Source organism: Sorex araneus, chromosome 3 (assembly GCF_027595985.1).
Source record: "Sorex araneus isolate mSorAra2 chromosome 3, mSorAra2.pri, whole genome shotgun sequence".
Taxonomy (NCBI): Eukaryota; Metazoa; Chordata; class Mammalia; order Eulipotyphla; family Soricidae; genus Sorex; species Sorex araneus.
In genome coordinates this window covers 197,416,507-197,559,518 of record NC_073304.1, presented here as the reverse complement: position 1 = coordinate 197,559,518, position 143,012 = coordinate 197,416,507, and the positions used below count along the sequence as shown (strand labels likewise).

At 46.7% G+C, this 143,012-nt stretch overlaps 4 protein-coding genes and 1 non-coding gene across 10 annotated transcripts in view; 2 read left to right on the top strand and 3 right to left on the bottom strand.

Annotated features, from left to right (window-relative positions):
- RNF135 (ring finger protein 135) overlaps positions 1 to 14,790 on the bottom strand; it is a 16,534-nt gene extending 1,744 nt beyond the window's left edge. The window contains exons 1-4 of the mRNA XM_055132481.1: positions 14,447 to 14,790; positions 9,453 to 9,596; positions 7,219 to 7,339; positions 1,263 to 1,352 (exon numbers count right to left, since the gene is read on the bottom strand). Coding sequence (XP_054988456.1) covers positions 1,263 to 1,352; positions 7,219 to 7,339; positions 9,453 to 9,596; positions 14,447 to 14,758 — 667 coding nt within the window. The 5' untranslated portion in view covers positions 14,759 to 14,790. The remainder of the gene's footprint in view (positions 1 to 1,262; positions 1,353 to 7,218; positions 7,340 to 9,452; positions 9,597 to 14,446) is intronic.
- Positions 14,791 to 23,197: 8,407 nt separating this feature from the next.
- ADAP2 (ArfGAP with dual PH domains 2) lies at positions 23,198 to 58,044 on the bottom strand. 2 transcript variants are annotated; one of them, XM_012932751.2, is made up of 11 exons: positions 57,837 to 58,044; positions 57,105 to 57,235; positions 55,404 to 55,495; positions 51,807 to 51,886; positions 50,778 to 50,890; positions 38,941 to 39,087; positions 32,468 to 32,551; positions 28,859 to 28,921; positions 27,181 to 27,258; positions 26,327 to 26,555; positions 23,198 to 25,280 (listed from the first exon to the last, which is right to left on the bottom strand). In XM_012932751.2, the coding sequence occupies exons 1-11, from the start codon at positions 57,928 to 57,930 to the stop codon at positions 25,246 to 25,248; spliced, it is 1,146 nt and encodes a 381-aa protein (XP_012788205.2). In that variant the 5' UTR covers positions 57,931 to 58,044; the 3' UTR covers positions 23,198 to 25,245. The 2 variants fall into 2 exon arrangements, with proteins under 2 accessions (XP_012788205.2, XP_054989291.1); XM_055133316.1 differs by having other exon boundaries at positions 23,198 to 25,277.
- Positions 58,045 to 73,966: 15,922 nt separating this feature from the next.
- On the top strand, positions 73,967 to 80,760 carry TEFM (transcription elongation factor, mitochondrial). 5 transcript variants are annotated; one of them, XM_055131742.1, is made up of 4 exons: positions 73,967 to 74,048; positions 74,885 to 75,315; positions 77,869 to 78,018; positions 79,710 to 80,760. In XM_055131742.1, the coding sequence occupies exons 1-4, from the start codon at positions 74,018 to 74,020 to the stop codon at positions 80,145 to 80,147; spliced, it is 1,050 nt and encodes a 349-aa protein (XP_054987717.1). In that variant the 5' UTR covers positions 73,967 to 74,017; the 3' UTR covers positions 80,148 to 80,760. The 5 variants fall into 5 exon arrangements, with proteins under 5 accessions (XP_054987717.1, XP_054987714.1, XP_054987713.1 ...); XM_055131739.1 differs by having other exon boundaries at positions 73,983 to 74,048; positions 74,855 to 75,315; XM_055131738.1 differs by having other exon boundaries at positions 73,983 to 74,069; positions 74,855 to 75,315.
- On the top strand, positions 76,645 to 76,776 carry LOC129404013 (small nucleolar RNA SNORA9). Its single transcript, XR_008629624.1, has one exon. It is a non-coding gene; the product is annotated as a small nucleolar RNA SNORA9 (small nucleolar RNA).
- A 3,193-nt stretch (positions 80,761 to 83,953) lies between the features above and the next one.
- ATAD5 (ATPase family AAA domain containing 5) lies at positions 83,954 to 142,588 on the bottom strand. Its single transcript, XM_055131788.1, has 23 exons — positions 142,322 to 142,588; positions 135,498 to 137,365; positions 132,813 to 132,909; positions 125,118 to 125,282; positions 124,098 to 124,221; positions 121,880 to 121,961; positions 115,040 to 115,224; positions 111,464 to 111,621; positions 109,998 to 110,157; positions 108,857 to 109,183; positions 107,275 to 107,371; positions 103,830 to 103,909; positions 103,412 to 103,548; positions 103,166 to 103,316; positions 99,189 to 99,353; positions 98,461 to 98,594; positions 97,566 to 97,659; positions 93,164 to 93,228; positions 91,466 to 91,646; positions 88,799 to 88,977; positions 86,505 to 87,361; positions 85,708 to 85,866; positions 83,954 to 85,612 (listed from the first exon to the last, which is right to left on the bottom strand). Exons 1-23 carry the CDS (start codon positions 142,373 to 142,375, stop codon positions 85,534 to 85,536), a joined length of 5,598 nt encoding a protein of 1,865 aa, XP_054987763.1. The 5' UTR covers positions 142,376 to 142,588; the 3' UTR covers positions 83,954 to 85,533.
- Positions 142,589 to 143,012: the final 424 nt, after the last annotated feature.

Genomic DNA, 143,012 nt, shown 5'->3' with positions numbered 1-143,012 from the left:
TGCTTGCCTTGCATGTGACTGACACAGGTTTTCATCCCCAGCATCTTATATGATCTCTGAGCCCACCAGGAGTGATTCCTGAGTGCACACTCACCCCTTAGTACTGCTGAGTGTGACTCAAAAAAATAAAAGAAAAAAAATCAATTGCTCTTCCCAAGATTCTTAGTTTTTTTCTTTTTTCTGTGATGAGGGCTGGAGCAATAGCACAGCGGTAGGGCATCTGCCTTTCACGCAGCCGACCCGTGTTCGATTCCTCTGCCCCTCTCGGAGAGTCCAGCAAGCTACCATGAGTATTGAGCCCACACGGCAGAGCCTGGCAAGCTACCCATGGTGTATTGGATATGCCAAAAACAGTAACTAATAAGTCTCACAATGAGAGACAGTACTGGTGCCCGCTCGAACAAATCGATGAGCAATTGGATGACAGTGATAGTGATTCTGTGATGAAACCTGCTGTCTTCTACTAATACAATAGTATTGTGATTGATGACCAGTTTATTTAGATCTTTTGAGTTAAACACAAACTTCTGATTTATCTTTCTACTGTTTCCTATGAGGTGGGTCAATAATTGCTAACACTCATAGAACATTTACTACTCTAGACACACAGGTACCCATTTATGCATCGAACTCTGGGGACAATTCCATGAGAGAGGGAAATACTACTTTTACCTTGAGCTTTTAGAGTAGGACACAGAACCTGTGAAAGGGTGTGTGATTCCTGCAAGACTGAAGAACTAGTAAGCAAAGGAACTAGGAGGCAAACCAAAGCAGCTGATTCGAGGTGCAAAGACCCCTGCCCTCAAGAATGAGTCCAAACAGGGGCAGTGACAGAAGGTACCTCCCCAGGACGAGGAGTGGCACTTGGCTGTTAGCCTGGCTCCACCATGGATGCCTGAGCTCTGAGTCCTTATGGATTTGACTTAGATTGGAGCATGGGCGTCTCCAATATCCTTTGTCTTTTGTTTGTTTTTTTGGGGGGACACACCCAGTGGCTTATTCCCTCAGAAGCCAGGCACTCCAGTGGGGGTGGATCCTGGTAGAGGTCAGGGGGCCTTCTGGGGAGACTGGGATCAAATCCAGGTCAGCTGTATGCAAGGCAAGCCAAGCCCCCTACATGCTGTATAATGGCTCGGACTCCCCCTTTGTAAGCAGATCTGCAAGTAAGGAGCTGGGGAGAGGGAGTTGGGGTTGTGAGCAGCAGAGATGGGCAAGTTCTTGCAGCCCCTCTCTGCAGCCGGCTAGTCACACTCTTCACTTACATTGAGCAAAGCGGGAGGCCCTCTTGGGAGCAGAGTTCTTCGGGTCAGGAAGTGGACATGAAGAGGAAGATGGTGTTGCTGGGAGTTCTCCTGAGAAATAAACAGAATTGAGAGGAGGAGAAAGTTTAGGAAAAAAATTTTTTAAAAAGGAATTGGGGGTCAGAGTACAGGAAATATGCGGGGGCTTCCTTGCACACAGTTGACATGGGTGTGACCCCAGCCACTCCCCCTTTAATCCCCCAAGTTCCCCAGGAGTGATCCATGAGCACGGAGCCCTGAGCACTGTGAGGTAAGGCAAGAAACAAACAAACAAAACAAAACATGACTTGAGTGACACCCCCTGGTGATACTGTGAAATTCATCTTAACTGTTGAAACCTAATTTCATCCCAATTTACTACAGTTGAGTCCTTAAAGTTTGGCCCTGGGTAGCAGCCAAACACGTAAAAGAAGTTCCAGAGCCTGAACTCTTCCCCCATTTGTTTTTGCTTTTTTTCTTGTTTTCTTCTGGGGGGGCTGGTCACACCCAGCCAAGCTCAGGGCTTACTCTGTCTCTGTGCTCAGGAATCACTCCTGGCGGGGTTCACGACTCAACATGGGCTGCCTGGGCTCAACACTGGGTCAGCCACAAGCTAGGCACGCACCTTACTGCCATACTGTCACTCCAACCCTCTTCCCCATTTTGCATCTTTTTTTTCCCTTTTTGGGTCACACCCAGCGATGCACCGGGGTTACTCCTGGCTCTGCACTCAGGAATTACTCCTGCGGTGCTCAGGGCACCATATGGGATGATGGGAATGGAACCTGGGTTGGCCATGTGCAAGGCAAACGCCCAACCTGCTGTGCTATTGCTCCAGACGCCACCCCCCCAATTATCATCTTAAAGTGATAAACCACATAAATTAATCTTAAGAGTTGACTGAGAAACATGAAACACCATCTGGGCAGGACACTCCAGTCCCAAGAAATAAGAGTTCAAGAAACCACATGTGAGGGGCCGGAGCGATAGCACAGCGGGTAGGGCGTTTGCCTTGCACGCGGCCGACCCGGGTTCGATCCCCGGCATCCCATATGGTCCCCCAAGCACCGCCAGGAGTAATTCCTGAGTGCAAAGCCAGGAGTAACCCCTGAGCATCGCTGGGTGTGACCCAAAAAGAAAAAAAAAAAAAAAAAAAGAAACCACATGTGAGCCAGAGTGATAGTATAGTGGGTTTGATGTTTGTCTTGCATGCAGCTGACACGGGTTTAACCACCAGCATCCCATATGGTCCCCTGAGCACTGCCAGGAGTAATTCCTGAGTGCAGAGTCAGGAGTAACCCCTGAGCATCTCTTTCGGGGTGTGACCCAAAAAGCAATATAAAGAGAAACTACATGTAGGCCAGAAAGATAGTACAGTGGGGAGGGCACTTGCGTTACATGTGGCTGACCCCATCCTGTCCCCAGCACCACCGAGCATCCCCCAAGCCCCACCAAGAGTTATCCCGGAGTACAGAGCCAGGAGTTTGCTTTTAGCCCCGTGGGTGTGGTCCCTCCTCAGAAAAATAAGAAATTCAGTGGGTACCACTGTTCTTCTAGTGAGCTCATACGATTTTTACTTACTGTTAATCATTAATCACAGTTGTTTACCTATTTATTTGGTTTGGGGTCATTACCTGATGGTACTCAGAGGTTACATGTGGATTTGTGCTCAGGAATCATGCCTGGCAGTGCTCAGCGAGCCACATGTGGTCCAGGGATCAAACGAATCCTGCCCGTGAAAGGCAAGTGCCTTACACCCTGTACGGTAGCTCCAGCTCTTCACAGTTTTTTAAAATATTTGGAAGTGGGACTGGAGTGATAGCACAGCGGGGAGGGCGTTTGCCTTGCATGCGGCCAACCCAGGTTCGATTCCCAGCATATATGGTCCCCTGAGCACCGCCAGGAGTAATTCCTGAGTGCAGAGCCAGGAGTAACTCCTATGCATTGCTGGGTGTGACCCAAAAAGAATATATATATATATATATATATATATATATATATATATATATATTTGGAAGACCTGTTAGTTTTCTCTTTCTCCCTGTCTTCCACCTCTTTGTCCTCTAACATTTTAGCTAATACAAGATTTCCTTTATTGTTAGAAAAAATAATCTAAATCTGACTGGTTCTTTACTTAGGGGGAAAATGACAAATGATGCTTTTATGTTAGTAACTATTAAATAAAACATTGGTAACTATTACAGAGGAATATTGTGCTACCTTCAACTTTCTTTTTGTTATTTTGGGCCACACCCAGTGGTGCTCAGGGGTCACTCCTAGCTCCGAACTCAGAAATCACTACATCACAACTGACAGTGCTGAGTGGACCATATAGGACGCCGGGGACCCAACCCAGTCGGCAGCATGCAAGGCAAGAGCCCTATCCACTGTACTATTGCTCTGGCCCCAATGTTCAACTTTCTGAGTATGAAGTTGATTGCTTCTGTGATAATTTTTTCGCTTTTTTGTTTTTGGCATCACATCCAGTGGTGTTCACACTGGAACCTTTGGCTCTACACTCAGGGATCACTTCTAATGATGCTCAGGGGACCACATGCAAAGCTCGGAATCAAAATTTCTTTTATTGTTTTTTTTTTTTGGCTTTTTGGGTCACACACGGCAATGCTCAGGGGTTACTCCTGGCTCTGCACTCAGGAATAACTTATGGAGGTGCTTGGGGGACCATATGGAATGCTGGGAATCGAACCTGGGTCAGCGAGTGCAAGGCAAATGCCCTACCCACTGTGTTATCACTCCAGCCCCATGTCTTAACTTCTATACTATCTCTCTTCATCCTTTCTTTCTTTTTTTTCTTTTTTTCTTTTTGGGTCACACCCAGCAATGCACAAGGGTTACTCCTGGCTTTGCATTCAGGAATTACTCCTGGTGGTGCTCAGGGGACCATATATGCTGGGAATCAAACATGGGTCGGCTACATGCAAGACAAATGCACTACCTGCTGTACTATGGCTCCAGCCCCTCTTCATCCTTTTTTTCTTTTTTTGGTGGTGCTCAGAAGCTACTCCTGGCTCAGGGCTCAGGGGCCACTCCTGTCAGTGCTTGGGGACCAGGCATTACAGAAGATCACACCTGAATTTACTGAATGCAAAACATGTGCTCAACCACTAATTTCTGGGGGAGGGTGTTTTTTTTGAGGGGGTCACACCCAGCAATGCTCAGGGGTTACTCATGGCTCTGTACTCAGGAATTACTGCTGGTGGTGCTCGGGGATATAGGATATAGGATATATAGGATATAGGATATATATATATATAGGATATAGGATATATATATATAGGATATAGGATATAGGATCCTATATATATATAGGATATAGGATATTGGGGATTGAACCCAGATTGGCCGTGGGCAAGGAAAGCTCCCTACCTGCCATACTATCACTCCAGACCCTCAACCCATTAATTTTTGTTTGCTCAGTTTTTGAGAAGTGGGGGCCACATCCAGTGGTGCCAAGGTTTACCCTTGACTCTGTGCTCAGGGCTCAGGGGACCAGGGATCAATTCCTGGTTGGCTACTTGTAAGGCAACAGCCCTACGTGTTTTACTATCTCTTCAGCTCCCCTTTTTGTTTTGGGGTAGAGGCCCCTATGAGCTATCTCTCTGGCCCCCCTTGGGACTTAGTTTCAAAGTTGCTAGCTCTGCAGCTGGGCAATGGGCCCTCAATTCTGCATTGTTCTTGGCAGTGAGTGTTCTAAGCCACACCTTGAAAACACTATTCTGTTCAGGCTGTGTGATTTCTGCAGCAGCTGTGGCCCGGACTTACAGGGATCAAAGAAAATCATTGTGAAGAGGCAATTAGAGTGTTGGCAGCTGTTGAGGTTCTGTCCTGGGGAATAACTAAACAACTGTCTTAAAAACAATCCTATGAAGACTACAGGGAATTATGTTTCAGGAAATAGGGATATATCCAAATCTTTTATTTTAAAAATACTGTAGCTGGACACAAATAAAAGCAAAATATGGGACTGGAAAGATAGTATAGAGGATAGGGCACTTGCCTTGTACATATCAGACTTGGGTTGGATACCCAGCACTCCATAAGGTCCCTCGAGAACTGCCAGGAATATTTTGTTTCTTTGTTTTGGGGCTGCACTGGGTGATACTCGGGGAAACTCCTCTCTTGGCACTCAGGATTTACTCCTGGCAGTGCTTAGGGCCCATAAGGGATGCCAGGGATCAAACCTGGATTGGCCACATACAAGGCAAATGCCCTACCCACTGTACTATCAATCCAGCCCCAAATTCCTGAGTGCAGAGTAGCCCCTGAGCATTGCCAGGTATGACAAATAATAATAATAATTTAAAAGGACCCACACATAAGCTCTAAACAGATAATTCATGGAGGCATGTAAGTTAAAAATACGGAATACTAAGATGTATGGAATATTATGGAATTAAATGTATGAAATTTAAAGTATGGAATACTCAAATGTCACTTTTCATCCCATCAGATTGTCACACATATAAAAACATTTGACAGAGAACCCAGTTGGCAGACTGTGGGAATACATGTTTCTCCTGTGAGAGTGTAAATTGATATAACCCACCTCATGGGTAATCTGACATCAAACATTAAAATTATGTTAATTTAAATTTTAATTATGAGAGGGGTCAGATAGATAGTATAGCAAGTGGGATACTTGCTTTGAAAGCCACCAACCTGGGTTCAATCCCCAGAACCCCATAAGGTCCTTTGAACTCGCCAGGACTAATCCCTGAGCACAGAGCCAGGACTAAGTCCTGAACACGGGCAGGTGTGGCCCAGAAACCAAAAACAAACAAAATTACAAAGAGGAGCCAGAGAAATAGTACAGAGGGTAAAGCACCTGCCTTGTAAGCAGGAGATTTCCCATTCAATCCCCAGCACTGCATATGATCCCCAAAATACTTCCATGAGGGACCCCGTGAGTACCACCATGTGTGATATAAAACAAAAATTATAAATGAGGGGGTCATGGATGTGGCTCAGTGGTAAAGTGGCAAATTTTGCCTTTGTGAGACCCTGGGATCAGCCACTGGAATTGCAAAACCAAATATTACAAATGAATTTACATTATGACTCAGCAAACTTACTGGCAGTTTATTTATTTAATTTTATTTATTTTTGCTTTTTGGGTCACACCCAGCGATGCTCATAGGTTACTCCTAGCTCTTCACACAAGAATCACTCCTGGCGGTGTTTGGGGGACCATATGGGATGTCGGGGACTGAACCCAGGTTGGCTATGTGCAAGGCAAAAGCCCTATCCACTGTACTATTGTTCCAACCCCCAGTTTATTTATTTAGATATATTAAAGAAAATGTCAATAATGTCAATAGCATATGTACTCAAAGACCTGCACGTACAACATAACCGAGACTCCCATGGGCCACAGACTTGTAGTCATATGACAAAGTTTACTAGGTAAAGCAATGGATAAAATAAGAGGCTAAAGAGGGCCCAATGATAGTACATCGGAGAAGGCGATTGACTTGCACTTGGCCAACCTGGGTTCAATTTCTGGCATCTCATTTGGTGCCTCGAGCACTGCCGTGAATAATTCCTGAGTGCAGAACCTCAGGAGCAACCTCTAAGCCACCGGATGTGACCCAAAAAGAAAAAAAAACCAAACTAAAAATAAGATAAAGTAAATATTGTCTGGCAGATAACTCAGATAAGCAGCCAGTTAGCAAGTTCAGTGTTCATTCTGGGTTTATGGGCCCTAGCAGAAAGCATAAAAGGATGAAGAGCCGGTGATGCTTCACACCTCCAGCCACGTCTAACCACATCCTGCCACAAAAATATTTCTGCTGACTCCTGCCACCTTCATAACTCCATAGGGAACTCCACGAGGATAATGCAGGAAGACATCTGGGCTCATTCAAAATCAAGGTACCCTATTCCCCCAATCCCTGTATACCAAATAACAACAGCTCACCAACAGGTTGTTCTTCAAAGTTCTCCTTGCACTTGAAGTTCTCTTGTAATTTCCTCTGGATCTCTTCCAGTTGGTGCAGATAAAACTGCACTTTCTTTCCACATGTTTCAAAAGTATCTTGCTTTGGAGAAGTCAAGGGAAGGTCAATGCCATCAGAAAAATCTTACTGATTCATCACATAAAACATCTACACATGAAAGTCTCCTAAAGATTGAATCAGGGGGCTGGAGTGATAGCACAGCAGGTAGGGTGTTTGCCTTGCATGCGGCTGACCTGGGTTGGATTCGCAGCATCCCATATGGTCCCCTGAGCACCGCCAGGAGTAATTCCTGAGTGCATGAGCCAGGAGTAACTCCTGTGCATCACCAGGTGTGACCCAAAGAGGAAAAAAAAGATTGAATCAATGGGACCAGAGAGATAGTACAATGGGTAGGGCATTTGCCTTGCACATGGCCAACCTAGATTTGATCCCCAGCATCCCACATGTTCAGCACTGCCAGGAATTATTCCTGAGTGCAGAGCCAGGAGTAAACCCCTAAGCATCGTCGGGTGTGACCCAAAAAAGGGGAAAAAAAAGATTGACTCGAATAGGGGTCAGAGTGATAGTACAGCAGGTCACATGCTTCCCTTACATGTGGCAGACCTAGGTTCAATCCTCAACATCCCATATGGTCCCCTAAGCTCACCAGAACCAGCAGTCAACCCCTGAGCACTGCCAGGTGTGGCCCAGAAACAAACAAAAGCATCATACAGTAATATTTCAGTGGATAGGATGCTTGCCTTGCATGAGGCAGACTCAGGTTTTATCCCTGGCAACCCATCTGGTCCCCCAAGCACCACCAGGAGAGATCCCTGAGCACAGAGACAGGCGTAATTCATGAGCAACTCTGAGTGTGGCCTAAAAACCAAAACAGAGAGAGAGAGACAGAGACACACAGAGAGAATATATCTAACAGCACATCCCATTTCTACCACTCAACTACACCCAACTATAATTTTCCACTTATTTTTCCTAACAAAGTTCTTATTTTGGGGAGAGGGGAGTTTATACCCAGACGTATTCAGGGTTTACTCTTGGCTCTGCACTCAGAAATCACTCCCGGAGGACTCAGGGGGCCCATATGGGCTGCCAGGGATGGAACCTGGGTCACCTGCTTGTAAGGCAAACACTCACCCTGTGCTGGCTGCCAAAAAGTTTTAAAAACATAAATAGGCCCTCATAATACAGACGAAAAGCAATCTGGAATCATGCAGAGTGTAGCCAAAATATAAAAGGCTACTTATTTGCAGATGTGTGGCATAGTTATGAATGATTGTCATTTGTTTTCTTGAAATTGCTATGTAGTTTCTTGTGAAATACGTAAAATACGTATTTCTTGTCAATAAAAGATAATTAAAATATTTTAGATCTGAGACTGGGAAAGTGGTTCAAGCAGTCAAGTGCTTGCTTAGTCTGCCTGAGGCCCTGAGTTCTATCCCCAGTCCCTCATGCATGGCCCATGGAGCACCCCCAGATGAAGGTCTTGTGCCAGTGCCACCCTCAAGTCCCATCCCCACTCCCAGCCCGCGCCCCTAGCACTGCAGGGAAGGGATGAGCACTAGTAGTGACCCAAATCGGGTGGTTGGGGGAGATAAGTCCCTAAGATATCACTGTATCACTCTGTATCACTGTCATCCCATTAGTTCATCGATTTGGTCAAGCGGGCACCAGTAACGTCTCCATTCATCCTAGCCCTGAGATTTTAGCAGCCTCTCTTTACTCGTCCTTCCCAATGGTGCCTCATTGGAGACTCTTTCAGGGTCAGGTGAATGAGACCCATCATTGTTTTTGGCATATCGAATACACCACAGGGAGCTTGCCAGGTCTGCTGTGAGGGCAGGATACTCTTGGTAGCTTGTCAAGTCCTCCGAGATGGAGAACTAGATAATAAGAGATCACTTGTGGCCGAGTGCTTCTGGGAGCTTTGTTTCATAGTCTCTGGATCTTGTGTATCACTAAATCTGGGTTATCTCAGCTTCTGGGAGTCCATAATGTTTACAAAATAAATAATCCAGATAGAAGCTGAGGTAACCCAGACTTACACTCCTCTCCTCACCTCACTTTCTGAAGCCCCAGTCATCCATGATTGGCAGGAAAGAGAATGGGGAGAGATGAAGACACAGCATCTTCCCACTAGCAGCTCATCCATGGAGCTCTCGGGAAAACTGCCCCTTGCCCTCCCCTGGAGGCTCACCATGTCCAGGGAGTTTGGTTCATCGTCTGGTCCAGGTTGTAAGCGTTGTATCTCCCTTTGAAGGTTGCTGGCAGTATCTATAAGCTGTTTCACAACTTCTGTCAGCTCTAGACCGACTGTAGAATTGCCATTCTGGGCCACTGGCTTTGGGGGGAAAAAAAGCAAAGCAGAGACAAGGAATGAAGATTCGTGGAAGAAAGCATGCTGGGCACAGGTAAGGCTCTGAAATTGATACCCAGCACAACAGAAACAATAAAATGCAATTAGAGATAGCCGGGGGAGCAGTAAACGCTGGATAATGGCAAGGACAAACCCCACACCACACTTGCTTCCCCCCGCTGCTCTGCCAGTGTCCAGACTAAAGTGCAGTGGGGAGCTGCTTGCATGCAGCTGACCTGGGTTCAATCCCAGATGGTCCCCTAAGCACTGCCAGGGGTAATTTCTGAGTGCAGAGTCAGGAGTAACCCCTGAGCATCACTGGGTATGACCCCAAAAGCCAAGAGAGAAACAAACAAAAAACAGACTTAAATTCATACCCGGGAAGGGGCCACTGGGAGTGATGCTCCAAAGGGAAGCTTAAGGGACATTTGGGTGTTAAGTGACCACAAGCCTGAGCCAGACAGAGACACAGAGACAGGACAGACTTATCAAGATTTTATTCACACACCAAAGAGCACATCACACGAGGGACTCAGTCCTGAGGGCACTCATACAAGGGACTCAGAGCTGAGGGTTCACAAGCCTAAGAGACTTGGAACCCTGATCGCCCTCCGGGAGAGGTTTTTAAGCTATATGCCCTCCTGCCTAATTGCCTGGGTGCACACCTGCCAGATGCATTCTCATGGCCTTGAACAAGCAAGTGGAGGGTACAGAAGAGATGCAGAGCAGTTAACCCAACTTCTAACATATACTTGAATCATCCTTATTAGCTGTGGTCAGATGTCTGGGTGTTTACGTCCATGCCTTGGGGGTCTGGCATGTTTTTCTTACTAAAACTCATGACCCTAAGGCACAAAATGTAGTCTGGCTTCCCAAAGTGGAGTCACAGCGGTCCGTTCATGGGGGTTTTATTCATGTTTGTTTCCTTCTGGGGCTAACTCAATGATGCTCCCAGTGTGGTGCTTGAGAGCTCACACAGTGCTGGGGCTTGATCACCAGGTTCCCAAATGTAAAATATGCTCTAGCCCTTTTGAGCCAGGATCTGGATCCCGAGGGAAGAGAGAGGAGAACCCAGAGGTTTGGTAGCACGGAGGCTGAGAAGGCAAGTGGCTAGTACAGCCTGTGTCCCCGGCTCGTACAAGAGACCGTCCCTCCTTCCCGCTTCAGTCATGAAGGACTTCCCTACTGCTCCTTCTGAAAGGATCTTGGAGACTTGAAATCGACTTCATTTATAAGTGGATGGTCACGGAGAGTATCATGCTAAGTGAAATGAGTCAGAAAGAGAGAGACAGACATAGAAGGACTGCACTCATTTGTGGAATATAAAATAACATAATATGAGACTGACACCCAAGGACTGTAGACACAAGGACCAGGAATATTGCTCCACGGTTAGAAGCCTGTCTTAGGAGCTGGGGGAGAAGGCAGCTGGCATAGAGAAGGGATCACTAAGTCAATGATGCCTGGAGGGATCGCTCGGGAAGGGAGATGTGTGCTGAAAGTAGATAAAGGACCAGATGTGATAGCCTCTCAGTATCTATATTGCAAACCATAATGCCCAGAAGTAGAGAGAGTAGCACTGTAGCACTGTAGTCCCGTTGCTCATTTGCTCGAGCGGGCACCAGTATCGTCTCCATTGTGAGACTTGACGTTACTGTTTTGGGCATATCGAACATGCCACAGGTAGCTTGCCAGGCTCTGCAGTGCGGGTGAGATACTCTCTGTAGCTTGCTGGGCTCTCTGAGAGGATGGAGGAATTGAACCTGGGTCGGCCACGTGCAAGGCAAACGCCCTACCTGCTGTGCACTCGCTCCAGTCCAGAGAGAGAGTATGGGAGAAATTGTCATAGAGGCAGGGGGAGGATTGGGATGTGGGGTGGGTACTGAGGACATCGGTGATGGAAAATTTGCACAGGTGGAGGGATGGGTTTTGAATCATTGTATGAGTGAAGGGGCTGGAGTGATAGCACAGCGGGTGGGGCGTTTGCCTTGCACGTGGCCGACCCAGGTTCGATTCCCAGCATCCCATATGGTCCCCTGAGCACCACCAGGGGTAATTCCTGAGTGCAAAGCCAGGAGTGATCCCTGTGCATCGCCAGGTGTGATGTGACCCAAAAAGCAAAAAAAAAATCATTGTATGAGTGAAACTCAAACATAAAAGCTTTGTGGGGGCTGGTTCGATAGCACAGTGGGTAGGGCGTTTGCCTTGCACGCGGCCGACCTGGGTTCAATTCCCAGCATCCCATTATGGTCCCCTGAGCACTGCCAGGAGCAATTCCTGAGTACAGAGCCAGGGGTAACCCCTGTGCATCACCAGGTGTGACCCAAAAATGAAAAAAAAAACACAGTAGGTTTTTAAAATTATTGGAGTGGGGGGGCAAAGGGGTAATTGGGTCACACCTGGTGGTGCTCTTCTTACTCCTGGTGGTGCTTAGAGAACCACAGGTAGTGCTGGGGATTGAGTTTGGGTTGGCCACATGCAAGGCAAACACCATAACCCCTACACTATCTCTCAGGCCCCAGTATAGCAGGTGTTTTAGAAGCTATAATCACACTATTTTATCTATTCATTTATTTATGGGGCCATACCTGGCAATGTTCAGGGCTTACTCCTGATTCTGCACTCAGGAATGACTTGGGGGACCAGATAGGATCCCAGGGATCAAGCCCTGGTTGGCCGCTTGCAAGGCAAACACCTTCCCCACTGTACTACCTCTCCAGCCCCAAATCATGCTATTTTTAAAGAGGGATGTCGGGGCCCAGAGGGATAATACAGTGACTTAGGAATGACCCATCTGGTAAGCGTCAGCCCATGAGTTCCGTCCCCAGTACTCCCATGCTCCAAGCACAATCCTGACAGCTCTGCTGTTCCTGATCTCCAGGAAATTCCTAGCCAATTGTGTGTGACTATCCAACTAAAGGGCACTGATGCCTGATGAACACCACTAAAGTATGTGTGGGCCCCACAGCCAGGAATTTTTACTTCTGGGGAGGGTGTGTGAGCACTGAATGAAGCTGACTGGGGTTCAATCTCTGGGGAGGGTGTGTGAGCACTGCAGCGCCCTCCGGTGAGCACTATAACCAGAAAGTACATGAACACTGCAAGTGAGGGGCATGACCCTCTGAGCACCTGTGCAGGCAGCATAAAGAAGTGAAGCCCCTGGGGCTGGAGAGAGAGACTACAGCAGGTAAGGTGCTTTGCATGCGGACAACAAAGGTTCAATCCCCAGCATCCCAGATGGTCCCGTGAGCACTGCTAGGAGTAATCCCTGAGTGCAGAGCCAGGAGTTCAAGGAAATTTCTGTCATCAACTAGCTAAACCCAAGCAAGAGAGATATCCGTGGCTACGCATGCATAACAAGGAATAGTCTTTGCAAGAAGAGTGTGACTATGTCACCGAACAACAGCTTTTGACAATTGAGAACACATGCACCAGAGCGATAGGACAGTCAGTGGAGTGCTCGCCTTGTATGAAGCTGACTGGGGTTCAATCTCCCGCATTCTATATGATCCCCTGAGCCAGCTGGAGTGATCCCTAAGTGCAGAGCCAGGAGTAAGCCCTGAGCACCGCTGGGTGGGAGTCAAACACCAAATAAATAAATAAATAAATAAATAAATAAAGCTGCGAAAAGTTAAACAGAATTCCCCTATGCCAAGCAATTCCAGCCCTCAGTATTTATCCAAAGAATTGAAAATAGGGACTGGAATACTAAGATAGTAATGTCCAATATTACAGTAATCAAGAGGTGGAAATAATTCAAATGCCCTGACTGGTAAGCAAAACGGGGGATGCAAAGTTACTCAGCACAAAACAGAATAAAGTATAACACGAGGGGCTGGAGCAATAGCACAGCGGGTAGGGCGTTTGCCTTGCACTCGGCCAACCCGGGTTCGAATCCCAGCATCCCAGATGGTCCCCTGAGCACCGCCAGGGGTAATTTCTGAATGCAGAGCCAGGACTAACCCCTGTGCGTCGCCGGGTGTGACCCAAAAAGAAAAAAAAAAGTATAACACGAATGCAGCATTTGTGTCATTATATGAATATAAAATGAACAAAATATCTGTGACATTATTATGCTAAGAAAACGAAGCCGGGGCTGGAGCACTAGTACAGAGGTTAGGGCGCTTGCTATGCAGGAGGGCTTGATTCTTGGCACCCCCTAGAGTCCCCCAAGCACAGCCAGGAGTGATCCCTGCCTGTAGAGCCAAGTGTAACCCCTGAACACCGCTGGGCGCAGTCCCAAAAAATATCACAAAGAAAATGAATCCAGAGCCCCAAGGGACGATGGAGCGTGCCTGATTTTTCCACTAACGCGAATAATCTAGATAAGAAAAAATACTAAGAAAGTAGATGGGGGTGGGGGGCGGCGAGGTGAAGTTAAAAAAAAAAAAAAAAAACAGCAGATGCGAGGTCAGCACTAGGCGTGCGGGAGGAGCCCGAACAGGGGGCTGGGGCTTCCTGGGGCAGGTTCGGCTCAGGGTGGTGAAGGTATTCTGGAAGCAGGTCGTGGTGCGGGGAGCCTAACGAACGTCGCCCACGAGCGCACAGAACCCGGCGGACGTGGCAAACGATGCTCCGAGCGGGGCCCCCGGGGAGTCGCAGGAGAGGACCCGCGAGCCAGAAGGCGGGGGGCAGCAGCGTGGGCAGCATTTCGGGGGACGCGGCTCCTCCCGACGTGGCGGAAGGCGGCCGAGAGCGGCGCTTAACGAGCAGGCGGAGGCAAGCAACGTCAGGGGCGGGAAGGCGGGGCCCGCGCGGGCGCAGCGGGGAGCGGCGGGCAGGGACGGGCAGTGGGCGGCGGGCGGTGGGCAGGGACGGGCGGCGGGCGCTCCTACCGGCGCGGGCGCGGGCGCGGGCGGCGCGGCGGGCGCGGGCCCCGCGCGGCGGAACTTGTCCGCGAGCTCCTGCAGCAGCGGGTTCTTGCGCAGCTGCAGCGGCGCCGGCCAGGACTCGCGGCAGGTGGGGCACCAGCTCGGACGGGCCCCCGCGCCCTGCCCCTTCGCCCACAGCTCCCGCAGGCAGTCCCGGCAGAAGCTGTGCCCGCAGGGCAGGGTGCTGGGCCCTCTGAGCGGCTCCTGGCAGATGACGCAGCCCAGGTCCTCCTCGGACAGCCACACGGGCACCGGGCCCCAGCCCACGCCCGCCATGGCCGCTGGGCGCTGGGCGCGGAAGGGGGAGGTCCGCGGCGGCTCCGCCTCCCTCCCTCCCTGCCCTCCCTCTTCCTCCCTTCCTCCCCCTCTCTCCCCGCCCCTCCCCTCCTCTCTTTTCTCCCCCTCCCCTCCTTTCTTCTCTCCCTCCCTTCTTCCTCTCCCCTCCTCTCTCCCTCCTCTTCCCCTTCTCACTTCCCCTCCCCTCCTCTCTCTGCCTCTCCCTCACCCCACCTCTCTCCTCTCCCCCTCCCTCTACCTCTCCCCTTCCTCTCTCCCTTCCTCCTCCCCCTCACTTTCTCTCTCCCCCCTCTTCCTCCCTTTCCCTCTTCCTCTTCCTCCCTCTTCTCCCCCCACCCCTCAGGAAATCAGCTTGCCCCAGGCACTCAGAATCTGGCAACTTTGCACCCAGTTTCCTTTAGCTTGATGTCTCCTGATACCACCCCATTAACAGGCAACCTCAAGCACCCTTAGGAGAAAGAGATGTAGGCAGGCAGATTAGGGAAGGGCCCCTGTGACAATCACCTAGCACTAAGGGCCTCCAGACCCACCTTGTAACTACAACAGCTACAACCTGATAAGACATTTACCTGGAGCTAGCCCAGACCAGAAAGGGCTGGACACACCCTCTAAGAGAAGATCCAGTCATTGGGAACAAAGGTCAAGAAAAGAAGTTTCAAAGAAAACCATCCCAACACCCTCAGCAACCAACCACTCTACCAATGGGCTCTTACCTAGCAGGCAGGCCCCACGTGGGGCCTTTTGGGGGAAACCCTATTAAAAACCAACTTGAACAAAGGAAGAGTGTGCATATGACAGAGCTTTTTTTTTTTTTCTTTTTGGGTCACATCCATTGATGCTCAAAGGTTACTCCTGGCTCTGCACTTAGGAATCACTCCTTGCGGTGCTTAGGGAACTATATGGGATGCCGGCAATTGGCAATTGAACCCGAGTCGGCCGTGTGCAAGGCAAACGCCCTCCCCGCTGTACCATGGCTCTGGCCCCACGTGACAGAGGTTTTGTGTCGCCCCAGCACATGTGTCGCCTGCGTCTCCCCTCTTGAGGTGTGTGTAGGAGCTCTCTCTACCCTTGGAGAAGTCCACATTCTCTCTTGAGCACATTACTTTCTCTCTCCCTTTTTCTCCCTCCTTCCCCTACCTCAAAGCCTTCAAATAAAATCTGTTTTTGCTTCTCTGCTTGTATCCTGAAATTCTTTCCTGAAAGAAGGACGAAGACCCGGGAGGCCTGGGTGAGGCCTAGGACTGGCTTCTCCTTTCCTGCAAAAAGCAATTCTTCGATCCAGTCGGAGTCCAAGGTTCCCCAAGAAATCGGGTGGTGGGGGTTAACTCCTTTGCAAGAAGGTCAAGTGGGCTTCAGGTGTGGCTTGACGACCACCTAGTGGGGCTGGGGGGGATGGGGGAGGGGTTCTGGCCGGTGGGTGCCATGCAAGGGCTCATGGCCGACTTTCTCAGCAGGTCCTGGTTGGCCGAAGTGGATGGGGAGAAAGTAGCCATCTCTCTGCTCTCTACCCACGGGGGTTCACCAACTTCAAAAGAAAAATAAGAGAATAGGATTAAGACCGTGGCCAGAGCGATAATAGTACAGTGGGTAGGGCACTTGCCTTTCGCTCAGTCAGCCCAGGTTCTAGTTCCAGCGTCCCATTTGGTCCCCTGAGCCCCACCCAGGAGTGATTCCTAAGTGCAGAGCCAGGAGTAACCCCTGAGCATCACCAGGTGTGATGCTCAAACAAAAATATTAAATTTTTTTAAATTGGGGTGGGGGAGAGGATGTAGGATTAGGGTTGGAAAGGTAGTAAGAACATGAGGCAAGGTGCTTGTTTGCGGCCACCTGGTTCACAGAGCACTGCCAGGGTTGATCCCTGAGCACAGTCAGACTTCAACACAGTCTATTGTAGCTCAAAAACAAAAGCAAAAGGGCTGGAGTGATAGCACAGCCAGTAGGGCGTTTGCCCCGGGTTTGATTCCCAGCATCCCATATGGTCCCCCAAGCACCTCCAGGAGTAATTCCTGAGTGCATGAGCCAGAAGTAACCCCTGTGCATTGCTGGGTGTAACACCCCCCCCCAAAAAAAAAAGCAGAAAAAGAAAGGATTAGACTCCAGCGTTCTTTATGCAAATGTGCTCAGCCTGTTTCTCTAAGGCTCCAACACAACCCCGTATGCAACATGGGAAGCAAGTTTCAAGTAATCAATCGCTGTGCCGCCCGGCGCCAAGAGCTGTATTTTATTGTTTGCCACAAGAGTTTTAAAAAACGCCCCCAGATGATTCTAAGGCCCAGCCAGAGTTCAGCGTGGGACCTAGGCTTTGAAAATCCCTGATCTGCAGACAGACGGTGCCCCGCTCACCTTACTGCTCTCTGCTGGCCTTCTGCGACATTACCCTGTAAGCATCATGAATCATGGCAGCGGGTTTTAAGTGTAAAACTAGGGGCGGGGAGGTTTTGTACAGCGGTTAGGGCATTTTCTAGCATGTGCCAGGCCCAATTAGACCCCCGGAACCATCTGCTTAGTCCCACCCCTAGCATATACTAGGTGCAGCCCTGGACACCCCCAAACAAGGCTAGGGTGGCCTGGGTGAACCCTCGGAACTGCATGCTCGGGTTCTGCGGTAATCCACTGAGGATTGCTGGTGGGGTCCTGGGGTGTTCAGGAAACCCTGAACACCAACTGGGAGATACCCCTTCACACACACCCCTTAAAAACAAGCTGGAGCTGGAGCAATAGTTCAGCGGGTAGGGTACTTGCCTTATACGAGGCTGACCCAGGCTTGATCCCCAGCAATCCATATGGCCCCCTAAGCACCACCAGGAGTAATTCCTGAGTGCAGAGCCAGGAGTAACCCCTGAGCATCACTGGGAGTGATCCAAAAAGCAGAAAGAAAGAAAGAAAGAAAGAAAGAAAGAAAGAAAGAAAGAAAGAAAGAAAGAAAGAAAGAAAGAAAGAAAGAAAGAAAGAAAGAAAGAGAGAGAGAGAGAGAGAGAGAGAGAGAGAGAGGGAGGGAGGGAGGGAGGGAGGGAGGGAGGGAGGGAGGAAGGAAGGAAGGAGAGAGAGGGAGGAAGGAAGGAAAGAAGGAAGGGAGGGAGGAAGGAAGGAAGGAAGGAAGGAAGGAAGGAAGGAAGGAAGGAAGGAAGGAAAGAAGGAAGGAAGGAAGGAAGGAAGGAAGGAAGGAAGGAAGGAAGGAAGGAAGGAAGGAAGGAAGGAAGGAAGGAAGGAAGGAAGGAGAAAAAGAAAAACAAGATGGAAAGATGGAGTGGCCCAGGTTAACACCTGGCACCATCACTTGAGAACTAAAGTGAGTGAGTGAGCTGCACCCTGGGTGTAACCAATCAGAATACTAGAGGAAGGCCCGGTGCCTAGAAGCTGACCAATCAGAAGAGACTCTGGCACCCTCCATAAGGAGTCTGAAAGGACAGATAACTTCTGGAGCCTCTGGTAAGTGCCTTCCAGCAGCAGAAGCCATGTGTGATTTCCTCAGAGCCACCACAAAAGTGTGTGCTCTTGGGGCCACGTGTATAGTTCTGTGATAGAGCATATTTCTAGCATGTATGTGGCCCTGGGTTGATTCCCAGGGAGTGGGTAAATGCTTGGGTCTCTGAGTGGCTAAAATGAGCAGATTTCTGCTGATGTGAGCAATAGCTTGCACACAACCGACCCAGTTTCAATTCCCCGGTAGCTCATATAACCCCTGAGTCTGCCAAAAGTAATTTCTGAGGGCAGAGTCAGGAGTAACCCCTGAGCATCACTGGGTGTGTTCAAAAATAAACAAAAAAATTGAAAACCCCAACAAAATTAAGTACCATAAATCAATAAAATCTATATAAGATTAATAAAAATTTAAAATTCATCTCCTCAGCTGCATTGATCATAATTCAAAGTTCAATGATAATCTGGCAACAAAAAGTAATTACCAAGGTCAATACAGCTTGATGCTTATGCCTTTCTCTTTAATTCTATCTTTTTTTCCCTCTCTCTCTTGGGGTACTTCTGACTTGGTACTCAAAGATTGCTTTTCGTACTCAGAGTATCATATGGCATTGGGGTGGAACTTAGTCCTTCCACATGCAAAGCACAAGCTCTAACCCTTTATCTCCACAGTAATCACTTCTTTCACCTCTTTGTTGTTTTTACTGACTTTGGTTTCTGGACCACACCTGGACTTACTCCTGGCTCTGTGCTCAGGGATCACTCCTGGCTGTGAGGCAGTGCTGGGGATCAAACTGGGATCAGACTAGGACCTTACTGGACCTTGTCTCTCTGGCTCTTAATTTTTTGTTTGTTTTTTTGCTTTTTTGGGTCACACGCATCCATGCTCAGGGATTACTCTCTGCACTCAGGAATTACTCCTGGCCGTGCTCAGGGATGCTGCAGATCAAACCCAAGTTGGCTGTGCCCAAGGCAAAATGCCTTACCTGCTGTACTCTCACTCTGGCCCTGCCTGAAATTCTTTAACTGTGTTATTTAAACTTAGTTTTGTTTTGAAGTGCTGAGGATCCACAGGCAAGGTACAGATTATAGCTAAGACACAGCCTTGGTTTTGCATCATTTAACTTTTGATGTAGTCCATGTTCATTACCACTCAGTTACAAATCTTTCTAGTTCCCCTTCTGCTCTCTTTCTTCCCTTTCCATGGCTATTTGTCCCCCACCCCTTTACTCCTTTGTGTGTCGGGGAGATGCTGGAGATCAAAACCAGGATTCCCATGTGCAAGACAAGCATTGGACCTGACTTACATGCTGGCATCTATTTCTTTCTTAAATTGTGTCAAGTTTTGCTTATGTACTTGGGAGTTTGGTAACTAGGCACATAAACAATGGCTTTTATCTTTGTTGGCAGGGGGTCCTCCTACACAGTGCTCAGGGGACTTGGTGGGGGGGGTTTCTCCCAGGACACTGAATGCTAGCACCATGGATGCGAGGCTGCCGAGTCCCTGCAGTGCTGGAGAGCACCAGGGCCACGCCCAGGTACTTAGGGACTTCCAGGGCTCCTCCTGGTGCTGCTCTGGGGGCCATGTGATACCAGGGCTCAAGCTAACACACTGTATGCCCCACCCATATGCCTGCACTACCCCCAACCTAGTCATTTTACCTTTTGACCAATGATACATTTCATTGTACTAAAACACTCTATTTCTATTAATACTCCTTGCCTCAAAAAATATTTCAGGGGGCTGGAGAGATACCACATCAGGTAGGGCGTTTACCTTGCATTCGGCCGAACCGGGTTTGATTCCCAGCATCCCATATGGTCCCCTGAGCACTGCCAAAGGTAATTTCTGAGTGCAGAGCCAGGAGTGACCCCTGTACATCTCCAGGTGTGACCCAAAAAGCATATATATATTATATATACACACTATATATATTATATATACTATATATATATATTTTTTTGAACTGGGGCCAGAGAGATAGTACAGCAGATAGGGTGCTGGGAATCGAACTCAGGTCAGTCATGTGCAAGGCAAATGCCCTACCCACTGAATTATCTCTCTGGCCCCAATAATTTAAGAGTAAAATAGTCTTCTATATTTACTTACATGCTTATGCTCACTATTACATTTCCTTGTTTCCCAAAGGTCAGATTAGACTTCCCAGCCCAAAAAACTTTATTTAACATAACTTTATTTTCTTTTCTGAGCTACATCCCTGGCCCCCCATTATTATTATTATTATTATTATTATTATTTTGGTGGGGGGGATACCCAACAGTGCTCAGGGCTTACTTCTGTCTGTACTCAGGGATCACTCCCAGTGGTTTTGTGAGACCATTTGGAAAGCGAGGATCAAGCCTGTGTTGGCCACATGCAAGACCTACCCACTCTATGCTATATTATTGCTCTAGCCCCAGCTACAAGGCATTTCTTAATATTGCAGTTCTGCAGCAAGACTGATTACCTTTGATTATTTGGAAATATTTTTACCTTGAACAAAATCTCCTTTTCGGGTGCTTTTTTTTTGGGGGGGGGTCACACCCGGCGATGCACAGGGGTTACTCCTGGCTCATGTACTCAGGAATTACTCCTGGCAAGGCTCGGGGGACCATATGGGATGCTGGGAATCGAACCCGGGTCGGCCGCATGCAAGGCAAACACCCTACCCGCTGTGCTATTGCTCCAGCCCCTTTGGGTGTTTTTTTATTGTGGCAACATTAAAACACCAGAGAGATAACAGACTAAGTGCTTGCTTTGTCTGCAAGAGGCCAGGGTTCCATCCCAGCACCACCAAGTCCCCCAGCATGGAGCTGGGATTAGCCCCAGACCACCCCCAGATGTGGGCAAAAACCAAAATAAAAGCAAAATGTATAGACATAAACAAAAATTTGCCATTTTAATGATAGAATTCAGCGGTAACTTGCTTTTATTCCTTGCTTGATGCTTCTGTCTAGTGCACATTAACTATCCTTATTGCACATGCTATCTTTAGTTTTGAAAGTGATTTTTCTCTAGAGGACTTTTTTGGTCCTTTCACACTTCAGCACGTGAGGCATGTGCTCCCACCCTCGGCCACATTCCCAGCACTTCAAAGCTATCATTCTTCCCTTGTTTCCCAGGAGAAACAATATTCCCTTGTGTGCGATGTATCCTTTCCCTCTGGCTGCTTTCAGTATCTTTATCTTGGATTTGCAGCTGATTGAAAATAACTAGTTGGTGTGAGTTTCTTTATATTGACCCACCTTCACGGTTACTGAGCTCCCTCTCTGCCTGGCTTCACCAAACTTAGAAAGGTTTCAATATGTTTTCCAACACATTTTTGTCTGCAGTTTTTCTTCTTTTGCTGGAACTCTAATGAGGTATAAATTAGAGCTGTGTTGGGGGGGTGGAAGGGGGGGGAACTTGACGGTGCTCAGGGCTTACTCCTGCCTCTGTGCTCAGGGATCACTCCTGGCAGAGCTAGGGGGACCATCTGGGGTGCGGCGGATTGAGCTTGGATGGGTCCCAAGCAAGACAAGCCCTTTAACCCCTGTACTATCTCTCCAGCCCTGGTCTGTTTGTTCTGAAGTCATGGTGCCAGGGAACAAACCCAGGGCCACGCCTGAGGCATGTGTCTCTGGGGTCCTCACTCGGTCCCTTTGAGGGATTCCTGCCTTCCTTTCACCCCTTCTCACGAGGAGTGAACATCCCAGTTCACTCCTAAAGTAGCTATGTTACTTACTGCCAGTTATTTTTCTTCTCCTCTAGTCCACAAATTCCTTAGGGGTGGAACTATGCCTTTATTGACCTTGTCATTCCCAGCACTTTGCAGAGCACAGCCAACACAGTGCACATGTGGTTTTAAAAAAAAAAAAAAGGAAAACAAATCGACTGACCCTAAATATTCTTTATTTTTTTCTTCTGCTTTTCGGGTCACACCCAGCGATGCTCAGGGTTTACTCCTGGCTCTGCACTCAGGAATTACTCCCGGTGGTGCTCCGGGAACCATATGGGATGCTGGGAATCAAATGTGGGTTGGTCACATGCAAAGCAAACGCCCTACCCACTGTGCTATCGATCCAGCCCCCGACCCTAAATATTCAACCAAGACTGTTTGACCTGGATCTTCCCCAGCTGCTCTGGGCAGCTGAGGAGGACGTGCTCATGTCTCCCTCTGAGCACAGCAACTTCAAGGATGATGCCCACGCGGGGCCAGCGACATGGTACAGAGGATAAGGCATTTGCCTTGCACTTGGTTGAACTAGGGTTTGATTTCCCAGCAACATGAGGGTCCCCGGAGCACCATCAGAATTGATCCTTGAGCACAGAGCTTGAAGTAAGCCCTAAGCAAATCTGGGTGTGGCCCAAACCCACTAACCTCCCCCTACCCCCCCCCCCAAAAAAAAAACCCAGAAAAAGCAGAAAGAAAGAATGGCGTCCTGGGGCTGGAGCAATAGCACAGTGGGTATGGTATTTGCCTTGCATGCAGCCTACCCAGGTTCGATTCCCAGCATCCCATATGGTCCCCTGAGCACTGCCCAGAGTAATTCCTGAGTGCATGAGCCAAGAGTAACCCCTGTGCAACGCTGGGTTTGACCCAAAAAGAAAAAGAAAAAAAGAATGATGTCCAATGGCATTGCTTGCCCTCTGCAGGGAGCAACCCATAAAAAGCAGGCTCCCCTCTCTGCTTCCCAGAAGAATCAAGAGAAAACACCCAATTTCCCAATGCTTCCCAGAAAAATAAAAACACTCAACTTCCTCCCACACAACACTGAGGAGACAAAGAATCAAAACCAAGGTCTGAATATTCTGAGTCTCTAACACTTCAGCCATTGGAGATCTTCAGTTCCTCCTTCCAATCTATCACAGGTTCCACTCTGGGGCCTTTAAATGTTTTCTTCCCTCAGTATACTGTTTCCTGTTTCCTTCATCCTTTTCCCTTTGAAGAACCTCTAAACAGCTTTTAAAATTTTAACTTCGAAGTGTGTGTATGTGTGTGTGTGTATTTGTTTGTCTGTCTGTCTTATGCTCTAACACGAGGTAAACCCCAGCCTCCTCAGTCTTTCTGCAAATGAAGGAGGCTTCCCTCACCCACTCAGCGCAGCCCTGTTACCACACACTCCCTTGGCAGCCTAGACTTCCCCTTTCTGAACACTCACCTCATTGTCTCACAGTGCCTCTGAGGCTGCTGAGGTCTTGGCACTGTCATCTCTGACAGCAGGAACCAGATCTTGTGATTCCAGACTATTCCCAGAGTTGGGCACAAAGATGGCGCCTGGTAGGTGCTCAAAACCCTTGTTGCCTCCGTTGAATTTCAAGTTAGACTCAACTTCCTCATCCTGGTATCTGAGAGCCTTGCCCACTGTACAGTTTTCCTAGATTTCTGGTTTATGGCAAAGCAGCCCCTGGCACATGGACTGGGTACTTGTCAGCCCAGGGACCTGAGGAAGTATTCTCCTCAGTTTTTCTTCTTCCAGGGCATGGCGATATGCAGACAATAGGGTTTGATTAGTTGGTTTGTTTTGTTGTTTTTATTAGCCAAACTTTGATGCATCTGAAATGTTTACAATGATAGATAGAATGCCTCCAGGAACCATTCGGATTTTTTGTTTATTTTGTTTTTGCTTTTTGTTTTTGTCTGTTTTTTTTTTTTTTTGCTTTTTGGGTCACACCTGGCATTGCACCGGGGTTACTCCTGGCTCTGCACTCAGGAATCACTCCTGGCGGTGCTCAGGGAACCATATGGGATGCTGGGAATTGAACCCCAGTCAACCGCGTGCAAGGCAAACACCCTACCCGCTATGCTATCGCTCCAGCCCCCTTGTTTTTGCTTTTTGGATCACACCCAGAGATGCTCAGGGATTACTCTTGTTTCTGCACTCAGGCATTAGTCCTGGCAGTGCTTGGGAGACCATATGGGATGCTGGGGTCAAACCTGAGTCGGCCACGTGCAAGGCAAACGTCCTACCCACTGTACTATTGCCCCAGTACCTCTAGGAAACTTTTAGATCCATGTAGATAAACCATATTTGAAGAGTGAAAAGTAGAGGTTATGTAAAAATTTTTCCCCAGCTTTTAATTTGAAAACTTTTACATTTATAGAAAATGTGCACAAATAGAACCGGAAAGACCACCTATACTTCATCTACACTTGTTAGTTGCTGACATTTGCACAAAGGCCCGTTTTCTCTCTTGCACTCTGTATATTCTCACATTAGAGATATATGTATATACTTTTTACATATGTATGTACACAGACACTTCTTTTTGCTGAACTACATAAGTCAACTGTAGATATTACATTTCCCCCCAGACATTCTCCTCTACAAATACAGAAGTATTATAATCTTATGCTTTTAGCTAATATCCATCCACATTCAGATCTTCCCTACTATGTATTTTATTTTGTTTTTGGAGCCACACCCAGTGCTCAGGGCTCACCCATGCTCTGCGCTCAGGGGTCACTCCTAGTGGTAGTCTGGATACCTATGCAGTGCCAGAGATCAAAACAAGGGCCCGACCTGCCGAACTATCACTCCAGCCCCCAGCTACTGATTTTAATTATGTTCTTTATCTCCCTATTACTATGTAGTTCAGGATCCACTCAAGAAGTATGGGTTGTGCTCGGTTGTTATGCCCCTGTCTTGGGGAAGCCTACTTTATCTTTTATTTTTAGAGTCTGGCCCAGCTGTGTTGTGGAGAATCCCAAACGTGGCTTTGCCCAATTCTTTCTTCATGGTCTCTCTTCGTGATCCTGATTAAAATCTTTATTGCTTTGGAGCAACATGCCACTTGTGTGGTGCCATCGCTGCCCCTTTTCATTGCAATGCCTTTACTTCGGAAGTCCTGAGGACAGCTCCTAGATCCCTGACCTCCAAGGCAGGACAGTCTGGAGGCCCCAGGAACCAGCAGGTAAAGGCAGAATCTTCAGTCTCTGCACACTTGCTGTCAGCGCTGGCTGCCCACAGCAGGACACGCCTGCAGGGACACTAGGGTTGAAGCGAGAATTCCTCCTTTCCACTGGAGCTCCGGGTGGCTAGTGACCAGCACAAGCCTTCATGGGTCACCTGCTGTGGCTGGCACCATCTGTGGACGCTGCTGCGGGGGACAAAGGAAAAACTGAGGGGGGGGCCATGCCCACACAGTGACCGAGGGCGCCAGGAAGATAACAGAGTAACAGACGGGAAGGGCAGTGCTAGCTGGACGCACAGACCAGGATCAAACAAGACTCAGCCAGCCAGGATCAGGGAAAACAAAGCAACGAGCTTCCCCAGCAAATGTGTTTCTAAGGCTCTCTGTTAGCCTGGGGAGTTTGGAAAGGTCAGACTCCAAAGGCCTGGGTGTTTCTCCCATGTGGCCACCTGCTCAGTGTCTACTCTTTTGTTGGCTCGTTTCAGGGACACACCTGTTGGTGCTCAGAGGTTCCTCCCAGCACTGTGCTCAGGGCAATGGCTATGCAGTACTGGGACTCAAAGCTGGGCGTCCCACAGGTGAAGGCTTCTCTCCAGCCCACCCGGCTCCTCCCTGGCCTTTAATGTCTACTGTCCCGGACACAGAACTTCTCCCTGAACCCCAGACATGACAAGTGTCCAGCTCAAGCTCCAAAGGGCATCCCCCACCCCTTGACTTTTCTTTCCCCACGGGGTTATCAGCAGATGGGTAAGGGGAGGAGAAGCGGGAGAGAGGGGACAGGATAAGGGAAAGGATGCTAAAAATATCCTTCCCGGAGGGAGTGGGCGGAACCCAACTCCCAGGCACTGCCCGGCAGGAGCGCTTGGAGCTAAGAATAACAAGCCAGGGTTTTCTCACGAGAAAAAGGAATCGGGCTGCTTGGCCTCTGGGCTGTGCAGACACCATGTTCCTATGTTCCTCCGAGCCACGCCTCCGCAGAGGCTGGCGGGGGGGGGGGGCGGGGGGGCCGGGGAAAGGCTCCCTATCTCACTCCAAAACTCAGGGAGGCCCACAGGTAGTGCAGGGCACCGTCTACTCTTTCCTTTGGCAGCAGGAGAAGCAAATGGAAACGGCCGTCAGGAGCCATGACCTAGCACGGGGGCTCTGTAGCCCCCCCCCCCCCAGCCCCAGATAACCTCCAAACAGCCTCTCCTGCCTTAGCGCGTGCAGCCACCCTCGGCCCAGCATCTTACTGAGAAGGTTGAGGGGTGTCAGGGGGCGGCCCAGGACGTCCCAGAAACTCTCCAGCCACTCCCGCTGCTCCTTCTCGCTGGGGCAGGTGAGGATGAATCTGCGCTCGGGGGTGACCACGGTGAGGCCGGCTTTCCAGCGGTTCCCCCGCACGCCCTTGGGCAGGTCCTCGTGCACCTCGTACCCCTGCTCCTTGCTCCCCAGAAACACCTGGCCCTGCTCAAAGGCATCCTGGAGAGAAAGGACGTGTGGTCATCGAAGCCTGCCTGGGGCAGGGGTTGCTCCCCGGGCTCTGCTGTCTGGAGCGTCACCGACAGGAAAGGGCAGGGGGTCTCTGCTGGGGATTCCACCTAGGTGGGACCCCAAACTTGCAAAATGAAAGGGGTCGTATAAATCCTCCACATCCTTCGTTGGTTCGAACAACACCTGATGTTTGGGAAGTGCTCACTGTGCCTCGGTGACTCAGGGGCGCCACGGGGAGTCATTCCAGGCATTATCAGGGTTTTCAGAGGAAACAGGCATGCTCAGCCCTCCCCCCCACCCCGGGGAAGCCTCTGGGGCCCAGAGAGCCCAGTTCCACGCCCCCATCTACTACTGTGCCTCACAGTTGTCCCCACCCCCGCCCTGCTCAGAAGGGAGCCCTGGGGACTGACACTCAGACAGGACCATGGCACGAGGGATGGACACTGAGGGCTCCCCAAGCAGGAGAGGCAGAACGGCTGCCCCCACAGGGATGACCCACACAGCAGAGGGGTGCATGTCTCCCGCCAGGCTTCGCCCCTGCAGCTGACCAGCAGGGATCCCCCCTCCACCATCTGCGGGGAGACCCAAAGGAGGAGCTGGCAGTGCCTCTTACCAGCGGGTGCTTGTAGTAGATCAGCCTGCGCTCCTGGGGGTCCAAGGCAAACCACCTTTTCTTGAAAGGTTCTCTGTGCTGCAAGAGAGAGATCCTCCTATTCGGGTCAGCCCAGCTGGGCTTCCCAGTGGTTAGAGGCCCACCCTGGCGCGGGCCAGTGCCACTTCACCGTCAGACACTCCCGCACTGTTCCCTGAGGCTGCCAAACGTCCCAGGCTCTGCCCACCTGCCCACCCATAGCCTGCCTGCAGGTGAGGCTCTGGCTTGGCAGACTCACTCCTCTCTCTCAGGCTGAGACCTGAGGGTCAGAAGAAGGAAGCTGGGGCAATCGGAAGTGGCTGCTGCACAGTGATGCTGATGCTGCAGCCTTGGCCAGATTGTAACCGAGGTCAGGGGGAAGACCGTTCTGGGGGCAGGAGCTAGGGGGAGATGGAGGAAGAAAACAACACATGCGGCCTTCTGCCCCCAGCCAACCTCTGAGGCGCCTTCCTTTCACACTAATACCTAAAACCTTTCTTCTTTTGGTTTTTGGGCCACACTTGGCAATGCTCAGAGGTCACTCCTGGCGGTGCTCCAGGGACCATGTGGGATACGGGGGTTCAAACCCAGGTCAGCTGCATGGGAGGCAAATACCGTACCTGATATACTATCGCTCCAGGCCTAAGCTTTCACTCAGTCCTCATGGCCATCCTGTCCCACATAGCTCACACACACACACACACACACACACACATGTTCACACATGCACATACACACTGGCTGGAGTGGCTCAGAGCAACTGCCTGGCAAACACACGGACATGAGTTCAAACCCCTGGTGCCCCACATGGGCTGAGTGGTCCTAGCAGCTCAGCCATTATGATCCCTGGCACTGAAGTGCCTTCTAGCCACACTGCAGTCAGATGTGTGTAACTTCCACATCAAGGTGGGTGAGCGCCCCGGAGAGCACCCTAACCAGAAAGTGTGTCCCTGCTCCACAGCAGTTCCTGGCCAGCACCACGACTTGTGTGCTTCAACAAAGAATGTGAGCACAACTAAAGGAGCGAGGACTCAGGGAGCACTGCGGCAAGAGGGTCCCCAGGGAGCACCCTGGCTAAAGAGAAGAAGAATATACTAGGATGCTGCTCCCTCTTCCCTTCTTCCTCCCTGCTGCCTTCCCTCACAACTGCTGCACGGCCTCCCCAGAGCCTCCCCTGAAGCTGTCAGCCAGGCTGGATCTGAGATGTGTCTCCCTGCAGTTCCCCGGAGCTCCCGGCCCTCGGGACCATCTACGGGGGTCAGGAAAACAGCCTTGATGGCACCCAACATGGATGGAAACTTGTGCTTCCTCAGACCAACCCAAAGCCCCTGTGTCACTTGGTCGGGCCTGGGAGACCACCAGAACACGCACATAAATGTTCTGGACAGAGCCACAGTCCCTCACGGTGTCCCTCGTCTCTTTCCCAGGACAGGGGTCATTAGAGGCGGTGAAGAGGACAGACACCAACAGTGATATCGACGAGGTCTACCCTCAAGCTCACCCTGGGTAGCCGCACCCCAACCAACCAGGCCCTTGGCCCTTCAGTCACCCCAGAAAACCAAGTAAGGTGGTTTACTTCCCTTCCCACCTCCCCCACCCCCGCCCCTGCCCGCCTACTGGGCCAAGACCCTTCAGGTCCCCCTGGAGCCGGAGAAAATACCTTCGGGCCAGTCTTTTCCATGAAGCCTTGTTTGAGGTAGTTCCAGGTGATGAGGGACGCGAGCTGGAGAAGAGAGACACAGGCGGACCCCCTGATGCACAGCCAAAGAGCTCAAGGCTCCCCCACTTCACCAGGTCCCCAGCAGAGAGGAAGTGTGGAATGGGGAAGGATGTGTGTACGGGGGCAGGGGCGCAGGGTTATATGTGGATGTGGTCTGGCCACAACACTTGGATTTCGACAGAGCCAGCTGACAGCATCCCAGATGTCTGTGTGGGTCACCGGGCTGGCCTCATCGTGCTGAAGGACTCACGAGGACCTCTCAGGAGCCTTGGGAAGGGGAAGAAGGAGAGGCTCCCCGAGACCCTGCTGGCATCCAGGGGCAGGTCTGTGGGTCCTCTGTGACCCAGGAAGTCCTTGTTTGATTTTTGTGGTGCCAGGAGTGGAACCTAGACCTCTCATGCATGCCAGACATGTGCTTTGCTGCTAAGGCTGGTCCCCAGCTCTGGATGCAATGCTAGACCCTGCTGTGAGGTGGGCGTTATTACCACCAACAGAGTGCATCGGAGCCATAGCACAGTGGGGAGAGCACTTGCCTTGAATACAACTGATGCGGGTTCAATCCCCAGCACCAAATATGGTCACCCTGAGCCAACCAGGAGTGATCCTGGAATGCAGAGCCCCGAGTAAGCCCTGAGCATCCTGAGCATAGATGGGTGAGACCCAACAACAACAAGGAAGGAAGGAAGGAAGGAAGGAGGGAAGGAGGGAAGGAGGGAAGAGAGGGAGGGAGAGAAAAAGAAAGAAGGAAAAGAAAAACAAAACAAAACAAGGTCTAAGACCTAGTTGAATTGTCCCAGGCACCTTGCTGGTCAGATGAGGATGTAAAGTGGCACAGAGATTAATGGATACAGGTGGCACTACCACTGGGCCACAAGAATGAGGTATACTTATTTATTTATTTATATATTTATTTATTAGCTTTTGGGTCACACCTGGTGATGTTCAGGACTTACTCCTGGCTCTGCACTCAGGAATTATTCCTGGCGGTGCTCGTGGGACCATATGGGATGCCAGGGATCGAACCCAGATTGGCCATGTGCAAGGCAAATGCCCTCCCCACAGTACTATCACCCCAGTCCCTGGAGGCTGAGGTCTTAACAAGCCTGAGTCCCTTATTCAGGCCCCGCCCAGGAGCCCATCACTGTCTACGATTCTGACACGGGGCCGGAGGGGGTAAGGACAGATGCAGCTGGCAGAAGTCTCTGGAAGGAGCTGCAGACCTCCACTCTAGCTCCAGTCCTGACGAAACATCTGGGTTCTCTCGGCGAATCCCCCAACTCTCTGGGCCTGCTTCCATCTACAAGGGAAGGACACTGGGTCCCCTGGTCCCCAGGTCCCCTTTCAGCAAACCACTCTTAGCTCAGAGAAGCTCAGGGAACAGTGCCACTTCCTACGCTCTGGGAACAGCTCCTGGCAAGTCCAGAGCCTCAAATGCCAGCTCCTGCTTCTGTGAGAGAAAGGGTATGTTCGCCAGAACCCCAGGGCCCAGAGCAGAGGCCACGGGGAGTGAGGCCAAGGCAATAGGCATGGGAAGGCAGAAAAGGGAGAAAATGTAAGCCTTTCTGTAAAAACCATGGCATAGGTTCTGATTCCTTTATCTGGGAGGGGAAATTATTCCAAATGGCTCAAGAGCTTCGATGTGACCCAAGCCAGGGGCAGTTCCAGCTCTGGGAAATCATGAGAAGGAGAAGGCCACAGGCTGGCAGAGATCTTTATGTCGCAGAACTGCGGCTCCCAGTGCTTTGTTCTTTCCTTTGGGCCACATCCGGCCACATGTAGTGCTGGGGATCAAACCCCGTCAGCCACATGCGAGGCAAAAGCGCCTTCCGAGCTGCACTATTGCTCTGGCCCAGCTCCCTGATGCTTACAACAACCCTGGAAAGGCAGCACTGGTCCCCAGGAGGACACAGGATGAGAGAGGTGAAGTGACCTGCTCTCAGTAACACCTCAGCGTCTCTGCCTCCGTCAGAGCACACCTGACGATGCTCAGGAATACTCCTGTCTCTGCATTCAGGAATTACCCCCGTGGCAGTGCTCAGGGGACACCATATGAAACGCCAGAGATCAAACCCGGGTCAGCCACATGCAAGGCAAATGCCCTACCCACTGTACTATTGCTCCGGCCCCTGCTTTATTATTTGTATGAACTGATGTTTAGGGTGACAGGGCTCTAACCTAGGACCTCAGATGCACAGAACATGCGCACTGTACAAGGAGCTAACTCTCTGGCCTGGCTTCTGGATCCCGATGTCTGAACTAGGCCTGGGCAATTGCCCAGAACCCCACATGCTTTTTACACTACACACAGTACAGGGTGGAGGAGGGAGGGAGGAAAGTCAGAGGAGATGGGGGGAGGGGGGAGTACAGTAGGGGTGCAGTGATGGTGACTGTGGAGGACGCAGGAGGAGGCAAGAGGACACTGAGGACATTGGCCAAAAACCAAACTGTTCTCTCTTCTGCCCGGGTCAGCAGAGTTGGAGAAGCAGCCCAGAGAAATACGGCTGAGCATCTGCACTTTGTCCTCCTGCTGTGGGCAGCGCCCGCCCCACCCCCACCGCCACCCCCAGTCCAGTGCTTCCCCAGCGCTGGGCGCTGACTCCGCAGCTCTGAGGGCCCTGGGCCACAGAGTGGCCATTGGGGCAGAGTTGGGCCTGGACCGGAGCCCAGTCCTGACACTTAGCTCCTTGATCTTTCTAGAGTACTCTAGAAGGGCTGGAGTGATACTACAGCAGGAAGGGTGATTGTCTTGCATGCAGATGACCGGGGTTCAGTCCCTGGCATCCTCATGAGACTCTCCAGGGTGATCCCTGGATGCAGAGCCAGAGCCAGGAGGAAGGCCGGAGCATCACTGGGTGTGGCCCAATACCACCTCCCATGCCCCCAAATAGAATGTTCTAGATTCCAGACCTTCCAGACTGGGAATGACACAGCAGCTAAGGTCTCAAGGAGGACCTAATGGTTTGGAAGAAGAACAGGCCAGGATTCACAGGGTCTTGGAATGGGGAAGGGGCAGTGCTGGGGCACACCTGCAAGTGCTCAGAGGTTACTCCTGGTTCTTCCTTCAGAAATGACTCCTGGCAGTGCTCATGGGACCATACGGGATGCCAGGGATAGAACCTGGGTCAGCCGCACACAAGCAAGAGCCCTACCCACTGTACTGTATCGGGTCAGGCGTTTAGCCAGATGCTCAGAGAGTGATGCAGAGCCAAGGAGGTGCCAGGTGTGGCCCCCAAACCAAAAGGATAAAAACCAGAGTAGGGAGACCTGGAGCCTGAGCACACTGATGATGGCAGAGCCCCCGCATGGAAAGCTCGTGGGGAGCACCCCGCCTCCTGCTGAGAGGCTGCCTTGCCCTCTGGGGAAGCTCTAGCCCCTAAGCCCCCAGAAGAAACCCCCCTTTTCCCTTTGAAGTATCCAGCCCCATGTCTCAAGGTCTGGCCTGCAAAGCAGCCTCGCCTGGCCCCTGAAGGTCTTCAAGGTCGGCACTCAGGAAGAGGCGGATGGAACAGGAAGGGGAGACTTGGAAGTTGGGGTCCACACTTAACTCACCTCGGACTCGGGGAGCTCGGGAAAGGCTCCCCTCAGGTATTGCAGGCGAGCTGCTCGGAGGGCATTGAACCAGTCCACTATCTCCTGCAGAGAAGACGGGGGCAAAGAGATGGACCGTGAGACCCAGGGCAGCCCAGCCCGCTGGCAGGAAGCCAGTGGGCGCACACGCCCAGCACACCAAGGGCAGTTTAGATTGTGATGGTAGATTTGGGTGTGGGGGGTGGGGTGGGGTAGTAGGTGAAGCTCAAGCCTGCTTCTAGGAGAGCCGCCCCACCAGCTCAAACCCTCCCGCCTGCCACCCGAACTGCAGCCTCAGTGGCAGCCCCGCCTCTTCTTGGCCACAGAGTCTGCACTCCGGTTATTTCTCTCCCCTAAGAATTTGGCATCCACGGCCTCACATGCTGGGGGAAAAGGCAGCTCAGATAGAGAAGGGACCACCGAGTAAAGGGTGCCTGGAGGGCCCTCCCGGGATGGGAGATGTGTGCTGAAAGTGGACTATAGACTGAACATGATGGCCACTTAATGCCTGCATTGCAAACCACAACGCCCTAAAGGAGAGAGAGAGTAGAAGGGAATGTGTCTGCCACAGAGGCGGGGATGGGATGGGGGATGGGGTGGTGGTGGTGGGAGGGATACTGGGAACATTGGTGGTGGAGAATGGGCACTGGTGGAGGGATGGATACTCGATCTTTTGTATACGAAAGTTTGTAAGTCTGTAACTGTATCTCATGGTGATTCAGTAAAAAAAAGAAATTAAAAAAAAAAAAAGAATTTGGCATCCAGAGGCAGAAAGACCTGCTCAGATAGCTGCAGTGTGACACTTTACTGTGGTTGGGAAATTCCTCTGCCTATGGTTGCAAAGAAATGAAACATAATTGCCCTTTTGCAGGCCTCAATCTGCTCACAGGAGTTCTCAGCAATCTTGTCCTGGGAGTTAAAACCTTCTGGGATCCAGCTGGCATTCATTCCTGAAGAAACCAGAAATTGAGCTACCATACGATCTAGCAATACTGGGACTCAGGAAATATAATCTAGGGCCCCCAGAACAGAATCCAGTAAAGGCATTTGCACTCCTATATTCATTGCAGCACAATTCACAATAGCCAGAGTCTGGAAAACAACCCAAGTCCCCGAGAACAGATGAATGGATAAAGAAACTGGTATATCTACATAATGGAATATTACGCAGCTGCTAGGAAAAATGAAATTATAAAATTTGCTTATATGTGGATGGGCATGGAGAGTATCATGCTGAGTGAAATGAGTCAGAGGGAAAGGGATAGACAGAGAATGATCACACCCATTTGTGCGATATAAAAAAAATAGTCTGAACCATACCCCAGGTCTGAAATCAATCCAAAATATCAATAATCATTCCAAAATATCCAGAATTTGATAAAGAACTCAACCTTCCCTGTCTCCCAACTTCACCAAGCTTACTAGAGACGTTAGATAAACTTTTTAAGCCAGTCTCATAAAACGCCCAGATTTTAGCAAGCTAGCTTTCACTTTGTGGGAGCAACCTCCCATAAGAACATAGCCTATGCCTCTCCCCTTCTCCACTGTAAAATTTTCCTACTTCTTGTTTTGCTCTGTTAAATGCAAATGATTGACTCACTTGGCTGTAATAAGTTCTGAATAAAGAGCCTATGTTTATTTTCTCCCTAAAAAAAAAAAAATAGTCTGAGACTAATACCCAAGGCCAGTAGAAATAAGGAGTAGGAGGACTGGTCCATGATTGAAAGCTTGCCAGAAGAGTGGGGAGGGTAGAGGAGGAGACAGAGGGCAGTTAGGACAGCGAAGAGACGTCCATGACAATGATAGTTGGAAATGATCACTCTGACAAGATCTGAGTGCTGATCTTGGTAAAGGAGGTAAAGGGTCATATATGAAAACCTTCCAGTACCAGTGTTACAAACCGTAATGCCCAAAAGGAAAGAGAGAGACAGAGCAGGAGAGGGAGAAAAGAAAAGCGTCTGCCATTGAGGCAGGCTGGGGTGAGGAGGTGGCAGGAGGGAAACTGGGGATATTGGTGGTGGGAAACGTACACTGGCAAAGGAATGGGTGTTGGAACATTATATGACTGAAACCCAATCATGAACAACTTTATATCTCACTGTAATTCAATTAAAAAAATTTTCTTTTCTTTTTGGGTCATACCCAGCGATGCTCAGGGGTTACTCCTGGCTCTGCACTCAGAAATTACTCCTGTCGGTGCTTGGGGGACCATACAAAATGCCGGGGATCGAACCACTGAATTTTTACTCCAGCCTCTCAATTTAATTTTTTTAAATTAAAAATAAATAATTTATTTGGAAAAAACCCAAGTGCCCTAGAACAGATGACTGGTTAAAGAAACTTTGGTACATCTATACAATGGAATACTATGCAGCTGTTAGAAAAAAATGAAGTCATGAACTTTGTATATAAGTGGATCAACATGGAAAGTATCATGCTAAGTGAAATGAGTCAGAAAGAGACAGACATAGAAAGATTGCACTCATCTGTGGAATATAAAATAACAGAGTAGGTGACTAGCACCCAAGAATAGTAGAAATAAGTACCAGGAGGTTGACTCCATGGCTTGGAAGCTGGCCTCACATTCTGGGGAAAAGGCAGCTCAGATAGAGAAGGGAACACCAAGTAAAATGTGTTTGGAGACCCCGAGGGAAGGGTGATGTGTGCTGAAAGTAGACAAGAGACTGAACACAATGGCCACTCAACACCCCTATTGCAAACCACAACACCCAATCGGAGACAGAGAACAAAAGGGAATACCCTGCCCCAGAGGCAGGGTGGGGTGGGAGGAGATGGTATTGGGGGGGTGGGAGGGATACTGGGTTTATTGGTGGTGGAGAATGGGCACTGGTGAAGAGATGGGTACTTGAACATTGTATGAGGGAAACACGAGCACAAAAATGTATAAATCTGTAACTGTACCCTCATGGTGATTCACTAATTTTTAAAAAATTAATTAATTAAAAAAATAAAGAAGACAAAAAAATAATTTAAAATCAAATAAAAACACCTTCTGGGGTCTCCAGCACTAAAAGAACTGGGTCATTCTAGGAAAGATCAGTCCCAGCTTTCACTTTAGAAAGTCTCTTGGGCCTGGGCTGGAGGTAGCACAGCAGGTAAGGCAGTTGGTTTGCACTCGGCCAATTGAGTTCAATCACTGGCATCCCATATGGTCCCCCATGCACCACCAGAAGTGATTCCTGAGTGCAGCGTAGGAGTGACCCCTGAGCATCACTGGGTGTGGCCCACAAACATTCTCTTGGGCCATAAACTAAGGAGCCTGAGGCCAAATCCAGCCTGCATACCAGTTTGTTTGGCCCCTAAAGTTTGAGTCATTGCCTCAGCCTCCCACATGGACTTGCTTGTTTGCCTTAGAGCTGACCCTGCACTTTCCAATCATCTGCCTGGCTTCCGCCACACTCTCTGCAGACCCCCTTCATGCCCGGCTGACGGAGAAGCTGGGTGTTAAGGAAATGAGTGTGGGCGCTCAGATACCCCACACCAGGACAGCGGAGGGGAGATAGTGATCGTCCATGCCAGAGGCTGTGGGCACCCCACCAGGGCACCCCTGGCACAAGGGGCGGCCACAGGAGCCTCTCCAGTTAGGACGTCGGGGCAATCACAGAGTCTGCCTGGTCTGGTGGCCTCCACGCCTCCAGCTACATAAGACCCAAAGTCAGCTGCAGTCGGGGTGGCTTCAGGAAAAGGATCCACAGGAGATTTCATGCCAATGTGGAGACTTTGGAGAAAAGAACAGGTGTGAGATTTCCTTGAGTCTCCAGTACCACAGGACAATGTGCCCGTGTTAGAGTATACCTGTGTGCTCTCTCTCAGACATATACATGTGTGTACACATGTAACACTATGAATGTCCCCACACACATCATGTTCCCTGTCTGAACCCGATCTCTCAGGAGGCCCAGACCAAAAAAAAATCTGGGGGCGGGGGAGGACCACAGCCAGCTATGCTCAGGATTTATTCTTAACTTTGCACTCAACGATCAGTCCTGGTGGGCTCAGGGGACTATAAGTTGCTGGGGATCAAACCCAGGTCCCCTTTAAGATGATTTGAGTGTCTATTTTCCACCATAGTCAGCCACTGTCACTGTCACCCCATTGCTCATTGATTTGTTCGAGTGGGCACCAGTAACGTCTCTCTCATTTTGAGACTTATTGTTACTGTTCTTGGCATATCGAATATGCCACGGGTAGCTTGCCAGGCTCTGCTGTGCAGGCGCGATACTCTCGGTAGCTTGCCAGGCTCTCCGAGAGGGGCGGAAGAATCGAACACGGGTCGGCCGTGTGAAAGACGAATGCCCTACCGCTGTGCTATTGCTCCAGCCCATAGTCAGCCACAGTCAGTTAATTCTTTCTTCTTTTTTCTTTCTTTTTTCCCCCTGGTTTTTGGGCCATACTTCACGATGCTCAGGAGTTATTCCTGACTCTTCACTCGGGAATTATTCCTAGCAGTGCTCGGGGATCATAAAGCGTGCCAGGGTTTGAACCCAGATCAGTTGCGTGGGTAGTATCTCTCCGACCCCTCGTCAAATTTGTATATCCCTCAACCATCTCCTAACTTTCCTGTATGACACCACAAGCCTCCTGTCTGGCCCCCAGCACAACCTCCACTCCACCATAGAGCACCTTATTCCCCAGCTCACCCCTCTTGGCTAAGAAACTCTGGAGAGCCACCCATTCCCAGAATTAATGAGGATTCACATCCAGACTGTATTCAGGATGAGTAAGTGAGTAAGTAACAAGGGTGTGGAATTGCCCGAGAATTGTCCTTGGCATCGGTCACAGTTATAAGCAAATCATAATTGATGTTTGCAATGCACATCATAGCAATGAAATGTCTTCAATTTCATAATTCAGGATTCTTCAGCCCTTAAGACCCTCTATGGGGGGTCAGAGAGATAATACAGCAGGTAGGGCACTTGCCTTGCATGCAACTGAACCAGGTTCTATCTCCGGCATCCCACATGGTCCCCCATGCACTGCCGGGAGTGATTTCTGAGTACAGAGCCAGGAATATGACCAAAAAAGCCAAAAACTTAAAAAATAAAGAGACAATCAATCTCCAGCATCCCATTGGGTCTCTGAGCCTCACCAGAAGTGATCCCTTGAGCACAGAGCCAGGGGTAAGCCCTGGGTACCAGTGAGTGTGAACCCCCAAATAAAATAAACTCCCCCCCTGCCCTGCCCCACAAAACAACAACAACAACAAAACTTCTGGGATCTGAGTATAAGAACCCATGGGGAAGTGACTGTCCCTGAAACCCATCTGGAAGGGCATGGCCGTGTCCAGCTCTCACTGTGATTCCCAGGAGCTCTGCACAGACCATGGAGAAAGCATAAGTCTGCATGGTGCCTGCTGGTCATCCCCCAGGGCTCAGGCTCACTGGGAAGATCTAGTCCCACCTCTGGCTCCAGCTCCTACTGCTATGCCTTCCCCCTTAAAGAGGCCAGAGGGATGGTAAAATAAAGGAGGACTTGGGAACCACTGGTTGTGTTAGCGATGTACTTACCATGAGCAATAACATGGGGGATAAAACATCTCCTGGGGTGTTCTGAGAATTAAGAATGATGCCTGGTACTGGAGCCATAGTACCATGGGTAGGGTGCTTGCTTCCTTATGGTCCCCCGAGCACTCCCCCAAGCACTCAGGAGTGATTCCTGAGTGCAGAGCTAGGAGGAACCCATGAGCATGCTCAAGAGTAATCCCTCAGCAAACAAACAAAAAATTAAAGAAATGATGCCCAAGGCCAGAGAGATAGCTCAATAGGTTGGACATGGTATTAGACCTTTTGTAGACCTGCCCCTCTCTGACAGGCTGACTTCCTGCAGGGCCTCTGGTCATTTCTTCTCCATGGGTAATGTGTACAAGGAGCGCCTAGAGAACCTACTAACATGCAATTTCTTTCTCATTTGGTGTGTGGGTCACACTTGGCGGTGCTCAGGGCTTATTCCTGGCTTTGCACTCAGGGGTCACTCCTGGCATGGCTCAGGGCACCATGTGGGGTGCTGGGGATTGAACCCAGGGTGGCCATCTGCAAGGCAAGCGTCATCCCCACTGTACGACTGCTCCAGTCAGAAAATACAGTTTCTAACTCAGGAGGCCCAGAGTGGTGAGTTCTCAGGTCACATCCACATGGTGGGTCCAGGGCCCCAGCTTGAGCAGTAGGACACTGGCTCGCTGCTGCCGGAGCCTGTCCTCTGCCCCCTTCCATGTTCAGAATCTTGGGCCCTGCCTGGCCTCCCGCCACCCCCAACATGAGGCCCTTCTATTCACTGCCCTCCCTGATGGTGCATGCTGCTGACACCGCCTGGGTCCCTGCCAGAGTCCTCCCGCTGCCCTCCTCAGACCTCTGTCCACATCTGCAGTGCCCCTCCAGGAAGGCCAGCAGCAGCCGCCGTCTAGGAAACAGGTGAGCTGGGCCGGCCCCGCCTCTCACCTTGCCGCTTTCGTGGTACACGAACAGGTTCCGGAGGTGACCCTCTTTTCTGTAGGTTATCTGCAGCCCATGGGGGTGCCCGATCTTCTCGGTCTGGAAGGTGGCGTTCAAGTCCTTGATGCTGATGACAGCTTTGGGTCCCTTACCCTGGGAAGGGGAGAACAGAGGCTTGAGCTGCTGGCAGCCATTGGTGTCTTCGTGGGTCAGGGCCTCAAAGCAAACAAGTCACCAGCGGCTAAGCCCAGGGGCATCAGTGCTCAAGCGCTCATGCCAAGCACACAGGTATCCTGTGATTGTCTTCAGTGACCCGCCATGCTGGTCCTGGCTGCTGGGAGAGGGCTTGGGAAACCCTGCACGAAAGATCCTGAAGCCAAGGGTTGAAGCTGGGCTCAAAATGAATGAATAAAACTAAGGGAGAAATGCAGTGCGGTGTGTGGGGGGGGAATACTTTGTCCCCTACTCTACCCTCAGTTCTCAGGGTTCTGAAACAGCACTCAAGCACAAAGGGCTTCATTTCACCATGGATAAGAGAGGGAAACTCAGATGTTTCTATTAAAATTGTGGTTAAAAAGGGCCAGAGTGATGGGGCTGGAGCGATAGCACAGCGGGTAGGGCGTTTGCCTTGCATGCGGCTGACCCGGGTTCGAATCCCAGCATCCCATATGGTCCCCTGAGCACCGCCAGGGGTGATTCCTGAGTGCAGAGCCAGGAGTAACTCCTGTGCATTGCCAGGTGCGATCCAAACAAAAAGCAAAACAATAAAATAAAATCTCGGGGCAAATCTCGGAGCCGGAGCGGTAGCACAGCGGGTAGGGCATTTGCCTTGCACGCGGCCGACCCGGGTCCGATCCCCGGCATCCCATATGGTCCCCCAAGCACTGCCAGGAGCAATTCCTGAGTGCAAAGCCAGGAGTAACCCCTGAGCATCGCTGGGTGTGACCCAAAAAGCAAAAAAAAAAAAAAAAAAAGGCCAGAGTGATAGTACAGCAGGCTGGGCATTTGCCTTGCACATGGCCGATGTGGGTCTGATAGATGGCATCCCAGATGGTCCCCCAAGCCTTCCAGAATTAAACCCTGAGTACAGAACCAGGAGTAACCACTGAGCACTGCTGGGTGTGGCCCCCCAAACTAACAAACTAACAAAAAATATATTATAGTTTAAAACATGAAAACTCTCGGGGCTGGAGCAATAGCACAGAGGGTAGGGCGTTTGCCTTGCACACAGCCGACCCGGGTTCAATTTCCAGCATCCTATATGGTCCCCTGAGCACTGCCAGGAGTAATCCCTGAGTGCAGAGCCAGGAGTAAGCCCTGTGCATCGTCAGGTGTGACCCAAAAAGCGGAAAAAAAAATGAAAACTCTTATTTGGCGAAACTTAGTTCCATTTCACATGATCAGCAGCCTCCTCTAGTGGGGTATGGACAGGAGACGCAGAACATCTCCTTTGTTCTCAGGGATCACTCCTGGCAGTGCTCAGTACCATTATATGGTGCCGGGGAATCAAGCCCAGGTCAGCTGTGTGTGAGTCACTGTACTATCTCTCCAGACCCAAAACATTTCCATCACTAAGCAAACTTCCTGGGCTAGTCTTCTAATGGAGGGAAATTTGGTCATATCTATCAAACTTCTGAATGTTTTGCTTTTACCCATAAATTTGCACTTGAGACTTTATCTCAAGGAAGCTAATACAGGGGCCAGAGCGATAGCACAGCGGGTAGGGCATTTGCCTTGCACGCGGCCGACCCGGGTTCGATCCCCGGCATCTCATATGGTCCCCCAAGCACTGCCAGGAATAATTCCTGAGTGCAAAGCCAGGAGTAACCCCTGAGCATCGCTGGGTGTGACCCCCCCCCAAAAAAAAAAGCAAAAAAAAAAAAAAGGAAGCTAATACATTACATGCAAAAAGCATTACTACCATACTGCTTATAATAATTAAGATTTAAAAAAATAATAAACTCAATGTCCAGTAATAATTATGAATCAGATAAATAAGTCAGGATGCATGCATACAATGAAGTATCACCATAAAATTAAGACTATGTTTTATATCAATATTACCAATATGACAAATGTCTCTTATATTCATGTTATTCATGAATAATAAATATCAAGTTCTAGAATAGGATGGAGCAGTCAGAGCCATAGTACAGCAGCTAGGGTATTTGCCTTCCATGTGACTGACCTGGGTTCAATCCCTAACATCCCATATGGTCCCCCAAGCACTTCCAGGAGTGATTCCTGAGTGCAGAGCCAGGAGTAACCCCTGAACATTCTGGGTGTGGCCCCAAAATAACAACAATAAAAAACAAAGCGAAACAGTTTAGGATTGATATGAGACTTAGTAGTACCAAAAGAGTACATGCTGGTGCACATGAAAGATAGACATTAGGGCCAGAGAGCTAGTCCAGGAGGTTAGCCCACTCGCCTTGCACACATCTGACCCTCGTTCAGTCCCTAACACCATACAGGGTCCCCAAACATCACCAGGGAGTCACTCCTGAACACAGAGCAAAAAACAGCCCTTGAGCACTGAAGTGTATCTCCTTGTCGAAAAAAACACAAAACAACACTATAAGCTTTATACAGATAAATTATAGAGCCATTCTCTTAAATATACTAATGCAGTTGTATATGTACATCACCCCAGAGAGTTCCTTCATGGAGTCGATCCCATCACCACCTGAGCCTCTGACAGCCACTGTCCTGGCTCCTATCAGCACACAGTTTGGCCAGGTCTCAAATTCACATAAATGGAATAATCTAGTACATACATCCAGCGGGGCAATGCCCGGTAATGCTCAGGGGTTACATCTGGCTCTGCACTTAGAAATTACTCCTGGAAGTGCTCAGGGGACCATATGGAGTGCTGGGGATCCAACCTGGGTCAACTGCGTACAAGACAAGCCCCTTTCTCCAGCTCTATCTAATACATACTTTCTTTCTTTTTTTTAAATTTTTTGCTTTTTGGGTCACACCTGGCAATGCACAGGGGTTACCTCCTGGCTTTGCACTCAGGAATTTCTCCTGGCAATGCTCAGGGGACCATATGGGATGCTGGGAATTGAACCTGGGTCGGCCGCGTGCAAGGCAAACGCCCTACCCGCTCTGCTATTGCTCCAGCCCCTAATACATACTTTCTAAGGCTTCATTTGCTCAAAATAATAATTTTAGATTCATCCATATTGTCTTATTTATTAGTAGTCCCCATGAAACAAAAGCTGAGTAATATCCCATTAGGATCTACTACAATTTTTCTTTGCCCATGCACTTGTGGACAGACATTTGAGTTGTTTCAGGTTTTAGTTATTACAAATAAAAACTTTTATTGGGGCCAAAATGATAGTACAATGGATAGGGTGTTTGCATTGCACACGGTTGGCCTGGGTTTGATTCCTGGCATCCCATATGGTCCCCTGAGCACCACCAGGAGTAATTCTTGCGTGCAGAGCCAGGGGTAATCCCTGAGCATCACAGGGTGTGACCCAAAAAGAAAAAAACAACACAACTTTTATGGACATCTATATATAAATCTTTTTGTGGACCTGTATTTTTCTTATATATATGTATATATATACACATACATATACATATGTATGTATATATATATACATATATATATATATAGTTTGTTTGGAGGCCACATCCAAAGATGCTCAGGGGTTATTCCTGGCTCTGCACTCAGAAATCACTCCTGGTAGTGCTTGGGAAACCATACAGGATGCCAGGGATATAACCCAGGTTGGCCATGTGCAAGGCAAATGCCTTCCCCACTGTACTATTACTCTGGTCCCTAGACCTGTTTTTTTTTTCTTCCTTAGTAAATGCTAGGAATTGAATGGCTTGGTAATACTATTAGAGTATATCTGTCACTGTCACTGTCATCCCATTGCTCATCGATTTGTTCAAGCAGGCACCAGTAACGTCTCTCATTGAGAAGTCTCAATGAGAGAATGTTACTGTTTTTGGCATATACAATACGCACAAGTAGCTTGCCAGGCTCTGCCATGCGGGCTCCGTACTCTCAGTAGCTTGCCTGGCTCTCCGAGAGGGGCGGAGGAATCGAACACTGGTCGGCCGAGTGAAAGGCGAAAGCCCAACCTCTGTGCTATCGCTAACTTTATTAAAATGTGCCAAATTGGAGCCAGGTTTGTAGTCTAGTGGTGGAGCATGAGGCCGTGGATTTGATCCAGGGCACTGCATAAAGAACAAACCAACCTAGCTCATCAAAATTGCCAGGGGACAGGGTGACAGCTCGGAGGAGTGCAGTATCCTTGCGTGCATGAGCCCACAAATGTCCCCTTCTCCAGGACAGCCCCACGAGCCAGGTGTGATCCAGGCACCTGACCCCACTGGGGGATCCCCAGCACCTGACCAAAATGTTTCTGGTTCTGAGGCCAGATACAAGTTATCATCAAGTGCGCAACCCCATTCGTGGAAACAACAAAATATCAACAGCAAAATAAAAGGGCAGGGAGAAAATAATAAACATCCCCAAATCGATGGAGCCGGAGAGATAGCTCAACCAGCCGGAGCACACGCTTTGCGCCCAGGAGGCCCAGTTTCAATCCCAGTATCACATGGTGCCTAAGCACCACCAGGCGTGATTCCCAAGCACAGAACTGCGAGGAGCCCCGAACACAACCAGGAGTGGCTCCAAGCCCAATTCTTATGCAAAAATTGCCAGATAATTTTCTAAAGCTATTGAGTCACTTACAGGTTCAATTCCTCCTACCAGAAATGCACGTGTCCCAGTTTTTCCACATTCTTGCCAACACCTGCTACCGTCAGCTCTTTATATTTGAACCATCCTGGGGTGTGTGGAGAGCATCTGACTGTGACTTCACTTTGCGTTTCCCTCACCGCTAAAAACACTGAGCATCTTTCTTTCTACTCACCAGACTTTTGGTTTCCCACCTTTTGCTTATCCTTTGCAAATTTCCTTCCCAATTTTTAAGTTTTTTTTTTTTTATGTGCATGGCTGAAGGGATAGTACAGCGGGTAGGGCGTTTGTCTTGCATGTGGTCTACCCGGGTTAGATTCCCAGCATCCCATATGGTCCCCCGAGCACCGCCAGGACTGATTTCTGAGTGCAGAGCCAGGAGTCAGCCCTGAGCATCACCGGGTGTGACCCAAAAAGCCAAAAAAAAAAAAATGTGCACTGGATATTAACAGTTTGCTATACTGAGGGATATATTCTTTTTTCCTCCTTTTCTTTTTTCTGGAGATACACCCATTGGTACTCCGGGCTTACTCCTGGCTTTGCACTCAGAAATCACTCCCAGCACACAGGGGACCATATGGAATGCTGGGAATTGAACCCAGGTCAGCTGCATACAAGGAAAATACCTTACCTGCTGTACATCATTCTCGCCCCATGACATCTATACATACATACACATATATACATATATATATAATATATATATATTTACACACATCCTTAAGCATCACCAGATGTGGCCCAAACAGCCAATATAAATATTGGCACACCCGGCGACGCTCAGGGCAGTGCTCAGGGGACTATATGGGCATATGGCATGCCAGGGACCGAACCCACGTCACCTGTGTGCGAGGTAAATGCCCTCCCCACCATACTATCACTCTGACCCTGAGATATATATATATATATATATATACATTTTTTTTTTTTTTTTGCTTTTTGGATCACACCTGGCGATGCACAGGGATTACTCCTGGCTTTGCACTCAGGAATTACCCCTGGCGGTGCTCAGGGGACCATAATGTATTCTGGGATTTGCACCCGGGTAGGCCGCGTGCAAGGCAAACGCCTTACCCGCTGTGCTATTGCTCCAGCCCCCGAGATATATATTCTTAATTTCATTTTCTTCTCTTTTATTTTTTTTGGGGGGGCATCATTCCCAAGTAATGCTCAGGGGGCACAGGGGGTCACTCCTGGTGATTTTCAGACAAACAGGCTGGCAATTCAATGCAAGGCCCCATTCTGGGGATGGGCTACGCCAACCTGACAGTGATCAAGGAGCCACGCGGTGCCAGGGATCACACCAGGGGTCAGCAGCACACTAGATATGGGCATCAACCCTTATCTTGCCCCCCATCTCTCTGACTCTCTGTCTCTGTCTCTATCTTGTCTCTATCTGTCTCTCTGTCTCTCTCTGTTTCTGTTTCTGTCTCTGTCTCTCTCTCTCTCCTTCTCCCGCCTTCCCTAACCCCCACTTCTCTCTTTCTGGAAACAGAAAGGTTTATTGGAAACCAGAAGGGGAAGAAAAAGAAATTCCCCAGCTGGACAGGAACTTAGTACAGGACTAAGTCCTGCATTGACTCTAGGCTCTGAGCTCAGGGATCACTCCTGTTGGGCTTAGAGTACCACATGGGGTGCTGGGATGGAACCTGGTCAGCCATGTGCAAGGCAAGTGCCCTACCTGTGGTACAATGGGTCCGTCCCCAACGCTGGCTCTTCTTGGTTGCAGTCCTCGCCAGGGGTTGCTCCCCTTGTGCTCTGGGTGCTCAGACACACTGGCTGGGTGTGAGCAGACAGTGGCCTGTGGTACGGGGGGCCACACAGCTGTCAGGCTCAAGCAGCAGAGCGGCTGGGGTGATACCCGTGCGTGTGGGACACGGGACTTGAGCTCATGGTCAGACATGCGAGGCCGACGCCACTCCATTTCTCTGGCCTACCTCAGACTCTGTTTATTTTGGGAGCTATCTAACACTTCTCTGTTAAGAGAATTTATCTTGGCCACAATGATAGTACAGTGGTAGGGCACCTGCCCTGGATGCAGCCAACCCAGGTTCAATCTCCGGCACCACATATGATCCCCCAAGCACCACCATGAAGATCCCTGAGCGTGCGCGCGCATACACACACACACATACACACACACAGGCACTTGCCTCATGTATACCACATTCACTGTTCCCCCAGCAAAGAGAAAGGGTTAGCCCCTCAGCACTGCCAGGTGGTGGTCCAACACCCCCCTCCCCCACACACAACATACATACCCAAAAGAAAGAGGGGTGGAGGGTGACTGAATGCCGGCACTGCAAAAATGGTCATTAAAAGCTTTACATTTGGGGGGCCAGAGCAATAGAACAGAGGATGGGGCATTGGCCTTGCATATGGCCGACCTGGGTTGGATTCCCAGTATATCCCACATGGCCCCTCGAGCACCACGATGAACAATTCCTGAGTACAGAGCCAGGAGTCACCCCTGAGCCAGGTGAGGCCCCACAAGGCAAAAATAAAAATAAAAAATAAACACTATACATTTGGGAAGATAAATAATTAAAACCTTTCCATTTGAGAAGAGAGATTTAAAAAGAAGAGAGGCAATACATTCTATTTTCTACATTTGAGGTTGTGAAAATTAGGCCTTTTCTCAGCCAAGGGCTGGGGAGAACAGAGAGGTAGCAGGACTCTGGCCGTGCTTGCAGCCGACTCAAGGTCCCTGCACCCCCACAGAATCCCCAGAACCACCAGGAGTGATCCCTGAGGGTAGAACCAGGAGGAAACCCTGAGATAGCTGTGGCCAAAACCAAACCAAATCCAAGTTTCCCAGCCAAGGATGCTTCCCCGGGGTCCCGGACATAGGACCCCCCAGGTTCCCCTGACCCTCCGCACGCAGCAGCACTCCCGCCTTTGTACCCAGAACACTCGGTCAGTTGGAGCCAGAGGAGAAATCCCCCTCTCCCTCCAGCAGGCTGGTACTCTTTTTCTCCCATAGTTTCTCAGTGGCCCCAAGTGTGACCTGGACCACAAGCTCGCTCAGAGGAGAGTGAAAGCGACAAGGAGCCAAACAACCGTGGTCACATGGAGGAAATGGAAGCCAGTGAGCTGGTGCTTCTCTCAGCCACGCCCTCACATTTTCTTCGCTGGAAACTTCTCTGTTCTCTGACTGCTGGCACGGCCCAGGGAGACACAGATAAGTCTCCAAAGTGGGCCTCTGCCTTTCTTCCCACCGGGCCACTCCTCCCAGAAAGAGGTGGAAACTACAGTCCCTCCCCTTGAATCTGGGTCAGCAACTGACATGTTCTGACCAATGGAAGAACATCGGGTCCTGGCCTAGCCTTGGAGGCTGGCAGCCTCCTCCTTGCCTAGTGAGAGGCCAGCTGCCATGTTGTAAAGGAAGTGGAGCTGGAGGAGGCCTGGGTTCCCTCCCTTGTACCACATGGCGTCTAGAGCACCACCAGGAGTGACCCCCAAGCCCTGAGCACCACCCCCAAATCAGAACAATATTGAAAAACAATGAAAGAAGGCAAAGCCAGAGGGGTTTGAATAGCTCAATGGACTCGAGGCCTTGCTCTGCATGCAGGAGGCCTGGGTTCAATCCCTGACACCCCAGGGTCTCCCTACTGGGAGCAACCCCCAAGCACAAAGGCAGGAGAAGCCCCTGAGCACTATTGGAGCCAGCAGGCCCGAACACCGGCTGGAGGCAACAGAGTAAGTTTTGATAATTCTAGCTCCAAACTCTGTCTCCAATGGCTACCCGCATGTCCAGGCTTCCCTTATTCTCAGAAACAAGAGTGTTCCTCGTTGGTAGGATTTGGTAGGTTACTTTTTAGGTCTGGAATGGCTACTACCATTGATTTACACGGAAGGTGTTTTTCTCTCTCTCTCTCTCTGTGTGTGTGTGTGTGTGTGTGTGTGTGTGTGTGTGTGTGTGTGTGTGTGTATTCAAAGAGCTCGAAAATAACCTTCCAAATAACAATGTTCTACTTTTGGATACCAGGAGAAACCCACATCCAACATCTTTCTCAAGTTCTCCACTTGAGCGACTAATCACCATCTCAAACTGAAAAAGACTCTTGATCTTCCCCTTAGGGAACTAAGTCTTTGCCATCTCAGCAAATCCATTCTTGTGCTGTGTAAAGCAAAAGTCTTGGCATCATACTTTTTTTTGGGGGGTGGGGGAGGCACAGAGGTCACTCTCATCAGTGCTTAGGGGGCTGCACCATACCAGGGCTCCAAAGTGGGCCTCTGCCTTTCTAGAGCTCCGCATGCAAAGCAGGTGCTCTGACCCTTTGAGTTTCCTCTCTGGCCCATGGATCACGCACACAGCTAAACCTTGAGTGAATCTGATTGGCTCTACTTTAAAAACACAGGCAGAATTTGACCATTTCTACCCACTGCCTTCACCATTATCTTTGATCACTGTACCTCTCTTCCTCCCTTGATTATTAATAGCTTCCAAACTGGTTTCTCTGCTTCCACTCTTGCCTCCTCCCCGCCCTCACACAGTAGCCACCAGGGTGTTCCTTTTAAGCTTCTGTCTTTTCACATCATTTATTTGCCAAAAACTGCTACAGTGGCTTCCCTTCTCAGAGCAAAAACCCCTAAAGCTAGAGTTTTTGTAAATGACAAACCAAATCAGGAACTTGTATGTAGGCTACTCAAAGAACCATTACCACTCACTCATCAGAAGACCAATAACCTAATTAAAATATGGGGAAAGGACTTGGTAAGACATTTCTATGGAGAAATGCCTACATTTACTGTCCTAATACAAATCAGGAAATGCAAACAAAAATCACAATAACGGCTGCAGCGATAGCACAGCAAGTAAGCCACTTGCCTTGCATGCTGCCAACCCAGATTCGATCTCAGGCACAATAGATAGTCTCCCAAGCCTTGCCAAGAGTGATCCCTGAGCACAGAGCCAGGAATAAGCCCGGAGCACAGCAGGTGTGATCACGCCTCCCAAAAGAATGAGCCTTTACAGCACCCTGCTGAATGAAATCAGTCTGTCACACAAGGTCACCACTTGCATGTAGTGTGGACTCAAGACCTTCGTGGAGACTGAGTAGATTTGTGATTGTCAAAGGCGAAAGGGTGGGTAAAAGGTGACAGTGAAGAAGTGTAGGGGTTTTTTGCAATAAAAAAAATTTATAAATTGATTGTGGAGAATATACTCCCAGACATGAGCTGTGGATTTTTTTTCTTTTTATATTTGTTTTTGGGCCACTCCAAGCAGTACACAGGGTTTACTCCTAGCTCTCAGGGAATACTTCTGGGGCTCACGGAACCACACGGGGTGCCGGGGATTGAACCTGTGTTGGTCACATGTAAGGCAAGTGCCCTATCACTTTATTATTGCTCTGGCTCCTGAACTGCATGCTTTAAAGGGATCAATGGGGCCAGAGCGATAGTACAGCAGGTAGAGCATTTGCCTTGCACGTGACCGGCCTGGGTTCGATCCTTGGTGTCCCATATGGTCCCCTGAGCAATGCTAGGTCTAATTTCTAAGTGCAGAGCCAGAAATAACCCCTGAGCATCACCAGGTGTGATCCAAAAGCAAAATAATAGCAAAATAAGCACTGTAGCACTGCACTGTCGTCCCGTTGTTCATCGATTTGCTCGAGTGGGCACCAGTAACATCTCCACTATGAGACTTGTAGCAAAATAATAAATTAATTAATTAAATCTTGTTTAAAAAATACAAATAAAAGGCTCAACTGTGTGGTATGTGAATCCTAGCTTTATAAAGTTATAAGCAAATGCCAAACCTTAGGATGACATACAAGGTCCACCACTGTGCTGGTTTACGTCTCTCCATCCTTTGTTTTAACTGTTATAGGGTCACACCTGGTGTTGCTGGGGTTGGGGGGCGATGCAGTGCAGGAGTCTAGGGTCTCAAACCTGTGCACTCATCTACTTGAGACACACCCCTGGCCCCCTCTATCCTTTGTCTTCTTCTTATACTGTTTTTTAAGTAACACCTAGTAGTACTTAAGGTTTGTCTTGGCTCTGCAGTGATTATTACTGGATTATTATTTAAGGGACTCTGACTCAAGAAACACTCCTGGTGGGCTCAGGGGACCATATGTGGTGCCAGGGATGAAACCTGGGTCAGCCACATATGAGGCAAGAGCCTTATCTGCTCTACTAGCCATCCAGCCCTTTCTTCTTCTTCATGTGCAACAGTCACTCTCGCCCCATGGCCAGGAGACCCCCTGACACACTCATGCTGAGACTCCTAGGGGGGCTGTGGCTCAGGGTTGAGCTACTCAGGCACTAAAGGAGCCTCCGGCAGAAGTGAGGGCTTCAGGCCCAGCCTCTGCCTGGCTGAAAGGGCTCCGGCTGCACCCACTCCCGGGCTCCTCCTTCTGACACGGCACACAGTGGGGGCTCGCCAGGACAGCACGCAGCTCCCGCACACACCAGCCCCTCTCTCCTTCCACTCTCTCCCCCACGCACCTGACCTTTGCTCATCCTCAATTCCACTGCCATGGGAGGGGTACCCTTGCACATTCCCAGCCCCCTCATTCTCTCTCCCTTCACCCACTTTCCTTTCACTCCTCAGAACCTATTGCCACCCGAGAGATGATATCGTGACATGCAGTTCAGGTCTGTTACCACTTCATTTTCCATTGGAACAAAAGGTTGAAGAGATCACGAGTCCCTTTGGGGATGACGCTCTAGGGCCTGGAATAAGATGGATCCTGCAGCAGGGATTCAGGAAGACTTCCTGAGGGCCCAGATGGGGAGCTCAAAGGGCTGGAGCACGTGTTTTGCAGGCGGGAGACCTGGCTTTGATCCTTGGCACCTCAGGGTCTCTTGAGTACCCAGAAGTGGCCCCTGAGAACCCCCAAGTGTGGCCCCCAAACCTAAAAGAAATTTCTTTACCTGAGTGCCAAAGTCAATGAAATAAGTACAAGTGATCACCAAAGGCCAATTTAGGAGAGAGGTGTGTGGGGGCTGGACCAGGCTGACTACACAAGCAAAGCAAAAAGCAAAGCAAAAAGCAGTGGTCTACAGCAGCTGAGACGACCCATAAGGCACCATTAGTGAGAATCTGCCCCACCCCCGAGGGGGCATCCTGATGCTCCAAGTGGGCTTCCGCACTGGCCTGGCCTCTTACCTCCTCCTTGGTGTAGTACTTCAGGAGACCTTCTCTGGCCAGGAGGACAAACCTCCTCTTCAGGAACTGCGCGTTGTCCCTTCCTCGCTTCCACAGGAACCCTTCTCTGTTCCCTTAGCCAGCGAGGAAGAGAGAGCGTCATCACCCATGGCCTGCAGACCCACAACGCAGCGCCCAGGGCTGGGAGGGTCTCGGGGGCAGTGAGCCCCCCCCCACCAGCCCCCCCACTGGTCTTGCTCATAACTCCGCTGTTTCAGCAGCATGTCCCGGGGCTGGACTCTCAGGCTTGTGACGTCCCAGGACATTAGCTGAGCAACCCCTGGGCTGACTGGGAAGAAGGCACAGTCAACCCTTCCTGAGTACTGGGGAACAAGCTGAGTCTCAGAGAAGCCCAGCGGGTCCTGCCGAACTTGCCACTGACTTCAGCTTCAAGAAACTCCCATCGCTCGGGCGCCCGACGACTCCTGCGCTGGGCGGAGGCATGGGGCCTGCTCCTGGCAGCCAGGAGAGAGCAGCCCTGGCGGTTCCCACTGCTTCGCGCCCCAGTCGGTGTCCACTCGGACACTGAGCCGCAGCAAGGCAGGCACGGCAGACAGCTACAGGGCCTCGGAGAAGGCTGAGCCCAGGACAAAGGCAGGAAGGGAGGCTGGAACCCGGCCCAGGTCCTTCAGCAAGCCTGGAGCAACCCTGGGGCTGGCCAGAGGCAGAGCTGCCTCCTTATTGGCCTGCCCCTGTCCCCCCCACCCCCCACCCCCCAGCCTCCCCACCACCGGCTGAGGCTTCCTGCTTTGTATATTTAGGCTTTCTGTACACTTGTTCTCTGCAAGGACGCAAGACAAAAATTCTTCTCAGCCACCGAAACCCTAAGCTCTGCTCCCCCAGCAAAGACGATGCCTCTCTCAGCGATCAATGAACCCACAATTTGGCCTCTGTGGGCAGGGGGGTGGGCAGCAGTTCTCTTTTCATGGGCCTTAGGCACTCTGTTTTCTAGACCTCACATCGTTCAGAAGACGATGAAAATAAATTTACCTGGGGGTGAGAGGGTTTTCCCATCAGCCATGAACTCCTGTCTCTCATACTTAGCTCGAATCCATTGTTCCTTTAAGACCCTGAAAAGAGAGGGCTTTGGTCAGCTGTGTCTGAGGCCTGCTTGCTCGCTCTCGCTCTCTCCCTTCCCTTCCTCTTTCCCTCCTGCTCTCTCTGTCTCTTCCTCCCCCCTCCCTCCTTCTCTCTTTCTCTCTCTCTCTCTCTCTCTCTCCTCCCCCCTCTATCTTACACACACACACACACACACACACACACACACACACACACACACACACACAGGCTCCAGGCCCTCGGAAACGAGGCGGGAACAAGCAGCAGAGGCGGTCTGCTCAGCCACCGCAGGCTCCAGGCTTTCTGAGTCCTGGTGCTGTCAGTGTCAGGGGCTGGAGAACTTGCTTCTGAGGCTGCCCTGTGCTCTGGAGGACACTTAGCAGCCCCTTTGGCCTCTACCCACCAGATGCCCCTGTGGTCCTGCTGAACCAACAATGGCCCTAGACAGGCTCCCTGTCCCAGGTGACACAAGATGTTCTTAGACTTCGCCAGTGTCTTCAGGGGACCCCGGTGGGGTTCTCTCAGTACAAAAGCCACTGGACTATTCCAATCCCAACCTCGGCCCTCTCAGCCAGTGAGACAAACATCTGCTCTCCGTCCACTGACACGGCCGCCTCCCCCAGCAGCCTCGTGAGCTGAAGCCCGGAGCATTCAAGAGCCTCTTCCTGTGGCCCACTTGGGAAGTCTGGGCCTGACACACAGGGCAGAGCAGTGGCGACGGGGTCTGCCTCCTGGGTCCTCTCTGCCAGGTAGCCACCGTGTCATCCAAACCAAGTTTGACTCGTCTGAACTTGGGGGACAGGCCTGCAGTATCCTACCTACTCCTCGGGGTTGTGAAGAGGCTTCTGGTTCTAGTATGTGTTGGGGCCATGCCTGGTGGTGCAGAGGGGCGATTCCCAGCTCTGTGCTCAGGGAACCAGGGGGAACGGGGTCACAGCCAAAAAGCTCCTGCAGGCAAAGCATGTGCCCCAGCTCGTGGTATGCACTCACCCACCCGTAGCTGTAAATGTCTACGCAAGGCCTATTCAGTTCATGGGAGGTGTTTGACAATCCACCCAAATACTGTCATCCAGGACCCCTGGGGGAAACCATGCAGCCACAAGAGAATATAACTTAATTATCTGATTACTATTCCACTTCTTCAGGTAAAGGTTCCAAGATTTGGGGCTGGAGCGATAGCACAGCAGGTAGAGCGTTTGCCTTGCACGCGGCCATCAGAGTTCGATTCCCAGCATCCCATATGGTCCCCTGAGCACCGCCAGGAGTGATTCCTGAGTACAAAGCCAGGAAGTAACCACTGAGCATTGCCGGACGTGAACCCCCCCGCAAAAAAAAAAAGATTCCAAGATTTATCTGCCCTCACTCAGGGCCTAAACTGGCCCATCTGGGCAAAAATGAGAGAGGGAAGAATGAGGAATTGGGAAGAACTCCAGGGACCCGGAGGCACTGCTGCCGGTGCCCTGGAGGCCTGACTGAGGGAGGGAAATGGGGGCAGAAATGGGGGCAGCCAGCTCAAGAGAGCTGGTGAGCTTTGGGCCCCGAGGGCAGCTTCCTGGGGTCTGACCCCCACAACCACAAAGTACCCGTTTACCTAAACTGGTTTAAATGGGCTTCTAGGGCTGGGGAGAGAGTTGGCTGGAGCCCAAGCTTTGCATGCAGAGCCCCAATTTCCATCCCCAGCTCTGCAGGGAATGGCCCCCAGGCTTGGGAAAGGCCCTGAGCACCATCATAGACAGCAAAACAACAGATGACAAATAAGTGTTTCTGTCACTTCCTGTCAAGAGCCCTAGGGCATGGAGATGATGTGGAAGCTGAACCTCAGGATCAAACCTGGAGGGAGACCAAAGACCCCAATCATGGTGCTGCAAGAATAGGACCAAGCACTGGTGGGAGGAGGCATCAGTGTCAGCTAAGAGCAAGGCCCCTTTGGAGTGAGGGTAAGCAGGCTGCAAGGCTGGCAGAGGCTTCAGCACACAGTAGGTTCTTCTCAGTGCCTGTCTCCCTGGGGAGCACCGCAGCCAGAGGGCCAGGCCCCCAGCTGAGCCTGGACAGGGCAAGGGTAGTACTCAGTGCACAGCACCTCCCTGGCTCCGCTGAGGCTCAGGGCTCAATTCCCTGCACTGAAAAACAATCAAAAAAACCCCCCATCGAATCTTTTTTTTTTTTTTTTCTTTTTGGGTCACACCCGGCAATGCACAGGAGTTACTCCTGGCTTTGCACTCAGGAATTACTCCAGGCAGTGCTCAGGGGACCATATGGGATGCTGGGATTTGAACCCAGGTTGGCCTCGTGCAAGGCAAACGCCCTAACCGCTATGCTATCACTCCAGCCCCTCGAATCATTTTTTAAAAGAAAGCAAAAAGGACGCAAAATAGAATGAAAATTGAATCAGGCAGCCCATGAGAGGGTTTACATAAATCATTTCATCTAGAGTTCTGTGGGCATTACTTGATGTGGCCATCCCCATCCAGACCAGAATGAGGACACTCAGCCACAGAGGTTTGGTTGGGCTCCACCTTCTCGGGACAAGGGTCAGGGGGAGTTGGACAGAGCTGGGCTTCCCTGCTGCAAGTCTCTGCCTGCTGCCTGTGTTCGGGACCCCAGGCATGGCTCGCCAGGTAGTGCGGCTGCGCAGGTTGTGCACTGTGCACTGCACCCTGAAGTTAGAGGCAGGGGGGCTGCCACACATGCCCTGGGAGGCAGAGTCTCCCCACTCACGGGGAGTCTCAGTGACTGGGAATGAAGCTCAGGCCAAGGTGGTCACTTACAGACCTGGGGTTCTTGGGAGCTGGACACCCACCACTGAGTGGGCAGAACCCTTGCCTCTTGTTCCAGCCAGACAACTGTACTTTGAGTATATTCTCTCCATGTTTCAGCTTACCCAGGACCTGGGCTAGTCCCACTCCGTCTCTACAAGCCTCAAGCTTTATAATTCCATCACTCGGTTAATATATATGTCACCTGCAGCTGTTGAGATAATAAAATGAATGCACAGAAGCTTTTCAGAAAGGGCCAGGTCGATCGTAAAGGCCAAAGGGTAAGAGTAGCTAGGAGAGGCAGCAGCGAGTCATCATCTTATGGCTACTATTTAGGGAGCTACGGCCCAGGCAAGCTGCTTCTGAGCTAGACAGCTCAGATGGGGCAGCCCAGAGTTCAACACACCACAGGAAGTAGCCTGAATGTGGTTGTTTTGCAAAAATCCCAACATTTTTCTCCTGATCAAGTCAGCTGGCCACCAGTGGCTAAGAGAACGTTCCTGATCAAGTCAGCTGGCCACCAGTGGCTAAGAGAACGTCAGTGCCAGAGAGAAAGTGCCCCTTTTCATAGCCACAGAAACTGAGTTCAGCACAGTCATGTGAGTCCCCAGCAACGAAGCTGGGGAAGAGTTTCATTGCTTCTGTGCATTTTCCATGAACAGCCCGAAAGAGCCCCAAATTCTGTTGCTACATCCACAGGAGAGAACACTGCACACCGAGGTGTTGACAATGGGGCGGGGTTGGTAGCAGGGCTTGGCAGTCACCCACTCACAGGCAGTCACTGGCCTGGGGGACGTAGTAGAAGGCAGGGACTCTGGCTTCGTACTTGGCCTTCACACGCAGATTCCCATTGTGGGTCATAAACTGCAAGACAACAGCAACGTGGGGTCATATTAGAACTTGAACACAAAAAAGTGAAATGAAACCATGGACTCAATTCTCAGGGCTTCTGGGCTGGATCAGTAGAACATCCCACAGGAGCTGTCCTGGGCCCCCCGGAGGCTGGGGAACACCGAAATGGAACCATGAGGTGCTCTCACAGCCATACCTCTTACAGCTAGGAGTCTCGGGTCCACACACATTAGCTCCTGTGACCCCTTCAACCACTGTAATATCACTATCGCCATTTTAGAGATGAGGAAATTGAGGCCCAGAGAGATTCGGTGACTTACCCAAGGAAAAACACAGGAAGTAGTGCGCTAGGATTTGAGCTTGAATTTCTCCCATTCCTGCACTGGTCACGACCTCAAGGAGCAGTCCCCAAAAGTCTGCAGGTGCTTGCAAGGCAAGATCGTGCAAGCCACAGTAGAGTGTGCATCCTACCCACTATACTATCTCCCCAGACATGAAAACCCAGTTTGGTTTGGTTTGGTTTCATTTGTTTTTGGGCCACTCCCAACTGTGTTCATGGTTTACTCATGGCTCTGCACTCAGTGATCACTCCTTGCAGTGCTCAGGGGGCAGGGAATCGAACTCAGATTAGCCATGTGTAAGGCAAAGAACCCTGTTTCCTACACTCTCTCTCTGTCTTATTCGGATTTTTTCATCCCAACATTAAAATCCCAACTGTGCCACTTATTCACTATGTGGCTTGAGTTTCAGGGATGTTAAAAATGAAGCAACTATGACAGGGAAATTAAAAGGCCTAAAGAAATAATTTTCTATTCATATTTCTGTGCTGACTTACTGCGTTCCTTTTATGGGGGGTGGAGGGAAGAACTTGGAACACACCTGGTGGTGCTCACTCCTGGCAGAGCTGGAGGCTGGTCCACATGCAAGATACCGCCTTGACCCCTCTACCTTCTCTCTGCCTGCTCGGTTCATCTTTTTCCTGCACTAGAATGCAAGGGGCCTGTGGGCAGGCACTTAATCTTGTTTACTGTTTTCTAGTCCACAGCCCATAGCAGACTTGCCATAAATACGGTTCAAATACCTCAGCATCCAGCCCAGTGTCCCAGGCAGTACCTGCCACGGGTCAGGTATTTTAACGGTCCGCTTGGTTCCTCAACAGTGCTGGAAATTCCAGCCATCCGGCACTGTTACAGCACAGAGCACAGCGCTATCTAGTACCTATCTACATAATTTGTTCATCATCCTGACTCAGGTGCCCTCTCTCCCTGAAGGTCAGGGGAGCAGCGTGGTCCCCTGACACAGGAAAACTTGCAATTACTGACCAGAGAGGAAAAAACTTCTGTGCTGCAGGACTTGGGCTAACCCGCAGCAGCCGTCTGCCCGCTGCTTACCCAGACCCTTCCGTTGATCCCACCCCTTGTAGCCTCCCTGCACAACGCAGACGGGGACAGAGAACAAACCCCCGCGTGCGCGGAGCGAGTGAAGGAGCTAGATTCCCACTCAAGGCTCGCGTGGGAGCCGCGAGTCTGCCTAATCGGTCCTACTCTGCCCCCCGCCCCCGCGTCCTCCCGCCAGAGACCGGTGCCCAGCCCTCTTTCCCAAAACCGGCGCCCCCTCCTACCTCCACGATACTGTCGTCCCAGAAGTCCAGTCTCACGGATTTGACTCTGCTGACGTCGGGGAAGTTGCGGTGGACCCCGGAGCAGTTCAGACAGATGAAGATGCCCAGCTTGTAAGAGGCCCAGTCGGGATCTGCGGGACGAGAGGGTCGACGGCGAGCGGGCAGAGGCCACCCGGGCTGGGCTGGGGGTGCTGGGGGAGGAGTCGGTTTGGATCCCTGGGCTGGATTCACCCGAGTGTCCCCGGAGGCCCTGGTGTCCCCACCAGGGAACCAGCACACCAGCCTCCAGCCTCCGGCCAGCCCACCCGGAGGCGCAGGGCACAGGGCACGGCGGGGACCCGACAGAGGTGGAGGCCCTGGACGGCGGGAGGGACCCGGCGCGGGTCTGAGACCTGGGTCCAGAGGTAGGAAGTGGCCGGCTGCGGCGTGTAGACACCAGACTCTGGCGGGTCCGGCCGAGAACACCCGGATCCCGGGTCTAGAGTCGGGGTGCAAAGACTTGGAGACATCTGGGTCCAGAGTGGGGAGCGCAAGGGAGCGCAAGGGTCTGAGTTCAGAGTGGGGAGCGCAAGTGGGGAGCGCAAGGGGCTCAAGGGAGAGCGCAAGGGAGAAGACCGTTGCGCGGGTTGAATCCAAAAGTGTCCCACGAGTCCGCGAGGGTGCAGCGGGGTCGGGGGGCCAGACGGGACACGGTCCGAGGGAAGGAAAGGGGGCGCCGGCGTCCCCGCTTACCCGCCGCCCCGCAGTCGGCGCAGTGCGCGTTGCCGGTGCCCGCTGCCTGCAGCAGCTCCAGCAGCCGCTTCTTGTTGCGTTCGCGGTCGCCCATGCCCGCCCGGCGGGCTCAGCGGGGCCCCGCGCCACCGCCCCCCGGCCCGCAGCTGCCCATGGCCAGCGCCGCGCGCCGGCAGGTGGAGAGGAACCGAGCGCGGCCCGAAGCGGCCGCCCGCCCGCCCCGCCCCGCCCCGCAGCGCCGCCGCCCCGCCCTCGGCGCCGCCGCTCCCTCTCGGCCGGGTGCCTCAGAGGGTCCGAGTCCTGCCCTGGCCCCAGCTGCGCGGCACCAGCACCCTGCTCAAGGCCGGTGAGCCTCTTTCCTTCTCCGTACCCGGATACATGGCTGTATCCCAAGGCCCCTCGGAGACCACCCAGGCCCTGGCTCCTGGGCACGCGGTTTGACTGGTGCAGCGCTTACCTCGGCACAGACCGTCGGAGATGCCAGCGGTGCCCAACTGCGAGTCGTCGCTCCATTTTCCCTTCCTCCTACATCACTACTTTAGGATTCGACCATCCTCCCAGGCCCTGTGTGCCTAGTTGAGGGAGGGAGGCGGAGGCACGACCCGCGGTGCTGGAGTCACTCCCTCTGGTGCCTAGAACCAGGGATCTGTGTGCACACCTTGGATTTACCTTCCCGGTCCCTTGGCCCTGAGTCCTTTCTCTCTACCTTGCATCACTGTTATTTATTTATTTATATTTATCTTTTTATTTATTTATTTTTGCTTTTTGGGTCACACCCAGCAATGCACAGGGGTCACTCCTGGCTCATGCACTCAGGAATCACCCCTGGCGGTGCTCAGGGGACCATATGGGATACTGGGATTTGAACCCGGGTCGGCCGCGTGCAAGGCAAACGCCCTACCCGCTGTGCTATCGCTCCGGCCCTATTTATTTATTATTAGTTTTTGGTTTTTTGGGTCACACCCGGCCATGCTCAGGGGTTACTCCTTGCTCTGCGCTCAAGAATTATGCCTGGTGGTTCTCAGAGGACGGTATGGGATGCTGGAGATCAAAGCCTGATCCTCTGTTGCAAGGAAAACTCCCTACCAGCTGTACTCACTCTGGCCCACTTCACTGTTATTTATGTTTATATATTACCACCATGCCCAATACACACAGACACACAGACATAGACACACACACACACACACACACACACACACACACACACACACCCCTCACACATACCCATACTAGTAGGTGCATGCCAACTTTTGTTGTTGTGTTTCTTGTTTGCTTTGGTTTTGACCACACCCAGCAGTACTCAGAGCTTACTCTTGGTTCTGCTCTCAGAGATCACTGTTGGTGGGCCTCTGGGGACCACCTGGGGACCAGGGATCAAACTGGGTTGGCCAGGACCGAGGCAGGCACCTTACCCACTATACTATCTCTCCATTCCCAGGTGTGCGCAAGTTTCATTTCTGTGTCTCTGATCACTTCTAGCAGTGGAGTAGCCCCTGCACAGTTTAGAAGTTAAAACCCAAATCAGACTCCAGCAGAGTGTGGATGCATCAGCCCTGTCTGTGCTGGGCGCCTTCATATGAGGCCTTGTGGGGTTTTGGACTTGCCATTTCATCACTGCTCTTCCCCCCTTCCTTGTCGTCCTCCCTAACAACATCTTCAGAGACCCTTGGGACCTGGGAAGCATCTATTGCCTACATTGGCCAGCCTCTGTAGGGGGATGCCCATGCTTCTTGAGGGATTGCAGCGACGTTCCACCTGGCCTGCCTGCATCTCCCATTCCACATATGTACCTACCCAAACACTTAGGGCCATTGTGTGTAAAGAAAAGGATCCACAGACCCTGGTTCCATCTCTTACTCTCTGTGTGATCTTGGGCAAGTGTCTTCACATCTCTGGGCCTTAGACTCCCTCCCTGATGTAAAATGAGGGTTAAAGAGATGCACCAGGGGCCGGAGCGATAGCACAGCGGGTAGGGCGTTTGCCTTGCACGCGGCCGACCCGGGTTCGATCCCCGGCATCCCATATGGTCCCCCAAGCACTGCCAGGAGTAATTCCTGAGTGCAAAGCCAGGAGTAACCCCTGAGCATCGCTGGGTGTGACCCAAAAAGCAATAAATAAATAAATAAATAAATAAATAAATAAATAAATAAATAAATAAAGAGATGCACCAGATAGGGCGTCTGATAAGTGCCAGTGCCTGGCATAGAAGCCCCTCCATGGAAAGGGGCTCCCTCTGTCCTCTGGAATGTTGTCACTCTGTGGGGTGAAGGGGGTCAATTCTCCAGGAACCTGACCAAGAATAACCAATCGTTTGAGGTCTTGGAGGTGGAGGGAAAGGCCTCGCCCAGGAGCACTAGTGAGGGGCCTGCAGAGGTCGAAGGGTAGGTGGCTGTTTACCAAAAGGAATGAAAGATGATTCACTTCCGCTGCTTCAGCTGGAAAAAGCAGGGACAGAAATAAATCTCCCAGGAGAAAGATGGGAAAGGAATCCTGAGGTATGAAGGCAAGGGGCGGGGAAACTAGGGGGACAAAGAGGGGACAGGCCAAGGGTGTTATTCCTCCTTTGCCCAATGCCAGGGCAAAGTTGTGGGTAGGGAGAGGTGGGTGATTCTCGGGTACCTTCTGTCACCTGGAGTCTAACTGTGCCCCCCCACACACACTGCAGTCCCTCAAGAGTCAATCCAATGGAAAACAGCATTTTCTTCACCGTGACGAGTTAGAGATGGAGAGATTCCTTTAGTGTCTGCTCTTCCTGTCCTTAATTTCTAGAAGTTTCCATTGGATAGAAATCCAGCTTTCGGTGGAATTTCAGGCATCCTCTAAACAACTCAAAGTGCACATTGGAGTCCATTTGCGCCCTCTAAGGGCAGAGCGTTATCCTCTGAGGAGTTAAGTTACCCAGGGTCATGGCTCCAATCAGGGAGTGAGCGGGGCTAGGGAGAGGGCTCCAAGGCTGAAGTGTGCGTGAGCGGCTGAGTGGGATCCCCAGTCTGGTATGGTCCCCAGCACCAGTGAGGAGCCCCCTCCCCCACAAAAATAATGAGGACCAGAACAGGAGCCTAAATCCTGTTTCAGTTTTGGAAAAATTGTAGTAGGGGAGCTGGAGAGATAGTATAGCAGGTAAGACATGTGTCTTGCATTTGATTGCGGTTCCATCCCCAGGAGCATGTGAGCACTGCCAGGAGTGATCCTTGAGCATACCTGGGTGTGGCCCAGACCTTACCTGCCAAAGACCTGGAGAGATAGGCTGGAGAGAGAGCCCAGTGGGCCGAGTGCATGCTTTGCATGGCAGAAAGCTCAGTTTGACTTGCAGCATCACTGACCACTGCCATGAACTACTCACTAAGCATAGCGTCAGGAGGAGCCTCAGAGCAACCCCAGGTGTTGTGGAAAAAAAATTGTAGTAAACTCAATATAGCAAGCAACAAAGAGATAATTCAAGTGGAGAGCACATGCTTTACCTATAAGAAATACTCTCAGAAATACTCTTCAGCTCTGCATGGCCCATCCAGTAACTCTGGATCTGGTCCTGGTGGCCCCCAGCACCACCAAAAATTGCTGTGAGTAACCAAAGGCCCCAAAACTTTGCAAGAATTGGCCCTGTTTTTACAATTTTATAGGTACCTGTGAGAGAAAGAGGGAAGGAGAGAGAGGAGGGAGAGAGATGTTACAGCAGGTTGTATGCAGAGGACCTAGGGTTCAATCCCCAGCACCCATCTGGTTCCCCAAATGGAAACCATCAGTGACCCCGATCCCAGATCCAGAGCACTACCAAGTTGGTTTTTTTTTTTTTATGAAAACAAAACAAACAAAAACTCCCCTCTAACATAAAAATTGACCATTTTAGTCATTAAGTGTATAATCCAGTGATGTCTTTTTTGTTGTTGTTTGGTTGGTTAATTGTTTGGTTTATCGACACCACACTTGTCGATGCTTACAGCTGACTCCTCGCACTTCACTCAGGGATCACTACTAGCGGGACTTGGGGTACCATATGGGATGCTGGAAAATGAACCTGGGTCAGCCGCATGCAAAACCGGTGCCCTACCCACTGTACTATCACTCCGGGCACTCAGTGACATTGTTGTACTCACCAGTGGGTTGCAGTATGAAAGTTTGTTGTTGTTGTTGTTGTTGTTGTTGTTGTTGTTGTTGTTATTATTATTATTATTTTGTCTTTGGGTCATACCCAGTGATTCTCAGGGGTTACTCCTGGCTCTGCACTCAGGAACTACTTCTGGCGGTGCTTGGGGGACCATATGGGAGCCGGGGATCGAACCTGAGTCAGCCACATGCAAAGCAAACGCCCTACCAGCTATACTATCACTCTGGCCACTTGCAGCCTGACGTTTGTGATGATGAAAAAAAAATGGAAGTAAATGATGATAAAAAAAAAATGATGGCTGTACCACTGGCGGGTACTGGCATGATCCAAGCTGAGCTCAGGTGCTGAGCTCAAGGTGCTCCTGAGAAAGGGCCCTGTGCCAAAGGCTGGTCAAAAGCACTGGGACAAGATGGACTGCAGCGGAGCCGGAGTGATAGTGCAATGGGTGAGGAGATGAGCCCAGGTCTGACCGCCAACATCCCATATGGTCCCCCAAGCATCGCCAGGAGAGATTCCTGGATTCAGGAGTAAACCTTGAGCATACAGGTAGGCCCCCCCAAAACCAAAAACAAACATAAAATGGACAGACTGGTCCATATGCAACTGGCTGGGGAGGGACAGCAGGCTGTGGGACATAGCTGCAAATAAAGCTGCCGCAGCCCACCCTGCCTACCCTGCTCCCAGGATCCCTCACTGTCTGCCCGAGCAGACCCAGCTGCAGGAGGGCTGGAAGGAAGCCTTCAACCGCATTCCCAGCCCCGGCCTGGGCTCAGCTCCCCAGGGAGACTGCCATAACTTCTTGAAAAACTTACTGTTTATTTGTTTCCTACTTAAAAAAAAAAAATCGGGGGAAGTGTGGGAAATGTCACATAGAAGAAAACATGACCCCCAATCTCAACCACTGTTTTATCAGGATAGCTGCAGGTCAGGTCTGTTAAATGCCTTATTCTAGGGGCGAGAGCTCAAAGGGCTGGTTTGCCTGATTGGTTCCATCCCCGGCATCGCATGGAGCCCTGAGCAATTCCCTGAATACTGAGTTGAGACTAGACCCTTGAAGAATGCCGGGTGTGACCCCAAAACAAACGAACAAAAACAAAGGCAGAAATGCATTATTCCATGTAACAAACTGAGCTAGAAACTGTTTTCCTGCCTGTTTTATAGAGAGTTTAAGAAACTGTGTCCATGATACAATTGTGCTGATATACATAGGATGAAACACAGTACTGGAGCTAGGATAGAAATCTAAATTGTTTTAAGCTGTTTCCCTCAAAATACTAGATTGAGAGGGCCTGAGAGATTGTACAAGAGGGTAAAGACACATAGTCATCCTGATTCCATCCCCACACACTTTATGGTTCCTGGAGCATCACCAGAGCACAGAGCCAGGAGTAATCCCTGAGCACCACTGGGTGTGGCCCATGTCTCTGCACAAGAATTAGATGGAACCATATGAAGTTGTCACAGAAAAGTGGCAATGTCATACAGTCCAACCTAATGCTGCTTTTTTTTGGAGAGGGGGCACACTTGGTGATGCTCAGGGCTGACTACTGGCTCTGTGCTTGGGGACCATTCCTGTGGGCTCATATGTGATGACAGGGATTGAACCCGAAGCAGTGGCATGCATGGCAAGCACCCTACTCACTGTTCTATCCATTCGGACCACCACTGCTGCACTTCTTTTTGTTTGGGGTCACACCAGCAGTGCTCAGTGCTTACTGCTGCTCAGCATTCAGGGATCACACCTGGAGGGCTCAGGTATCCATATGGGGTGCTGGGGATTGAGCTGGGTAGGATGCGTGCCAGGCAAATGCCCTTCCCACTGTACTATCGTTCTAGCTCCCCCTGTTGCTCTTCTAATAGACATGCCTACCAGGGATCAAATCCAGGCATAGGGGACCACACAGGATTTGGGGATTGAACCCAGGTCGATGGCATGCAAGACAAGACAAGCACTTTAGCTGCTGTTCTACTTCTCTGCCCCCTCCCCGGCATGTATTATTGATAGGGAAATCAAGAAAGTCCTCTCTGGGGGCCAGAGCGATATATAGCAAGAAGGGCATTTGCCTTGCATGAGGCCAGCCTGAGTTTTATTTTTTTATTATTTTTTGGGGGGGTCACACCCAGCGATGCTCAGGGGTTACTCCTGGCTCTGCACTCAGGAATTACTCCTGGCGGTGCTTGGGGGACCATATGGGATGCCAGGGATCGAACCCGGGTCGGCTGCGTGCAAGGCAAACGCCCTACCCGCTGTGTTATCCCTCTGGCCCCTAGCCTGAGTTTTAATCCCCGGCATCCCATTTGGTCCCCCAAGCACTGCCAGGAGTAAATTCCTGAGTGTAGAGCCAGGAGTAATCCCTGAGCATCGCTGGGTGTGATCAAAAAAAGAAAAAGAAAAAGAAAAAGAAGAATAAAAAATAAAAGAAAAAAGAAAGTCCTCTCTGATGAGGCGGCATGGAAACTGAGATCTGAGGGAGGGGTTTGCACCAACCAGAAGTCATGTAACATGGTTGGGGGGCACGATCCAGCTCCTTTGAACACAGAACTGTCCAAGCTCAGCCCCTTCTCCCTGGTCATGCTGTCCCCTCTCCTCCTCCAGCTTCTTCCTCCATTCCTCTATTCCACCCTCCCTGCTCCCATGGGCCTGGCAAACTCCTGCTTCTGAACCCAAATCCAAGTCTTACCCATTGCTACTTGCCCTTGCCTCCCTCACTGAGATTCCCACAATTTTCCTATTTCTTTAACAACCATCAAACTATATTATCAGGAGGCTGGAGCAATAGCACAGTGGGTAGGGCATTTGCCTTGCACGCGGCCGACCCGGGTTCGATTCCCAGCATCCCATATGTTCCCCCGAGCACCGCCAGGGGTAATTCCTGAGTGCAGAGCCAGGAGTAACCCCTGATAATGGCTGGGTGTGATCCAAAAAGCAAAAGAAAAAAAATTATATATATAAAAAAGGTTTTCAAACTATATTATCGGGCTGTAAAATGTTTTTTGTCCCAGTCAGTGGAGAAATGTGACAATCAAGTCATCGTTCCCTGTAAACTCTTGGTGTTACTGCTGAGCCAAAAAAATATTTGTTGATAATTATCTGTGAAGTGTTCAGAACAGGCACATACAAAGAAATAAGGAAAATATTAGTAGCCGTAGGACTTAGGAGAAGGGGCCTGGAACAGGATTGTCATTGGATATGAGATTTCCTTTGGGGTATTATAAATGTTTGGGTGGGGGGCCAGAGTGATAGTATAGCGGTTATGGCATTTGCCTTGCATGCAGCCGACCAGGTTCAATCTCCAACACCCCTTAAAGTCCCTGGAGAGCTGCCAGGAGTGATCCCTGAGTGCAGAGCCAGGAGTAAGTCCTGAGCATCACCACGTGTGACCCAAAAACACTCAAAAATTTTTTGTTAAAATTGGCCAATGAGAGTGGTCTGGGCATTTGCCTTGCATGCAACTGACCCAGGCTTGCTTCCCTGGCATCCCATATGGTTTCTGGGCATCATCAGGAGTAACACCTGACTGCAAAGCCAGGAGTAACCTCTGAGCATTGTCTAGTGTAGCAAAAAACAAAACAAAACAAAACAAAGTAAAACAGAAGTAACATGAAATCAGGGACAAAACCCCAAAACTTGGGCCAGAAACATGGCTCAAAGGGCTGAAGCACATACTTTGCATGCTGGAGCCCTGGGTTTGATTCCTGGATCTCCAAGGTCCCTCTCTCCCCAGCAGCACCGGAGCCATTAAAAAATAATAATAAAAATTTTAAAAGATAAATGGGGCCTGTTTTCTTTCCCTCACAAAATACCACTGGCAGGGTGAGCTGAAGAATCAGAGGTACATCATGTGTCCTGTCTGAGCGTCAGCTGTCCTTTTGTGAGGGCTCTGGCCTCCTTTGAGGAAGCAAATGATTTTGAAGAATAAATAAACTTTATCACTAAATAAACATCAAAGTTTTTGGGGTTTTGCTTTTGAGGGTCACACCTGGTGGTGCTCAGGACTTCCTCCTGGCTTTGTGTACAGGGATGACTCCTGGTGGGTTTGAGGAACCATATGGGTGCTGGGGGTTGAACTCAGTTCAGTTGCGTGCAAGGCAAGTGCCCTACCCACTGTACTATCTCTCTAGCCAAACCAAAGCCCGAACATCCAATCTTTATGTGATGTATGTCTAATTCAAAATGATTTGTAGATTTAATATATATATATATTTTTTAATTTTAATTTTAATTTTTTTTTTTGCATTTTGGGTCACACCCAGCATTGCTCAGGGGTTACTTACTCCTGGCTCTGCACTCAGGAATTACTCCTGGCAGTGCTTGGAGAACCATATGGGATGCCAAGGATTGAACCCAGTTCAGTCACATGCAAGGCAAACGCCCTACTCGCTGTGCTATCACTTCAGCCCATGACTTGGAGATTTAAACTTTTAAGTAAATCCTACTGAAGTCTAACAAATATACAAAAAAGTAAACAATTTTTTTTCTTTTTTTAAGTATTTTTTTTAATTTTTAAAAATTTATTTATTTTTTAATTAGTGAGTCACAGTGAGGGTACAGTTACAGATTCACACATTTTCGTGCTTGTTTTTCCCTCATGCAATGTTTGAGAGCCCATCCCTCCACCAGTATCCATTCTCCACCACCAAGGAACTCAGTATCCCACCCCCCAATCCCATCCCCCCCATCCCACCCCGCCTCTGTGGCAGGGCATTCCAATTTGATCTCTCTCTTTCCTTTTGGGTGTTGTGGTTTGCAATAGGGGTATTGAGTGGTCATCCTGTTCAGTTCCTAGTCTACTAAAAAAGTAAACAAATATTAAGTGCCTCACTTGATAATGTTTTACAAAATGCACAAACATCTTTAACGAGCACCCAGAGCCAATCAAAATACTGAAAAGAGCATGACCAGCATTCCAGAAAGACATCCGTTTCCCTAAACATAACCAGATTTTTATCATCATCAACTATTTTGTCTGCTTTTGAGCTTTTCATGAGTGTGTCGCTTCTTTCACTGAACTTCATGCTTATGAGAATCTTCCTTGCTGCTGGGTATAGTTGAAGTTTATTCAAAATGAACAAAATCTTTTGATATCTGAAATAGTCCTGGAGATGTTTTTTTGTTTTGTTTTGTAGCTGAATCTTATTCAATATGTACAAAATCTTTTGATGTTTAAAATAGTCCAGGGGAGTATTTTTAATTTTGTTTTGGGGTCACACCCGGCTGTACTTGGCTTACTCTTGGCTCTACACTCAGTGATCACTCCTGGTGAGGATTGGGGACCATATGGGATTCTGAGATTTGAACCCTAAGTGCTCTAGTTGCTGTACTATTGCTCCAGCTCTAAGTCAATTTTTTAACAGTTTTTCTCCTCCTCCAAATCCTTTTGTGTTGTCACCTGAACTTGACTTGGGCCTGGTCCCTTTTGATTTGCTTCATGAGATTGAGAATATCGCTTTTCAATCTTATGGAAAACTGGATCCCCTATTCAATCCCAATACTGGAGCTCCTGAATTCTCTCCTTAAGAGCTTTTCTTGGGGCTGGAGCTATAGCACAGCGGGTAGGGGGTTTGCCTTGCATGCGGCCGACCCGGGTTTGATCCCCAGCATCCTATATGGTCCTCCGAGCACTGCCAGGAGTAATTCCTGAGCTCAGAACCAGGAGTAACCCCTATACATCGCCGGGTGTGACCCAAAAAGAAAAAAAAATCATTTATTGGGACCAGAGTGATAGTAGGATGCAGTCAACCTAAGTTCAGTACCCGGCACCCCATATGGTTTCCTGAGCATGCCAAGAGTGATTCTTGATCCCAGAGCCAGGAGTCAGCCCCAGTACTGCCAGATGTAACCCAAAATCCAAACCAACAAAACAAAGATTTTTCTCAGCAGGAGGTATGGCTCAGTGGTAGAGGAAGGCCTTGCACATGTGAAGCCTAATCCCCAGCACTTCCTGTCTTCCTGGCCCTTCACACACGTTCTCACAGGAGAAGTCATTTTAGAGGCTGACAGTCTGCGCGTCTCCACCCCAGTCCTCTACGGCTGGCTGTCTTCAGCCTATGGCCTGCGGGTGAAAACAGTTTTTAATGAATCCTGTCTTAGTGAAAGCGAATAGGAAGTGTCAAGGTACACCACACACAGGAACTCCTTCTCACATCCTGGTTTCTGTCACTCAGATGTAGCGCTTTCTGGCTTCTCACACCCCTTACCTCATTATGTCAACCTGTTGGTTTAAGGTTTCTTCTGACCTTTATGCAGGAGCATAGATGTATATGTGAAATAAAAACTTAATTTAAAAAAGTACATTTTTGGGGCTGGAGAGAATAGCATATGATGTATAGTTTCTCTTCTTTCCTGTTTTACTTTCTGTGAGCCACACCCGGGTTCAGGGGCTGCTCTGCACTCAGGGATCACTCCAGGCATCCAGGCAGTGCTCAGGTAACCATATGGAAGTCTGGGAATTGAACCTGGATTGTCTGTGTGTACGGCAAACACCCACTACTCGATCTCCTCATCCTTATCGTTTACTGTTTCCTGGCAGTGCTCAGGGGCTACTCCCGGCTTTAGCTCTGGAGAAGGGTGGCGGGGGTGGCTCCTGACAGTGCTCAGAGGACCATGAAGTGCCAGGAGTTAAACAGGCTTCTGCCTGTCCTCCAGCAATCTGAGCCATCTCCCAGATCTGTAAGCACGTATATTTTGTTTTGTCTTGTGTTTTGGCTTTTTGGGTCACACCCGGCAAAGCTCAGAGGTTACTTCTGACTCTGTACTCAGGGATCACTCCTGGCAGTGCCTGGGTGACCAGATAGGATGCTGGGGATTGAACTTGAGTCAGCTGCATGCAAGGCAAATGCCTTCCCTGCTGTACTATCACTCTGGCCCCAAAAGTATTTTTATGTCACATGTATATCTGTATAAATAAAAATTTAAATTTGTATTTCACGTGTCAAGGTGAATCAAGTTTGTAAAGAATAAAATTTAGCTAGCAGGTTAGCCCTAGTGATGTAAGGGATGTGAAGGGTCAGGGATCTTTGTATCTGAGCCCCCCAAACCAGGAAGTGTGAAGATGTTTCTGAGGAAGACAGACTCTCACTTTGAACACACAGCAGAGCATACACAGCAGCCATCTCTCTCCCAGTCCCCTCCAGCCTTTATTCAAGGTGTCATTACGAGGAATGCAGAACTTTCCCCTCAGGTCATTAATAATTAGCTCTCGGGCAGGAGCGATAGCACAGCGGGTGGGGCGTTTGCCTTGCATGCGGCTGATCGGGGTTTGATCCCCGGCATCCCATATGGTCCCCCAAGCACTGCCAGGAGTAATTCCTGAGTGCAAATCCAGGACTAACCCCTGAGCATCGCTGGTTGTGACCCAAAAAGAAAAAAAAAATTAGCTCTCAAGAAGAGATGATGCTTTAATAAGGGAACTTACCTTTATTGAGCCTTGATTACATGTCAGCTCTCTGGAGCCCATTTCTCCTGAATCCTTTTAGCAGCCCTGTGAGGCAGACACCACCAATTCCATTTTACAAATGAGGAAGCTGAGGCTTAAAAAGAGGATAAGAAACTGGAAGACCAAACAGTTTGCAAGTGATTTATTGAATGTGGCCAGGGAGTGTGTCAGCTCTGAGGGCGTCTGCATCAAGTTTTCCTCACAGCTTCGTGTATTCGTGTGTCCAAGGGCTGATGTACATATGACTGAAAACTGGGGGCCTTTAGCATAACAGAAATGTGTTCTTCTGCAGTTCCAGAGGCCGGAAGCCCAAAATCACAGGGTCAGTAGGGTTGGTTCCTTCTGTGAGTGAGCCTAGCCTGGGTGACTGTTGGTGGTTCCTGGCCTTCATGCCACTCTCTTTATTTTCATCTTCCTGTATGGACTCCTGTCCTTCTGGATTAGCCCTCCCACTTCCTGGTCCAGTGTGACCTCATTTTCACTAATTACATCAGCAAAGACCTGATTTCCAAAGAAGGGCACATTCTGAGGCAGTGCGGACAAGGTAACTACATCAGGTCTTTCATTTTCTGGATTTTGGTTTCTGTCTTCTGGGCCCCACTCAGCCAGGCTGAAGGGCTACTCTGGGGTATGGGCTGCTCCTAGAGGAGCGTGTGGTGCTGAGGACCACACAGATCACCCCTGCAGTGCTTGCTCCACACCCAGTGATGTTCAGGTCCATTATGGTGCAGGGGCTCAAAAGGGGCCCGGGGCTGACAGTACAGGAAGTAAGAAGGTGCATGCCTTGCAGGTGGCTGATGGCACTGCATATGGTCCCCTGTGCATTATCAGGAGTGATCTCTGAGCATACAGCCAGGGGGAAGCTCTAAGCAGCTCCAGTGTGGCTCCCAAGCCAACAAGCTGGGGCTTAGGCACAAACAAGGCATGCATTTTGTTGTAGTTTGATTTTTGGGTCACATTCGGCAATTCACAGAGGTTACTCCTGACTCTGCACTCAGGAAAACCGGAGTGATAGCACAGCGGGTAGGGCATTTGCCCTGCACACGGCTGACCCAGGTTCGATTCCTCTGTCTCTCTCGGAGAGCCTACCAAGCAACCGAGAATATCCCGCCTACATGGCACAGCCTGGCAAGCTACCCGTGGCATATCGATATGCCAGAAACAGTAACAACAAGTCTCACAATGGAGATGTTACTGGTGCCCACTCAAGCAAATCGATGAACAACAGGACAACAGTGCTACAGTGCTGCACTCAGGAATTACTGCTGGTGGTGCTCAGGGGACCATATGAGATTCTGGGAATCAAACCCGGGTCTGCCGTGTGCAAGGCAAACACCACATCTGCTGTGCTATCTCACTAGCTCCAAGGCATGCATTTTAATCCTTCTACTATCTCCACCATAACATGTCTTTCTGGAGGGATACAATTCAACCCTTGCAACCTTCAAATCTAGAGAGCCAGAGCAATAGTACAGTGGAGAGGGTGCTTTGCCTTGCATGCAGCCAATCCAGGTTTCATCCCTGGCACCCCATATGGTCCTCAAGCCCACCAGGGCTGATCCCTGAGCAGAGTTTGGAGAAAGCCCTGGGCACCACTGGGTGTAGCCCAAAAGAAAAAAAATTCAGGGATTAGGGTAATTTCTTTCTATTTTATTTCCCATATGACTTTTCCACAAAATATTAACTTTTTTTGGTGGGAGAGGGGGCACATCTGATGCTTGGGGTTCGTCTGGGCAGTTCTAGGGAATCATAATTGGTGCTGGGAATTAGACCTGGGTCAACTGCATGCAAGGCAAGCAAGTGCCTTAACCCTGTACTATCTTTCTGGTTCAAGTATTTATTAGACTCCTAAGTTCTGCCCAATTTGACAATATTTCTAAAATCACAAGTAAGTCTTTTTTTTTATTAGTTTATTTTTAATTAGAGAGTCATCGTGAGGGTACAGTTACAGATCCATACATCTTTGTGCTCATGTTTCCCCCATACAAAGTTCGATAACCCATCCCTTCACCAGTGCCCATTTTCCACCACCAGTAAACCCAACATCCCTCCCCCCCTCCCCAGTCCCGTCTCCCCCCAACCCACCCTGCCACTATGGCAGGGTATTCCCTTTTGTTCTCTCTCTCTGATTAGGTGTCACCACAAGTAATTCTTATGAATACTTTTGATTCTCCATGTCCTATCTCTTGGACAACGTCTACATACTCAGCTGCATAAAATCACAGATCCACTAACTGTTCTTCCAAACCACACTCAGAGAGGAGAATGGCTAGGCTAAGCGTGAGATACAACTGAAGGAGTCGGGAAAGTGCCTCGGATGGAAAAATATTCCTTTGTGCAAACACTGAAGTTTAACAGTGACAACTTTCAAGCATTTCCTTAAGCAAACATCTTCAGGTTTATACAAAGACCTGCTCTCTCACTCCCTGTCCTTCAACATGTCAGCATCGGTCACCCCTCCTTTCCATCTTCCATCAGGTAGTTTTTGCAAGTCTGTACACAGTGTCTTTATTAATTTACCTCATTTTTTTTAGAGGTGGTATCTTTGGTTTTATTTTATTTTATTTTTTAATTCTTTTATTAATTCACCATGTGGAAAGTTACAAAGCGTTCAGGTTAAAGTCTCAGTTATACAATGCTCAAACACCCATCCCTTCACCAGTGCACATATTCCACCACCAAGAATCACGATATACCTCTCCCCTTCCCCCCACCTCCCCAGCCCCCTACCCTGCATGTGTAACTGTAATTTACCTCATTTTTATATGCATATAAACCTGGGAATTTGGGGGCAGGGTCACACCTAGCAGTGCTCAGGACTTATTCTTGGCCCTGCACTCAATCACTCTTGGCAGGATTTGGGGGACTATCTGTGATGTTGGGGATCAAACCCGGGTCAGCAGTGCTAGGCAAGGGCCCTACTTGCTGTTCTCTCTGCCTCTTATCCTAAAGACTTGTGTAGAAATGGCCCTGCTCTCTGAGTGTGGGTTTTTTTTATTTTAGTAAACTGCTTGCTCCATTTTACAATACTGCAGTGAGCACTGTTTCTCAACCTTTTCCCAGCTGTGGCTCCCTTCCCACCTTGTTTCCATTCTATGGTATCCCTGCCTCAACAATTGCCCCTCTTGTCCCCTGCTTTGTCCTCCTGCCCTTATTTCAGCTGTTTTTACCTATACACCCCTTGGTATATCCTCACAGGGATAAAGTAGATTGCATGAGGAGATGACTAGCTTAATTCTTTTATCTAAAATGTTTGACATGCTGAAAAAGTCCTTAGCTGGGCCCAGAATACTCAGCACATTCTCTGACCTGGAACGGGCTCAGAATATTATACACATGAGCTGCCACTCATTACTGGAACTGACTCAGGATACTCTCTAAATGGCTCCCTGTCACTAAATTCACATTTGGCTAAACTGTGGAAAGCAGAAACTTCTTGACTGAACAGTCCAAGACAGACACACAAAAAGATTCCCTAAAGTTGTGCTAGGGGTACCAATTTATCAGATCTCCATCTTGTTGGTCCAATCAGTTAATTCTCTAATACTCTAATAATAAACTAATTTTTTTTCCTTCTTCTCCCTACTTTTTGGTTTTGAGGCCACAGCCAGAGGTGCTCAGGGCTTATTCCTGCTTCTGCTCAGGAATCACTCCTGGCCAGTGGCTCCTGGACCATACAACGGTGTGGAGGACGAATGATCCTTCCATCCTGCACTCAAGGCCTAACCAAACTGGGCGCCAGCTTTGCGCCCTCCATCGAGTGGAAATACTAGTCCTATTTCCTTTGTTGTTGCTTTTGATTTGGGGGGAGGGGGGCAGTAGGGAGCCACTCCTGGCGGTGCTCAGGGTTTACTCCTGGTGGTGCTCAAGGTTTACTCCTGGTGGTGCTGAGTTTACTCCTGGTTCTATTCTTAGGGATCACCCCTGGTGCTACTCAGGGAGTATATATGAGATACCGGGGGACCGGACCCTGGGCCGCGGCACCCAGGGCAAGCGCCCTCCCCACTGCACTCTTTCCGGACCTCCCATCCGATTTTCCGGGCTTAAAGTTAAAGTCACTTCTCCTGAGCCGGATCAAGAGTTCAGCGGGTAGGGCACCTGCCCTGCCTGCGGCCGACTGGGGCGATCCTGGGCACCCCTTGCGGTCCCTCGAGCCCCCTGGGAGTGATCCTCGCGCTCAGCGCCAGGAGTAATCCTGAAAACTGCTGGGGGTGAGGGGGTGGCCGCAAACAAACAAAACAGGGATAAATGGAGACACCTCCCTCCCCGCGCCCTTCCCTCGCCGCCTGCTCGCACTGGGTTCCCGGGCCTGCCGCGGCCCTCGGCCCCGGGAAAGAGGCTCCGTCCCGCACAGCACCAGCCCCGCGCCCCGCCGCGAGGCCCTCGGGGGCGCACCCACTCCCGCGCCCGGAGGAAACGCCGCGACGGCGGATCTGCAGCCGAGCGGCCGCCAGACGCGTGGGTCTGCGGGGTCTCAGCTGCCGGGGATCCCGCAGCTGCGCCCCCGGCCCTGGGCGCCAGCGGCCACTCCCGCCAGCCAGGAACCGGCTCCGGCGGGCACTTCCGGGCAGGGCGCACCGGAACCGGAAGCCGCGGCGGGAGCGGGGCTCGCGGGCCGCGTCCGTGTAACTGCGAGCATGAGCGTCACTAGTCTCCTTTTGGCGGGAGGTAGGGCTCCCGGGCTGCTGGGTGCGTATTGCGACCGCGTCCGTCCCTAGGATCTCTGCCCGTCCAGGCTTCCCTCGAGGAGCCCTTCCTGAGCCGGGGGACGGCCGTGGCCCCCGAGTGGCCCCTGCCCGACCCCGCGCCCCGAGGTTTCCCGCTCAAAGCGGCTCGCGTGCCGCAGGGGGGCTGCGGAGTCCCAGTGACTTTCTGCTGGTTTCCAGCCATCCTAATGGCTCTCCCACCGTTTTTTCTTCTTGCAGAAACATAGTCGTGGTAGAGATCTTGAAAGTATGTAGAAGAAAATTAAAACGGCCTTCAAATCTACCGGTCAACTAAAACATTTCGTACGAACTTGATTTTATTTGGTTCCACTAGGTGGCAAATTAGTGAATTTGTGAAATTAGTGTAAATAAATATCATTAACAAGATCCGTCTAATGTTAAAATGTTTCAAAAAAAAAAAACACGAAAGCAGCCAAAAACTTGTTAAAATACTTGCTTTCTTGACTGGGGATGGGGGTCGGAGTGGAAGGTGGGAGGCTCCCTTCAGCAACAACCCCAGGGTGCTGGATAGAAATCCAGGACTTCTACAAATCAGCACTTGAACCTGTTGAGTGATCGATTTCCCTGGTTCAAATACTTGATGGACATAAGATTTCTGGGTAGTAAAACTTAGACACAAAATAAGAAATTTCATGAATAAAAGCAAAGGAATTTTGTAAATGCAGGTATATAAACAAAGATACATTAAAAAAAAAAAGCCAAAGGAAGTAGATAGTCGGATTCATATTTTGTTAATTTTATTCTTAGTGAAGTGGAGATGTTTCCCTGTTCCGCTAGAGTCATCCTTGTTCCAGGCTCTTCCTAATTCCTGCTGCCGGAGAAAATCCACTTCTCCAGAAGTGACACCAAATGCTGATGCTTGTGATGAAAAGACAAAAGCATCTGAAAAAGCACTTGACCAGCTCTTCTCTTCAGAACAGCAAACTTCCATCTTGCATGTACTGAATACAGCATCTAATAAAGAACTTGAAGCTTTCAGACTGCTTCGTGGAAGAAAGTCTACCAATATTGTAGCACACAGAGAAAAGTTTGGGCCATTTCAGAATTTGGAGAGTATAATGAATGTGCCCTTGTTCCAGTATAAAACTACCGTTCAAGTGTGTAACTCGATTCTTTGTCCAGGGACTAGAGGGAAGAAAAAACAGTCACAGGAAAACCGACTTTTGAAGAAGCTCATCAAGCCTGATATAGAACTAGAAAGACTTAAGGTATGTCCTTTAACTTAGTGTCTGTTATATGCCCTAAACAGTTAACAAGACCAGAAATGTGGCTCAGCAATATAGTCTCTGCCTTGCATGTATGAGACCCGGCCTGTGCAATCCCATCCATGAGAAAAATATTTTGAGAACCTATTCTGCAGAAACACTGTTCTGAGCACCAAGACAACCAGTGGTTGTTCAGGGGACTTAGTTTAGGTGGTGGATATAGACCTGCACACACAAGTAGGTAACCAAATATACAAAGCAGAATGTGATTAAAACCCAAAGAATGAGATATGAGATAGTAAAATCACAGTTTTAAGGAGGGAGAACTGTGAGCTTTGGCTGTTGGGGAATTTTACCCAACTTGGATCTTGAAGGGGGAGAATCAGGCTAGCTGGAGCAGCAGAGGATTCCAGGACCTAGAAACAGTGAATGCAGAGAAGCAGGCCTGTACAGTCTTGCTTACGAGGAGCGTTGAGATGCTTGGCTGTGCTGAGGGTTATGTTGGGAGTAAAAAGAAATCAAGATGCAAAGATGGGTTGTGGCAAAGGAGTCTTTCCAGAAGTATTTAAAGTTCTTTTAGTTTTTGGGGTCATATCCACCAGTGCTTAGGGACTGCTCCTCGCAGTGCTTGCTGGGAACAAGGGCCAGCCATATGCAAGGAAGCAAGTACTATCTTCGCTGGTTTTAAAAACCATTTTTAGGGGCCAGTGATAGCACAGCGGGTGGGGCATTTGCCTCGCACGAGGCTGACCTGAGTTCAATCCCTGGCATCCCATGTGGTCCCCCGAGCACCACGAGGAGTAATTCCTGAGTGCAGAGCCAGGAGTAACCCCTGAGCAATGCTGGGTGTGACCCAAAAAGAAAAAAATAATAATAACCACTTTTAAAGCAAGTTTCCCCCCAGTGATGTTTTTATTAAAAAAAATTTAAGTGACTTGACACATCAAATATTAAACTTTGAAGGAACTTAAGTCCTGTGTAACAATGATAATTATTGATTGACCATTGTGTTAGACCTTAATCATAGCAACATCAGTGTTCTCTGGACCAGTTCTCAGTTTTGAGGGAAAGATGTTTTGGAAACAGGATGAAAGCTTAGATCCTCTTTAGGGTGGGCGGTGATTGTGTTTCAAGTTAATTTTTTTTAATTTTTGTTTTGGGGGGCAAACCCAGTGGGCCAGATGGGTGCTGGGGATTGAACCCAAGTCAGCTGCATGGAAGGCAAACATTCTCCCTGCTGTACTCTCTCGAGGCCCCAGTTTTATTATAGTCTTACAAAATTTTGTAGATGCCTTCATAGCCTAACTGTTCTATCTTAAAAAATATTTGTTTCTGCAAGCCTCCAGCGTGCTGGGGTCTGGAGTGACCCTGTGCATTCCTTCAGTGCTTACAAGAACATTATGAAATAGTTTGAGGCCTTGACCTGCTCCATCCAGAGCAAGGCTATAGAAATTTCAGACAAGTAAAAGAATATATATAGTATGTATGTATATTTGTTTTTGCTTTTTGGGTCACACCCAGCGATGCTCAGGGGTTACTCCTGGCTTTGCACTCAGGAATCACCCCTGGCAGTGCTTGGGGGACCATATGGGATGCCGGGGATTGAACCCAGGTCAGCCGCGTGCAAGGCAAACGCCCTACCCGCTGTGCTATCGCTCCGGCCCCCTGTATGTATGTATATTTGGGCTGAAGAAATAGCACAGCAGGTAAGGTGCTTGTCTTGCACACAGCTGACCAGGTAGTATGTCCTTGCCCACAAAGACCTTTTATTCATTCCTTAGCATTGAACCTACAGGCTAGTTTTACTCCACTCCTAAGTATAAGATGCCAGGTGGGTGTCTGGGTGAAATGAGCGTACCCCTTTTCTCTTCTCTCCAGCATCACTGTTCTGTGGTGGCATTTCCTAACTCTATAGCAATCTTCCTTGCCTCACAGCATCTGGCATAGTGCCTGGCAACATTTCCTTTTTATATCTCGACAAAGAGTAAAATCTCTTTGCCTTCAACTGATTGCAACTGGTTACTATTTAATAATTACCCTTGCACTTCTTCAATCATTCTCAGTTCCAGGGGCCAGGAGATAGCTCCAAGGGCAAGGATGCAAGCTCTGCATGCGGGAGGCCTGGCTCTAGTCCCCAGCATAGTCTATTGTTATAGATGGGCGCTAACCCTGAGCACCAAGCCAAGAATGGCCCCTAGCATGACAGAACATGCCCAAAATGAAGCAATTCTGGGCTCATAAACTGTACATACAAGTCTGTTATGTAAGCTGATTTGGCATTTTGATTTGTAGCTTAAAGTTTATATTTGTTAAGATGTTTATACTCCTGGGGCTTAGCCATAGTACAGTGGGGAGGGTGTTTGTTTGCCTTGCACATAGCTGACCTGGGTTTGATCACTGGCATCCCATGTGGCCCGATGAGCATTGCCAGGAATAATTCCTTAACACAGAGCCAGGAGTAACCCCTGAGCATCGCTGGGTGTGGTACCCCCCCACTCCCCACATCCCCCCCAAAAAATGTCTACACTCTTAAGTAAACCAGCCTTTCTGTTTTAGGCAATCAATAGTATCGTATCCATTGTTTATGGTACTCGAAAAATTGCCTGGGCTCACCTTGACCGTAAATTATCAGTTTTGGACTGGCAGCAAAATGAATGTTGCCGATTGGTTAAAGGAACATACCCGACATCGAACTACTTTGAAAAGGTAAGACAGTTGCATTTTCAATTCCTACCTGAATTAGATTATATTTAGTTTAATCTTCCAGTTCCAAAAGGAATATAAGGATGGACTTTTTATGGTATTTATTACCCATCTCTATTATGTTTTCCATCATCCTTAACTTTTGAAAACAGAATCCTTGGTTAGTTCAAGAAATGCCATACATGGGCCAGACAGTACGGCAGGGAGTGCTTTTGCCTTGAATGCAGCCGACTTGGGTTTTGTCTCCAGCACCACATATAGTACCCAGAGCTCTGCTAGGAGTAAGCCCTGAGCACTGTCGGGGATGACCCAAAACAAAACAAACAGAAAGAGAAATGCAGAAATATCAAAGGCAGAAACTGTGTGTGTGGTGAAAGGGGACCTATTCTTCTGTTGCATTGGGGCTGATCGCTTTCTCCAGCACCTTTTATTTTTTTTTTTATTTTTATTTTTTTTTGCTTTTTGGGTCACACCCAGCGATGCTCAGGGGTCACTCCTGGCTTTGCACTCAGGAATTACCCCTGGCGGTGCTTGGGGGACCATATGGGATGCCGGGGATCGAACCCGGGTCGGCCGTGTGCAAGGCAAACGCCCTACCCGCTGTGCTATCGCTCCGGCCCCCGTCTCCAGCACCTTTTAGTACTATTAAACTTGTTTTAAGCTGGTTGCCTAATGGGGCTGGAGTGATAAGGTATTTGCCTTGCACATGGCTGATGCGGGTCCAGTCTTCGGCATCCCATAGAGTCCTCTGACTACTGCCAGGAATAATTCCTGAGTGTAGAGACAGGAATAACTCCTGAGTATCAGCAGGTATGGCCCCAAAATAATAACAAAAAATGTTGGTTGCCTATATTAGGTTTGCTTCTGGGCTTTCAACTCTGTTGTGTTAATCTCCACATTTTTATTCCAAACATAGGCTGTTTTGAAAACTGTTGAGGGGTTCTGTTTGTTTTTGGGCCTCACTAGCAGTGCTCAGGGGTACTCTTGCCTCTGCACTCAGGAATCACTCTTGGCAGTGCTCAGGGGACCACGTAGGATGCTGTGGATTGAATCGGGTCGGCCATGTGCAAAGCAAGCATCTTACCCACTGTACTCTCTCCTGCCCCTTAAGACTGTTGGTTTGCAGTATAATGTGAATGCAGGGAGCTTAATATCTCCATTTTTATTTTCTCAGGTAGTTTTAGTTATCTGCAGAGGGTGGCGGCGGGGGGTTCAAAAATTTTGGAGGGTTGTTGGGCCACATCTGACTGGTGCTCAGGGGCCATTCTTGGGTCTGTGCTTCAGGGATCACTCCAGCTGTTGCTTGGGGGATTTAACTGGATGAACCATGTGCACGGCAAGACCCTTACCTTCTGTACTATCTCTCATCTGATTTTCTTATAAGTTCAGATTCTTTACATTGTCTGATTCCAAAGCCAGTGCAGATTGCAGAAAAATAGGAAACTCATTTTAGATGAAGAAGCTGGCTAGGAAACTGGACCCAAAGACTAAATGGCTTGTCATAGTTCAGCTTCTTTCTGATAGAACAGGACCAGAAATCAGCTGTTTTGATTCACCCTAAAATGCTTGCCCAGTTAGAAATTGTCAAAAGCACTATAATGCAAGTTTTACAGTTGTGTTTTTTTTTTTAATAGAAATGGGTCAGAGAGGAGGGCCCAAACAATCAAACTTTATTTGTTTTTGTTTGTCTTTAGATTTCTTCCATCATTACAAAGATGCCTAGAGCGGACTTTTATATTCTGGAAAAAATTGGAATTTCCATTCAGAACTCAACTCTGTTCCCTATCCTACTACACTTCCACATCATAGAAGCCATGCTGTATGCCTTACTGAATCAGACTTTCGCCCAGGACGGCCAGCAGCAGGTGCTGAGCATGAACCGAAATGCAGTGGGGAAGCACTTTGAACTGATGGTAGGTGACACCCGAACCAGCGGGAAGGAAGTAGTGAAAAAGTTCCTCTCGGAGTCAGTGCTGAGCTCGGAGCCCCGGGTGCACTTCCCATCAGACAAGATCGTGCGCTACAGACAGCTGTTTGCATCTACCGAGCACAATCGAGTGGAAGAGCTGTATGATTCGCTCTTACAAGCAGTTGCCTTTTTTGAATTGGTAGTTTTTGACGCCGAACCTTAAAATATTCTGAAGTTAACGTATTATTACCTGGTTTATTGTCGTATTACCTCACTTTTTACCTGTGAGCCCTGCAATGAAGAACCCCGGCCAGGGATGAGGCTCAGAAATGGAGCACGTGTATTTCATGCGTCAGGCTCCAGGATCAATCCCTGGCACTGCTGAGGTGAAACAGTCAGAGAGCCAAGTTCTGAGCATCCATGTGAGTGGAGAAAACGTGCCAAAGTGGTTTCTTTGATTTTTGGGTCACACCTGGTGATGCCCAGGGATTACTCCTGGCTCTGCACTCAGGAATCACTCTTGACAGTTTGGGGGACCATCTGGGATGCCAGGTGTCAAACCAGGTCAGCCAAATGCAAGGACAATGCCCTATCCACTGTACTATTGCTCTGGCCCCACTGAAGTGTTTTTAAATGCTTTAAGTCAGACTTTCAGCTGCTGACAGTGGGTAGGGTTGCATAAGGCCAACCTGGGATCAATCCCTACATCCCATATGGTTCCCGGAGCACCGCTAGGGGTGATTCTTGAGTGCAGAGCCAGGACTAAGCCCTTAGAGTACCGCCGGGTGTGAACCAAAACAAACAAAAAGAATAAAGTGAAATATAATTAAAACTCAGCTGTGGAATCCTCTTCTGTCATTTTGGTGGTGACAGTGACATTTTCTAAATCAGTGTATAGAATGTATGTTGATGCAAAAAGTGATTTCAGTCAAACCTAGAACAAGCAAATGTGTGTGTGTGCATGCACATGTGAGTGCACGGTGCATCCATGTGTGAAGAGCATTTGTGCATATCCTTCCAAGCAATGCTCAGGAGATCCAGAGGCTGTGTGAGCCCATAATAACAAAAACAAAAAAAGCAGAAGACAAAAGAGCTAGAGATACGGCAGCAGGGAGTTCACCTACCTTGAACGCAGGTGATCTGGGGTTCAATTCCTGGCACTTCATAGGGCCCCCTGGGTATCACCAGGAGTAATCTCTGAGCATAGAGCCAAGAGTAAGTCCTGGATACTGCTGGGTATGGTTCCAAAACCAAAACAAATGAAATATATAGAGAATACATGGAATGGTAGAGACGGAGAGAAAGTATCCAGGTAAAGTGACTGCACACGTCCAACTCAGGTTTGACTCCTGACACCCCATATGGTACCCTAGGCCTTACCAAGGATGGTCCCTGAACACCGCTGGGTGTGGCCCCAAAGCCAAAAACAACAGAAACTTTCCAGCCTGACTGCTGCCAGGTTTGTGTGAGCACCACAACGGAATAATGCAGCCCTGGCCAGCACCTTGGTTGAGTGTGCAGGCACTGGTGATCTGGTGCAAAGCTCCTGCTGAGCACTAGGTGTGGCCCAGCTCACCTCCACCACCAGGGGCCCCAAATTAAGAAAGGAGAGGGGGAGGGGAGTGGATGGGAGTACAATTCCTCAAAAATTATGCTAAATTTTAAAACAAGGAGAGAATTACTGAGAATATCTGAGGAGAACATTACTGAAGAGAATGTCTCATCTGTCCTTGCTTGTTCAAGGAGTGTCCAGGGGCTGCTCCTGCCTCTGTGCTCAGGGGTCACCCCTGGTGCTCAGGGGACCATACACAGTGCTAGAGAACAAACCAGGGTCGCAAGCTAAGTGCCATAAGCAAGCCATGGCCTTAGGGCCCCTGCTATTTCTGGTTGTCTTTTCTTTTGTATTGGGGTGGGGGTTTGGCAACACCCATTAGTGTTTAGGGAGAACAGGTGGTGCCAGGAATCAAACTCGGGGTTTTCACATGCAGGCATTCCTGCTCTTATTTCCTGATATATATTTTTTGAGCATTTAAAATTCTATGGGGGGGCAGGCGATAATACAGCAGGTAGGGTGTTACTTTGCATGCAGCCAATCCAGATTCGATCCCCGGCATCCCATATGGTCCCCCAAGCACTGCCAGGAGCAATTCCTGAGTGTAGAGCCAGGAGTAACCCCTGAGCACTGAGCATTGCCTGGTGTAACCCAAAAAGCAAATATATATATATATATATATATATATATACACACTGTAGAGATGCCTACAGATATATATATATGAAATGCTGTAGAGATGCCTCCAGACCCCATGCCAGGCTGTCTCTTCAGGGGCAACCTGGAGTGGGGGTGGGTGAGTTCCCCTCCCTGCCCCAACAGAGCTCTGGAAGCCAAAATTTTCCAAATCTCAATAGCACCATGCTCATAGCTGATCTCTACAGGCTTGGACCAGCCTTAGCTATGAGTGAATCTGCTGAAAAACCCAGGAATGTGGTACTTGTGACTGAAATCTCCTGGCTCACACAGACCTGGGAGTGGGCGACCTCCCTCCATCTCCCTGTTTCTGGTAGCCTGGCAGTCACGCCCAGGAATTGCCTCTCTGGTGCCATCACTGTATCACTGTCATCCCATTGCTCATTGATTTGCTCGAGCGGGCACCAGTAATGTCTTCATTGTGAGACTTGTTGCTATACTGTTTTTGGCATATCGAATATGCCACAGGTAGCTTGCCAGGCTTTGCCATGCTGGTGCCATACAATCTCATTAACGATCATGATTCAGAGACTCAGAAATAAATCTCTCGGGAGAGAGCAACACAGAATGATACACCATAGAAATGCCTCTGAACCTCAAAGTCACCATCCAGTTAAAAAAAATAATAGTAATTTAATTAATTCAGCTATATAACAGTATTGGTCTGGAGCCATACCACAGCAGGTAGGGCGTCTGCCTTGTGCGTGGCCAACCCTGGTTTGATTCCTCTGACCCTCTCAGAGAGCCTGGCAAACTACCGAGAGTATCCCGCCCGCACGGCAGAGCCTGGCAAGCTACCCGTGGCATATTCGCTATGCCAAAAACAAAAACAAATCTCACAAAGGAGATGTTACTGGTGCCCGCTCGAACAACGGGATGACAGTGACAGTGCTACAGTGCTATATAACAGCATTTAAAATTTTAAAACTGCTGGAGAACACAGCCGTGAACATCTTATTCTTATACAAGGGCTTTTGGCTCCAGGGTGAAACACGACAAGCTTCACATAAAATAAATAAATGAATGAAATGAAATTCTATAGTGTTAGTTCACTTGGTTTTTCAATTGAAATAATTCTAGTAAATTCTAATAAAAGAACAAAGTTAAGTATAAATAATGGAAATTCTTATGTTTAAAAAAATGCTTCAGGGATGGAGAAAACGAGTACAGGGGTTAAAGTACTTCCTTTGTATGTGGCCAACCCTGGTTAAGATCCCTAGCACCACATATGGTTGGTCAGAGCACCGTCAGGAATGATCCTTGAGCATAAAGCCAGGAGTAATCCCTGAGCGCACTGGGTATAGCCCCAAAATTTGAAAAAATAAGTGCTTCATAAAAAAAATTGGTGTTGTACATGTGGCTGGATGATAGCACAGCAGGTAGGGTGTTTGCCTTGCACATGGCCGACCTGGTTTCAATTTCCAGCATCCCATATGGTCCTCTGAGCACTGCCAGGAGTAATTCCTGAGTACAAAGTCAGGAGTAACCCTTGTGCATTGTCAGGTGTGACCCCCCCCTAAAAAAAATAAATTGGCGTACAAACTGGTGCTCAGGGATCACTCCTGGTGGTCTTAGGAGACCATATGCAGTACTAGAAATCCAACCTAGGTGGCCATATATAAGGCAAGTGCCTTCTCTGCTGTACTATCTCTTCAGCCACAGATCTTATTTGCTTTTGTATAGGGATGAAATTAGTAAGATGTAACCTAAATCCAAACTTATAAAAGATCCATTTGACTCCAGATGATTACATCAAAAATTTCTGTTTAAGTACTGCATAAAACCTTTACACTTTAGCCTTTAATTAAATCAGTACGAGAAAAGTTTGAACAAATAAGAGTTAATATCTTCATATACATTTATATACATATATATTTTCAGCTGTACAAAGTTAGGATCCTTACCTTTGGAGTTGAAATTAAAATTCACCAGATAATGGAACAGAATATTAAATTAATATATAAAAATCTTGAAATAGGAAATAATTTTGATAGACTTAATTAACTGATTAAAAATGATGTTAAGTGAAACCTGTTTTAAAACATTATGACTAAAAATATACGTTTTCTCCAAACCCAAAATCTTAAGTGGAAAAAGCTATTACTTAGAAACCCTAGATTAGAATTCCTCTTAATGAATGGCGGTTTGTCAAAATGGATATATTAATATCATCAATATCTTTATGAAATAAAATATTAATGATATGAAAATTCAAGAGAAATATACAGGACAGCTCTACAAGACAGCTCATTGGAGTTGGCAAAATATACATGATACATATAGTGGCTAAAACAGTTGATAAAAATATACAATTCATAATTTCAATTTCATTTTGTCAACAAAATCAATGGCAATATATGCTGGGAAGTACAAGAAAAAAATCTTATCAGACAAACTTACTTTCAGGGAGCAAGGGAAGGGTCTGGGCCACTCTTGGCAGTACTTAAGGGCTATTCCTGGCGTTTTGCTTAGGTGTGACCCCTGGAAATGCTCAGGGGAGCATAAGTGTCACTGGGGATGAAACTAGTCAGCAGCAGGCAAGACAAGCACCTGAATGAGTCCCTGTATTATCTCTCCAGCCCAGGATGATTTTTTTTAAAATTAAGCATAATTTACTTACAAGTCAGTTTTCCTATGTATCATATATGCACTTTGTATTTTATACTATAAAAATATATTAAGGAGGGGCTGGAACAATAATATAGTGGATAGGGCATTTGCCCTCCATGTGGCTGATTGGGTTTGATCCCTGGCATACCTTATGGTCCCCTGAGCACCACCAGGAATAATTCCTGAGTGCAGAGCCAAGAGTAACTCCTGAGCATGATTGTGTGTGCCTCGCACCCCACTAAAAAAAAAATTATTACTGAAAATTCTTGCCTCGGTGATTCGTGTTTACAACTTGATGGTACTAAACCTTGACTGGAGAGAAGTAGATTAAAGAAAGCAGGAAAAAAGGGAAATTATGAGTTACTTTAGCATGGAAACTAAAGTTTCCATGATATATCTAAAAAGTTTCCATGATATATCAATTTCTAAAGATATATCTTAAGGATAAGATATATCTTTAGAAATATCTTAACGAACACTTTCTAGAATCAGCTCACTCGACATACAAAAATACTCCAGCAATGTTAAATCAGACCATAGTAAAAACTCAGAAAACAAAACAAAAAAACAATACTAAAACACAATTATAAATACAATATGTAATTCAAATTTTTCATTTAAATACTTGCATACTAATAAAAATAGTCTGTTTTAAATGTACATTGAGAAATTAAAATTCCCCCATGAAAATCAATACAAAAATGTATAAAACACATAATAATCTGTACAAGGCATTATTAATGTAAAATTATTAAGGAAAGCCAGCTGCCAGGGTATTCAAAGTCTCTTTTGAAATGTTGAGATGAATTCCTTCAAGGTAGTGCAGAAACCTATCAAAATTACACACAAAAAAAAACTTTAGTATTTTCATTAGATGAGAATAGTTACTAATCTTGAGATTGCTATTTGAAAGATTACGCTTTACCTTCTTTTACTTTTGCCTTGTTCTTTTAGCTTCTCAGTTTGACATATGTTTCGAAGAGTTGGCAAATAGTCAATTATACTAGCTTGTCTATTACTCAGGTTCAGAAGAGATCGGCTAGAAAATACACTTTTAATGACAGCTACCCTCTTCCAAGCGTTGCTGAAATTAAAAGTAGGGTATAACATTTTAATTGTAATTTTCAATAAAATGCAAAAATCTCAAACACAGGCAGCATTTGGTTCCTCCTTCCTTCTGCTTTTAGTCTAGACTGGATTAAGGAGATTGGAGATTAATGTACTATACCATTTCAACAAATCAAAAACTCTTTTAACAGCTATCCGTTTCTACAACCACAAATCCAAACCCCTTTCTCTATCACTCCAAGTCTCCCAATCTATCACAACATAGTATCTCATTTCTTCACCCAGGAATTAATCAGACTGGTCTCCTTAACAGGTTACAGTAAAAATTATACTACTAATATGATGGCTTTACCATTATCAATAAAGTCCACCATTTCAAAATTACTAAGAAAAACGGCAATGACTCTTTGTGTTTTGGGTCACACATGGTTGTGCTCAGGGATTACTCCTAGCTAGCTCTTTGCTTAGGGATCACCCCTGGTGGGGTTTGGAGGACTATAATGGGGTGTCAGGGACTGAATATCGGTCGGTCATGCAAGATAATTATACTATCTGCTGTACTATCTCTCAAGCACCAAAAAGAGTAATCATTTTCCCTTAACCATTCATTAGTAAAAAAATAAATAAATAAAGGCAAAAGGAAGCAACACTTACTCTAAATTAGCTGCTGAATGGCTGAAATACACATTGTTGCGCTTTTGAGAAACATAACTTGTAAGGTCTTCAGTTGGATCACTTCCTAATTTCTTGCAAGCATTCAAGGTTTCCAATGCTTTTGAAAGGGTAGAAGAACATTTGGTAAAGCTGAGAGCTTCTACAGCTGCTTTTAATTCCCCAGAGCTTTGAGAAGTCCACCCATCATTTTTCTCAAGCCTGCACTCATCACAAAGGCCACTTTTAACCTTTCCATTTGTCCAGCTAAAGTCATCTTTACCAAATTCCTTCTGTTCCCTTACATCAGTCAAAAGGGCATCTAAGAAGGACATATTATCCATGAACTCAGTGAGAGAATTTAAACAGTTCGAGACAAGGGCAGAACTTCCTTTTTCTGCCGCTGTTTTAGGAGGACAAGGAAGCGATTCCATCTTCAACTCTAAACATGTGTCCAGTGTCTTTGTCTCTGGATTGCTTTCCTTGTCTTGGGCTTCACTCTGTTCTGAATTGCAGGCAGGGGCTATGCTGCTCAATTCATCAGAAAAATCCAATCCTGTGTCAAATAAGTCACTATCGTCCAAAGTTATGATCCTTTTCTTATGTTTCTTCTTCTGAGGTTTTTTCGATGGCTGTCCCCCTTCAGTATGCTTCCTTGCAAGACATTTCGAACTATTCGTTGCTGCACTGGTAGCCACGTTTACTGAAGGACCAGAAAGGTTTTCCAATTCAGGAATGATACCAACAGGTAAAGGTAGAATGAACTCAAGATTACTATGTAAGAAATCTACTTTCTGCATTTGGAATTCTGTAAGAAGCTGGATGAGCTTATGCCAATCTTCCTTTGTTCTAATTGTGCACTGAAAAAAAATTTGGAGGGAAAAAAGGTTATAGAGGCATATAATTTTTAAATATTATTCTACACATGCGAATACAATGTCATTCCTATTCTTTCTTCAAAGTAATGATTAATAAGTCTTAATGATTGTAATGTCTTCCGTTGGATCACTTCCTAATTTTTTGCAAGCATTTAAGGTTTCCAATACTTTTGATGTTTTTTTTGTTTTTTTTCTTTTTGGGTCCCACCCGGCGATGCACAGGGGTTACTCCTGGCTCTGCACTCAGGAATTACCCCTGGCGGTGCTCAGGAGACCATATGGGATGCTGGGAATCGAACCTGGGTTGGCCGCGTGCAAGGCAAACGCCCTACCCACTGTGCTATCACTCCAGCCCCCTCCAATACTTTTGAAAGAGTAGAAGAACACTTGGTAAAGCTGAGAGCTTCTACAGCTGTTTTTAATACCCCAGAACTTTGAGAAGCCCACCCATCATTTCTCTCAAGCTTATACTCATTATAAAGACCACTTTTAACCTTTCCATTTGTCCAGCTAAAGTCATTTTTACCAAATCCCTTCTGTTCCATCAGTCAAAAGGGCAGCTAAGGACATCTAAGGCATTTAAATTATAATAAGTTCTAAGTTTATTAACCTATCCTCCCTTAATATATCAAAACAGATTTGAGTCTAAAAATTAAGAAAAATTGCAGTGGAGTGATAGGACAAAGGGTAAAGTGCTTGCCTTGGTTCCTGAGCCCTGCCAGGAGTGAGCCCTCATTGCAGAACCAGGAGTAAGCCCAGAACACAGAGGCCCCACTGATCCTGACCCTCACAAAAAAATTAAAACTGAGAGCTAGAGAAAAAAGTTCAAAGGACAAAACACTTGCTTTGCACGTGGCAAACCCCAGCTTTCAATCCTAAGCACCGCATCTGGCCCCCCTAAACATCTTCAGGAGTACTCTCTGAGCACAGAGCCAGGAGTAAGCCCTAGGCATGCCAGACGTGGTCCCAAAACAAAACAAAAAACACACCAAAATATAAAATTATTTTAATTTGAAATAGACTTCTAAGCCCTATTCTAATTCCCATAGTAGGCATTTAAAGCAATATCCAGGGACCTGGAGTCAAAAGGTACCATGTATTAAAACCACAAATCTGGGGGCTGGAGAGATAGCACAGCGGGTAAGGCGTTTGCCTTGCACTCGGCCGACCTGGGTTCAAATCCCAGCATCCCATATGGTCCCCTGAGCACGGCCAGGGGTAATTCCTGAGTGCAGAGCCAGGAGTAACCCCTGTGCATCGCCAGGTGTGACCCAAAAAGAAAAAAAAAAAAAAAAAACCACAAATCTGAAGCCTGTACAAATTTTACGCAAATTTAAGGTAACCTAGGAAAAGACTGCAGAGTGTTGAGAGGATGAAAAAGACCTTGAATTTAATATTCCAAATCAGACACTGAAATACCTTTAAAAATGAAAACAAGTCTTCAGACGGGGAAAAGATGTTCTTCAGGCCAAACACGGTCTCAGCACAGCCAGTGGCACATTTAGGAAGGTCGGAAGGAGTCCTCTGACTACTTTTAAGGTTATTTTTAGAAAAAGGGTCATCGTTGGAGCAAACAAGCTGTCCGTTTGTATTTTCTCCTACAAAATAAATAAAAGAAAATCCTAGCTATCCAAATTTTAACTAATTATAGCAAGCAATCATTTAAACATCATTCAACATCTCCTGGACCTATACCCTCTCCTTGTTTTTCTCCACCTAAGTATATAATTCATTAAGATGATTTAATACAAACATTACGTCAAATTTACATTGGTAAAATGGGGTAGTGATGAGGAACTTACAAATCAACAGGAAAACGTGCAACACGTGCCTCGCATTGCATGAGATCGCCCCTCCATACTTAAAGATAGGATATGGGCCCAACTGATCTACCAAGAGTACACCATATTTGATGGGGTGTAAAGTAGAAGGCAACCAATCTTGATAAAAAATATATATATGTATATATACATATATATATAGAGAGAGATAGATAAATATAAGCACACAAGGCTCAACCTGTAACAACATGTTAATGATATTCTATACAGGGGCCTAATGGCTCCAAAGTGATACAACAATTTTCACACACTTTCCTCTAAGGAAACCTTTTTGGTTCATTTTAGCAATACAAAATAAATTATTTAGCATCTGCCTTTGGCGCAGGCTGTGTAATGGTGGGAAAATTCGAAATAATGGTGGTGGGATTGGTGTTGAAATACTGAAAGTAATAAATTGTGAATAACTTTATAAAAAAAAAAAGATAAGAGCCCATGTGGCTTAGTAGCAGAGTACCTGCCTTGTGGCTTAGTAGCAGAGTATCTGCCTTGTGTCCTGAACCTTTAGTTTAATATTTAGCGATTAAAATGCAAGCATTTCAACTAAACGAATCACAATCAACAGAGCCCCTTAAAAATTCCTATCCCCAGGCCAGAGATAGAGAAGCGCACTGTGCACGCTGCTCAGGACAGCACCTAGTGCTGGGGATAAATCCAGGGCCTTAAGTAATTGTGCCGCATACGTGTTCGTAGCAGACTCTGCCAGACCTAACCCTCCCTGGTAACTGAGGTGCACTGAGTGGAAAGTGTAATCTCTCTGGCTCCCCACTTTACCACGCCAACTGCAACACTCCATGAGTCAGCCAGGAGTCTGGTGACCTGTAACAGAACCTACTTCTACAGTGGGTGTCACTTCTCCCACCTGCAACTTTTCTCTGATCTTACCATTTTACCTTCTGCTGGCTGTGGTCAAGGCCTCAAGAAGAGGGGTAACATACTCCCGTGGCTTCCAACCCCCTCCAAAAGTACTGCAATCCCTAGAGACTCAGAAGCAACAACCATCTGCTCCATAGAGCCTAAACGGACATTTATATGCTGACTTTAGTTACTCTCCGTCCAGCCTGATCCATCTGACCTTTCCCTCTTTAGGCCATACCTGGCAATGCTCAGGGGTTACTCTTGGCTCTAGACTCAGGAATTACTCCTGACAGTGCTCAGGCAACCATCCGGGATGCCAGGGATTGAACCCAGGTAGGCCTCATGCCTTGCCCCTTTTGCTCACTATTCCAACACTTGATTAGAATGGTCTTTATATTCTTCTGTTGCAGGCAGGTGGCAGGAGGGCCCCAGGCAATGATTTTTTTCCTTTGTAATGAAGTCACTTAATAGCTAGCTCTGAAGCTGTCCAGAACCAGAAAGGTTAGGCCCCTTTGAAATGTGGCTACTAAGTAAGCTCTTTGGAGAAAATGAGGCACCAAATACAGAAAGGTGGACCCTTCAGAAAAGAAACTTCAAGAGAAACTAAAGACCATGGTAAAAATATAAAAAGACCAGGGTCAAAACGATAGTACAGCGGGGCTGGAGCGGTAGCACAGCGGGTAAGGCGTTTGCCTTGCACGCGGCCGACCCGGGTTCAATTCCCAGCATCCCATATGGTCCCCTGAGCACCACCAGAGGTGATTCCTGAGTGCAGAGCCAGGAGTAACCCCTGAGCATTGCCAGGTGTGACCCAAAAAGAAAAAAAAATTAAAAAAAAAACAAAAAACGATAGTACAGCGAGTAAGGTGTCTGTCTTGCACATGGTGGACAATAAATAAAAAGACCATCAAGAATCCAAGAAACTTCCCCTCTTGCCCAGGCAAGGGCAGTCTGAGAAAAGCTCTAGGACGAAACCACCTCTGTAGAGGCACAAGGGCAGCACTCTCTAGCACCAGCAACTCGGCCTGAGATGCGTCATGCCTTTATCTGACTTGATGTCGCATTCTCTAACCTGGGGATCCCCACATCTCAATTTGACATGTATACTCTCCTCTGAAGGAACCCATGTTTACTTTGAACACCAACATGATAACTGGATGTTGAAATGTTTATAATCTTCCAAATATTTTGGTGTCCCAAACCTTTTTGTTGTTGTTTCTTGGGCCACTCCAGGCAATGCTCAGGGCTAACTCCTGGCTAGGCACTCAGGAGTCACTCCTGGAGGGCTCAGGCAGGCATTTTACCCACTGCACTCTTTCTCTGGCCCCAGTATAATATATTTTTAACATAGTCTCTGTAGAGAAATTTCTTTTACAACAGATAAACTTACGACAAAGGAATAGTGGCCTTTCTTCGAAAAATCCACCTCCACTTCTGATCCAGAATTGGAGGTAGAGGATACTTTTTCTTATATCACAAGTATTTGCAGTTAAAAATGTAACAAAGTCTTTTATATCTGTTCTAAAATTTTCAGTCAAGCAGATCATCTGTAGGTAGCTGGCAACATTAAGCTGAGAGAGAAAGGGGAAGAGAGAAAGGGAGAATTTAGAAGTTCAGAAAGATAGCAAAATACATTTCCTAAAAGTAAAAGTTTTTAGACATTCAGATTTTAAATTTTGCTGAAATTTGTTAAGATTATTAAGGTGCCACTGAAAGTGAAAGAACTCTAGAAAAAAATGTGCTATCAAATATAAAGCATTTATAAATACTTTTAAAATTAATAGTCTTGGGGTTAGAACAATAGCACAGCGGGTAGGGCGTTTGCCTTGCACTCGGCCGACCTGGGTTCGATTCCCAGCATCCCATATGGTTCCCTGAGCACCCCCAGGAGTGATTTCTGAGTGCAGAGCCAGGAGTAACCCCTGTGCATCGCCAGGTGTGACCCAAAAAGCAAATAAATAAATAAAATAAAATAAAATAAAATTAATAGTCTTTAGTCTAAAACCCCAGGGGAGGGCTGAAGCAATAGTACAGGGGGTAGTGCACTTGCCTTGTACAAGGCCAATTTGGATTTGAAACCTTGGCATCCCATATGGTACCCCACCCCCCCAGCACTGTCAGGTAAGATTCCTGAGCACAAAGCCACAAGTAACCTCTGAACATCCCCGGGTATGGCCCCCAAACCAGAAAGCAAAATAAAACTGCAAGGAAGCTTTATTAGGTGATTCTCCAATCTGAACCCTGAGGGAGGCCACACGCAGTAGAGCTCTGGGGCTGCTCCTCGCTCTGTGCACAAGGAATTCTCCTGGAGGGGCCGAGGGACCACTCACAGTGCCAGGGACTGGACCAGGATTGGCTGCTATTGAGGCAGGCGCCCCATCCCTGTACTATCTCCCACCCCAGGACAAATCTTTTAGAATATGTTTTCTAATAAATTTAAATTTCAGAATAAAGCCATCTAATACAGTTAATACACATTAGAATCATGACTATCTGGCATGGCCCCCAAACCCCCTGTGTACTGTTTGGAAACCCCCAATTGTTCTGGGGTTGTGTTTTTTTGTTTTGGTGTTTTGGGTCACATCTGGCAAAACTAAAGGATTACTCCTGGCTCTGCACTCAGAGATCACTCCTGGTAGAACTTTCGGAAACTATGAGACTATATAGGGTGCCGGGGGTAGAATCTGGGTCAGACACTTGCAAGGCAATGGCCCTACCTGCTGTACTATCTCTCCAGTCGATGCCCCCCAAATTTTTTATTAAAAAAAAAAAGCCTTTTTTTTTTTCTTCTTCCCCTTTTTGGGTCACATCCAGCGATGCTCAGGGATTACTCCTGGCTCATGCACTCAGGAATTACTCTTGACAGTGCTTGGGGGACCATTTGGGATGCCGAGGATTGAACCCAGGTCTACAAGGCAGACACCCTACCCACTGTATTACCGATCCGGCCCCACAATCAGACTTTTTCTAAAACTCAAAAAGTTAAAAAAAAAAATCCCTCAATAACATTTTAAATATATAACAAAATCAAGGTAACCCAACTTCATATATAATATCTAACTTATGATCCTCAAAATTCAAAACTTACCAATGAAGGAGTACTGAAATTAATTTCTTCAAAATAGCCATCAAACATTAATTTAAATGTTGGATCTGTAAGAAAAAAAATTTTAAACATTAACACTATGAAAATAACTGATTTTGTATTTCAACTGTAGTAAGAAAGAAACTAATGCAAAGTCCTTATGTGCAAGAAAAGGCAAGCACCTTACCTACTGTACTTTTCTCTCTGGCTCTGAAATCTTTTTCTTTTTGCATGGGGGGTAGGGAGGAGGCATACACCTACCACTGCTCAAAGGTACATATAATGCTGAGAATCAGGCCTCCACCATACAAAGCAACCTCACAGCCCACTGAGCTATCTTTCTGACCCAGGAAATACATGTCTATTTAGGTTATACATAACCTAAAGTAACTAAGAATTTAATTAAACAACCATGTAACTTGTGATACTTTTATTCACTGAAAATGATTCACTAATTTATAAATGGAGTCTAACGTAGACATCTTTTCTTATAGAAGGTTTTTTGTAGAAAATTGGCAAAGAAGAGATACTTAACAATATATTTGCAACAAAAACTATTAAAAAACAAAACTGAAGTTTATAACAAAAAACAAATTATGAAGGGCTTGGGAGATACTTGTTTTGCATTTGGGAGTTCTCTGTTTGATCTCACGTACTGCATGGTCCTGAGTATGAAGCCATGGAATCCCTGAGCACTGCTGGGTATGGCCCATCTCCCTCCACACACCTCCCACCAGAAAGAGAAAAAAAAAATTGTATGAGGGGCCTGAGAGAAAGTGCAACAGGCTGAGTGCATGCTTTTGCATGCAGAAGGCTCAGGTTCAATCCCTAGTACCATATGATTATGGAGCTCTGCCAGAAGCAACCCCAAATACAGAGCCAAGAATAGCCTCTAAGCATCTCCAGGTGTGGTCCCAAAAAACAAAACAAGGGGCCCGAGAGACAGTACAGCAGGTAGGGCATTTGCCTGGCAGTCAGCCAACCTCGGTTTGGTCCCTGGCACCCCATATGAACCCCAATCCCCACCAAGGGAGATCCCTGCAGTTTAGCTGTACTCAGAGTGATCCCTGAGTACTGTCAAACAAAAAACCCAACTAAATCAAAACAAAAACTTTGTATGAGTTTGTCAAATGAAACACAACACTAGGCTGTTGTGAACTTTTTAGTATCTAACCTAAGCACAATGGCTCAACGTAGAACAAACCGTCTTAAAATCATTTCTATTTCTAAGACAGTATATTCTCTAATTACTATAAGTCTAAACTATTCTTCTTTAAAACACTACCTAGAAGAACTTCACAAGAAAAAAAAATCCAACCTTGGGGCCAGAGAGATAGCACAGTGGGCAGGGCATTTGCCTTGCATGCGGCCGACCCGAGTTCGATTCCCAGCATCCCATATGGTCCCCTGAGCACTGCCAGGAGTAATTCCTGAGTGCAGAGCCAGGAGTAACCCCTGTGCATCGCCAGGTGTCTCACACACACACACACACACACACACACACACACACACACACACACACAAACACACACACACACACACACACACACACACACACATCCAACCTCATCAAAAATGGGGAGAAGAAATGAGCAGAAGCTTCCTCAAAGAAATACAAATGCTCAAAAAGCACAGGAAATAATGCTCTACATCACTAATCATGATGAAGCGGCAAATCAAAACAACAATGAGATCTCATTTCACACCACAGAAACTGGCACACAACAAAAAGAACAAAAGTAGTTAGTGTTGGTGCAGAATGGAGTGGGGGAAAAGGGACTCTCATTCATTGTTGATTGGAATGCTGATGGGTCCAGCCTTTTTGGAAAACAATACACAGTCATTCCTCAAAAAAACTAGAAGTAGAGCTTCCATATGACCCAGCAATACCACACTTCTGGGAATACACCCTTGGAGCCCAAAAACACACAACAGAAATGCCATCAGCATTTCTAGGTTCAATGCAGTACTATTAACAGCCAGAATCTGGAAACAACCTGAGTGCCCCAGAACAGACAACAGGATAAAGAAACTGGTTTATCTAGACAATGGAATACCATGCAGTCACCAGGGAAAATCAAGTCACGAAATTTGTTATACATGGACGGATGCGGAGACTATCAGGCTGAGGGAAATGAGTCAGAAGGAGGGGGACAAACATAGAATTCTGCACTCATCTGTGAGATTTGAAAAAACAAAATATGAGACTAATACTATGAACAGTAAAAACAAGGGCTGTTGGAGGCTTGCCACCAGTAGTGGGGGGAAGGCATTAGGATAGAGAAGGGACCAATATGACAATGATAATTGGAAATCATGACTCTGGATAAGAACTGAGTGCTTAAAGTAGATAAAGGGATATACATGATAACCTGTTAGCAACTGTATTGCAAACTGTAATGCCCAGAAGGAAAGAGAGAGAAAGTAGAGAGAGAAAGAAGAAAAGTACCTACTATAGAGGCAGGCTGGGGTGGGCTGGGGAATAGGGGTGGGGAATGGGGGTGGGACTGGGAGGAAAACTAGAGACACTAGTGGTAGGAAATGGTGAAGGGATGGGCACTGGAACATTCTATGATTGAAACCCAGTCATGAACAACTTTGTAATTGTGTGTATCTCTGGTCATTCAATAAAAATTATTTCAAATTAAGAAAAAAAAAAGAGGGGCTGGAGCAATAGCACAGCGGGTAGGGCGTTTGCCTTGCACGCGGCCGACCCGGGTTCAAATCCCAGCATCCCATATGGTCCCCTGAGCACCGCCAGGGGTAATTCCTGAGTGAAGAGCCAGGAGTAACCCCTGTGCATCGCTGGGTGTGACCCAAAAACCAAAAAAAAAAAAAAAAAAGAAACACTGTATGCCTAAATCGCAGTCATGAATAACTTTGTAACTTCACAGTGACTAAATAAAATAACTAACTTAAAAACAAAACAACACAACCACTTAGAGAGGTAGAGTGATAGTATAACAGGTAGGGCATTTGCCTTGCACACAGCCAAACTGGGTTTGATCCCTGAGCCTATTAACTCCCAAGCCCACCAAAAGTGATCTGGGAGCACAGAGCCAGGAGGAATTTCCCTGAGCACTGGCAGATGTGACTCCAAAACCAAAAAACAGTTCTACCTAGAAGCCTCCTTATTTGGGGAGGAAAAATAATACACAATTCATCAGCAAACTTTATTGTTTTTTGGGCCACATCTGACAGTGCTCAGAGCTTACTCCTGGCTCTGAGATCAAGGATCACTTCTGGTGGGGTTAGACCATATAGGATGCCAGGGAACAAATGAACCTGGCCTTACCACATAAAAGGCAAGTACCTTATCTGCCATATTTTCACTCTGATTTACCAGCAAACTTTAAATAAACTTTGTTTTTTGTTTTTGTTTGGATCACACCGGGCAGTGATCAGGACTTACTCCTAGCTTTGTGCTCAGGGATTACTCCTAGCTTTGTGCTCAGAGATAACTCCGTGTCGTGCTCAGAGGACCATATGAGATGCTGGGGATTGACTGGATCAGCTACGTGTAGAGCAAGCACCTTAACTGCTGTACTATCTCTCTGGACCCAAAGAATTTTTTTCTTTTTTAATGTGGTTGGTGGACTGGAGCAATAGCACAGTGTGTAGGGCATTTGCCTTGCACGAGGCTGACCGGGGTTCGATTCCTCTGTCCCTCTCAGAGAGCCCGCCAAGCTACCGAGAGTATCCTGCGAGCACAGCAGAACCTGGCAAGCTACCCGTGGCATATTCGATATGCCAAAAACAGTAACAAGTCTCACAATGGAGACGTTACTGGTGTCCGCCTGAGCAAATCAATGAACAACTGGATGACAGTGCTACAGTGCTAAAGTGCTAATATGATTGGTGGCATGTATAAAGACCTCATGAAGAGTGATGAGGCAGGTACTTTTCCACTAGCGATAGCCCCAGCCCAAAAGCAAATTTTTAACAAGAATAGCATTTTTTTTTTTTCTTTTTGGGTCACACCCAGCGATGCACAGGGGTTACTCCTGGCTTTTCACTCAGGAATTACTCCTGGCAGTGCTTGGGGGACCATATGGGATGCCGGGGATTGAACCCGGGTCGGCCGTGTGCAAGGCAAACGCCCTACTCGCTGTGCTATCGCTCCGGCCCCAAGAATAGCATTTTTAACAACAAAAAATCAGCTTTCCCAAAATATTTTAACTTGGGGTCGGAATGATAGTAGAGCAGGTAGGGCGTTTGCCTTGAACACAGAAGACCTGGCTTTTATTCTCGGCATTCCATGATGATGGTCCCCCCCAATATCACCAGGAGTAATTCCTGAGTGAATGAGCCAGGAGTAAACCCCTGAGCATTGCTGGGTGTGAACCAAATTGTAAAGAAAAAAAAATTTAACTAAAAGTAGTAGCTATCAATCACTGTTACCTACCACTTGTAGTAAGGATTACAGGTCTCTTAGTGGTTGCCATGAATGTCTTGATTGCATTCAAAAACCCAGCATCTTCTTCAAAAATGACATCAACCTAAGAACCATTCATTGAAATATTAATGTACTGAGTAATAAAACACATATCACATCATTGTTGTGCAGACACAGCAGCTAAATTACATGTTGGTTAGAGATAAAGTTTATGAATTTATTAACACTATGAAGTTAGGCCACATTCCAAGCTTACTGTCTTACGCTATTCAAGAGTTTAAAAAATTAATAATTTAATATTTAATAACTAAGCATCGATCAGATAAACTCTACATTGACTAAACAATAATTCATAACCTTTACTTGCATTAATCATCTTTTGGAAAAGCTCCATGGTAGCAGTTTAATTTTATTTCAAGTAGATACAAGTGAAAAAACCTAATTAGCTGCAAGCATCCCTAACATTTACAGGTAGCAGCCTCAGGTGGAGGGGGATGTTTTCTGTTTATTCGCTTGAAAAAGGATTTGTCGGTGCTCTGAGTGACATTTTTCCTTAAAAGGGGGTAGTAAGACAAATAAATATAAGAGCCTCTGTTTTAGAGTACAATATTCAAGAGTCGTTAGGATAGCTTTTAGAGGTTGGAGCAATAGTACAGTGGGTAGAGATTTTTTGCTTGCATGTGACCAACCCAGGTCCCATCCCCAGTATCCCATATAGTCTCCCAAACATCATCAAGAGTACAGAACCAGGAGTAACCATTGTGCATTGCCAGGTGTGACCCCAAAACAAAACAAAATAAAGAACTCATGACATAAAAAAGTATAGCATAAGCTTTCACCAAAAGTAAAGCATAAGCTTTCACCACAACATATCACTCACAAATGTACACCTCTATAAACCTACCTCCTCAAAAAGAATAAGAGATGTGGCATTTTTCCTGTTGAGTTCCTCTGCTCCAAATTCTTTGACATTTGAGTTTGTTGTGTTTGTAGAACCACTCTGAAAAATTTGTTTCTGTTCAAAAGAATTTGTGATTCCTGCAAAGATAAAATTATTTTAGATAAAATCAACTTTTAAAACAGAACGCTATTTCTACAAAAGAAGCTAAAATGAAACCCCGTATCAAAACTCAAACAAAATATTAAACCTTCTATATGCAGGATATTCAGTATAGCTGAGGTTTAGTAAAAATAAGAACTCGTGGGGCCGGAGTGATAGTACAGGGGGAAGGGTGTTGGCCTTCCAGATGCCCAGCCAAGGCTCAATCCCTGGCATCCCATATGGTCCTTGAGTCCTTCCAGGAATAATTCCTGAGTGCAAAGACAGGAGTATCTCCTGAGCATTGCCAGGTATGGCCCCAAAACAAAACAAAATAAAGAACTCATGACAGTTTATAATATTTTAATGTGTCTGGATCATTAACATCAAAATGTCAAATTACAGGCTGGGCAGCTAGAACAAAGAAGCACATGTTCAGTATGTGAGAGCTCCAGGTTTGATCTCTAAAACAGGTCCCTGAGCACCACAGGGCTCAGCCCCAAGCATAGACCCCTGAGCACCACTGAGTGGCCCAAAAGTAAAATGAAGAGTCTGAAGAGTCGTAAAAAAATCCTTTCAACTTAGTGTCTTACCTTTATTTTTTTCCAGAAGTACTTCATTATTTTTCGTCTTGGAAGACACTTTAAAATAATTTGCCAAAGTTTTGGGAAGCGCTCGCTTTGCTCCAGTACTTTTTGGTGATGATGGAGGAAGTTTCCTTGGTGAGGTAACAACTTTCCGAGGAGAGTTTAATTTTTCTGCCAGAAACAAATTAGATTTTTCTTTTTGGTTTTTTGGGTCACACTCGGCGATGCACAGGGGTTACTCCTGGCTCTACACTCAGGAATTACTCCTGGTTACACTCAGGAATTACTCAGGAATTATTCAGGGGACCAATATGAAATGCTGAGAATCGAACCCAGGTCAGCCGCGTGGAAGGCAAACGCCCTACAGGCTGTGCTATCGCTCCAGCCCCAAACAAATTAGATTTTGACCATATGGGATACTAGGAATCAAACCTGGGTCAGCCGCGTGCGAAGCAAACGCCCTGCATGCTGTGCTATTGCTCTAGCCCCACAAATTAGATTTAAAGTTAAATAATTCAGATAATTCAGAAAGCATCTCAGAGAGTTGGGAATAGTTCTTTCCACAGGCAAGGATGTCAAACTCACCCTAGGGCACAAGATGATAATAATAGGATAATAGATAAATAATGTAATATGATGCCTAAGAAATGTTAATAATATAGGGCTGGAGTGATAGCACAGCACGTAGAGCGTTCGCCTTGCACGCAGCTGACCTGGGGTCGATTCCAAGCATCCATATGGTTCCCTGAGCGCTGCGAGGAGTAATTTTTGAGTGCAGAGCCAGGAGTAACCCCTGTGCATCTCCAGGTGTGACCCCAAAAAAGCAAAAAATAAAAAAGTAATAATAATGCCTGCTAATGTCTGCCTAAATAATGCAACATAACACCTAAATGTCTACCTAAATAATGCAATAAAATTAGTCCTGGACTAAATATAGTATGGTCCCACCAAAAAAATGATTTAATAGATTTGAAAATTACTGTTTCTTGTGCTGGAGCGATAGCACAGCGGGTAGGGCGTTTGCTTGCATGAGGCCGACCCGTGTTCGATTCCCAGAATCCCATATGGCCCCCTGAGCACCGCCAGGAAAAATTCCTGAGTGCAGAGCCAGGAGTAACCCCTGTGCATTGCCAGGTATGACCCAAAAAATCAAAAAAAAAAAAAAAAGAAAAGAAAATTACAATTTCTAGTAGGTGCATAGGTGCATATAAGTGCATGCCAGAATAAAGTTCAAGAACAGGGGCTGATCCTTTCAACCCCCCACCATGCCACTAATAAAAAAAAATTAAGTGTTAAAAAAAATTAAGTGTTTTATCTCTCTTTCCTCTCTTGTCATAATTAACTATGAACAAGGAAATAAAATGACAGGAAATGGGAGGAGCCATAAAATAATTGATCACCTGAATAATCAGGAGCAAACAGAAGATGTCTGGAGGAAGTAGCTTCCCTGTGGTAGGTGGAGAGGATAGTATGCCTTACACAACATTTCTTGATTAAAAGGAGCATTGTTCTATGAAACAATAAGCCCTGATAACCCATAAGAAGTGCCACACTATTGGGGAACACAGCAGACTACCAGTAGCTTTGGTAAGCCACTTGACCTTTGATTTTAGTTTCTTCATCAGTAAAGGACTCAGCTTAACCTTTCTGGATTTTTTTTGTGGGGGAGGGTGGCCACACACTGAGGGGAGTAAGGGTTTAGTTCGGCACTGCACTCAGGGATCATTCTGACAGTGCTCAGGGAACCATATGGAATGCTGGGGATTGAATCATGGTCAGCCACACGCAAGGCACTATATTATTGCTCTGGCCTAGCTTAACTATTTTAAGGACCATAATGTACCTATATTCTATGTTATAATCTTTTGTACTAAAATTTGTATCAAAATTTTGCCATTATACTTTACTGGAAAAATTAGGAATTAGATTTTCTTATATTGGATTATCTACTTTTGAGAAACTGTACTATTAACAAATCCAGTGGTAAAGTCAAAAAAAAGATGTTCATGTTTCTATATGTGGCTTTTAGTATATGAGATGCTGGTGACTAGGCTACCATTTTTATTCTAATTTTTCCACAGTACTAAGTTGTTGTTGTTGTTGTTGCTGCTGCTGCTGCTGCTGCTGTTGTTGTTGTTTGGGACTGTGTGTTTAGTGCTTTATGCTCATGGATCACTCCTGGCAGGGCTTGGAGTGTGGTGATGGGGACTGAACTTGAGTTGACCATCTGCAAAGCAATACTTTACTATTCTATCACTCTGTCCCTGAATCCTAACTTTTTAAGATGTATATTTTTTTAAGTGGGTGCTTGAAACATAGTATCATGCTGAAAGATAATGGGATAACATCGATATTAACATTTTAAGTCTCCATATAGTTTATGTATACCATATTTATAGTAATAGCAATAACAAATAGCCACTATTCCAGTAACTGTTTTAATTGCTTTATGTATAAAAGAAAATACGTAATCTCCACAATTCTATACAAATGATGCTATTATTATCACAGAAAATTGTATACTTTATGTTATAGTATTATATAAAATGGGGTTGTTTTATGTGTTTTGTTTTTCTTATAAGCTACAGTGTCAAAACAGAATAAATGAACAGATTCTGAAAAAAAAAAAAAAAAAAAAGAACGGGGGCTGAAGCAACAGTACAGCAAGTAAGGCATCTGCCTTGAACACAGCCAACTCAGGTTTGATTCCTAGCCTCCATAAGGTCCCCTGAGCCTGCAAGGAATAAGCCCTGAGAACTGTTGGCTGTGGCCCAAAAACAAATAAAGGAACAAAGTTTAAGAACAGCTGTAGGCAGGGCCTGGTAATAAGTCAGCTGCTGAGCACGGGCCCTGCAAACCTGAGGCTTGTGAGGCTTCGAGTTCACCCCCAGGCACCATCCTACATGCCCGAGTGGATCCCTACAGCTCGGCAGTGAGATCCCAACAAAGCCTGAGGATCTCTGGCACACGTACCTATGGTCACTGCAGTAAGGTTTACAAAGTCTGGAAACAACCAAATACCCAACAACAGATAAACAGATAAATGAATATGGGGTATAGACATAATGGAGTACTACTCGGCTACGAGCAAAGATGGAATCTTGCATTTTTTCCTATAACCTGAATGAAGTGAAGAGTCATGTTAAGAGCAGTGAGTCAGAAGGACAAAGATAAATACCGGATGATCTCAGTCATCACAGGTGGAGTAGAAAGAAACAGAGGGAAGGACAGACTGTGTTCAGTTGAAAAATAAAAAACTAAACCAAAAAACTCTAAGATTCTGCCTTGAGAGCAGAGTCTGCCAAGTGGGGAGGTGGAGGGAAATGGAGGAGCATGGAAGAAAAGGACGTAGGGACATAGGTGGAGGGATACTGACACTCTTGTGATGGGTGAGATACAGTAATACCGGACGCCAAAAACATCCGAAATATTAAAGCAATAATGGAATAGTATACTTCATCCATGAGCCTGCGAGTTTGATCCCTGGCACTGCCCCAACATGCTGAGTGCTGTCCTGGCAGCTCTGCTATTCAAGATCCCCGGTGTCACAGCAGAGGCACAATCACTGGTGAACATAAATGGGTGTGTGTGCCAAAAATAAAAAATGCGTGCAGCCTAGCAAGCACCAAAGATGTGAGCACTGCAACTGATAGCACGACCACATCAGTTCTTGGAATAACCATGAAGGGAAGTGGAAAATAGAAATAAATAAAACAATAGGGTCTGGAGCAACAGTACAGCGGGTATGGCGCTTGCCTTGCAAGCAGATGACCTGGGGTTTGATCTCTTGGCATCCCACATAGTCTCCTCAGCACTGCCAGCAGTAATTCTTGAGTGCAGAGCCAGGTAAATTGGAGGGAAGACCCATGTATATGTATAAGAAAAGATAAAAAACAAATAGCACCATGCTAGTTATCAAAATTACTTTCTGAGACAATTTTCCCTCCCAAAGAGTCATGACTGAAGGAAACTGATTTACTTACTTGGTGACTTGCCTGGGTTGTAGTTATTAAAAATACAAGGTTTTTGTGAGTTGACACCTTGTTTGTCCACTTGATGGGACTGGGTAGCTTCCTTCAGTTGAGACAGAATTTGCCTGCCATTGCGCTGAGAAGAAGCATTCACTTCAAATATCTGAAAGAAAAATACAGGGGCAAGAAAGGGAGGATGGCTTGCATTTTCCTGAAACGCCGCATGAATGATGACAGTGGTATTCTCCCCCAACTGACCTTGAATCCCAGCTCCTGAGCACATGCGTACACGGCAGCTGTCTTCCCCACCCCAGTCGGCCCTGTTATAAGCACAGTGTTGCAGAGGCGGGTGTCTTCGTCATCCGAGCTGCCTTTAAAATCCACATCGAACAGATCTGAAACACCATTTAAATGCACACAAAACATTCATTGTTTAAGCAATAATTCTGCCTCGCAAAACCCAAGGGTCCACATCCACAAACTTCTTACTGATAAATGCTAAAAACTTGACCTGGAATGTAGTGGAGCATATATATGCCTTGTATGAGTGAAGAAGCCCAAGTACAATTCCCAACACTGCACATACACATTATTATTATTATTATTATTATTATTTATTATTTTAACCCAATAACTCTACAAATGTTTAATGAAATAAGAAAAATGACTCAAATACCTTCCTGTTTTTCCTCCCTTCTTCCCTTCAAATTTTGTCTTTCTTCCAATTCAGCTCTTCTTTTCCAGTCCTTCAGCCAACTGACAAAAGAAAATAGATATTATTAAAAAATAATTCACAGAACATAGGTATTTCTTAAATTATAGATTAAATAATGCCTACAGGTAGTTAAGGTCTATTGTTAGTTCTTGAGTGCTTCATAGTACTTTGGAATCCACAGAAAAATAAATTGCCTTTATATGAGCATGAGTAATTTAAAGTAATTATGGCACAAAAAGGACTATGTGTTTTGACAGTTTATATGCAAAGATTTACGCTGCTCATACCAGATTTCAAAAGGAAAAGCCTAAAAGTACATGAGTATGAGAAAAGATACAATACTCACCTGAAACAAAAAACAAACAACAAACAAACAAAAAACCAGCAACTATGAATTCCTTGGGTAGACTACATCATGCCATGAAGGACATCATTATACATTCCTCATGTCACTACTTAAACTAAGTCTAACATACAAGGTAAAGTATAAACAGAAAGATTAAGTTCTAGTCTGAAACTCAACCACTCATCACTTTTAAATCACTTTTAAGTTCAGTTTGAATCACTTTCTAACCAGACAACCTAATAAATGGCTCAATCTCTATCGCTTATCTCTTTTTTTTTTAAAGTTATTGATTGATTGATTGATTGATTGCTTTTAGGGTCACACCCAGAGATGCACAAGGGTTACTCCTGGCTCTGCACTCAGGAATTACCCCTGGCAGTGCTCAGGGGACCGCATGGGATGCTGCGAATCGAACCTGGGTCAGCCGTATGCAAGGCAAATGCCCTACCCGCTGTGCTATTGCTCCAGCCCCATCTACCGCTTATCTCTGACATGAGGATAATGTGTCTACCTTCATGTATCGCTCTAAGGAGTAAATAAATGAGCTATGGGGTTAGGTGAGATGGTTCAAAGGGCTGGAGCACATGCAAGCAAGAAACCTGGGTTCTAGCATTGGCACCACTAGGTCCAGGGTGTGACTCCAAAACCAAAATAATACATCATCTACAACAATCAAGTCCTTAGAACACTGCCAGGTTCTAAATATTAATTATCATGGATTCAACACCTTACATGAGATCCTTGGGGCAAGATGAGTTTCAGAATTCAGGCATAATAGTACAAAGGCAATTTGGTGCACATACCACTTGTAATAACCCTAATGAAATTTGTGGCAGTTCCTTCAAAATCACTTTATATTTCTAGTTTAAAAAAAATTCATGGATCTGGGGCCGTAGCGATAGCACAGTGGGTAGGGCGTTTGCCTTGCATGCGGCCGACCCGGGTTCGATCCCCGGCATCCCATATGATCCCCCAAGCACTGCCAGGAGTAATTCCTGAGTACAAAGCCAGGAGTAACCCCTGAGTATCGCCGGGTGTGACCCAAAAAGCAAAAAAAAAAAACAAAACAAAACAAATTCATGGATGGGGGCTGGAGCGATAGCACAGCGGGTAGGGCGTTTGCCTTGCACGCGGCCGACCCGGGTTCTAATCCCAGCATCCCATATGGTCCCCTGAGCACCGCCAGGGGTAATTCCTGAGTGCAGAGCCAGGAGTAACCCCTGTGCATCGCCGAGTGTGACCCAAAAACCAAAAAAAAAAAAAAAAAAAAGAGGTGAAAAAAAAAATTCATGGAGGGCGCTGGAGCGATAGCACAGTGGGGAGGGCGTTTGCCTTGCACGCAGCCGACCCGGGTTCAATTCCCAGCATCCCATATGGTCCCCCAAGCACCACCAGGAGTAATTCCTGAGTGCATGAGCCAGGAGTAACCCCTGAGCATCACCAGGTGTGACCCAAAAAAGAAATAGAAAAAAAAAATTCATGAAGGCCAGAGGTAAGGACATCAGGTAAGGTACTAGCTTTGCAAGCAGCTGACTGGATTCAATCCCTAGCATCACACATGATCCCTTAAGCAACAGGAATGATCCCTGAGCACAGGGCCAGGAGTAAGCCCTGAGTACAACTAGGTGTAGGGGTATACTCCCCTTGCCAAATGTATGCTCCTGTCTCAATACAGACCGATACTCCCAATCAGTACCCGCCTGGACCACCTTCTCCCAATCCCACTGTGGGGTAGGAACTGATGCTGTGAAGGACAGCCTCTGCCTATTTTTGGTTTCTTTTGAGTCACACCCCCTGATGCCCAGGGCTTACTTTCACTCTGCATTCAAGGATCATTCCTGACTAGCTCGAAGGACCATATGGGGTGCCAGGAGTCACACCCAAACCAGATAAAGACCATATTAATTTTACATAATAAAGTTAATACTTTCTGTTTTCAAATCTTTTTGGAAGTGTAAACTGTTCCAAAAGCACTATAGACCTAAATTAATAGCAATATATCCTATTTATTAGAAAAAAGGAATATATGTATAAAAATTTTGGGGGGAGATTGAAGAGAGAGTACAGTGGGTAGTGGGTGTGCCTTGCAAACAACAAACCCAGACATGGTTCCCTGAGTATAGTTATGAGTGACCCCTGAGCACAAGGAGTAAGCCCTGAGCACAGCTGGTGAAAAACACAAAACAAAAAATATTTTTCTGGAAGGTTTTACATTTAAATAGTGGTAAAAGAGATTTAGTTCTTACTTTAAATGCATATATACATACATATGTATATATATATTTTGCTTTTTGGGTCACACCCAGCAATGCACAGAGGTTACTCCTGGCTCATGCACTCAGGAATTCCTCCTGATGGTGCTCAGGGGACCATATGGGATGCTGGGAATCGAACCTGGGTCGGCCGAGTGCAAGGCAAACGCCCTACTCGCTGTGCTATCGCTCCAGCCCCTAAGTGCATAATTTTTAAGAAAGATTTTTATCACACCTTATTTATAATTTCTGGATTTTAGTATTACTGTATCACTCACTGTCATCCCACTGCTCATCGATTTGCTCGAGCGGGCACCAGTAACATCTCCATTGTGAGACTTGGTGTTACTGTTTTTGGCATACCGAATATGCCAGAGTAGCTTGCCAGGCTCTGCTGTGTGAGCAGGATACTCTCAGTAGCTTGCTACGCTCTCTGAAAGGGGCAGAGGAATCGAACCCGGGTCGGCTGCATGCAAGGCAAACACTTTACCCGCTGTGCTATTGCTCCAGCTCGGATTTTAGTACAAATAAAATTAAAAAATAAAACAACTCATAAGGGCTGGAACACTAGTACAGCTGGTAGGGCATTTCCTTTGAATGTAGCCAACCTGGGTTCAACCCCCAGCATCCCATATGGTCCCCCCAGCACTGCCAGGAGCAATTCCTGAGTGCAGAGCCAGAAGTAACCTCTGAGCAGTGCTGGTATGACCCCAAAGCAATAAATTAGCAAATAAATAAATTTTAAAAAAAATTTTATGTGAGGTAACAATTCATGAACTATTTTTTATTTCTTACAAATTTTACCAACCTGTGTAACTTTTTTATAGCTAGCTCATTTCCTATGAGTTCACTGGCATTCTGAGGTTGATATTTTTCGGTCCAAAGGATATCTTCAGGTCCAGAATCTAAAGCAGAGAATATACATTAAAGAATGTGTTCATGATCCAGAGACACACGACTTTCAGGACCCAGCAGCTTGCTGCAGAGATTCCTCCTGCCACTTTCGCCGGGCCACTCCAGACGGGAGTAGGTGCTGTTCCTCCACCTGCCCCTTGGAATCCTGGCGGCCATCTTCTAGAATCCAACAAAAAGTCCAGGTACATGGTAGCAAAAGCAGCAAACGACAGGTCTCGAGGGACAAGGGAGAAGCCAGCTCTTCTCCCTCCGCTCGCCTGATAGAACTCTGGGATGACGCCCACAAACTGCCCCTAGCTACTTACTTCGCTTCTACACGGTCCAGAGATACACACGCATTGAATCTCAGGACCAAGCAGATCACTTCAGAGATATCTCCAGATCCAATTTATTAAAATTTTAGAATGTCTAGAGCTTTGGAATTATATGCTACCTATAACAAGCAATACAAAACAAATTGTCTAGCATTGTCTTTTCGGCAGGTTTGAGTGGTGGTGGGACTGGTGTTGAAATATTGAATGTAATCATAGTAGAGAGAGAGTATTGTGGAAATGACTTCCCTTGCCACACAGGCAAGGGAAGGTTTGAGGTGGGGGGAGTGGATACTGGGGATTTTTCTGGTGGAAACTGTGTATTGGTGAAGGAAGGGGTGATTGATCACTGCATGACCGAAACTCAAATATGAAAGCTTTGTAACTGTATCTCATGATGAATCAATAAAAAGGGGGAAAAAAAGAATGTGTTCATTGACACAGCATAAAAACTCAGATACTTGTATTACTGCTTCATAAAACAATTTATATCAGTATTTATATTTACAAAACACTAAGTAAGCAATTTCAAACCTTTTTTTTCCTTTTGGGTCATACCCGGCAATGCACAGGGGTTCCTCCTGGCTCTGCACTCAGGAATTACTCCTGGAGGTGCTCGGGGGACTATATGGGATGGTGGGAATTAAACCCAGGTTGGCCACGTGCAAGGCAAACGCCCTACTTGCTCTGCTATCGCTCTAGCCCCAAATTTCAAACTTTTTATTTGTAATTCTTCTCAACAGAGCTTTCCACTCTTAAAAACTAAGCAACATAAAGTCCATGACAAGTTTAAAAATGTATTTCAGGAGGCAAGGAAAATAGTTTAAGGGCCAAGCGGCTACACTTGTGTGCAGAAGGCCAGGTCTGATCCCCCAGAACAGTAAGCACTGCCAGGAATCACCGGTGATCAGATGTAGTCCTGGAGCAATACTGGGTGGAGCCCAAACCAAAATTAAGTACATAAAATAAAACTACATTAGGGGCCTGGGAGGAAGCTCACCATACAAGAACGTGAGATTTGCATGTGGGAGGCCCAGGTTCAATTCCTGGTACCACATGGTCCAAGAAGCAACCTCTCCACAACTACCCAGAACACCAGGAGTAGCCCAAGTATTCCCAAGGGCTGCCCAAAAACAAAGTCCTAGGACCACAGGAGAAACTTACCAGAAACAAAAGATACTTCTGAGATAGAGTCTTCATCATCTATTATCAGAATATCAGGATCTTCCACTGCTTCTGTTTCCTCTTTACATGTTGTGTTCAAAGCCGACTGCTTCTTCCTGGATGTTTTAGAGGATAGATCTTTGGAAGAATCAAGCTTTGTCCCAGCAGAAAAGCTTCTTTTGTCAAGTTCTTCTGAGTTCCCGTTCACCATTTTTGGACTTTCTGAACACTCATTTGGTTTCTTTCTTTTTGACTTATGACATTCGGTTCCCACTCTTTTTCTTTTAGTTTCTTTTTTTTTGACATCAGCCTCTAGATGTGAACTCTCTATTTGGAGAATCATAGAAATGTGTACTTATTAGAAATTGTTGACCCAGTCTTAACTGGGCTGAATAGTACAGGGCTTATGGTTGCAGTCAACCCAGTTTCAATTCCAGGCACTGCAGATGGTCCCAAGCACTACCAGGAATGACCCCTGATCACAAGAGCCAGGAGTAAGTCCTGAGCATAGCTGGTATGGTCCAACAACTCCCCAGTAGGAAGAAAAAAAATACACTTACCAATCAGCCAAAAAAAAAAAGTAATACTGCATAATCTTACTACCATTCCTAAATATTCTTATATATCAAAATAGTCTTTTTTGTTTGACTGGATTTTTGGGCTATACCTGGCAGTGCTCAGGGGTTACTCCTGACTCTGTACTAAGGAATCATTCTTGGTGGACTCAGAGGACCATATAGGATTCTGGGGATTGAATCCAAGTTGGCCACATACAGTCAACGCGAGCCTCACCAGGACTGATCCCTGAGCATAGGCAGAAATAAGCTGGGGCACAGCCAGGTGTGGACCACAAAACAAAAAATAATAAATCTCTAATACACTAAAAGGAAGCTGGGTATCTTCTTTGAACTGCCCTTTGTATGCGCCACATATGTAAGTTCCATTTATCTTACTCAGGTTTTCCTCAAATAATAACTTGAAAATAAGTATAGCTGTGTTTGGGCTTGCATCTCTAGAACTTGGTAAGGGTTAACAAAGTACTATACATCAGTTGAATAATCCTCCCAGCCAAGAGTCAACAACTAAGTTTTAGTTTTCAAAAACCAAAATGTCCACATAAATAATACCAATTGCCAGTAACCTTGTTTAAGATGAATCTCAGGAAGTGCCTGATGCTCAGCCCTTTTTTTCAATAGCAAAGAAAAATATTTCTTCAAAGGAAATTCAGGATTTGACCACCGAATTTCTTCCAGCAAAAGATTTCTAATTTCTTCAGTTAAGTCTTTCCTTCTCCCCATTAACTGTAATAAAAAACAAAATGTTGAATATCAGACCGATGTTATTTATTATGAGTAATTACAGTACTACCTGTTAGCTGTGATAAGTCAATACCAGTGTAGGAATAACTTTAGTTACTAAATACAACCATGAGGGCAAAACTGGCATTTGCATAGCTTTTGAAAGACTTAATTCGTTTTTATTCTCTCTCATTATTATACTTCACACATTTATTGTAGCAAATTGTAAAGTATCTAAATGTGCTATAAAATTTAATATTCTTTTGAAATTAACGATCATTAGTTCTTTTATCAGGAGGCAAAGGAGACAGGGTGGGCCATACCCAGTCACGCTGAGGGCTTCCTCCTGGCACTAGTTAGGGGTCACTCCTAACATGCATGGGGAACCAGTTAGGGTGCCGGGGATCAAATCCAGATCAGCTGCATGCAGAGCAAGTACCTTACATGCTGTACTCTCTTCAACCTCATTTATTCTTAAGACTTGTTTCTGGTTTTGTAATTGCTGTTTTGGGGCCATACTCAACAATGCTCAGGGGTTACTCCAGGCTCTGCACACAAAAATCACTACTGGCAGTGCTCAGGGAATCATATGAGATGGCAGGGAATGATCATGGGTCAGCTGCATGGGAAGTAAATGCTCTACTTGCTGTACTATCTTTCTGGCTCTGCTTAAGATATTTTTAAAGTTTTAGGAGTATTTAGGAGCCTGAGAGATGGTACAGCAAGTAGAGCGTTTCCCTTGTAAACAGACAACCCAGGTTCAACCTCTGATATCTTACATGGTCCCCTGATATCTTACATGGTCCCCTGATATCTTACATGGTCCCTACAAGCACCACCAGTAGTGATTCCTGAGTGCAGAGTCAGGAATAACCCCTGAGCATCACCATGCACCATGTGTGGCCCGAACAACCCACCTCCCATCCCCCAAATTAGACTCCTAGAGAGAGCTAAGTGTACACTAAAAAAGTAAATATCTATCTTTGGGAGAGAGTATAGAAGTTAAAGCACTTTGTTTGCAAAGTGTCAAACCCCTGTATAATACAGCACCTAAGGTCTGTATGCTTAGGAATGACCTAAGGTCATTCCTGAGCACAGAGCTCATATACTCACTAAGCACCACTGTGGGTGATATGAACCAAACTCTTCCTCAGCCACCCTTCCCCACTGCCCCACCCCCAACACACATACACACACACACACACACACACACACACACACACACAGACACACAAACTGATCTTCATTGGTTTTATCCCCTAAAAGTTGTGGAAGAATCATCCCAAGGAGTGCATTTTCCAATACTTACCTCAATAGCAGATTTCTTTATTTTTGAATTTGAATTCAATGTTGAAAATTCACCAAGAGCCATAACACATTTTGAGATATCCATTATTTTTGTATTCTGTTCCTTAAGTTTAGTTAAGAGAGGACAAGTGGGCGATTTCAAATGCCACAAATGACATCCTAAAAAGAAAAAGAAAAAACATCTTACTGTCATTCACAAGCTATCTATTCATTCACTGAATGCCAAGCATGTAAATATGAAAGGACTTGACAAATTACCACGTAGCATAATAAATGCAAAAGTACCAACCCTGAATGAGTACAGAGAATAAAATCTTAACCCCAAACAGTAAAAATTAATTTTAAAATATTTTTATTTAATTAAAAAATTAATTAAAATTATCTACTCACCCCTCCCAATTCCTAAAAATAAAAAAATACTAGCAAACTCTCAAGTGAGCCTTGCTACCCAGTGTTAAAATTTCAAGGGCACTTAGCACACTGGTTTAAGGTTTAAAGCTTAAACTCTGAAGAAAGACCTGGATCTTATGAGCTATGTGAATATGAGCAAGACCCCAAACCTGAATTTCTTTATTTTTTAAGTATGGGTGATACCAGAACAAATTCTAAGAGTTGTTGCTGGGATTGCATTAACTCTGCATATGAAGTAATCAGAATTCCTGACAAGAATAAGCATTCAATTCTTCTTTTTGCTTTTTTAGGTCGGTCACACCAGGTGATACTCAGGAGTCACTCCTGGCTCTGCACTCAGAAATTACTCCTGGCAGTGCTCAAGGGACCATATAAAATGCCAGGGATCAAATCCAGGTCGGCTGTGTGCAAAGCAAATGCCCTATCTGCTGTACTATAGCTCCGGCCCAATTCCTCTTCACTTTAATGTTGACGCAGAGAAACTCATCCTGCTAACCTCATTTGCTCATACGTACATAGATTTTTTAGCTCACTCCTATAAAAATGGGCTTATCAAAATTACAAGGGAAAAGCATGACTAATTTCTAAACTGAAAGTACAGGGTTGGAGCAAAAGATAGCACCGATGTTGCTTGCCTAAATGTGGTCAACACAGGTTTGATTCCCAGCATCAGTATGGCTCCCTAACCTTGCCAGGAGTGATACCCGAGTACAGAGAGAGCCAGTAACCCCTGAGCACTGCTGGGTGTGGCCCAAAACCAAAAACATAAAAAATAGTTAAAATTGGGACCAGAGAGACAATACAGAGGGAAAAGTATTTGCTTGCAAACAGCCAACCTGGGTTTGACTCCCTAGCACTCCATATGGTTACCTGAGCACTGCCAAGAGAGATTCCTGAGTGCAAAGCCAGGAGTAAGTCCTACCCATCACCAGGTATGATCCCCCCCAAAAAAAGCAATAAAGCAACAAAGCAACAAAAGGAAACAGTTAAAACATTCTGGCTCCTTGATCTTTGACTCAAGCCTCCAGAGCAGCTGGATTCATGGACACCTCCTGAGGAGTAAAACCTGGGAGGTGATGGGGGTAGAACTAGGTCTTCAAGGATCATGGCGCCCTCCTCTGCTCTTCCTTTGGTATCAGTCACTCTGGGAGAACCAGCCACAAACAAGGACACACAGGCGGCCCCAAGGAAGGTCACAAATTGACAACCAAGGCCTCCTGCCAGCTGTCACGGGCATGAGACCTCTCAGAAGCATATTCTCCAGGCCAGGTCAAGCCTTCAGGACAATGCATCCTGGTGATCAACCATGAGCCACCCCACTTAGCTGTGTCACTCCCAGAATCCCAACTCTCAGAAACAGCGAGACGGAAAGCCTCTGCTGTATGAAGTCACTGCACTGGGGAGGAGCGTGTTCTGATCACCAGTCGTGCTGATTTCTCAGTAAAGGGAGGTTCACGGGGTCTGAGGAGAACATGCCCCAGCTGGAAAGGGTCTTTCCAAGGATCTCCTTCCCTCTCCCTTGCCAAGGCCTAGTGTATGGGTTTGTGAACGTCTGGTGTATGGGTTTGTGACGAGGCTAGACAACCTGGCCTGGGCTTCCCTGCATTTCAGGCTATGTGTCTCAGTGCTGGCAGAGGAGATGTAAGCAGAAGCTGATGAAGTTTCTCTGAGGAAGCTTTAAAGGAGATGAACTGGGGACTGGGACCATGGCTCAGTGATCAAGTACGTGCCTCGCATGTATGAGGCCCTAAATCCCAGCCCAGGTACTGCAAAATAAAAAATGAAAGCTGGCAAACACCTTCTTCTGCCAAAGAAAATATAACTGGAAAATGCTATACAAAGTGAGATAGGTAGTATAGCAGCTAAGGCACGTGCCTTGCATGCTCATGGCCAACCCAAGTTTGGTCCTGGCCCTGCAGAGTCCCAAATCCTACTTAGAAATGTCTCTGAGGACAGAACCAGGAACAAGTCCTGAGCATCATCGGGGTTACTAAAAAATCAACTTTTTTTTTTTAAAGAAGAAGAAGAAGAAGAGGAGGAGGAGGAAGAAGAGGAAGAGGAGAGTGAAGAAGAGGAAGAAGAAAAGGAAGAAGAAGAGGGGCTGGAGTGATAGCACAACGGGTAGGGCGTTTGCCTTGCACGAGGCTGATCCGGGTTCGATTCCCAGTATCCTATATGGCGGTGGAGGGGTGGAGGAAGAAGGAGGAAGAGGAGGAGGAAGGAAAAGGAGGAGGAAGAGAAGAAGGAGAAGAAGGAAAAGAAGAAGAGGAGGAGAAGGAGGAAAGAGGAGGAGGAGAAGAGGGGGAGAGAGGAGAGAGAGTGTGGGACAGGAGAGAATGCAAGAAACTGAGCACATGTTCAGCACACAGGAGGTCTGGGTCCTAGTCCTGTCCATAGCACAGCCAGGAGCAACCTCCTAGACAGATGCATAAGGAGCCCTGACATCACCAGGTATGGCCCATAACCGAAAATCAAACACATTCTCACTAAAATCAATATAAAAGGGCTGAAGAGATAGTATAGTGAGTTAGGCTCTTGTCTTCCATGCGGCGAACTCAGGTTTAATTCCCTGTACCCCAAAAAATCCCGGAAGCACTGCCAGGCATAGATCCCTGAGCACAGATCCAGGAGTAAGCCATGAGCACTGCTAGGTGTGGCCCCCAAACAGAAACTAACTAAGAAAATGACAATAAAAATTATACATCATGGGGCCGGAGAGATAGCACAGCAGGTAGGGCTATTTGCCTTGCATGTGGCTGACCCAGGTTCAATCCCTGACACCCCACATGGTTCCTTGAGCAACACCAGGAGGGATCCCTGATTATAAAACCAGAAGTATGCCCTGAGCACTGCAGACTGTGGTTAAAAAAAAAAAAAAAAAAAAACAGAAAAAAAAGACATTAATCTTAGCCTCATCCTAAAGTACAAACATAGGAGCGGGAGCAATAGCACAGCAGGTAGGGCATTTGCCTTGCACTCGCCAACCCAGGTTCGATTCCCAGCATCCCATATGGTCCCCTGAGCACTGCCAAGAGTAATTCCTGAGTGCATGAGCCAGGAGTAAACCCTGTGCATCGCTGGGTGTGACCCAAAAAGCAAATAAATAAATAAATAAGTAAATAAAATAAAAGCAAATGAAGACTCAACAGCCATAAATCAAACTTACCATCTTCTTTCTGTTGAACATGAACGACTCTCTGGAAACTGGTACTTGCAGCTTCATACACATCTAATGCAGCTGCTTTCTTTGCGATTTGTCGTTTCAACAAATCTGGCAGACCACTCATCAGAAACTCACGCTTTGCTTTGAACTGCATGTCACAATCCTGAGATTTTTCAGATGTATCTTGACTTTTGAGAAAATGTGAGAAAGGACAGCCAAGTTATAGATACATTTAGAATACTTCTTCATTTAATTTGAAAATATTTAATTGGCTGTGTTAGCTTATCAGAGTTAAAAATTAAATAAAATTACTGACTTGAAGAACAGTCACCAAGATGTTACCAAAGAGATTTTTTTTCCTCTTTGCCATTTGTTTTCTTTTTCATCTTTTAGTGGGAGGACCCCCAGAAGTTTGAGGCTACACCCAGATGTACTTAAGAGGTTATTCCTGGCGCTCTGTTCAGGAATAACCCCAGGAGTGCTCAGTGGGCCATAAGCATTGTCAAGGATCAAATCTAAAACCCGTGCATGTAAGGCAAGTACCTTGACCCTGTACTCTATCCCTGTTCTTTCAGTTTTTGTTTGGGGGTTGTGAGGTGCATGATGGGATTTAGGTCACAGCAGCTGATGCTCAGGGATCACTCTGGTGGTGCTTGGGGGACCATATGTGGTACAAGGGAAGGAGCATTTGTCAGCCACATGCAATGCAAGTGCCTTAACCCCTATATTATTTCTCTAGCCCCACATAGTTTAATTTTTTAATACAGGCATTTATATTCTAAGCACAAAATAAGACTTGTGAGATTTTATATACACATATATATTAAATATACACATTGTTATATATAAAACTCTGCTCTTTCTCTCTATATATACATAGATGTAAATTATATATGTATAGGTCATACTGGCAATGCTCAGGAATCACACCTAGCAGTGCTTGGGTGTTAATTTGTAATGCCTGGGACCATTCAGCCAAGTGTAAGGCAGGAGCCTAAGCTGCTGTATTATCTCTCTGATCCAAATTTATTTATTTTTACTGCTATGAAGGTCATACCTGGCTATGTTCAGGGCCAGAAGTGATGGAGCAGCAGAGATCAGGTGGCTGGAATTGAATCCAGGGCTTCACACATGCAAAACATACACTCTATGCCACTTACACCACTTTTCCTGCCTAAAAGTTCTATGCTTCTTTTTTTTTTTTGTCTTTGGACCACACCCGGTGGTACAGAGGACTTATCTGGCTATGTACTTAGGGATCACTCTTGATGGGGCTCAGGAGACCATATCGGGGGCTGGGGATAAAAGTTGGCTTGGTTGTGTGCAAGGCAAGTGCCCTACCTGCTGTACTATAGCCCCAAGTTATATATTTCAGATGGATGTGCTAGGTCTGAAGAGATAGTACAGTGGGAAGTGTGCTTGCTTGCATGCAGCTGACCCAGGTTCAATCCCTGACAACCCACATGGTTCTGAGGTAGGAGGGTCCCTATGCACAGAGCCTGAGGTAAGCCTTGAGCACCACCTGGTGTGGCCTAAAAACAAACAAACAACAACAAAAAAACCCACAGTGACCAGAGAGATTGTATAGTGGCTAGGGCACCTGCCTTGTACCACATCTGGTTCAATCCCCAGCACCACATATAGTTCCCCAAGCCTAACAGGAGTGATCCCTAAACTGACAAGAGTAAGCCAACTGTGGCCCAAAAAAGAAGGATAAACAAATTGTGGTTGGCCATACAACTCTTGATAACAGCATACATTCTAGGAAATGAGAAATGTGTGGTTAGGCATGCTGTCTTTGTAAGAATAACCCAGAATGCAAGCCCATAAATCTAGACGGTATGCTTACTATACACCTAGGGTATGTGGCACAGAGCAGTGGTTTTCATCAGCTGGTCTGCAGACTAGTGCCAGTCCACAAGCATGGAAGATGAAAACTTACTGGTATAGACTACTAGGACCTGGTCATCCTGGTCCAACACTGCCCAACACTGCTAACACATGACTGTATGATCATCATACAATGAAAACTATTGGGCGCGCCACAGCTTGGAAGCTAATCTCAGGTGCTGGGGGAAAAGGCAGCTGGAATAGAGAAGGGACCCTAAGTAAATGATGGTTGGAGAGCTTGCTCGGGATGGTAGATGCGGCCTGAAAGTAGACTATGAACCAAACATGATGGCCGCGCAGGACCTGTATTGCAAACCATAACACCCAAAAGGAGAGACAGAGGAAGAGGGAATGTGCCTGCCACAGAGGCAGGGGAGCAGGAAGAAGTGGCGGTGGTGGGAGAGATATTGGAAACATTGGTGATGGAGAATGGGCACGAGTGGAGGGATGGGTACTCGAACATTGTATGACCAAAACATAATCATGCAGGTTTGTAAGTATGTAACTATATTTCATGGTGATTCATTAAAATTAAAAAAAAGAGGGGCTGGAGTGATAGCGCAGCGGGTAAGGCATTTGCCTTACATGTGGCTGACCCAGGTTCGATTCCCAGCATCCCATATGGTCCCCTGAGCACCGCCAGGAGTAATTCCTGAGTGCATGAGCCAGGAGTAACCCCTGTGCATTGCCAGGTGTGACCCAAAAAGAAAAAAAAAAAAAGAAAAGAAAACTATTGGGAAACAACAAAGAACAGACTGAGATTAGATCACCTTAACAAGAGAAGCCAGTGTACCTTCTGAACAATTTAATTTCTGATACTCTAGAAAAAGCAAACTTATCTGTATTAACAGAAAGCAGATGAGGTTACACAGAATAGGTAGTGAGAAGTAGTTGTTAACTATAAGAAGCTCACATCAGCTATCTTGTATGGTAAATGTCCTATTTCTTTATCAAGTCATCACAGAAATGTACATTTGTTAAACCTCCATCTGTTTACTTAATATGAGTATATATGATTGTATACTTAAAATGAGTGTTATATGAATGCATACTATGTCTAAAATAATACTAATATATTAAAAAATGTATCCTTTGGGGCCAGAGTGATAGTACAGCAGGTAGGGTGCTTGCCTTGCATTCAACCAGCCAGAGTTTGAGCCCTGGCATTCTATATGGTCACCCTGAGCACCTGAGCCCACCAGGAGTGACCCCCAAATACAGAGCCAGGAATAAACTCTGAGCATCAGCAGAGCTGTGACCCATAAACCCAAAAAAAAGAGAAGTTTCTTTTTATATTGAGTAATAGCAGGAAAGAAATATATAAAGCATAGGGGCTAAAAAGATTACACAGGGTTAAGGGGCTTGGCCTGCATGTGGCTGAAGCCAGTTCAAACCCAGCCTGAATACAGCCCTCTGCGGCACCGTGGGGATCACTATTGAGCACAGAGCCAGAAACAGCTGCTGAGCACTGCCAAATATGACCCACCAAATTTAATTAAATAATAAAGCAATAAAGCAAGCAAGTAAGCAAGCAAAAAAAAAAAAAACCAACAAAAAACAACCCTAGTCTGGTACAATCTGGTATGAACAAACAAAAAACCAAAATAAAACAAAAACCCACATTACGGGCTGGAGAGATGACATGGGTTGGATCCTAGTACCACACAGCCTCACAGCAACACTGGGCAGGACCCTGAGTACAGACTCAAGAATAGCTCCCATCGGGGCCAGGGTTGCCCAAACCCACCCCCCAAAGAACCAGTAGTAACAGAAATTAAACTAACTGATCTGTAACAGGAATAAGAATACTGGTAACCAGTGGTACTCAGGTGCTATTCCCAGCTCAGTGCTCAGGAGTCACTCCCAGTGGTGCTCAGAGGACCATATGTGGTGCCAGAGATTGTACCCAGACCTCCTGCATGCAAAAGATAGGCTCTATCCCATCTGACCCAGCAACATCACTGCTGGGAATATATCCCAGAGAAGCTAAAAAGTATAGTTGAAATGACATCTGCACTTATATGTTCATTGCAGCACTGTTTACAATAGCCAGAATCTGGAAAAAACCTGAGTGCCCTAGAACAGATGACTGGTTGAAGAAACTTTGGTACATCTATACAATGGAATACTATGCAGCTGTTAGAAAAAAGGAGGTCATGAATTTTGCGTATAAGTGTTTTTTTTTGTTTTTTTTTTTTCTTTTTGGGTCACACCCGGCGATGCACAGGGGTTACTCCTGGTTCTACACTCAGGAATTACTCCTGGCAGTGCTCAGGGGACCATATGGGATGCTGGGATTCCAACCCGGGTCGGCCGCGTGCAAGGCAAACGCCCTACCCGCTGTGCTATCGCTCCAGCCCCGAATTTTGCGTATAAGTGGATCGGCATGGAAAGTATCATGCTAAGTGAAATGAGTCAGAAAGAGAAAGACAGACATAGAAAGATTGCACTCATCTGTGGAATATAGAATAAAAGAGTAGGAGACTAACACCCAAGAATAGAAGAATAGTAGAAATAAGTACCAGGAAGGAGGTTGATTCCATGGCTTGGAAGCTGGCCTCACGTTCTGGGGAGAGGGCAACTCAGAGACGGGATCACCAAGTATAATGCGGTCGGAGGCCATGAGGGGGAAGGGTGATGAGGGCTGAATGTGGACTAGAGACTGAACACAGTGGCTACTCAACACCTCTATTGCGAACCACAACACCTAATTAGAGAGAGAGAACAAAAGGAAATGCCCTGCCACAGTGGCAGGGTGGGGTGGGGGGAGTTGGGATTGGGGAGGGGGGGAGGGATGTTGGGTTTACCCGTGATGGAGAATGGGCACTGGTGAAGGGATGGGTTCTCAAACTTTGTATGGGGGAAACATGAGCACAAAAATGTATAAATCTGTAACTGTACCCTCATGGTGATTCACTAATTAAAAATATATAAATTAATTTAAAAAATAATAATAATTTAAAAAATTTTTTAAAAAAAAGATAGGCTCTAGTCAACAGAGCCATTTCTTTGACTCCAGTCATGGTAACCTTTTATTGTGGCAGTGGAGGGAATTTAAAAGAAATAAAGCATCTTCAGGTCATGCCTGGACTCCGGTATCCACGATAATCCTCCATTCCATTCTTTTTTTGTTTTTTTTGTTTGTTTGTTTGTTTTTGTTTTTGGGTCACACCCGGCAATGCACAGGGGTTACTCCTGGCTCTTCACTCAGGAATTACCCCTGGCGGTGCTCAGGGGACCATATGGGATGCTGGGATTAGAACCCGGGTCGGCCGCGTGCAAGGCAAACGCCCTACCCGCTGTGCTATTGCTCCAGCCCCACCATTCCATTCTTGAGGCAACAAATTAAACCAGGCTCAAAGCAACAGTACAGCAGGGGTGGCGCTTGCCTTGAGTGTGGTTGACCTAGGTTCAATCTCTACCACCCCAGATGATCTGCCCAGCATTGCCAGGCAAGAGTAAACTGGCCCCCACAAAATTTTATTTAATCAAAAAAATAAAACAATAATCCAACTGTCATGTTAAACTTTCCAAACACAGCAGTTGAAACTTAACTAACTGGGGGCTGGAGCGATAGCACAGCAGGTAGGGCGTTTGCCTTGCACGAGGCTGACCCGGGTTCGATTCCCAGCATCCCATATGGTCCCCTGAGCACCGCCAGGAGTAACCCCTGTGCATCGCCAGGTGTGACCCAAAAAGCAAAAAAAAAAAAAAAAAAAAAAAACCTTAACTAACTGATTTTAACACTTTTTTTTTTTTTTTGGTGGGGTGGGCCACATCCAGAGGGGCTCTGGGGTTACTCCTAGCTCTGCACTCAAGAAACTACTATTGGCAGTGCACAGGAAACCATACGGGATGCTGAGAATCAAACCCAGGTCGGCAGTGCGCAAGGTAAACGCCCTACATGCTGTACTACTTCTCCGACCATGCCTTTATTACTCTTGACATAGTGACCAAATTCTTTCACTTGGCCTGAAGGTCCTACAAGGGCTGGCACCCCTTTCCAGCTTCATCGCACACACCTATCACCCCCGATCTCTCTGCCCACATCCTAGGAGAATCCTTCCTCCTGTTGTATAGTCCATGCTGCTCACATCTTCGGGGCCTTTGGACAGAGGGTCCCCTCCTCAACTGTTCCCCTGGAACAACTCATCTTTCAGCTCAAATGTCATTTCCTTAGTGCAGTCTCTCTATGCTACCTCAAATCTATTTACTTCAAATGGTGAGGTGCCAGAGAGATAGTACAGCAGAAAGGATATTTGCCCTGCACACAGCTGACCTGTTCCAATCCCTGACATCCCATATGGTCCCCCAAGTATCATCAGGAGTAATTACTGAGTGCAGTGCCAGGAGTAATCCCTGAGCATTGCCAGGTGTGCCTGCCAACAAAAAAAGAAAAGAAAAAGAAAAAGAAAACAACAAAAAAAAGAACAATGAATTCCTCTCCTCAGCACAACAGCAATATTTTTTGTTGTTTTGGGGCACACCCAGCGGGGTTCAGGGCTTACCACTAGCTCAGGGATCACTCCTGGCAGGGCTCATGGGACCACATGGGAATGAAACCTTGAGGAGTCAGGTGTAAGCCACTACTACTAACTCTCCTCAACTATGATTTGTTGCTTTTTATCCTCCTGAGGATAAGGCGTGTATCTTGTTTGTTATCCCTTAATACTCTTAATAGTAAAAAAAATAGTTATTTAAATATTGAGATTTAGCTTACAGCCAAATTTTTGGTATTTGTCTGCTAATTTTTCCAACTATTTTGTCTAGATATGGCAGAAAATGTTCAGAAAAGATCAAGATCTTCAAGTTGCAATTGTACATTATAGATATCATCTTTAAAATGGACTTTTGAAGCTTCACATAATATATACCTCTTATCAAAGTAAATGACTAAGCAGAATATACATTCAATAAAACACTTTGGCATTTAAGTATTTATATTGGACTGACCTGTTTTCATCAAAACCAAGAACAGGATCAGCTGTTTTTTGAGACTTCCTGGTTACAAATAAAGGAGCAACTTTCATTTTTCCTTAGAAAAAAGAGCACATAAGTTAGTATCAATGTTTATCAAAAAAAAGTTAGTATCAATGTTTATCATCTCCATTGTAGCTACTTTCAAAATTACATTTTTTAAATAAAAATTCTTGGGGGCCAGAGGAATTTGCACAGGGGTCAGAAGTGCACACCTTGCATGTACAAGTACAATCCAGAATCAAACTCTAGCACATAACCCCTTAGCAACTATGGGAGCAACGCAGGCAACCACCAGGTGTAGCTCTTGAGTATCGAGAATCACTAGGAGTAGCCCTGGAGCCCCTGAACATGTCCTGAGAGATGACCCCACGAAACAAATAGCACTGTAGCACTGTCATCCCATTGTTCATCAATTTGCTCGAGTGGGTACCAGTAGCGTCTCCATTGTGAGACTTGTTGTTACTGTTTTTGGCATGTCGAATATGCCACAGGTAGGTAGCTTGCCAGGCTCTGCCGTGCGGGCAATATACTCTCAGTAGCTTCCCGGGCTTTCTGAGAGAGGTGGAGGAATCGAACCTGGGTTAGCCATGTGCAAGGCAAACGCCCTACCCGCTGTGCTATCACTCCACCAACGAAACAAATAAATTTGAAAAAACTTTGGAAGGCCAGAGAGATAGTACAGCAGTTAAGGCTGATCTGGATTTGATCCCTGGTACCCTATATGGTTCCCTGAGCCTGACAGAAGTAATCCCTGTGTGCAGAACCAGAAGTAAGCCCTGAGCATAACCGTTTGTGGCCTCAAAATAAACAAAAAGTCAAATCCCTTTTAACTGAAACACTTTCTATTGAATAATTCTCACCTTTTGTGTGGGGGATGGGGCAATGTTCAGGACCACTTCTGAGAGTACTTAGAGGACTGTGTGGAGCTGGGAATCAAACCTGGAATCCTACATACAAAGAGCTCCAGACTGTACTCTCGATCTTTCAATACCAATACCAGAGATTTCAATACCAGAATCTCCCGGAGAACTTTTTTTAACTACAGATTCCTATAGCTCCGGAAATTCTTTTTTTTTTTTTTTTGCCTTTTTTTTTCATACCCAGCAATGCACAGGGGTGGTTACCTCCTGGCTTTGAACTCAGGAATTACTCTTGGCAGTGCTCGGGGGACCATATGGGATGCTGGGAAACAAACCCGGGTCGGCCGCATGCAGGGCAAACGCCCTACCCGCTGTGCTATTGCTCCAGCCCAGCTCTGGAAATTCTTATACAAGATGTTCAGAGAAAGAAAGAAAGTTTTGTTGCTGGGTTTTTGTTTGTTTGATTTTGTGGGGGGTGGGGGTGAGGGTGTTCAGGCCATACCTGGCAGTGCTCGAGGGATTACCTAAAGTGCCAGAGACCAAAATGAGATTGACCACATGCAAGGTAAGCACCTTAACTCCAGGACTATCTCTCCAAACCTTACTGGTTTTTGAAAATATATCCAGATAATTTTGATAAGTCTTATTCGGTAACACTAACTTAACTAGGTGTAAAAACTTAAAATAGGCAATTACTCTTTGCAAAACTATTCATTACATTATTTTACTTATTAAATAGACAAATATTGGGGCTGGAGGGATAGCACAGCAAGTAGTGCATTTGCCTTGCACGCAGCCGACCTGGGTTCGATTCCCAGCATCCCATATGGTCCCCGAGCACCGCCAGGAATATCTCCTGAGTACATGAGCCAGGAGTAACCTCTGTCAAATGCCAGGTGTGACCCAAAAAGAAAAAAAGAAAGACAAATATTTAACAAAATTGAAAGTTTATGTTTTATAGAACAAGAGATTCAACTAAGGCTACTGAGTGGTCACAGAGATGGCACAAAGGGCCGAAGTTCATACGTTGCGAGTGGGAGCTCCAGGTTAAATTCCTGGCACCCCAAGGACTTCCAAGCACTGCCAGAATAGCCCCTGGGCACCAAGTCAGGAGTAGCCTTGAGTCCTGCCAGGTATGTAGCACTGTCTGTAGCACTGTCTTCCCATTGTTCATCTATTTGCTCCAGCGGGCAACAGTAATGTATCCATTGTAAGACTTGTTGTTACTGTTTTTGGCATGTATGATCAAATAAATAAATAAGAGTATTCAGAATAATTTACTCCCCTAAGACATTCTATTGCTTATCATAAGTGCTATGAAATATAATTACCAGGGATACTTTCAGGACCCTTAGGTCTTTTTCCTAGCACATCATTCAGATTCTGAAGTTTCTTCTTATTTTCCTCAGGATGCTTTAAAGAAGTAGGACTTGACTCTATTATTATTACAGAGTCCTAAAACAGAATTTGGAAAAAAGTGTTCAATATCATATAACTGTTAATAAAGTTTCAAAAATTTCTAGTGCTAATGGCACAGACAAGATAATTATATTACCAATTTTATACATCTCCCAGTCAGATCACAGAAAACACTTTCATGTGGCAGTAATGTATAATTATAACATACAAATTCGTGTGATTAAAGAGTACATTCAGGGGTCACAGCAAAAGCAGAGCAGGAAAGGCATTTGCCTTGCACATGGCCAACCCAGGTTCAATTTCTGGCATCCCATATGGTCCCCAGAGCACCACCAGGAGTTAATTCCTGAGTGCAGAACCAGGAGTAACCCTGAGCATTGTAGGAGTGACCACCCCGGAGCCCTCCCCCCCAAAAAAAAGAGGAAAGGAAAGGAAATAGCTGGAATGATCTTTCAAGCTCAGACTACAAGCTGGAAAAAGTGAAACTGGGGGAACTGAGTACTTGTGCACATGAGGCACTCACATAGTCCCGCAAGCACCACCAGAAGTAATTCCTGCATGCAAAGCCAGGAATAACCCAACCACTGCCAGTTGTGACCACCCCTCCCAATCTCTGCGAAAAAAGAAAAAAAAGGAAAAAAAAAGAAAAAACCCAAAATGGACATTTCAAAATCAGACTGTAGGCTGGGAAAAGTGAAATCTGGGGGAAATTGAGTACTTGTGCACATGAGAAAGGCCAATGTTTTGAAGAAAGGGAAGAGCTAGCTCAGTCTAGGAAGGCTCTTGAATGACTGGATAAGGATTCAGACTGTATTCAGTAAACATTAGCAAATCCAACGCTCTTAGAGCAAAACTGATCATGATATTCCTCTACTACCCATGTTACCTTAAAATTCTGCATTGTCACTTTACACAGGTTATAAAATACTTACATCTGTTTCTGATGATTTCTTCCTTTCAGGAAGCATTTGATGTCTAGACGAACGCCTTAAGGGTGTCACTATTTCTTCAGCAGCTTTTGACCTATTACTGTGTAAAGCTTTTGCTTTTTCAATCAGTTGTTTTGCTTTTGATGCATTTTTTGAAGCCAGGCGTACCTAAACAAATATGTGAAAAACACCTTTAAAATTTTGAAATAGAGAGATGCCTCCACATCCCGTGTCAGACTAAGTCTCATCTGGGATGGAGTGGGTGAGCCCCACCACCCGCCCCAACAGAGTTGCCGCAATGTTTGCGGCCAATTTTCAGAGGCTCAGATGAACCTTATCCATGTGTGAATCTGCCGGAAAACTCATGTATGTGGGTTTTGTGACTGAAATCTCCAAGCTCACACGAAGTCAGGGATGGAGACTTCCCCCATCTCCCTATTCTTTTGGGAGCCTGGCAGTCACACCTATGAATTGCTTCGGGAGCCATGTAAGTTCATTAAGGGCCGTGATCCAGAGACTCACAAATGAATCTCAGAAGAGAGTCTTGCACAGATGCCTCAGGACGCCAAAGTCACCATCCAGTAAAAAATTTAATTCCAGCCGTACCACCCTATTTAAAATTTTACAGTTCCTGGATCAATATCTCATTCTCTACACCACTGATGTACCAAGAGTAGCACAATCCATTTTTAGTGAATTACTCATAACAAGCAATACAAAATAAATTATTTAAGGGCAGAATTTGGCGTGGTGGAAATATTCAAAATAATGGTGGTGTGATTGGTGGTGTAATATTTAAAGTAATAAATTATTGTGAGCAATTAAAAAATTAGGTTAAGTGTAAAAATAAATAAAAATAAAATTTTGAAATAGTAATATAATTTAGAATACTGGCAACATTTGATATTTAATAGAAGAAAATTAAGGGTAACAGGAAGAAAGTAAGATCTAGTGGCTACCAGGGGATAAAGGGCAAGAAAGGGAAAAACAGGCAGAGCAAAGTGAACTTTTAAGGCAGTGAACCTACTCTGTAAGACATTTAATACTGGATATGCATCATCATCCATTTGTCGAAATACACAAAACATATAACACCAAGAGTGAGCTTCAATATAAAATGAATTCTGGGTAATAATTTTGGTGGTTGTTGCTTTTGCTTTGGGATCAAAGCTGGGGATATCCAGGGGCTACTCCTAGCTCTACACATAGGAATGACTCCTTGTGGTGCTCAGAGGGTGCTGGGGATCAAAGCTGGGTCAGCCACTGCAAGACAAGTGCCTTACCTGCTATACTATTGCTCGGATCCCTGGGTAGTAATTTTTTTCTTTTGGTGGAGGGGTAATTCTTTTTTTTTTTTTTTTTTTTTGCTTTTTGGGTCACACCCAGCGATGCACAGGGGTTACTCCTGGCTCTGCACTCAGAAATTACTCCTGGCGGTGCTCAGGGGACCATATGGGATACTGGGATTCGGACCCGGATCGGCTGTGTGCAAGGCAAACGCCCTACCCACTGTGCTATCACTCCAGCCCCAGGAGGGGTAGTTCTAATGGGGTTTTGTTTTGGGGCTACACTAAAAACTCACAGAGTCAGGAGTCAGTCCTGACTGCACTCAGATATTATTCCTGGCAGTGCTCAGGAAACCACAGAGGATGCTGGGAATTGAACCCTAGTCTGCCACGTGCAAGGCAAATGTCCTACCCACTGTATGACCACTCCAGCCCTGGTTCTGAATAATTATGATGTGTCAATAGGCTCATCAAGTGTAAACAGAGATGTCCTGTTGTGGTACTAACTCTCTGGCCCACCAGAGACACTTCTTAGCTCACTAAGACTTTCCGGCAACACTCCTTCAACAAAAGGCCTACAGGACATCACATTATCCAAGTTGTTCTCCCAGTTCAGCCACTCCTCCCAGATCCTTTTTGCTCATTCCTGAGAAATCAACTAGGTAATCTCTGAATAACTTTCTTTTCATGAAAAATACACTTTTCCTCACCAGCTCATTCATTCCCATAGCTTTGGTTGTCTAAATCCCAATTCCAAACAGTACCAAGGCACATTATTTCTAACAGAAAAGTTGAAGGGCTGCAGCACAGTGGGTAGGGATACTGCCTTGCAGACAGCCAACCCGGGTTTGATCCTTGGCCATTTCTATGGTCCCCGAGCCCCCCAGAAGTGATTACTGAGTGCAGAACCAGGAGTAACCCCTGTACATTGCCAGGTATGTCCCCGGCCCTACAAATAAAATAGCTGAAGTCATCCACTGAATTTAATTAGGTAAAATAAAAGATATACAATAAAGTTTCTCTCAAAGACTTTCAGCCATTATAAGTGGGAAGAAAGGAAAAAGACTTTCAAAGCTAGAGCGATAAAACAATGGGGAAGGCGCTTGCCTGGCAAGCAACCAACCCATATTCAATCCTTGGCATTCCCTTTGGACCTCCAGGAGTGATTCCTGAGAGTACAGTCAAGAATAACCCCTAAGCCTGGGCCAGTATGGTCCAAAAACCAAAACAAACCAAGTAAGAATTTCAGGGCCAGAGTGAGAGTACAGGTGTTAAGGTGCTTGCTTTTCATGTGACTGACCACAGTCCAATTCTTGTCACCAAACGGACCCCCAGCAGGCTGACAGTAACCTCAAACAACATGGGATCTGACTCCAATGTCAGCCCCCCGTCAGTAATAAAACTAGACTTTTGACCTTTAACTATATAGCACAGTGAGCTAGAGAATGAGGCTTTCAGAACAGGAAAAGACGATCTTTCTAACTACACTGAAAAGTCACTTCAGCTTATATGTGACTCACTCAAAAAGAGTCACATATAAGTCACATGTTTCCAATCCCCAGAACTACAAGATTCTTCATCTATATTAATTTTTCTGGGGGCAGAAGTGACAGTACAGTAAGTCGGGTATTTGCCTTGCCACAGTCAACCTGGATTCAATCCCAGCACCCCTTCCACACACACAAAAAAGAGAGAGATAGTTGTTAAATAAAACTAACGAGACACCAGGGGCGAGAGTGACAGCACAGCAGGTAGGGCCCTTGCCTCACACATGACCGGCAATCCTCCATATCCCATATGGTATTCCAAGCACCACCAGGAGTGATTCATGAGTGCAGAGCCAGGAGTAACCCCTAAGCATCAATTGCCGGGTATAGCCCAAAAGACAAAACTGGGAAAAAAAAAGAGAGCGAGAGATACCAACTTTCTGCCACAGCAGTTTTCATCCCATATTTATCACAGAATCACCTTGGTGGTTTTTTTCAAATTCAAGACCTATACCTACTCATCTTGGAACAAACAGCTTATTTTCCAAAAGCAACTAAACTAGTCTTTTAGCTTTCCTCTCCCTTTAGAGCAGTAGTTTTCGAGTAAGGATGATATTTTTCCTTCCAAGGGATATTTGGACTGTCTGGACACATTTTTGGTCCTCTTAACTAGGAATGCTGAGGGACTACTGGCAAGTTGTGGGTAGAAGCCAAGACTACTATAAAATACCGTGAAACCATGCTGCTCACATATAAACAAAGGGGAACCCATTTATAGAAGTAATAAATTTATAGACATTTACGATTTAGAGGAATAAAATAAAAATTCAATTATGACTCAGAAATTATTAGGTAATTTAGGTAATATTAATAGGTATGCATCTGTCACTGTCACTATCATCCCATTGCTCATCAATTTGCTCGAGCAGGCACCAGTAACATCTCCATTGTGAGACTTGTTAGGCTTTGCCGTGCGGGCGAGACACTCTCGATAGCTTGCCGGGCTCTCCGAGAGGGGCGGAGGAATCAAACACGAGTTGGCTTCGTGCAAGGCAAACGCCCTACCCGATGTGCTATCACTCCAGCCCAGGTATGCATCAGACTGCCTAAATCTTTCACTATTCTTTCAGTTACTTTTCTAAGTATTCTTTGTTTCTCCCTGATTTTTGGGCTATACCCAGCGGTGCTCAAGACTTATTCTTGGCTTTGTGTTCAGGGTTCATTCCTGGTGGCTCGGGGGACCATATGAGATGCTAGAGATCAAATCTGGGTTGGTCGTGTACAAGGCAAGCGCCCTACCCGCTGTACTACCACCACTCTTGCCCCTTTTCCAAATATTCTTATCTGTTCTATTTTTCCGTATTTGTCAATAGCTTTTATCTCTTATCTTGCCATTTTATTAAACTACAGGAATCGAATAGTTAGTAAAAAATTGTGGGTTGAACATGCAAAAAAATGGGTTTAGACCTTGACCTGACACCATGCACAAAAGTCAGATCAAAATGGATTAAAGACCTCAACATTAGACCACAAACCATAAGGTACATTGAAGACAAGGTTGGCAAAACCCTCCACGATATTGAAGATAAAGGTATCTTCAAACGTGACACGGAACTAAGCAATCTAGTAAAAACAGAGATCAACAAATGGGACTACATTAAACTAAAAAGCTTCTGCACCGCAAGAGATACAGTGACCAGAATCCAAAGACTATCCACAGAATGGGAAAGGATATTTACACAATACCCATCAGATAAGGGGTTGATATCAATGGTATATAAAGCACTGGTTGAACTCTACAAGAAGAAAACATCCAACCCCATCAAAAAATGGGGCGAAGAAATGAACAGAAACTTTACCAAGGAAGAAATACGAATGGCCAAAAGGCACATGAAAAAGTGCTCTGCATCACTAATCATCAGAGAGATGCAGATCAAAACAACTTTGAGATACCACCTCACACCACAGAGACTAGCACACATCCAAAAGAACAAAAGCAACCGCTGTTGGAGAGGATGTGGGGAGAAAGGGACCCTTCTTCACTGCTGGTGGGAATGCCGACTGGTTCAGCCCTTCTGGAAAACAATTTGGACGACTCTCAAAAAATTAGATATTGAATTCCCATTTGACCCAGCAATACCACTGCTGGGAATATATCCCAGAGAGGCAAAAAAGTACAATCGAAACAACATCTGCACATGTATGTTCATCGCAGCACTGTTTACAATAGCCAGAATCTGGAAAAAACCCGAATGCCCCAGAACGGATGACTGGTTGAGGAAACTTTGGTACATCTATACAATGGAATACTATGCAGCTGTTAGAAAAAAGGAGGTCAAGAATTTTGTTGTCAAGTGGATGGGCATGAAAAGTTTCATGCTGAGTGAAATGAGTCAGAAAGAGAGAGACAGACATAGAAAGATTGCACTCATCTATGGTATATAGAATAACAGAGTGGGAGACTAACACCCAAGAACTGTAGAAATAAGTACCAGGAGGTTGACTCCATGGCTTCGAGGCTGGCCTCACGTTCCGGGGAAAGGTCAACTCAGAGAAGCGATCACCAACTACATTGTAGTCGAAGGCCATGTGGGGGAAGGGAGCTGCGGGCTGAATGAGGGCTAGAGACTGAGCACAGCGGCCACTCAACACCTTTATTGCAAACCACAACAGCTAATTAGAGAGAGAAAACAGAAGGGAATGCCTTGCCACAGTGGCAGGGTGGGGTGGGGGGGAGATGGGATTGGGGAGGGTGGGAGGGACACTGGGTTTACGGGTGGTGGAGAATGGGCACTGGTGAAGGGATGGGTTCCAAACTTTGTATGAGGGAAGTATAAGCACAAAAGTGTATAAATCTGTAACTGTACCCTCACGGTGATTCTCTAATTAAAAATAAATAAATTAAAAAAAAAAAAATTGTGGGTTGAGAGCTCAATGCGCTGAGCACACGCTTTGCATGCAATGAGGCCCAGACTCAATCCTCAGCACCAAATGGCCCCCAGCATTACCAGGAATGATCCCCAAACACACTGCCATGTTCACTTACTTTCACAAAACAAGTAAGTGAAAAATATTATTGTAGTTAAGATACCCAATCTAAGTTTACTGAGTACCCTCCAGAAGTAGGCTCCCATATGACCCAGCAATTTCACTTTTGAGTATCTATTCTCAAGACAGAAAAACACTCATTGAGAAGAACATATACATACTATTATTCACTGCAGCACTCAGTAAAATAGCTAAGATTTGGAATCAACCTAGATGCCCAACATCAGGTAAGTGGATCATAAAGATGTGGTAGATATACACAATGGTATACTATACAGCTGTAAGGAATGATGAAATCATGCAATTTGCAGCAACATGGATGGAAACAGAAGACAGTTAAATGAAATAAGCCAGAAGAAAAGGATAAACACAGGATGCTATTACTTACATGTGGTATTTAGAGTAACTGGATGAGGGAATACAATGTTTTAAAGGGGTGATACCCAGATCAACCGTGGCCCCAAAGTATAGAGAGGAGAAGGAAAGAGTGGAAGAGAGGGGAGAAGAGAGATAAAAAGCAATGAGGGTCAGGGGATTAATTTACAAAGATGGTGTTAAGGAACGATAGAACCAAATATTCAAACCACAGAGTCAAAAGACCACACTGAAATCAAGAGACCCAAACTTTAACATTACCAAACTTGGAAAGGTGCCTGTCAGGAGGGGAGGATGGAGGGGGGAGGGGGGGTAAGGGACGAAACCTGGGAACATTGGTAGAGGAAAGTTGACACTGGTGATTGGATTGGTCCTATAATACTGAATGTCTAAAACTCAACCATGGCAGTGCATGCGATGCCTCCAGCAGGTCAGCCTGTACCAGCAGGGTAAGTGCACCACAGCCTGATGGTGCCTTCAGACTTCCTAATACTTCAAAATTGTTGCTGTGCCTCTGGCTGAACCCCAACAATTGGGGACCAATTTCCCGAGAAATTAAATGGTCAAAAGTTAGGTATCTGGGAACCATACCCACAAACCATCTCCAGCTCAGCTGTACAAGCTCATTTACCAGCCTGGCTTTGGAGACCATAAACAAATCTTGTGGGGCTGGAGCTATAGCACAGCGGGTAGAGTGTTTGCCCTGCACTCGGCTGACCCGGGTTAGATTCTCAGCATCACATGTGGTCCCCTGAGCACTGCCAGTAGTAATTCCTGAATGCAGAGCCAGGAGTAACCCCGGTGCATCGCCACCAAAAAGCAAAAAAAAAAAAAAAATTGAAATGTAAACTGGCAGAAGGATGGGTGTTGGATCATTATCTGACTGAAACCAAATCATGAACAACTTTGTAATGGTCTAGCTTCTAGCTCACGGTGATTAAATAAAATATTTTTTAATAATAAGAAATAAAAATAAAATTTCACTTAAGCATTTGGCAATTTTATTTGAAAAATAAAATTTTAGTATTAGTTCAATTCTTACAGAAATTGTATTGATTATTCTAATTAAACCACTTGAATAAATTTTTTTTAGGGAAAATAATGTTTTTTTAAAAAATTCAACTAAGGGGCTGCAGAGATAGCACGGCGGGTAGGGCGTTTGCCTTGCACGAGGCCAACCCAGGTTCGATTCCCAGCATCCCATATGGTCCCTTGAGAACCGCCAGGAGTAATTCCTGAGCGCATGAGCCGGGAATAACCCCTGTGCATCGCTGGGTGTGACCCAAAAAGCAAAAAAAAAAAAAAAAATTCAACTAAGAATAACTTTGTAAATCATGGTACCTTAATAAAAAAACAATATTTTTAAAAGATACCCAATCTATGATACATGTGATTCTTTTGAATATTAATTTTAATACTTTTTTTTTTTTTGCTTTTGGGTACTAGTAGCCACTGTTTTAGGAAAGCAAAAATCACTACAGAATTCTCTACATATCAATTACCTTTCTAGTCTGAGAAGTGAAATCTCCATCTGTTGCTTCAGATTTCTTGGATCTTTTCTTAGATTTTTTTGGAGTACTAATTCTGGTAAATTTCATTCTGAAAAAAATAAAAGAGAATATTCAGAAACACACTCATGGTCAGAATGTTTAAGAATTTCAATTAGGGACTGGAGAGATAGTACAGCAACTAGAGTGCTGGCATCCTATGTGGGTCCTGAGCCCATCAGAAGTGATTCTGAGCACAAGCAGACATGTTCCCCCCATCCCCCTCACAAAAAAAAAAAAGAAAGAATTTCAATTAGGAGGGCTAGAGTGATAGCATAACAGGTAGGGCGCTTGCCTGCTAAAGGCCAACTTCAGTTTGAACCCCAGCATAGCACATAGTCCCCTAAACCCCTTCAAGAGTGATCCCTGAGCGTAAAGCCTGGATCAAGTCATGTGTACAGCTGGGTGTTGTGCCCCCCCAATAAAAAAAAAAAAATTAAAGAAAACTTCAATTAAGGGGCCAGGGAGGTAGTACAGGGTTTAGGATAATGACAGTGGTTTGCCCCCGTACCACATGGCCCCCTGAAAATCAGATGTGTTAGAGGTGGCCCTGAGCATGGCTAGGGTGACCCAGGTGGTTCCCAGCACCTCAGGGCCTTCACACTGAGCTGTCAGCTGCAGCTCGATGAGAATCTTACAGTGTAGCTTCACGACCCAGCCCCGAACCCCCGAACCCCCCCCCCGCCCCCTGTCTGAACAATGCCTCGGTGGGGGGGGGGTGTTAAAATATTATTTTAAAGGCTGGACATCATTGAGCTACACTCGCACGCGACAGGGACAAATGGAGATGTTACTGGCGCCTGCTCGAGCAAATCGAAAATCAATGCGATGACAAGTGATACAAAGCCTGGACAGATAGTACAGTGGGTAGGGCATATGTTTTGCATGCAGCTGACTTGCATTCAATTCCTGACAATCCGCCCAAACACCACCAGGAGTGATTTCTGAATACAGAGTGAGGAGTAAGCTCTGAGCATTATTGGGTGTGCCCTCCCACCCCCCCCCCAAAAAAAAAAGGAAAGAAGAAAAAAAAAGTTCCGAAATTGAGGGCTTGGGGGCAAGGGAGGGAGTGTTCCACAGAGCCTCAGGACTCAGACTGGTAATGCTCAGGGGCCAGAGCCAGACTCTCACTGGTGGTATTGGTGAGCAGGAGGCATGCAGCACTGGGGAATCAACCCCAGGGCCTCTGCATATGCTCTACTCTTGAGCTGCATCTCCACGTGGATTCACTGATTGATTTTGGGCTTTTGACCATACCTAGCAGTGCTCAGGGGACCATGCAGTGCCAGGGAAGGAATCTGGACTTTCTGCTTCAAGCTAGCTCTCTAGCACTATCTTGTTTCACAAATGCACAAAATTCCTGTTTGAAAGATATTTCTCCTAGGATTAAAACTAACGAAGAGAACCAGAGAAAGAAAAAAATAGTGGGTAACGTGCTCATCCTCCTGCCACCGACTCAAGTTCTCTAGCATCCCATATGGTCGCCTGAGCACCACCAGAAGATTCCTGAGTGCAGAACCAGGAATAACCCCTAAGCATCACCAGGTGTGGCCCCCAAACTAAAAAAGTTAGATTAAAAATAAAATAGTGACATGGTGGGAGGGATACTGGGAACATTGGTGGAGGAGAATGGGCACTAGTGGAGGGATGTAAACGAAATGCAAACATGAAAGTCTATAAGTTTGTAACTGTACCTCACAGTGATTCACTAATAAAAATTAAAAATAAAATAAAATAGTGACAAGAGTTTAGAACTCAGGCTGGTATATAACTCAGCAGAAGAGTTGCTTTGCATACATGAAGTCAATTTCCAGGACCGTAACAAACAAGTAAAAGTAAAGAAGAACTCTCAATTACATCTAGGACGGCCAGGGAGACAGCTCATAGGGTTGGAGCAGATTTACTGCTGAAGTCCCAGGTTCAATACCCAGCACCCTGTGCAACACCAGAAAGCAACCCCAGAGCACCACTGGATATGGGTCCAAAGCAAAATAAATTTCATCTGCAGTCTGGGACATGACTGGTAAAATGCATGCATTACACAGTGTGAGGCGCTGGGTTTAATCCCCAGCACTGCAATGAATGAACAAATTCAAAACATTTGGCTTTAAATATGGAGGGGCTAGAAAGATGAACTCAGTAGCCGGGGCACACGCTTTATATGCAGGAGACCAGAGTTCGATCTTTGGCACCACAAGGTCCCCCGAGCACCACTGGGAGAAAACCTAAGCACTAAGCCATGAGTACCCACTGTCAGTGTGCCCCAAAAATTAAAAAAAAAAAATTAATGTGAAAAACTAGCAGCATTTTAAAAACCTGTTTTCTTTTTCATAGACCTGAGATGAAACCCACAAAGTTCTCTCCACTGCAATGTTTTCTTTTTTGAATACATCAGCTCTGTTGTAGATAAAAAAAAAAAATACCCTTCAGGGCTGGAAAGATAGTACAGAAAGTGCTTGCCTTGCATGCAGGCTAACCAGGCTAACCCGGTTTAACCAACTGAATACCAATAGGAGAAATCCCTCAGTACTGTCAATTATGTTTCAATCCCTTTTCCCCCACCCAAAAAAATAGCCTCCAATGCTTGAAGTATTTCCTTCCTTAAATAGAATACTTTAGACACAACAAGCACAAGATTACCTAATAGGGCTCTCTGAGTCAGAGGACACCATTATTAGTTCTGCTGTATATAGGCTGTGCTTTTCTGATAAGCTGGCTGCCTTGGGAGTGGAAGCCTTCACAGGACTATCATCTTGTTCATCTTCAGAACCTCCAAGAACTGCAGATACGTTGCTACTTCTCAGAGATCTTCTTCTGGTTGATTTGGGAGTGGAATAATTTACCAAACTGTCTTCAGCTTGAACTTCAGAATGTACAGTCTGATCCTTAACCGGTGTGCTGGTTCTTCTTAAAGATCTACTGCTGCAGAGAGCAATCATCTTCAAAGGTTTATCATTTGCTTTGTCTTCACCAAGACTTTCGCTGTTTCGGGAAACTTCTGTTTTCTTTTTTCTTAAATTCATTCTAAGCCTATTTTGATTTTGCTCATCTTTAAAGAAAAAAGTTGTTTCTTTCTTTTGAGGTTCTTCCTCTCTATTTTCACCCAGAGCAGTAGTACTATTAAACATTTTCTTATTCTTTTTCTTCAGTGTTTTACTCTTCTCTTTACAAAAACTTCCTTTATCAGAGTATGACTGTGAACTGTCATTATTTGAAGGTACATTGGGATTTTCCATAATTATTTTAGAATTATGGTCCCCTCCGTCCTCACTTGAAGATTTTTCATTGAGTTCTCTCTGCTTATCGGTCTTTTTACCTCCATTTTTAAAGGCATCTGAACCTGGCTGCCTGAATGCCTTCATAAACTGCTGTCTCTCCTCTAGAGTGCACTTTGGTTTCACAGCTTCAGAACTTCCAGCTTCCAATACTGCCAATTCTAATTCTTCCTCCCGGATAACCACATTAGATTTCCGTTTCTGAACTGTCTGTTCATTCTCAGGATCGGACAGACTAGTTTCCATTTCCAGCTGCTTTTGTTTCAAGAAAATTGCAGGTATTTTCCCTGTCTTTTTGGGAGGAACAGGGTGAACTTGTGCAAGAACAGTTACTATCTTAGAGCATACTTGCTGGGAAATTTCACAGGCTTCCCTGTCATCTGTACAACCACCTTTGACTGCCTCTTCAATGGCATCAGAGTGGATACAAGTTGACACTGTAGAATCTGGTATATGTTCTTGCATTTCTGTGTGACTCTTTAAAAATTCTTCATAGGAAACAGTTATGGTCCTCTCATTGAATTGGGGCGTTTCAGTGACGGTATCACCAGAGTTTAGATAATTTTCAGTGCTGTCAATTTCCTTAGTCGGGGAAAGCCTTCTCTGTTCACTCTCTTCACCATTTTTTTTAAGACAGAGTCCCTCTGCCCCGAGGAAACTTTCAGATAGCTCTATTACATCCTTGTGCTTTCTTTTTCTCAATTTTTTGCAAGCACTTTTTGTGGTCCTTTCTGTAGGATTGACACTCTCAGAACTTCTGGAGGTTGAAGTGCTTGACTGGTTTGGGATATCTGCAACATATTCTGCAAGTTCTTCTACATGCTTGTTGTACAGGCACACTGAAGTACTACTTTCCACAAAGTCAGGATTTAAACTACCTTCCGTGCTATCATCGCTGATAATTTCAATTGGCAATTCATTTTTAGGTTGAATATCATTTCGCTGATGAACTCTTTTTCTTCTCCTCTTAAACTCTGTATTTGAGAACATTTCCAAAGGTGTTTTCAAATCTTTGCCTCTGTGAGCCGGCAATGGTATGTGTGTATTTATTTTGCACTCTTTTGCTGATCGAGTCTGTTCATTTGTAGGGGAAGACTTTCTAAAATAATCCAAAATATTACTGGGTTTGGGTGAAGAGAAAATCCTGTCCCCAGACTTCCCTACTGGTGATAAATATTTCCTAATTGTTTTGCAGGAAAGTGTGTCATCATCTTTCTTTTGCTTTTTGCATGCCTATGAATTTAAGAGAAGAAAGAGAGGCATTTATTTCAAATACAACCATACAAACATGCAGCTGACCCGGGTTCAATCCCCAACACCCAACGTGGTCCCCCAAGCCTGCCAGGACTGACCCCTGAGTGCAGAGCCAGGAGTAAGCCCTGCACACTGCTCGATGTCGCCCAATAACAACCAAATCAACCAGACAGACATAGGCTAAACATGGATTAATACTGGATGAGAGAACAGAAAATTAAGGTTCCTGCAGTTGCCAAACGTAATAGACGGGAGCATGTTCTGGTTTCACAGGTTTTGTTTTCTGTGGTTTCTGTTACCCCTGATCAACAATAGTTCAAAAACATTTCAGTCAACATGAAAATTTGAGACCATAGTCACATGACTTTTATAAACTACACTGCTGCAATTGCTCTATTTTGTTATTATTGTGGTTAGTCTTTTAGTGTGTCTAATTCATAAATTAAGCCTTAACATCTATGTGAATGTATGGTAAAAGCTTATTCTATATAGGGCACAGTATTATATTCAGTTTCAAGTCTTGGAAGATATTCATTGCAAAGAGGAACTACTGTGTTAGAAAGAAAAGGAGGGGCTGGAGCGATAGCACAACGGGTAGGGCGTTTGCCTTGCACGCGGCCGACCCAGGTTCGAATCCCAGCACCCCATATGGTCCCCTGAGCACCGCCAGGAGTAATTCCTGAGTGTAGAACCAGGAGTAACCCCTGTGCATCGCCGGGTGTGACCCAAAAAGCAAAAAAAAAAAAAGAAAGAAAAAAGAAAGAAAAGGAGGCGCTGGAGAGATAGCACAGTGGTTAAGGTGCTTGCCTTGCACACAGCTGACCTCGGTTCAATTCCTGGCATCCCATATGATCCCTCAAGCACCACCAGGAGTAACCCCTGAATATTGCTGGGTATGGCCCAAAAACGAAAGGGAAAGGGGAAGGAGAAGAGGGTGGGGGAGGGGGAGGGGAGATGGGGGAGGGGAAGGGAGGGGAAAGAGAGAGAGAAGAGTTTATGCAGCTGATCATGGTCTGATCTTCAATACTGCATGCATAAGGCCCTGAGCACTGCCAGAAGTGACCCCTGAGAAGAGTCAGGAGTAAATCCCTGAGCAGAATCAGGCATAATCTCTGACCTCCTCCAGAAATGGTCCAAAAACTTCTCCACGCACCAAAAAGAAAAAAAAAGTTTCACCTACATTGAAATTTCAATATCCTACCAAAGGACACACTAAAAACTGTGTATCCTTTACTCTAAACATCAATAAAAATTTCCAAGATCACTATTCTTATAAGTATATTAATCATTGCTAGTATGTTTAATTAACAATCTTTGAATAGTATCAACCACCTCACAATATTTCTAATGAATAAGTTTCATAAAAGCATATGAAGCTGGAAGAGTGATAGCACAGAGTAAGGGCCCCTACTTACGATCCCAAAATGTACTGATCATGTGGAAATTATTATGGAGGCCAGAAATAGTGCTTAGGGTACATGCCTAACATGTATCCAACTGGGTTCAATACATGATATTGCATCATCTCCCTGTCACTGGAGGGATGGGCTGGAGGCCCCTGGGCAACACCTAGGTACCTCAGGTTATCCCCACAGTGCAGGGTGCAAGCAGCACAGCAGAAACCTCCAGCCCACTGAGTATCATCAGGAAGGCCTCAGATCCTTCTCCCACGGCCCCTGCTTGGTGCCTGGGAGGAAAAATACACCGAAAGTCAAATTATGAAGGAAGTATACAAATGAAAACTTTGCAGGGTTTTATTTTGCAATTAAAACGGATAATGAATAACTTCCAGGGCCAAAAAGATAATACAGGACTTAAGGTGCTTGCATTGCATGAAGCCAACCCTGGTTGGATCCTGAGCACCACAAATGATCTCCTGAGCACCTTCAGCAGTCGTTCCTCAGCAGAGTCAAGGAAAGTCCAGGTCTATCACCAGGTGTGGCCCATCCCCTCCCCTGCCCCCCAAAAAACAAGATAACGTCACTGCACGCAACAGGCTCAGGTTCGATCCCTGGCACTGCTTGGTCTCCCCAACTGTGTGTGGGGAGTACTATAGGAGGCATATATGGAGGGCCCCTCCCCACAAAAAAACAATATCAGATGTTTGTTTCCTGTATTACTTGTTATCCTCACAATATCACGGTGGACTCTATGGTAAAATGTCCTTTTTTTTTTTTTCTTTTTGGGTCACACCTGGCACTGCACAGGGGTTACTCCTGGCTCTGCACTCAGGAATTAGTCCTGGTGGTGCTCAGGGGACCATATGGGATACTGGGAATCGAACCTGGGTTGGCCGTGTGCAAGGCAAATGCCCTACCTGCTGTGCTATCACTCCAGCTCCAAAATGTCCTATTTTTGTTCATCATAAATAAGTAATTTACAGTATAGTTTACTGGAGGTACAGCAGGTAGGGTAGCTAAGTTGAGTGATTCCCAGCAATCTATATGGTCCCCCATGTCCACCCCAGGAGTAATCTCTGAACAAAGAAACAGAGGAAGCCAGGTAAGGCCCAAACCACCCTCTTCAAAAAAAAAGAGAGCGGGGGCTGGAGCGATAGCACAGCAGGTAGGGCGTTTGCCTTGCACGCGGCCGACCCGGGTTCAAATCCCAGCATCCCATATGGTCCCCTGAGCACCGCCAGGAGTAATTCCTGAGTGTAGAACCAGGAGTAACCCCTGTGCACCGCCGGGTGTGACCCAAAAAGAAAAAAAAAAAAAGAGAGAGAAAGGAAAAAGTTTATTGGTTATAAAAAGTTCCATCAGTGAAGTCAGAGAGACAGTACAGAAGGGCAGGGCACTTGGCTAGCACATGGCCAACTAGGTTTCAGTCTCCTGCACCTCATATGGCCCCCCAAAAGTCAGCCATCAGTGATCCCTGGGAACAGCCAGATGTGCCCCAAACTTTTTTTGTTCCTTTCTTGAGACAGGGAGGCAATGCAATGCCACACACTGAGGTGCTCAGAACTTACTCTTGGCTCCATACTTAGCATGCAAGGCAAGAGTCTTAACCTTATACTATGCAGCCCAAGAAGTGGAGTGGGAGAAGCGAAAAGGAGGGAAGTTGTTTTTTCAGTGCCAGTGATCAGCTCAGGGCCTCACCCATGCAGGGTAAGGGCTCTACCACTGAACCAATCCCCGGTCTCTGAGTTTACTTTTTAACTTTCTCTCATCAGTAAAAAACAAAAATGCCTCACAATAGAGTTGATATTAATAAAAGAATGTGTATATGGTTCTCTTCAGACAGCACATCCAAAGCAGAAACTGTAATGAAAAGGCTGATGACATAAAAATCAAGAACTGTCTGGGGAGGTGGGGGGTGTGGGGGAGGTATACAGTGATTCTTGGTGGTGGAATATGTGCACTGGTGAAGTATTGTATAACTGAGACTTAAACCTGAAAGCTTTGTAACTTTCCACATGGTGATTCAATAAAATAAAATTAAATTAAAAAGTCAAGAACTGTGGGGTTGGAGATACAGTTCAGTGGGTCAGGCACTTATATTGCCAGAGTGATCCCTGAGTGCACAGCCAGGAGTAGGAGAGGGGCACTGCTGGGTGCCCCAAACCAAAACATTAATAAAAACAAATCAAAAACTGTGGGGCCTGGAGGAATAGTACAGTGATCCCTGAATGCAGAGTCAAGAAGCCCCACAACTGCTGGATGTGGCAAAACAAAAAAACAAACAAAAAAAAAATTTCAAGATCTGTGTAAATAAAACCTCAATTTGACAGTATCAAAGTACAACTACGAGCACACCAACACGGTTACTCCATAAAAAAAGAGTCCCAGGGGCCGGAATGATAATACAGAGGGTACTACCTTGCACTCCAAATAGTTCCCAGAGCACTGCCATGAATAATTCTTGAATGCAGAACCAGGGGTATCCTAGTACTCCTGGTTGTGGCCATCCTCCAAAAAACAAAAATAAATACAAAGTCCCAGTAAAACACACATCTTTGCTAGTCCCAAGGACACTCGTATACTTAGATCAGAATTTTAGCTTGAGATAACAAGATAAAATACTAGAAAAGTGGGATGGAGAGATAGTACATTGGGGCTTGACAAGAGAAAGCCACCATGTGTGGCCCCCCCAAAAAACAAACAAAATGTATTTAAAAAAAAAAAAGCAACTGTGTACTCTAAGATGCTACTTACTGCCGGAAAGAGGCATTTATAACCTCTTTACTATGGGCTGGAGAGATCGGTAAGACCTTCGCCTTTAACCTGACCCAGGCTGGATGCCCAGCATCCTCAGCCCCATCCTCAGCATCATTTATGTTCCTCCCTGAGCACGACTGGTGTGGCCTAAGCACGAAAGCCAAAAATAAAAACACACAACAAAACACTTTACTATGAACGCTCTGTGCATTCCACTATAACTTGATGATCATTCAAAAAATGATGAGCACACCACTGAATTATGGAAACACAACAATCAGTAACTTTGTAAATCATGGCTTTTTAAGAAAAAAAAATTTTTTAAAAAGAAAATAATGATCACAGAGTGACATGCTAAAACCGAATCACACATTAAGCTCTAGAGCCCTGAGAAATAATATTCTTTAATTTAAAAGAGAGAGAGAGAGAGAGAGAGAGAGAGAGAGAGAGAGAGAGAGAGAGAGAGAGAGAGAGAGAGAGAGAGAGAGAGAAAACCGGGTTTGATTCCAGCAGTGACAATCCGAGCCACAAACTTCCCAGAACAAATAGACGGCTGGACTCGGGGAACTTAGCAGATCACCCGCCAGGCTCCGCTTCCAGGGGTCCTCCCGGGGAAGCCCGGCCGGAGCTACAGGAGGCGACCGAGCCTGTAAAGGTGGGCGCCCCGCGGCGGGTCCCCGGTCGGGGACGCGGCGCCCGCGCGCGTCAGGACCCGCGGCGGCCCCCCGCCCTGTCAGGAGTCGGGCAGCGTCCCCGCGCGTCGCCCCCCGCCGCTCACCTTCCTGTCGTAGTCTCCCGCCGCCGCCGCCGCCACGGTCAGGACGCCCACCATGCTCGCCGCTGCCCGGAGCCCCGCGCCTAGGGGCCGGGGGCCATGGAGACGGGGGAGGGGGCCGGGGGTCGCAGGGGCGGCCTGGCACCGAGGCCGGGCCCAGTGCCGCGGCGCGGGAAAACGCGGGCGGAGAGGCGCCTGGGGCGCGGCCGGGGCGCCTGCGGTGCCCCTCCCCGGGGCGAGGGCTCCCGGCGGAGCGGCCCGGCCCGGGCTCCCGGCACCGAAACCAGGCCCGAATGCGGACCCGAGCCCGGAGCTTCCGAGCGAAGTTCTTGTCAATTGGGTTTTCGCGCCGTCCCGCGCGCAGGGGGCGGGGCGTCGAAGGGCAGCCGGAGGCGGCGGCGACGGCGCGCCGGCAGGGCCAAAACAGTGCGCGGGCGGAGGGCAGGAAGTGGGGAGATTCACACTCGGCCTGGGTTGGGGAAGTTTGGAGTCCTCTGACGCACCGACGCGCGGGAGGACGTAGTTTGAACTAAAGTCGGTGGGTGGCAGGTTTACAACCTAGGTTTCTAACGCCCCAGATTGCTCTCTAGTTGAAAAGTGGAGATTTGAAATAAATTAAAAAAAAAAAAAAAGACCAGATAGGGAGATGGAGTCTAAAGGTCCAACTGGCCTTCCTTTACTCACATAAAGTTGG

What these genes read in the sequence shown, in the direction of transcription:
- ADAP2 (XM_012932751.2), bottom strand. Translation starts at nt 57,930, where the DNA reads ATGGGCGACCGCGAACGCAACAAGAAGCGGCTGCTGGAGCTGCTGCAG. An exon ending in GGGACGACAGTATCGTGGAG is followed by an intron (nt 55,496 to 57,104) that starts GTAGGAGGGGGC and finishes GTTGTCTTGCAG; the next exon opens with TTTATGACCCACAATGGGAA. An exon ending in TCTACTACAAGCACCCGCTG is followed by an intron (nt 26,556 to 27,180) that starts GTAAGAGGCACT and finishes CTTTCTCTCCAG; the next exon opens with GATGCCTTTGAGCAGGGCCA.
- TEFM (XM_012932750.2), top strand. Translation starts at nt 74,767, where the DNA reads ATGCAGGTATATAAACAAAGATACATTAAAAAAAAAAAGCCAAAGGAA. An exon ending in TAGAACTAGAAAGACTTAAG is followed by an intron (nt 75,316 to 77,868) that starts GTATGTCCTTTA and finishes TTTCTGTTTTAG; the next exon opens with GCAATCAATAGTATCGTATC. An exon ending in CATCGAACTACTTTGAAAAG is followed by an intron (nt 78,019 to 79,709) that starts GTAAGACAGTTG and finishes GTTTGTCTTTAG; the next exon opens with ATTTCTTCCATCATTACAAA.
- ATAD5 (XM_055131788.1), bottom strand. Translation starts at nt 142,375, where the DNA reads ATGGTGGGCGTCCTGACCGTGGCGGCGGCGGCGGCGGGAGACTACGAC. An exon ending in TCACTTCTCAGACTAGAAAG is followed by an intron (nt 125,283 to 132,812) that starts GTAATTGATATG and finishes ATATTTGTTTAG; the next exon opens with GTACGCCTGGCTTCAAAAAA. An exon ending in CATTCAGCAGCTAATTTAGA is followed by an intron (nt 85,867 to 86,504) that starts GTAAGTGTTGCT and finishes TTTTAATTTCAG; the next exon opens with CAACGCTTGGAAGAGGGTAG.